Source organism: Abrus precatorius, unplaced genomic scaffold (assembly GCF_003935025.1).
Source record: "Abrus precatorius isolate BTA unplaced genomic scaffold, Abrus_2018 Scaffold7, whole genome shotgun sequence".
Classification (NCBI taxonomy): Eukaryota; Viridiplantae; Streptophyta; class Magnoliopsida; order Fabales; family Fabaceae; genus Abrus; species Abrus precatorius.
The window spans coordinates 35,150,137-35,287,891 of NW_020874417.1; the positions used below are offsets into that span (position 1 = coordinate 35,150,137).

The 137,755-nt window shown below is 31.7% G+C and overlaps 17 protein-coding genes across 31 annotated transcripts; 5 read left to right on the top strand and 12 right to left on the bottom strand.

Annotated features, from left to right (window-relative positions):
- Positions 1–8,147: 8,147 nt before the first annotated feature.
- Positions 8,148–11,236, bottom strand: LOC113873446 (zinc finger CCCH domain-containing protein 15). The gene is made up of 3 exons (XM_027511569.1): positions 11,186–11,236; positions 10,114–10,882; positions 8,148–8,721 (listed from the first exon to the last, which is right to left on the bottom strand). Exons 2-3 carry the CDS (start codon positions 10,861–10,863, stop codon positions 8,395–8,397), a joined length of 1,077 nt encoding a protein of 358 aa, XP_027367370.1. The 5' UTR covers positions 10,864–10,882; positions 11,186–11,236; the 3' UTR covers positions 8,148–8,394.
- A 4,076-nt stretch (positions 11,237–15,312) lies between these two features.
- LOC113871078 (putative zinc finger protein At1g68190) lies at positions 15,313–19,506 on the bottom strand. The gene is made up of 4 exons (XM_027507832.1): positions 19,378–19,506; positions 17,937–18,593; positions 16,794–17,156; positions 15,313–15,546 (listed from the first exon to the last, which is right to left on the bottom strand). The coding sequence occupies exons 2-4, from the start codon at positions 18,429–18,431 to the stop codon at positions 15,313–15,315; spliced, it is 1,092 nt and encodes a 363-aa protein (XP_027363633.1). The 5' UTR covers positions 18,432–18,593; positions 19,378–19,506.
- Positions 19,507–20,778: 1,272 nt separating this feature from the next.
- On the bottom strand, positions 20,779–23,675 carry LOC113871079. Of its 2 annotated transcripts, none has more exons than XM_027507834.1 (7): positions 23,572–23,675; positions 23,423–23,495; positions 23,202–23,263; positions 22,973–23,115; positions 22,148–22,355; positions 21,720–21,892; positions 20,779–21,241 (listed from the first exon to the last, which is right to left on the bottom strand). In XM_027507834.1, the coding sequence occupies exons 1-6, from the start codon at positions 23,656–23,658 to the stop codon at positions 21,725–21,727; spliced, it is 741 nt and encodes a 246-aa protein (XP_027363635.1). In that variant the 5' UTR covers positions 23,659–23,675; the 3' UTR covers positions 20,779–21,241; positions 21,720–21,724. The 2 variants fall into 2 exon arrangements, with proteins under 2 accessions (XP_027363635.1, XP_027363634.1); XM_027507833.1 differs by having other exon boundaries at positions 20,888–21,187.
- A 2,946-nt stretch (positions 23,676–26,621) lies between these two features.
- LOC113871889 (two-component response regulator ARR12-like) lies at positions 26,622–30,681 on the top strand. The gene is made up of 7 exons (XM_027508980.1): positions 26,622–26,754; positions 27,386–27,535; positions 27,755–27,945; positions 28,058–28,145; positions 28,555–28,631; positions 30,150–30,288; positions 30,389–30,681. The coding sequence occupies exons 1-7, from the start codon at positions 26,622–26,624 to the stop codon at positions 30,679–30,681; spliced, it is 1,071 nt and encodes a 356-aa protein (XP_027364781.1).
- Positions 30,682–32,573: 1,892 nt separating this feature from the next.
- On the bottom strand, positions 32,574–37,569 carry LOC113871077 (amino-acid permease BAT1 homolog). The gene is made up of 8 exons (XM_027507831.1): positions 37,338–37,569; positions 36,833–37,093; positions 35,060–35,078; positions 34,702–34,921; positions 34,422–34,603; positions 33,460–33,749; positions 33,245–33,374; positions 32,574–32,971 (listed from the first exon to the last, which is right to left on the bottom strand). Exons 1-8 carry the CDS (start codon positions 37,463–37,465, stop codon positions 32,630–32,632), a joined length of 1,572 nt encoding a protein of 523 aa, XP_027363632.1. The 5' UTR covers positions 37,466–37,569; the 3' UTR covers positions 32,574–32,629.
- A 3,785-nt stretch (positions 37,570–41,354) lies between these two features.
- On the bottom strand, positions 41,355–44,241 carry LOC113873488 (amino-acid permease BAT1 homolog). Its single transcript, XM_027511628.1, has 7 exons — positions 44,066–44,241; positions 43,417–43,435; positions 43,066–43,285; positions 42,807–42,988; positions 42,366–42,655; positions 42,004–42,133; positions 41,355–41,702 (listed from the first exon to the last, which is right to left on the bottom strand). The coding sequence occupies exons 1-7, from the start codon at positions 44,224–44,226 to the stop codon at positions 41,355–41,357; spliced, it is 1,350 nt and encodes a 449-aa protein (XP_027367429.1). The 5' UTR covers positions 44,227–44,241.
- A 2,923-nt stretch (positions 44,242–47,164) lies between these two features.
- LOC113872400 (lipid phosphate phosphatase 2-like) lies at positions 47,165–51,260 on the bottom strand. The gene is made up of 7 exons (XM_027509932.1): positions 49,879–51,260; positions 49,671–49,758; positions 49,298–49,407; positions 49,084–49,177; positions 48,260–48,448; positions 48,120–48,179; positions 47,165–47,446 (listed from the first exon to the last, which is right to left on the bottom strand). Exons 1-7 carry the CDS (start codon positions 50,092–50,094, stop codon positions 47,235–47,237), a joined length of 969 nt encoding a protein of 322 aa, XP_027365733.1. The 5' UTR covers positions 50,095–51,260; the 3' UTR covers positions 47,165–47,234.
- Positions 51,261–56,005: 4,745 nt separating this feature from the next.
- On the bottom strand, positions 56,006–62,484 carry LOC113872411 (lipid phosphate phosphatase 2-like). 2 transcript variants are annotated; one of them, XM_027509946.1, is made up of 9 exons: positions 62,289–62,484; positions 62,011–62,102; positions 60,990–61,211; positions 60,607–60,694; positions 59,467–59,576; positions 58,349–58,439; positions 57,779–57,967; positions 57,589–57,648; positions 56,006–56,464 (listed from the first exon to the last, which is right to left on the bottom strand). In XM_027509946.1, exons 2-9 carry the CDS (start codon positions 62,059–62,061, stop codon positions 56,265–56,267), a joined length of 1,011 nt encoding a protein of 336 aa, XP_027365747.1. In that variant the 5' UTR covers positions 62,062–62,102; positions 62,289–62,484; the 3' UTR covers positions 56,006–56,264. The 2 variants fall into 2 exon arrangements, with proteins under 2 accessions (XP_027365747.1, XP_027365746.1); XM_027509945.1 differs by having other exon boundaries at positions 56,016–56,464; positions 62,011–62,442.
- Positions 62,485–73,918: 11,434 nt separating this feature from the next.
- Positions 73,919–77,416, top strand: LOC113871321. Its single transcript, XM_027508366.1, has 2 exons — positions 73,919–75,288; positions 75,477–77,416. Exons 1-2 carry the CDS (start codon positions 74,042–74,044, stop codon positions 76,318–76,320), a joined length of 2,091 nt encoding a protein of 696 aa, XP_027364167.1. The 5' UTR covers positions 73,919–74,041; the 3' UTR covers positions 76,321–77,416.
- A 1,896-nt stretch (positions 77,417–79,312) lies between these two features.
- Positions 79,313–84,706, bottom strand: LOC113871107 (elongator complex protein 2). The gene is made up of 10 exons (XM_027507896.1): positions 84,496–84,706; positions 84,307–84,394; positions 84,048–84,133; positions 83,768–83,921; positions 83,515–83,675; positions 82,725–83,396; positions 82,256–82,577; positions 80,925–81,142; positions 80,473–80,650; positions 79,313–80,151 (listed from the first exon to the last, which is right to left on the bottom strand). Exons 1-10 carry the CDS (start codon positions 84,631–84,633, stop codon positions 79,664–79,666), a joined length of 2,505 nt encoding a protein of 834 aa, XP_027363697.1. The 5' UTR covers positions 84,634–84,706; the 3' UTR covers positions 79,313–79,663.
- A 1,085-nt stretch (positions 84,707–85,791) lies between these two features.
- LOC113871108 lies at positions 85,792–90,115 on the top strand. 2 transcript variants are annotated; one of them, XM_027507897.1, is made up of 10 exons: positions 85,888–86,316; positions 86,414–86,491; positions 86,874–87,581; positions 87,742–87,844; positions 87,990–88,090; positions 88,195–88,369; positions 88,841–89,011; positions 89,098–89,198; positions 89,500–89,624; positions 89,748–90,115. In XM_027507897.1, exons 1-9 carry the CDS (start codon positions 86,077–86,079, stop codon positions 89,554–89,556), a joined length of 1,734 nt encoding a protein of 577 aa, XP_027363698.1. In that variant the 5' UTR covers positions 85,888–86,076; the 3' UTR covers positions 89,557–89,624; positions 89,748–90,115. The 2 variants fall into 2 exon arrangements, with proteins under 2 accessions (XP_027363699.1, XP_027363698.1); XM_027507898.1 differs by lacking the exon at positions 89,098–89,198 and having other exon boundaries at positions 85,792–86,316; positions 89,748–89,874.
- A 3,009-nt stretch (positions 90,116–93,124) lies between these two features.
- Positions 93,125–94,529, top strand: LOC113871890 (auxin-responsive protein IAA32-like). Its single transcript, XM_027508981.1, has 4 exons — positions 93,125–93,269; positions 93,926–94,162; positions 94,258–94,346; positions 94,464–94,529. The coding sequence occupies exons 1-4, from the start codon at positions 93,125–93,127 to the stop codon at positions 94,527–94,529; spliced, it is 537 nt and encodes a 178-aa protein (XP_027364782.1).
- A 1,519-nt stretch (positions 94,530–96,048) lies between these two features.
- On the bottom strand, positions 96,049–99,116 carry LOC113872282 (receptor protein kinase-like protein ZAR1). Its single transcript, XM_027509716.1, has 2 exons — positions 97,420–99,116; positions 96,049–97,304 (listed from the first exon to the last, which is right to left on the bottom strand). Exons 1-2 carry the CDS (start codon positions 98,891–98,893, stop codon positions 96,649–96,651), a joined length of 2,130 nt encoding a protein of 709 aa, XP_027365517.1. The 5' UTR covers positions 98,894–99,116; the 3' UTR covers positions 96,049–96,648.
- Positions 99,117–102,684: 3,568 nt separating this feature from the next.
- On the top strand, positions 102,685–109,779 carry LOC113871526. 5 transcript variants are annotated; one of them, XM_027508614.1, is made up of 12 exons: positions 102,685–102,787; positions 102,884–102,982; positions 103,066–103,150; positions 103,293–103,362; positions 104,325–104,385; positions 104,498–104,551; positions 104,794–104,950; positions 105,047–105,134; positions 105,597–105,706; positions 106,117–106,223; positions 107,177–107,287; positions 107,378–109,779. In XM_027508614.1, the coding sequence occupies exons 1-12, from the start codon at positions 102,692–102,694 to the stop codon at positions 107,492–107,494; spliced, it is 1,155 nt and encodes a 384-aa protein (XP_027364415.1). In that variant the 5' UTR covers positions 102,685–102,691; the 3' UTR covers positions 107,495–109,779. The 5 variants fall into 5 exon arrangements, with proteins under 5 accessions (XP_027364415.1, XP_027364416.1, XP_027364417.1 ...); XM_027508615.1 differs by having other exon boundaries at positions 102,695–102,787; positions 104,794–104,968; positions 105,056–105,134; XM_027508616.1 differs by having other exon boundaries at positions 102,695–102,787; positions 105,056–105,134.
- A 2,629-nt stretch (positions 109,780–112,408) lies between these two features.
- On the bottom strand, positions 112,409–117,266 carry LOC113871154 (alpha,alpha-trehalose-phosphate synthase [UDP-forming] 5). 8 transcript variants are annotated; one of them, XM_027508007.1, is made up of 4 exons: positions 116,818–116,910; positions 114,046–116,099; positions 113,452–113,725; positions 112,409–113,065 (listed from the first exon to the last, which is right to left on the bottom strand). In XM_027508007.1, the coding sequence occupies exons 2-4, from the start codon at positions 116,028–116,030 to the stop codon at positions 112,766–112,768; spliced, it is 2,559 nt and encodes an 852-aa protein (XP_027363808.1). In that variant the 5' UTR covers positions 116,031–116,099; positions 116,818–116,910; the 3' UTR covers positions 112,409–112,765. The 8 variants fall into 8 exon arrangements, with proteins under 8 accessions (XP_027363808.1, XP_027363802.1, XP_027363803.1 ...); XM_027508001.1 differs by having other exon boundaries at positions 112,410–113,065; positions 116,711–117,266; XM_027508002.1 differs by having other exon boundaries at positions 112,410–113,065; positions 116,494–117,219.
- An 8,805-nt stretch (positions 117,267–126,071) lies between these two features.
- LOC113873647 (reticulon-like protein B14) lies at positions 126,072–127,641 on the bottom strand. The gene is made up of 5 exons (XM_027511860.1): positions 127,494–127,641; positions 126,741–126,921; positions 126,511–126,640; positions 126,354–126,423; positions 126,072–126,255 (listed from the first exon to the last, which is right to left on the bottom strand). The coding sequence occupies exons 1-5, from the start codon at positions 127,579–127,581 to the stop codon at positions 126,086–126,088; spliced, it is 639 nt and encodes a 212-aa protein (XP_027367661.1). The 5' UTR covers positions 127,582–127,641; the 3' UTR covers positions 126,072–126,085.
- A 4,324-nt stretch (positions 127,642–131,965) lies between these two features.
- Positions 131,966–133,509, bottom strand: LOC113872407. The gene is made up of 3 exons (XM_027509939.1): positions 133,246–133,509; positions 132,952–133,157; positions 131,966–132,760 (listed from the first exon to the last, which is right to left on the bottom strand). Exons 1-3 carry the CDS (start codon positions 133,336–133,338, stop codon positions 132,472–132,474), a joined length of 588 nt encoding a protein of 195 aa, XP_027365740.1. The 5' UTR covers positions 133,339–133,509; the 3' UTR covers positions 131,966–132,471.
- Positions 133,510–137,755: the final 4,246 nt, after the last annotated feature.

Here is a 137,755-nt window from a genome sequence, read left to right on the forward strand (position 1 = left end):
TTCAAGAAAGACTTCAATCCCAAAACAAAAAATCAGCAAAGGGCCAAAGAAAAAGACAAGGAAAAGGCTAAGAGGGTGGAATTTAAGGACTACTTTCAACTGGGCCTGACCAATTAACATTGATGGAAAGTATTTGTGTATACACCCCAAATTGACAAATAAATTCGACCTTAGAGTTTAGACCATTGAATAAATAAATTAGAGCCAAAAAAATATTAACAAATAAAATTTTATATAAGCGATTAACATAAATGTTAATGTCAAAATATTTTTAAATAGTTACATGTTATACATGCGCTCAGGAAAAATATATATAATATAATAAAATATTTTTTTCTTAAAATGTCCGTGGAAGCAAAGTAAAATTACCAGATATTCGAACATACACTTGATAGCATTACATTAGGAGGGCGAAGGGTTAGAATCTTATTCCCCGTGTATTATTGGAAGCTCGACTCCAAAATTTACCTCTTCCCTCTAAATTTGTTTAATGTGAGATAAACACAGTGCAATTAAAGTTCGAGTTTAATTTGTAAGTTATGAAAACTTTCACATTCATTTCCCGCCTATTCAACGTGATATTAATATAAAATAAAAAAATAATTATTTGATGTGACACTAAATAATTTAATTTTAATTAGAAACCCACTCTAGTAGTATGGTACTTTTAATTTATGTGATTGATAAAAATTATTTTGAAACACAAATCAATATTTTGTGAACCACCAAACTCGCAGCAATATGTCCTCTAATAATATCTGCTCTATTGAGAGCAAGCAAGGTCCAATACTACTACATTTACACGCGAAATTTATGGGTAGAATTGGTATAATATGTTGGTAAATCACTCGCTCGACAAAATATTGAATTTAAACATTTTTTTAGGTCAATAGAATTTCAAGTTCAAATTTAATTTGAGGTTTTCATCCCTTGTTTGTTTTTTGTCAACAAGTTTTCATCCATTCAGGTTGACCATAATCTTTTACTTTAACTAATATTGATTGCAGAAAACTTATCTTCTACTTAATCTCTCAACTCTGAGCTTACAGAAATCTCAGACAATTGCGATGAATCAAGACTTCTCTATCTATGGTCTCAATCTCACTCTTAGATTCGAGTTCTCTCTATTCTCTAAAATTCTATATTGGGCTAGGCCGATTGTTTTGATTATCGAATCCCATCATTTACGAATATTTTTATTTGATCCATTAGGTGGTACTACCACTAAGTACTAGAATACGCTGATTTAGGTTTCTGTCGTTGACCGTGACCAAAAAACAAGTTTGGATGATCAATGATTCAAATCTAATAAATCATAGTTCAAACGTTTAGCAATTAATTTTTCTTAATACAAAATTTGTTATTACGTATATATGGGTTTGTTTCACGAAGCTCACATAGACGATAATATAATTGCATTATTTTAACATTAAAAAAATCAACATTTTTTTTATATGCGCGCATTTAAAAAAAAAAAAAAAAACTCAAATTGAAAGAACACATTAATTTTGTATTGATTCCTTCATGGTTGTGAACTTGTGACCATCATCTTGTTCTTCATCGAGAAACAAGAACTGCCAAGCAGATTTACACAACTCATTTGATAAAAGCTATAGCAATGACCACAGAGCAGGTCGTACCCTAATTAAAGAGAAGACTAAAACACACTTTTCCTAATGCATAGAAAGTTATGAGTCCTATAGAATTTGCAGAAGAACAAACATCGAACAAACAGAAATTCCCGTAAAGTTAACTAGCAAGATTAACCAAGAAACCACATCTGCAAAGTCTAAGCACAATAAACTATGTTATATACACCATGTTAATGTCATTTATAAGTATAAGAGATTAAAATGATTGTATATTTGTGGTCTCAAAGAGGACCAATAAAATTGTATCTTCACCCAAATTCAATTATGAAGGTTTTGAACCAATATTGATTTCATACAGATGAAGCGCCTGGTATGCTTTCGAAAACTTAGTTTGATCAAAATAAAAGAAACCACCGATGCAAAGTGATTTTTGGGTGAACACGGTGGAATTATCAGAGAAATAGTTCCTAAATAATGCTTAATTATTTAGAAGAATAAATATGGCAGAAGCATGGAAATATGGAGAAGGAGAAAAGATGAAAGTGTTACCAAATGAGAGGGGGAGACGAAGGGAAGAGGGAGAAAGAAAGGAAAAACAGAGGTATGGGAGGTGTAGGGAAGAAACAAATACATATCTTATATCTATTATGTATGTATGCATACACATTCCTTCCCAATCCCCCCATACCCATGCCTTCCCCAACTTTGTCTTCCTTTTCCCCCTCTTTCTCTATTTTCTTCAATGTCTGTGATAATGAGAGCAAACTTTTTGATCTCAAGTTGAAGAGAAAGTAATGGGGTGGGTGGTGGTATAAAATGTAATTATAAGACAAGAAAGGGTGCAATAGTGGGCAAATAAAAAATGAAAAAGTCATGAGTGTAATGATATTGGGTACATTGAATGTGGACTTGGAAATCGAATCTTATCTTATCACATATATTAATTATAACGATGGATGGATCTTCCCACTCACTACCCACCACTACTCACTCCTTTTTATTGCTTCAAAATTTTACACTAGTCCCCATAAATATACCTAAATTATTAAATAAATAGTAAACAATGATAATTACTCCACCTTTAAATGGGAAAAGCTAACAAGTTTTCTAAATAAATAATACAGATTTATTTTAAAGTTATTATTTAAAGAAATAAAATATTTTGTTCATTAAAGTTATTATTAAATAAATATTTATTATGATTATTAATGTGTTTTTACTTTTATTTTATTTTATTCATTATTTAGTTTCTTTACAAGGCTAGTTAATAATACCTATAACTAATTTATAGATTTAATTTACTCCAATTATAAAACAAAAATCAAACAGTAAAAGGCTTGGTACTTTTGAAAAATTATGATATTTTCAGAAATTATCATTAATAATTTTAAATATTTTAAATTTTTATAATATTTTATTATTCTATCACTGAATCTCTGTGTTTACGTAAACATTGTCATTTTATATGCGCGAAATTAAGATTCAAAATCTCATTTTTTTAATATTGTTTTATTAAACTTATTTAAATAAGCACAATATAAAACTTGTATTTATGGTCTTATTGAAGGAAAACTATTTTGAGATGGATTATTTTTAATTTAAAAATTATATTTAAATATATAAAAAGAATGAAAATTATAAAGAAAAATGTAGATATCAAAATCATGTAAAAATTAGGGAGAGAATACACTTTTCGTTGTTTAAGTTCATTTAAATTTTTTATAACATAAAAAGCAAATAAATAAAATAATTTTATAGTATGAAAAAATAAGTAAACAATTTAAATATTGAGTTCAATCTAACTTTTAATTTATAAAAAAATTATGTAGTTATAGTTATTTATTATTTTCTATTATTTAAATAATACACTTCTATTGTTTGTATGTTTTTTCTGACCTACCATTTTTCTCCTTATTTTCATGAAATCGGAAAAAATAGTTTAATAGGAAGACCTGGGAGTTTTACTAAAATGACTATGCTTATAAATGACGTACAATAGGACATATTATAGGCCCAATTTTTATCCTACGTGTAACTATTTTTAAATAATTAAAAAATTTTAACTTTCTTACAAAATTCGTCCCTTGGTGTATAAATGGATTAAGAAACTTTAAAATATATTAATGAAACGGGACAATGCTTTTCTACACGCTTTTTTTTTAAATATACTTTTGATCCATTAAACTTTTTTTTTTTAATAAAAATGCATGGTTATTGAATCTTTACAGTGTATTTTTAAAACACTATTATCAATACTCTTTTTTCATCAAATTCCAACCCTTAAAATTAATTTTAAATAGTGTAAAATAATATATTTGCTGAAAAGTAATATTTTATATTTTCATAATTTCAGATAGTATTTTAATAAAAACACCCGTAATTAACATTTTCTCTATTTTTATAACCCTCTGCTTATGTCGTACCGATCTCGGTTTACGCTTTGCTCAACGCAATTTTCCCCGAAGTGACTACCGGTCACGGCGAAACAACTAATCTCGAGCATATATTTTAAATTGAATTGGGCGTTATATTTATATATAAAAATTAATACAATTAGTCTTTAAAAACATTTTTTGTTAATTAATCTGTTCCAAAAAGAGAATCAAGTGTTAACGTATAAATATTTATTAAATATGATTATGAACATTTTTTTACAAATATTCACAGATTAAGAAAATTAAAACTGTCACCGACTGAAGTATGAGCGAGTCTAATACAGGCCTGAGCTGAGGATTATGATGTGAAATATTTATGATGAGCAAGAAAAACATTTTAAAGCCTTGCATCGTGTCTGTCGGAGAAATCATAAAAAATTATGTAAAGAATATTCCGGAACAAATTTGGTTTGTTGATGACGCAGAATTCTGGGTAAACAAAAATGGTTAAACAAGCAAGTCCTCCTTGGTCCTCATGCTGCGGACTGACTTTGCAAAATTGCTACGCTTGGATATGAATTGCAAATAAAATAAACATACAATAATAGAATAGTCAACCCAAATACCGAATAAATGAAAAATCTCAGAGACAGAAATATGGATAAATAAAACAGAAATCGCATGTTAATAGAAGCATTTGGCTATTAGAATGGTTGAACAGAGACTTACCATAACCACAACACCTATAGTGCGGTAGAAAACGAGGAATGGGAGAGAAAAATGGTAGAAAATCATCGGTATTGGAGGTCTGGGAAAAAAAGATGGCATAAAAAAAAAAAAGCTTTCTTTCCCAGGCCTCCAACCCAGAGACTCTCTGCCACACTCTCCCTTTCCCTTTCTCTTCTTTGAGGGGTATTAGAAGAGGGAAAATGAAAGAAAAGGAGGCAAAAGAGGAAAGAGAGGAACGATAGGAAGCAATTGGAATGGGAGGCTCTGGCAAGAGAAGAGAAGAGAAAGGGCGAATGCATCTTAATCTTAATCTCTTACCAGACCACCCATTACCAAAAGCTTCCTCGATCATAACTCTCTTTCCTTGAAGCCTCAAGCAACTCCAAAGGGGAAAGCGAGGTTGTGTTGTTAGTGATGAGTGAAACAATTATTGTGGGTGTTGGTGTTGGTGTTGGTGGGCAATTTAAGACAGTGACGTGAGGAACAACGTTCATCACACTGCCCCAAAACGCGTTGATATCAATAACGTTAATGTCACTCACATGACTTTAGATGAGACGATGACTCAGCGCTTTACCCAATTTGCCGTAATAAGACGGAACACGCGTCTGTGATACTTGCCTTGTTCAGTGGTGCAGTCTTGTCCTTTTTCTTTCACCTCCAATCTTTTCACTTTTATTAGTATTCCCAACCCTTATTTTAAGCTTTTTTCATTAATCCAATTTCCAAGTTGCTATCGCCAATCAGAATGAATCAACGTCTATTAGCGTGTTTAGATCAGACCACATTCACTCTGACATAAATTTACTTTAAATTTTCAAACACGCGTTAAGTTAGTCACGGGATTTTTTTGCATTATTCAAAATGACTTATTAAAATTATCTTAATTTTTTATTTGAATGTTAAATTTTCTTTCTAATTTAAGATATTAGATTTTTTTAATTAATTTTATCTAACATTTATTTTTAATTTTAAACAAAAATTGAAATAAAAATACACCCGTGTTGACGGGATAATGCACCTTAAGCGATGAGAAAATAATATTAATATAAATTCAAAATAAAGTTGACATTAATTAGTAAAAAAGTGAAAAAAGTAGATGAGATTTTCTGTTAGAAACTCATTTAAATGAGAGAACAGTTTTATGCAAAATATTTTTCATATTTAATAGGATAATATTATTCATTAAATAAATAGTAATTCTTTTTAAAAAAAAATTAAAAACTATTAGTATGAAATAAGTGATACCCCTAAAACAAAAGTTTACAGTGGCTTTAAAAGTAGAGTTTTGTTAACCTTTAAAGGTAATACATATTTATTCAAGTTACAAAAATATCATTTTTTACCTTTTAACGTCCTCAACATTTTCTACTCATATACTAATGTTTTACCATTATTCATAAGATTTCGTTAAATTTAGATATTATATTTTTATTTTACTTTTAAGAATTATAGTTTTTTTTTTATTAAAATCATATTCACTATATTAAAATTATAAGATATAATATTTTTAATAACCAATTCTTGAAATTCAACCTTCTCGGGTTAAACTTTTTATAACTGGAACTGTAAATTAGACTGGTTATATTGAAAAAATAGACTGTTTACAGATTATTTGAGTTTTAACTTATTAAATATTTACTTAAATTTATTAGTAGTGAATAAATGGGTTTAAATTTAAATATTTAAACGGGTTAAACTTAAAAATTTTATAAGTTTGGTATTTAATAATTTGCTAACAACTTCTATATGCGTCTCGTCTCAACTTACGTTTGATGGAGCAAAAGGTGTAACCGGAGGTGCTGTCCTTTCATTATGCTCAAATGAACATATCAAAATGGGATCATGAATCTACAAACCAATCCAAGATTCCATGGTATTTTATACCTTGAAGGACTTATTAAATTAATCTATAAGTAGAAGTAGAGGAAAATAACTAAGTGGGAAGGAGCAAAAAGAATAAGCGATTTCATGGTTTTTGTTTAGTAGGAAACCCTCAACACACTAGCTGGATGTGTCCGTCAAGAGAGAATGAGAATAAGGAAGAAACTTTACTATTTGGCGCTCCGAAAATAAAAAAACATATAAAACGTAGTGAAGGGAGAGGGGTGTTAGCTTACGTAGTGGAGGTAGGAAGAAGTGAAAAATTGGAGAGAAGAGTGAAAAGAGAGGAACCAAAAGAAATCATAGGAATGGGTGGAATCGGTAAAGGAGACAAAAGTTGAGATCTGCTCCTCTTTGCCGACCCTCCCATCTCCCATAATTTCCTAAAGCTCTTCACCCCTTTCCCTTTCTCTCTAAATTCCCTTTCATCAATACTCATCGAACTCCAATAACAACAAAGTGGAATCCCACACATACATATAGAGCATAAGAAGTGCCGTTGCTTCTGCTCAAACCCACATGGAGTGGAGTCCCCGGTGACACATGACCCTTCATTATTAACTTACACACACCTCCTGACACGTACCCCCATCACACGCTACTCTATATCTTTTCTGTTTAATCCCACGCTGTTCTCGGTGTTGTACTCTTTATATTCTAATCTTATTCACATCTACTAGTCACACAATTTTTATTGATTTTAATTCTTAATAAGATTAATGTTAAAAATGTAAAAATCATAACTTTTAACTAAAAAAGGTACTTTTATTTATTTAGTATGAATTGAAGTTAGTGTAAGGCCGTTGAAGTAAAACAGATGTCTCAGATGTTCTTTAGTTGGCTGGGGTTCTTATTTCTTAGCCTGGCCCAATTCAAATATGCATTTCTTACAGTGTTTTTTTATTTTTGGATCAGCATCTACAATTCTTAGATATTGGTCTATGTACGTACATGGACCTAAAAAGAATATGCCTCTCTTTTTGTCAACAAAGAAAATGTCTTTCAAAGTATATCAGACACTAGAAGGATATAGGTTTCCAATGTCTACGTGTGCCCTATCATTTGGGGGCCCAAATAAGCAGAGTTTTGTTTTTGTTCAGCCTAGGCCTATTTGATTCTCTGGACAAGGCAGGAGCGAACACATGACTGTGCTTGAGCCTAGGCCTAAGGAATCTTGGGCCGAATACACGTAAGTACTCTTACTACGAATTGCGAACTGCGAAGCTTATTTCATGATCTCTTAGCCTAAAAGGAAAGATAGATTTACTCGATAAGCAAATGAAGGTTGTTGACCAAAAAGGAAAAAGAAAAAGAAAAGCAAATATAGGTTAAATATATTCGTATTTAAATAAAAAAGGGAGGCTGCTAAGAAAAAGGCTACAGTACTAAAATATATTGCAACCACAATCAGAAATTGCTTACTTTGTAAAGTATCAAATAGTATCTTGCAAAAGTACCCCAAAAAAAAAAAAAACAAAATACAAAACAAAAAAGTAGTATCATTACAAAGAGTACTTTCTCGTTGGTTGCTTGGTTTGGGATCACCAGATGTATTATGTATGTGGTGTTCAAAAATCAAAATGTCAAACTTAAGGGGAAGAAAAAGAAGAAACGACGCGACGACTACTGACCACATTCTCCCGAATAATCCTGCCCTAAATCTCATCTTGCCGAAAGCCCCCTATATATTTCTTTTTCTTACCTTACTTTTCCTTAGAAAGGTAATTATTTTTTAGCTTGTGCTTGTCCATGTTTGTAATTACACAATGAAGAATATTATTATGTACTGTTTACGTTTACTGCAGCAGACTATCTTATCTTTCCAGCTTCATTGTTCTGGGCTTAGGCTGTGATACAGCCTTCTCTTGTTCAGTAAGTGCATGTCGGAAATGGCATCTATGGCCATATGGGCATACAACCCCAGCAAGGACCATCCTGCAGACCTCAGTTTTGTAGCGTGGGTGGCGGATGACAGGGCGAAGCTCCCCAATGCCATGAGCAAATTGGCAGTGGTCTCCATATGGGCATGTGCCAGTTTCCTGCCACTTATTACACAGCTCAGTTTTGAACATTCCTTGATTATACACTACCATTTCAAGAGGCTCTTCCTCTTTCTGCCCTCCTCGTACATATACCTTCTGCTGTAGCATAGCAACATACGCAAAATTTCAACAAAAAGCAAATATCATTAATCAACAACTAAGAAAAACAATTCCACCCTTTCTTCTGGATAGCAACAATCAAGTCTTAATTAGATATAATCGACGAATTATTACATGTTGCATTTTCAATCTTCAACCATATAATTAATTGTATTCAATTGCCAAATGGTTTCTAAAGTCGATGCGCGATCATGCATTTATATCTATTTCATCATATAAATACTTTCCACACACTAATTAGTAATTCCACGGCTACTAAAATGTCTTAATGTTCTTTGCTGACAATAAGAATTTTCATCATGATTCCAATTGACGTTGGTAGGGTCCCGTCACAGCTCGTAAGGTATTTTTATCTGTGGCTCTTAAGCGTTGAACTTACAAACCACTGGCAGCAAAATGGCGGATCATTACAGAATGACATACATATTTTAAAGGAAAATGTCACTTAAACACATTAAGGTATACAACCCCAAAAGAGAAATAATAATAATAAAAACAACATCAACGATAACTTATTCTTATCTCACTAACTAAAGTCATGAACCATACGACAAACTGTTAAATTTGGTAAAAAAAATATATATAATCACGACAGGAAATATAATTGGTGTTGGCACTAACTATATTTTAAAAGTTTAGAGATGCAAGAAAAATAATTCCTTGACTCCGTAGTTATAATGTTAAAATAGTTGTTATTAAAATTAATAAAAATTCATGTTTGTAATATTATATATTATTATTTTTATCTCTTATTTATTTATTTTTATTATATGTATACATTTTGAAAATACACTAAAATTTTATTAAAATAAAATACCTAAATATTCCTTCCTAATTGTACAAGTAACATTTTTCGTGTTAAGAATTGCATGGCTCCATCAAAGTTAATTTTATTTAACTGGAGCACGATACCCAGGCATATATCACATTGACTAGAAAAGGAAACGGGGCAAGCCAGAACCCCACCTAACGACCCTAACGCCCAGGAAAGCTACCACCCAAGGTACAACTGTCACATAAATGCTTCAGGGTTGGGCTACTTCTTTTGTGCTTCAGAGAAACTAGAATGAATGGGTCCTGTGAACCCCAATACTAACTAGAGTTGCACACTTCCAAAACAAGCACCCACAAATGATAAAAAAAAAATAAACCAAAAACTAATCCGTTCGTTACAGCTACCAGGTAATGACAGAGACAAGCAAGGTTTTACTTCTTTTGAAAGGAAAATAATTAGCAACTAACAAGCACGTCAAGTTTGGTAAATAACGATAAAAGCAATAATCACACAGCAAAACAAAGAAGACAATACTGTTAACAACAACAACAATAATAATAATTAAAAAAAAAAGGTAGTATGTGTGTCCTTACAACGGCTTCAGGCGGAGCGGAGGAAGTGCGTGGGCGAGTAGCGCCCTTGTTGCGAGAGGCATTATTGCTGGCAAGAGCCGCAGACTGAGCCATCTTCAAGTAGCCATTCGACCTCACAGATATGCTCTTAGGAAGAGAGAACCTCTCCAACTCAACACCGTTATTCTCAATCACGCTTGTTGGACTCTCGTCCGAAATTTCCTGCAGCTCCTTATTATTATTGCTGTTATTACTATTGTTATTATTGTTGTTATTGTGATTCCAATCGGCGCAGTTCTCTTTCCCCTCCCCAATGTGAAATCCGCGGAACCCATGCACGACATCAAACGGCGTCGTTTGCGTCTGGCCGGAGGAGCCGCCGCCGCCGCCGAATTGGTTCTCTAGCGAAGCCTGAATGAGGAGGTTCAGCTGCTTCTGAAGTTCCTTGTTCACAGCACGGAGCTGGCCATTCTCTTGCCGAAGAGCTTCGACCTCTTTGGAAGTTTCCACGAGGCGACTGAGGCACATGCTGTGACGGTTCACCATATCCTGGTGCTTCTGAATAACGCACGAGTCGTACTGAGTGGAGTCAGAGTACGGGTACAGCGAGACGCCGCCACCGTTGCTGCAGTTTGCTGAGAATGACGGAATATTCTCGTTCGACAAAGCGGCGTACAATGAACTATAGGCGTTGCCGTTTGACGGCATTTGACTGGCGGCGGTGGCGCCAAATCCGCCGTTGGAGGAGGGGGAACAAGCGTCCTTATTATGCATTCTTCTTGATGCAAGAGTTCTGCAAATTAAATCAGACGAAGATAAGAACAATTTCAAAGACGTGACGATGAATTAAGCGAATCGTGTACGTTATCGATTTTTTTAGGTCATAGTCGTTTCAGAGACTCATTAAAAATTCACAGAAACTCTTGCGCGATCGAAGAAAACAACAAACAAAGGATTCAAGAAATGTCGATGAAATGGTAACTGTAATTAACAAATGTTAGAGAGAAATAAATTAAAAGAAACATGGCTCGAATGAAGAAACTCTTGAATTTCTTGAACGCTACAAAGACGAGGAGAAACGGAGAAAAGTCCTCACCTAACAGCTGGTTCTGAGCTTCTCTCTAGAGAGAGATGGAGTTTTAGAAAGAGAAAGAGATTTGATAGAGAGAGAGAGAGGTGGAAGAATAGGTTTTATAGTGGCGATGGATGAGGTGCGTGTTTGGTGCGAGGGAAAGAAAGAAAGTAACCGTCTCTGACACACTTCCTAACAGAATGCTCTTTCGGACCTTATGCAATTTTTGTGGCGCGGAAATTGTTTTCCCTAATTGCCCCCATCATTTCGAAAGGTCCTCGCCGATCTTCTTGGATTTTTTCGTATTTTCAATTGTGTGTTCCTTGAAACTCAAACTCGTCTTAGGCACTGTCCTTCGATATCCTTTCTTTTTCGTTTTGTGAAATAATAATACATTTTGTTTGCGTATTACGGGTATTAAATTGATTCAGCAAGCTTCTTTATTCGCCAAACCTCAATTAACTTCAGCCACATTATAAATTATAATCCTTTTATCAATTATTGCTTTTATGCATCGTTTTTTATTTATCTGTATTGGATGATATCTAAATGTTTAGTGTCAAATCCATGTGCACTGACGTCGATAGTTACTTAATGCGAGTAACATCGATTTCGTTAATTATTATATGGTCAACAACTTAATAAATACATATTTTATTTAATACTAGGGTAGAGACATATCGTCCATATTAAATCTTATACTTTTTAATGAAAAATATATATTTTCAATTCTTTAAATATTGTGCTTGAGATAATAATTAACAAAACCAAAGTATCTGAAATCACTGCCACCACCTGTATTCTATATAAATGTAACACTCCAAAATTGTTGAAATGACTAAAACAGTTGAACCGGTTCAACGAATTGACATCTTTGATATTTTTTTCAACTAATTGTTATTCACCTTAATATTCGTTAAGTGCATTACACATTTTTAAGAATTCAAGTCCGCGTAGCGATCATATTAAAAGTTAGTAATGTCACATATAAAAGAATCGTGGAATAAACACTTAATTTGGTTTTCGATAACTTAGAATGTTTATATAATCTTTAAAATACCGGCGATATCAAATTTGGCCCTTCAATTAATTTTTTATCATTAAATGACGTCAATTTGGTCATAATAAATATTAAATTTTGGACAATGTTGGTGTTAACAAAGCTTATCATTTGAGCACCAAATGAATAATTTAAAAAATCCTTAAAAATATGAAAATTTACTTGAAAATTACATATTCATAAACTTCTAAACTACTCACGGCAGTACCTGTAGTTGGCAAAATCAAATGTTTTATTCTACTCAAATCAAAATTCAATCACATCAAATTCCAAAATTGGGGTCCACCTCATATGATTTATTCTTTCTTTTGAACACACACACAAAAAAAATAATATTTTTTTTTGTTCTAACAGAAAGATAATAAGGGCTGAGACAGTTTGGAGGGCGTATTCAAGGTGCAGTTGCGGTTAGAGCAGCATTTGATTATATAATGCTTGAATTTGAAGTTAGTTTCAAGGCATATTGGCTGGTGGTCTCGGCTTTGGTTTCCCGTTTTCAAGTCACAAAGTGGATTGGATTAAGACACTTTGACATTTAGGAATACAGAGCCCATCATAGTCTTTTTAAATGATTTTGAAGGGAGAGGGTAGAGGGTTTGCTTCTTTATCACATTTACAACAACCTCTTCCTCTAATCGCTACTCTATCAAAATCTGGTGTCAAAACGTTTGTTGAATAATATAACACACATCCAAAGATACTCTCATTAATTTCTTTCTCAATAGGCAAAAGCCAAAGCCCTTCCCACGTGTCATGGTTGTTAAGTTAGCCACACAATTCTTCTCAAATAATATCATTCATAAAACAAACATTGGTCAGATTAAGTTTCCCTATCATTACAGCTTTGATCACACTGCTATTATAACTAAAAGCTGAATTAGCTGTTCTTAAGTTTTATCAAGGTCTGAGGACCAATTGGCAAATGTCCCTTTCTCTACTAGTCTCAATGCACAGAACTGCCATTGAAAATGGCTGATTGTAGAGGACAATCCAAAGCTTGATTTGAATTGGAACCTCTGTTACATCACCATAACAACACGACCGTGAGTATTGGTAGATTATTCCGTAAAAGTAGTTAGCGGGTACACACTATGAACTCATTTCAAATATCAGGTAGAAACGAAAGGTGTTGACTCAAGTCAACCATCAAGAGACCCCAAAAGAGTCCCGAGATCTGCCGGTAGCAAAAGACATGATTTATCAACAACCATAAAAACTTTAGCTATGGTAAACCAGGAGTATTTTCATCCCCAAAAGTATATTTCCTTGGACACTAGAAGCATTTGCAGCTGGAGTTTTTTCCTGCAGTTCTGTTATTAGAACAAAAAACTTAACACTGCATGTGATAAATACAATTGGTTTAATTTCTCAAACATTTTTCTTTTGCTAATGGACATAGTGTCCATGGCGTTAAGTGGATGTTATATATGGGAAACGAGTTGTCAAGATAATTAGACTATTTAACAGGAAGTCAACTCAAATTTAGGGAAGATTTTGTTCGAACTTTATTCCTAAGTTACATGCACACAGATTGACTCCTTCTGAATAGGAAGTAGTATATTATGCTGCAATACGTGTTACAACATATAACCCAACAAAATGTGCATGAAATTGAAGGAATCAGTTGATCAATTGAACATGAGCCTCGTGATGCGAAACAGTCTGGAGTCTAGACTAGATAGATATATCTACGGCATGCAGATACGAAGGTCTAATTGCTTTCTGCCTTAGCAATGCCTTTCACCCTCTTTCTTACATTAGCTCCAGGTTCCCCGGATAGAAGTCAAAATTGCTTCTCATGCCTGGAACTGGAAGCAAAAGAATATAAATATGATAAATTGATGAATACATAAGTCAATCTAAAAATTAATATTTCCAGGGATAAAATGCATTATTGATGCTATTAAATCAATATGGTCACAAAAAAAATCAGATGTCAAAATCAACAACAATACGAAGATGGAGATTGAACCAAATTAGTTGTGAACTGGAGGGCATATTAAAATTTCTCAGCTAAACAAGGGTAAAGTGAAGCACTTGGCACCCAGAACTCACAATTGAGACTTTGTCTCTTAATACTTCACAATGACATTTCCTTTTGCCACCACGTATGCAATCTCCAGTTCAGCTTAATTGCCTGAATATCCCTTCCCTTCGCTGTAGGGAGAAAGGGCACTGTCATCATTATCAGTGCGGCTGCTTTCAGCATTGAATCTCAGAACAGAGGACGGTTTAGGGTTGAGAGGATTCATATCCTCGTTCTCATTATCAGTTTGGGAGATAGTTACGGATGCAGCAGCCGAAGAATCCTTTCATGACAGAAAAACAACAGTACCATTAAAAGGCAATTTATTTTGGAGACAGGGTATCTTATTGATGCTACCTTGACTTCTTACACCTTAGCTCATATCACCTATCTATGAATACGTAATTAGATGGTTTTGGTGAAGATCATCTGGAATTAATAACTACAAAATTTCCTTTTAATTCTGAAGCTTACTATACATTCAACAATAGGAACTTTCTAAAATGTGCACCATATACTCCTGTAAATTTATGGATCTAAACCATTGCATCACATATGGAAGGATACGGTAGTCCCCCAATTCTTATGGCATTTCAGTGTACTAGTACCAAGATAAGAAGTGCAATTTCAAGAAAACTCAATTCTAGATATAACTATAAAGTAATAAGTTACCATGTTTGCTGAATCTTGAATGTGACAACTTAACAGTATCTATGATATCTTTCTAACTCAATTCACTGGTTTGAATGCTTCCCAAATAAATGTTTACACCAATATTGCTCATGTATAGATTGGATGGGTTTCACATCTTCCTCTTTTAAGGGAAGAAATCGAGAGCCAGTGACAGGAAACTAATGGAGTGCACTTTTCAGCACATAATGTTTACACTACATTAACATTGTCCTCAATCCTGTAAAATTAGTCAAATGAAAGAAATTTCTCTTTATATTCTGCTCAAGTTGATATATATTTTATGATACTCTTCCACTATCTTTATTGTCTGTTGTAGCTCTATAATTATCAAGACACTGAGGTAGTGAAAATCTGTTGAATAAAGTAAGAAATTCAGACCTCCATTGCATTTGGGTTGTCAATATCTGACTTGTCAACTGACATATCTTTCTCCAAAAAAGAGTAGGAGACATCTTTATCATCAAGCAATAATCTGACTGGATCTTGATCTCCTCCAAATAATTCCTCAAAGTTTTGGAAAGTTAAGTCAACATCAGGTATGTTAAAATCATCTTGACAAACAAAATCTTCACATATCCCAAGGTCTTGAATGTTTTGGGACCACAACTGCAAACATTGACATAAAGAAATTTTATGGTTGGCCAGACGTATAAAGTTATCCAGATGCTTGATACTGAACAATCAATTTCAACCAAATTCAAATAAATCGGACAATAATTCAGTCAGAAAAACAGAGTAAAAGAAGTGCCTGTTTACACTACCAGATGTCAGACATTCATTTTTCTTGTTTCTTGTCACTGACAGAGATTGGGTAGGAAGTACTAAGAGTAATGCATCAGAATGAATAGTTTGAAATAATATATTCTGAACTTTTATGACACTGATTTTAGTTTAGAAGCCCTATCTAGCATCTACTCATGTTTTATTTCTTGCACAATATCTTTTGATATGTCTGGTTTTTCTTGGCAGTTTATCAGGACTCAAGAGGACAATGTGAACAACTATTATTTTGTGTTTCCAGTATATCCTTTCAGCTCTTTCATCAATATGTCTATGTGTTTGTCCGTGCTGGCTATACTGGCATTAAAGTTAAGTTTTCTGTTTGATTAATATATGCATGGAAAATGCTTTAGACATGTATAACAATTATCAACATTGGAAGCCTATTGCGGCATGGGAAGATTATATTTCAAATTATATTAATTTATGATTTATGGCTTAATAAAAAATGGGGAATTAGGGTTTGAATAACCTAATAGAAGATTGAGGGATTAATCATCTATAATTTTGGAAGTTAGGGTATAGTAGATTGATTCTTTGGGATATCTTATCCTTAACCACCTTATGAATTTATGTTCTATTTTAGATGAGGATTATTTGAGCCTAAGCTTGTGTTGCTTGTCTTATCAGATTTATGGTCCTTTGAGATACCTATACAAGGCATATTATGTCTTATTAATGGTAGCTTGTCTTAATAATTTAATATCAAATATAGTGTTTTAAGCATTTTTAAGTTTATTCCTTGTCTCTTTGTTCCCATTCTACATCATAGCCTATATTTCCAAGGAATGTATACAACCAAGTTTTTTATTTCAAACCGTACTTGAAAAATGAATACAGAAAAAGGACAATTTATGTGATACAGTCATTGCATATTTGTGTGGACACCTTCATATTTTCGTTTAAGTTGTCATTAAGTATCACATGATGCATAGCCCAAAGGCACATCTCATCACAGCAAAGTGAAAATTAGGAGAACAAGTTTGCATTTACTTGTTAATATCTTAAAGAACAGTGATTAAAACCAAACAGTCCAACTATGGCCAACGACAGTGAACAGATAATTATCTGACCTGATTACTCCGAAGTGGACTTCTGCATGTCCAGAACAACTCTCCATGCAAGGGAAGGTCTATAATTGAAGATGAAGATAAATTATCAATTTGAGAAAACGTAGAAGGCAAAGTTTCAGGATTCAACTCCATAATGGGACAGTCTTTCTCCAAAAGATCAGTAGCAAGATCCTGGGAATTTGGTGCTTGCTGATTGAATTTTTTGTTCAATTTCTTAAGAGTATGATATTTTGAAGGAGATAAATCTTTTTCTTGTAACCTATTTATCTTTGCAGAATGGCCAATCTCCTCATTTAGCTGAAGCCGTTTCAAATCAATAATCTGCTGCAGAATAGTTTGTCGCTCTTGATCACTGTACAATATCTGCAACACAAAATTAAATAATTAGAGGCCGAAGAATGAAAATCCGGTGGGTTTCATTTAGATAAATTCATTTTGTAAAAGCTGTTTGTATTGACTTCTGTCTTCTCTTTCTTTCTTCCTTTTGCTATTTAATTGGACATTAGACATTTATACTCAAATTATACTATCTGTTATGCTGATTTATTGAATCAGGACTAGAAACAAAAGTAAAACTTTTCAGAATTTAACTATATATTTCAAGGACTATATTTTGATTTATACCTATTTATAATTGTTGCAAATTCTTCATATAAGAATGCATTAAACATTCCTTGGACTTGCAATGAATAAAAAACCTGTACTTTCTCTCTTTTGACAAAATATCATCAACACCTAAATTTCAAATATCCTTTCATTGCATCTATTTTTCCGAAGAAAATGAAAGCAAGAAAAAGTGTCCATCCTGTTCAAGTCTCAACTCATTAACAACCACTCCTTTACTGATCCATCTTCACAAAGTATGGAAAGTAAAGTTGTATCATATGATGTTAATGTGCGTGCTTTTAAACTATGCATTTATTAGTTCAGTTATTTTCAGTCAAACACTTCATAAGTACCACATGGTTTACGAGTGGTGCCTTCATAATTTTTTTAAAAATGGAAAGGTTCAGTGACATAGAAATAAACTTTATATTTTCAGGGCATTAGTTATCAACAACGTAATTTTCAAATGACTGAAATCTAAAATTATATATTTCATCACTACAACAAAAGAGGTGTTAAAACTTCTATCTTGCATACCTGACCTTGTTGACTGCTCGAACCCCCATCAAGTTTGGCCCCAGATAGCGTTGACGAGACCCCAGTTTGACTGCCAGTGCTAAGCTTTCCTGAGACTTGTACCCCATTCAAATCTGCAGAAACACAAGAAACGGAAGCAAACTGATCCTGACTATCACTGTTTTCAATCTTATTCAATTCAAAACCCCAGAGTGCTGCAAAGTTTTTGGCAGAAGGGCAACCCATGAAGCTTCTGATAGCTCTTTTGTGATGTGGTAAAGAAACATTGTGCAACTTTTGATCACAATCTCGACAGATTAACATTTTGTGGTCCAAACACAGAACATAAGCAAGATGGTATCCGCATGAGTTACACACAAGGGTACGGAGGTGTCGGCCAGACAATGCATTTGCCAAATGCACCTTTGCATCACAGGATAGACAAAGATATGCGGCATCAGCCTTGCAGTAAACAAGTGGCCTAAAAGCTGTGCAGAATTCACAAACTTTCTCCATTTCCCTAGTTTACAACTTCAAACATGAAAAAAAACTCTAAAACCTCATACTATGTAGGGCAGCAATTTGAATAAAGAAGAATCCAGATATCAGCTCAGCTGCTCCATAAATGGTTGCAGAAACCTTTTATGCCAAAGGGCTGTCTTGTATGGTTTAGAAGATCTAAAACAGAAACACAACCATAATAAGAAAAGTCAATAGAATTTGAAGCTGAAAAAGGACAATAGCTTTACATCGAATACATTTGCATATACTGCAGTCAAACTATAACAACACATATTAAGAATGTTTTTGCTACCACCCAAGCAGGTGACGCCAGCACACCCCAAACACTAGTTCATTAAGTGGGAAAGCTCTATGGCTTAAGTATCACGTTGAGCTACTTATCTCACTTAAAGCCAAACTCATAATGGTTTTAAACAGTCCTAGTAGAAAATATTAAAAAAAAAAAGGTGATTCAAATTACCATCTCAATCATGTAGCTCCAAAATTCATTGGGAATCCCAAAGGAATTGTTTTAAAATCTCCATTATTTGCACACATGACTAAAACTCAAGCATTTGTAGTTAATATACAGTACAATAGGGATGGTTGTGATCACTCGTCATAAACACCCAAATTGGAAAATCCGAATCAGTGGAAATTCAGCAATAGCCCGGCAGTCGCCACTCTCACCTCCCAAATACTATCATCTAGCAGAAACCACATCGCCATGAAGATGACAAAACCACAGCCAAACAAAAGAGATCCCAATTCATTTTATTATTTAAAAAAAAAGAGCAAAAAAAAAAAGGAGAAAAAAAAAACACTGCGTATACTGTTTATAAAACATAGCATGGAAGAATGAACATGAAATGAAATCCTTAGAAACAGAAAGAAGCGAAAGGAAGCAGCTGCGTTGACTTGGGAATGACTTGGAAAATTGAAAAAGAAGAAATAGGCGTACCTTGGATTGTTTTGCAATAAAAAGGAGTGGAAGAGGGGGAAAAGAGAGAGAGTACTGAGGGGTGTTGTTTATCTTAGTTTGGGAAAAAAGGGAGTGAAGAATTGAATTGAAGTATGGGTTGGGTGTAGGTGTAGTTGAAGCGTGATGAGTGATGCGTAGTTGCAGACTTTACCCAAACGAGGGTGGTGACGTGTGCAGTGGAGAGATGGTACTTTCCAGCATGGACAGGGAGTGTGGGGTCGATGGAGGACGTTATCCAATGTATAGTGCATGTGAATGGAGTGGTTACGTAATCCGAAAGTTTACCCGCGTTGGACCAATCGCATCTCGCGTACCGGGATGGGCGGAGCAACTAGCCAGGGCCCACGCTCCCCTGCCTCACGAGTTCTCCACACTTTTCACTCTCTTTACATCCACACCAAAAGTGTACTGTACCAACACCTTTTCTTATTTTTTTTTTTTTATTACAAGATCAAATCTATAATTTATTATAAATTAATTGTCAATGAGAGACAAGGCATAATACATCACAACTTTAGAGTCATTTACCTTTTTCACCTTTTTTTTTTATTAATTTAAAAAATATGTATCTAATTGTGTTATTTAACATGTTTTTATGGTAATTAATTAAATCGAATCAAATGGTTAATTAAATTAATTTCATATATTAAATCAACTAATAAACTATTTTACTTTATTAAATTTTATATGAAATTCTAAACAGTAAATTAAGTTATTATAGCGTTGCCGCGTGACATGACTAATGTTTATGAAACTGTTTTTTATAGTATTTTTATAAATAATAGATACACAGATGAATTTATTGCTATAAATATTTTTTTATTTGTTGTTAATACATAGATGGGCTAGTCAAATAATAAGACTGAATGATAAAAATAATTAATTCATATCTATCCGATACTCATTTTTTTGAATAAATGAAAGTGCAAAAGACTAAAAATATTATATATGGACAGCTATTAATTTATAAGGCCATGTATAAAAAAATTAAGGTAGTTTTTATAACATAATAAAATCCTTTTCCTTCTTTCATGCAACTCTTATTTTCAAGTCTTTTGCATAATCTAAATAGCTGAAAACATAAATACTTAATATTTTTAGCAGCTCTTCGTTCAAGTAATAAATATCTATTAATACACATTTAAAAAATTTTAGATGTAAATTAAATAAAATACTTAAATCAAATCTAAAATTTTTAAACTTATACTTACGTAAAAAGATCTTATTATATATATATATATATATATATATATATATATATGATTAGAATATTAAAAATTTTATTATAAAATAAAATTTATTTTTTTAGTAAAAAAAGAAAGAAAATAAATTACATAATAAACAAAATTAAATTATGTTTCATGGACAAGAGGATATTTGAAATTTTTAAAAGTTGAATTAACCCTCAATTCTACCTTAACAAAGTCGTCCATAACACTATTGACAGACATATAAACACACTTAAGCTAACTACTCAAGTAATGCTCGAATTTTCTACATTGTCAGAAAACAATACCATCTTGACAAAAAGACACTAAAATAACACCTAAAAAAAAAGTGTTACTCGTCAATTGCGTGAAAATTCGTACTGTACAATTAGAACCAATATTGCGAATACATTAAGAACTAGCACTGCTTTTCTTCTACTAAAGATACTGAAAAAAGGCTCAAAGGTATTGTGACTCCCAAACGAAGCCCTAAAGTGTCGGCTTGAGTTCAAATTGAAGAGCTGAATCAGAAAGGTATAGGCATATTGTATGGTTCCAACAAAGCGGCATCGCGTTTTGAACCGATAAAGTAATCAACTGAAAGGTTTTTGGAGCAGTAGACAAATGATATTTCACTGTAGAAATAAGTCAATGACAAAGAAATGAGATAAAAACAATAAAACACCTCCACACCCCAAAATTGAACATTTTCTCTACGATTTATGCCTCCTTCGTACAGAAAATTTATTTCCCATCAACTATAGCAGTTATATTTCAGAGGGCTAAGAACAAACATGTTAATATTTCTCCACGTAAGTGACATTTACCACAACCTAAATAAGTACATCCACTATTTCAAACAGCCTCATTGTACTTGATCAGTGTTGACAAAGCTGAAAACATTTTCTTTTGGTAAATCAGTACAATATACAGAACTCATGCACGGATCCACTTCTATTTCTATTGTAAATTAAAAATGATGGTCTTTTAATACACATGAATAATATCATCATGACAGGTGTGAAGTTAATTCAAGTTAACCATTATCAGGAAGATAATGATATGACCAAAAACACAGACTTCTTAAAAGCAGGATGATAGAACATTCCTCACCTAAATCAACTTGATTTCACGTGAACTTCAATAATATCATTGTCTTCCATCCCAAGGTTGGCAGGGGTTTCAGACAAACTTATTTTATCACCGTCAAAGGACAGTACTATCTGTTTCACGTCGCATTTTATTTTATCTGCATATGTTTTGACAATCCTTTCAAACGTGTCATCCTAGAAAGAATTGAAAAGTGAGAGTAAGACATCAAGCAAAAATAGCCTCAGTTTAAACTAACAAGAAATGAAGCTATGAAGAAAAAAAGAAAATATCAGAAACACAACTCCTATATTCCAACAAATTACAACTTTTTTTTTGGTATTGTGGAACAAATTACAACTGGATTTTACCTTATTAACAACATTAACAAAATCAGAAGATATAAAAGTACATTGACAACATAAAGTATATCTGCTGAAGGAATTATATACCATGAACATACGAATCTGCTTTGTTGCATCCTTGTCTTGAAGGGAAATGAGAATCTTTGCTCTTTCAGAATGTTCTGAAGTTTTTTCATTTACACCATCTGTTGAAGACTGCAATGAATTATAAATTTCTGAATTCGAAGTCTCTTCAACTGTTTTCAACAAATTTTTTGCTGATTCAGCAAACGAGGCAAGTTCCTGCTTCTTTAATCTAACCGCATGAATAACACCCTATTAGAAACTGTAGAAAAAAGTGGGTAGGGCTGGGAGGTAATTATATGGTAAACTAAAACCATTTTCTACCAGAGCACTGAAAACATATATAAAATACATCAAAATCTTAGGCAATGTTGACATGTGGAACAATTCCAAAAACAGAATGTCCAGCACCTGATGAAATCAGAGATGAAAACTTTTATAATTTCCTGACCCCTAAAATGTTTTCTTTTGGTTTTTTCATTCTTGTCCCTCTCTACGTTAACACAGAAAAAAGAAAGGTACAAAGAAAGAAAAAGGAAAGAAGTGTAAACAATGTCATTTTATAATTGCCTTTAGTGGTTAGGGCCAAATTAACTATGTATTCTTTTCAAGAACGAATAAAAACTAGCATAAAATCAACGTTCAGCCATGCCAATGCTCGAGAAAAAAACTCCCTATATATGGCCAGCAATACCAAGCAGAAAGAAATATATAGATGTATGCGATATGTTTATCGAGTTATCGTGCAATATCACTGTTGTAGCAAATGTTTCCAGCTGAGGATAGGCAATAGCAAACAACTGGAATTTGGCACTTGAAAATTTCAATGAAGAGTGAAATAAGCACAACCTCAACTTTTTCAAAGTTGAATCCTCATCAATCGTCTTCTGTTCATTACTTGAGATCTTTGGTGGAGGAGGTAACCAATCATCATCCTTATCCTCAAGGTCCACCACAGGTGCACCTTTCACATTAATCTTCTCATTCTCAACCTAAACCCCACAAAAGTTTCAAAACCAGAAACACTCATCCGGGTGCAAAGAGATTAAAAATAAAATTTGAGCCAAATACTCATTACATTCTGAGAAGTCTTCCTCTTCTTGCTACCAACGCAAATCACTTCATCATCATCAAAATCATCTGCTACCATTCATCGACGACCATTAGATATTCAAATTCAAGCACCGCTTAAAACCCTATCCTCATTTAAAAAAAAAAAAAAAAAAAACGCATTTCCGGATGGGGTTATAATAATAGGGAAAAAAATCAAGCTCATAACATTTAGGGTTCGAAACGAACCATGGAGGAAGGTGGGGTTCAGAGGCTGAACCCGGCTATAATCAAACAAGGGTTCCAATTCTTCGGTTTCATCCTGCAAAGTAAAGAAGGAAATTTAGATGGCGATTTCGAAAGGAACCCTAATTTGAATTTGAGTTATGGAGCCTCACCATCATCGTCGATCTTTCTCTGCCAGAGTCTTGGGATGATGGCATTTCGTATTCTATTTCACAAGACGGGATCCTCTGCGATACCATGAGAACTTACATATCGTTCTGCTCTAAATCCAACGGTCTCTATTTCTCTGAGTATTTAATATTTAAATTATTTTGTAAAATAAACAAATTTACAGGGAGGAGATGGTTTATGCATTGATGAGGGCTGTAGACGATCCGGTACCCTGCTTCACTATTATCCCGCTTCGAGTTTGAAATTTGTTAATAATAGCATATATTAAGATAAATTTAAAATAATTTATTTTAATAAAATATATTAATAAATTTATTAAATACGTTAAAAATAGCTTACAAAATTATACATTTTTTTCATACATTTTTTCAAACATATTCTGTATAAAAAATATTTTTTAATTTGAAATTATAAATAATTATATTTTAGTTTAATTTAAAAAAACAATGAACATTTTATGTTTGTAACTTCATTAAACAAGAGAATTATTTTTTAAAAAAAATATCAACAAATATTTTTAAAACAATGATAAGTAAAAAAAATTAAAATTAAAATAATTACTTAATTTTAAGTAATTAAAGCATTTAATAAACTGATTAAATATTTCTTAATTAATATATTTAGATACATATCATGCACGCATATATGGATGGGCACACACGCATGTTTTAAGAATTTTTATTTATATTAAGTATATATTTAATTAAAAACATTAATTAATTTTAAAGAAAAATATATTAATTAATTATTTAATATTTAATATAGTCATATTAATTTAATTTTTAAAATAAATATAACTAAAAAATATTATATTAAATGAATTTTCAAAATAGAAATATAAAAAATTGTCAAGTGATGCATCTAGTGAAAGATTGTTCATTAGTATTATTTAGTAAATTATATTATTAATTATTGATATTTTATTATTAATAATATTAAATTTTTTATTTATGTTAAGCATATATTGTTTAATACAAATAATAAACATTAAATTATTTATTTAATATTTAAAAATTTATTTAACATTATTTTGATTATTAAAAATATAAAATATCTACTAATAAAATAATTTTTAATATTTAAGAAACGTACAAAGGAAATAAATTAAAAGTTAATATAAATAAATAAAGTAATAAATAACAACATTTTTCAGTTTAAAGATTAGAATATATTATGTACATTCGATCAATTAAAATATATTATAAATGTACTTTTATATTAATTATCATAAAAATTAACGATTGTTGTTAGTATAAAAATTTATAATTGGTTCACAATATAAAATATTATTTGAAACTCGTGAATTTTTTTTTAATAGAAATGTCCTTACACATATATTAGACATTTCTCAATTAAAACTTCAAACATCTTTCATGCTTAAATAATAGAAGAATTTATTTACTTATATGATAAACTCCTTCTGATAAATATTTTAATACTTAAAATAATGCTTTAAGGCTTATTTGTTTCTCTTTTTAAATAGATTTTTTGATTTAAAAAACTTATTTTTTAATGTAAATTTTTAAGTTATTTTTAAAAATAATTTTTTTATTTTTTTCTTAAAATTTAAAGAAATATCAACTAAAAACAGTTTTTAAAACTAAATTACCAAACAAGTTTTTTTTCCCTAAAAATAGTTTTATAAAATAGTTTTAAAATATAATTTTAAAAAACTAAAAATTAAAACTAAATCAAATAAGTCCTCAGTTTTTATAGTTTTTATTTTGATTTTAATGTTAATTTTTTTAAAATTTAATACTTTTAATTTCTAATAATGACATAGCATAATAAAAAATTAAAAACACAATAATATTTAAATTAGTCACAATCACTAAAAATTACAAATATCAAATATTAAAAAAATAAAAATAAAAATAAGAACTAAAATTAAAATCTTATAAAAATATAAAAACTAAAAATACGTTTAAGCTAAATTTCAATTACAAGTTAAGCACACAAACTAAGTTTAAATGGAAGAATATTCATTTCATATCATAAAATGGATTTTCTGCACAGGCATTACATATATTACTTTCTAAAATATGTCTTCTTTAAACTATCCACAAATAGATATTCCTTTTAAATAGAGCAATCACATGAAACTATTATTCTTAATTGCAGATTCCGAGAAATTTCAACTAATTTCTATCACGTGTGTTATCTTCTAACAAATGTAAACGAAAGGAAGCGATGATGTTACAAAGGAGACAACTGTTTTACTTTAGGACAGAAAATCCATGCGGCAACTCTGTAGTTAACGAGTCAAACTCAATTGTTTGACTTTTCATACAATTCAATATTTCCTCATAAAGTTTAAATGGGCTCATTATTAATTGAAAAAAAAATTATTTTTCAAAGAGAGTTGCCACAAAATAAAACAAGCAAAAGTATAAAAAAAAAATTATTACATTAAAAATGCAAAAGTGTAATAAATGCCTCTCAATAAAATATATTTTTTCAGTTGTTAAAAACCAATCTTGTATTAACATTTTCCATTAAACTATAGTGTAAAATATAACTCTTAAATAAAAATTAATACATTCTTTGAATAATTTAATGTCAATGTATTTGTAATAAAAATTGGGCATTCTATCTAGACAAGTGTGAAGAATGAAGCATTTGTTTGCAACGTCTGAGTAATTAGAATTTCCTGTGGACCTTGGACGTGCATTACCCTTTCACATTGGTCAGCAGGTTTCAAACTGTTGACTTATTTTCACATAGGGGATAAGAATTTCTTCAAATCAGTTGTTAGTAGCAATTATGGTACAGTGGTGGAGGGTGATGTTGTTTAAAGGGGAATAAACTCGAAAAGCTTTTCAATTTTGTTCTTTAGCTGGGTCATCTTAATTGTAATTGAAGTTTATGATGATGCCGTTGAAAAATGTTCATACCATAGCCCCCGAGGTTCTTTTAATTCAGAATCCATAGTCACACTTCAAATTACTTCCTCAGTTTCTTCTCTCTGCGGTCTTAAACAATTTCCAAGTTCATTCTCTTCAGTTTTTGAGGCTTGTGACATTACCTGAAAATGGGAGATGAGACAAGGTCATTGATCAATTATGTTCCTAGTTTTGCACGAGGCTTTAATCTTCTGCTACTGCACGATGACAAATCGTCTCTCGTGTATCTCTCATCACTGCTTGAGCTTTACTCATTCAAAGGTTTAATATGAAAACTTCTTGTACTTTCTGTGTGACTTCATTGCCCTGATTTGTATCGTATCAGTTCATTTGATATACCCTCTAAATTAACCCACACGGACTGCAAAAACTAAGATGCAAAAGATTTAGCCTTTAGAATCCAAAAGATCAAAGGTTTTTGCAAATATTAAAATTGAATCTTTTGGAATAAATTTAGAAATGATCAAAGGTGGTTTTAAGGTTCACATAATAGTTAGTCCTTAAAATTTTTATTTGTGCCCGTCGCAAGTGAAATTCGTTTGATGTCAATTCTTTCTCTGTCAAATCATTAATGATTATTAGATTGTGTACTGGATCTGACATGTCTTTGTAGCTTAGGTGTGTAATATTATTATTTTTGAAATCTTTGTTTTGAACTCCGGATCTGAGAATTTTTTATTATTTTTTATAGCAACTCTCCAATTTCAATGTTTCACTATATTTGCATTTTTCTCGTTTATTTATTCATTTAAAAGCTAAACAATAAATCAACAAACACCTTTCCCCAATTGATTCTGTGACTTTGCAATGCAAAAAGAAGAACCGGCGCTGTATTCCCATTGCTTGATTAATATGAACAATAAATAACTGTGACAATTGTTTGGTTATTCAGTAACTGCTACAGATGACTCATCAGCAGCAGCATCCATGATTTGTGATCATAAAGGCGGGTTCAAACTCGTCATGGCCAAAGCCAATATGCCTGGCATGGATCCCCTTTCATTTCTGGATGTAGTGCTTGGAAAGGACATTCCTGTCATCTGTAAACTCCACTATTCTGATCTTTCTGTTCACTTAATCCTCTTCCCTAAAATTTTAGTTTCGGATTTGTCTAAGTTACCCAATGGAATGAATTTAAAACATTGTATTAACTTTTTTATTGAACTTATTGTAAACAGAATCTCATTATTATGCCTAAAAGGGGGTAACTTAGACAAACACGTCCTCGCTCAATTAATATTTTGTTCTACATCATGTGCAGTCATCCACTCTGGACGATTTGATGATGTAACTCGTAAGGCTTTGGCTACTGGATTATGTTACTTCCTCGAGGAACCAATCCGTTCAAGTGATCTCAAATATGTATGGCAACATGCATATCGCTCAAAAGCCCATTCAACCAAAGAAACTCAAAATGCTGAGGAGTCTCAGGACAAGGTGGGCCGTGCAAAGGTATGACTTATATTGCCATAAAACTCTAAACTGCTTACATGGTTGAGGATAACGTATCATGAGAATTCCAGAGTACTTGTTTTTGAACAGTTGATAAACCACAAAATGGCAGGTTCTTAGAGCAAAGGGAGAAAGAAACAAGGGTGCTAAAGGGGGCAAACTAAAAGAGAAGAGAAGAGTTGATGACTGCACAATGCAAGGTGCTTTGGTAACCACACAATGCCAGATTCACAGAGCAAATAGGAAGGGAAATCATGATGATGATGATGATGATGATGATGGAGGCATGCAAAAAGAGAAGAGAACAGTTGATGACCCCAAAATGCCAGGTTCATGGAGTTCAGCCCAGATGAATTTTTACAATTTTTTTAACAGTGTGTTTGCTGAGAACAAACGTTCAATTGTTTGGACTCCTGAACTGCATCTAAAGTTTACAGAAGCCATACGTGTGTTGGGAGAGAACAGTACTGTTACTTCACCATATATTGAATCCATTTCCCTTTTCTTGCATAGCTATCAGTTATGGATTTAACTTAAGGTTCATTCTTGATAAGGTAATTATTAGTGACTAATTCAATGTCATTGCTTGGTTTAATCTTTGTTATTCAGATGCTCGTCCAAAGAAGATATTAAGTTGGATGAATGAGCCTTTCCTCACAGTTCGCCAGGTTGCAAGTCATCTCCAGGTCTTTTTTTTTTTTTTTTTTTCACTTTAACTGAGACATTTAAGACCATCTTTAATGATAATATTCTCCCAAGTTTTTTAGCTCTTTATTTAATAATTTATATAAAATTTCCATTATGACACAATTTCTTTTCCATTTTATAATTTAAGTAAATATTCTCTCCAACGGTGCAACTCAAAAAATTTACGAAATAGGACCCATAAATTATTTCACGTATTTATATTTCATCTACGTTTATTTAAAAGTTATAGGTGTCGAATACATTTGACTTTGTTGTTAAATTCAGTCTTTAATTTGTTAAATATAATTCTATTGCTTTATTGATTGATAGCATAAGAGGGACTCAAAATTTTCCGCATATTTATATCTCATCGATATTTATTTAAAAGTTGTACTTGTCTAATATATTTGACTTTATTATTAAAATTTTGGTCTTTTGTTAAAAAAATTAAATATATTGTTTGTATTAATTGCTAGCATATGAGGGACTCCACTTTTCTCACACAACCGTTACTTATATAGAGAACCACTTCTATAGCTAACATATAACCACCTATTTATTTATTACTCAAAACTATGTTTACATATTTTAAGAGGCCGGTTTTGTGAGAAGTGAAAAAATTTCGTTTATGTAAAAGCAAAGTTAAGTTTTGGATACAAACATGCCTTAAGTGACTCTTCTCAATTTGTTGAACTTTTATTTATACAATTGCTTAATACTAAAAATTGCTTTACTAGAGACTGTTGTTGATATTTTAATATTTTTTTTAAAAGATTTTAATCTTCTCAAGTTATTAAATATCATGTTGAATGGAGAAAGATATATTTTTATTGGCTTTAATTAGTGAGACCTATAAATAATAAAAGTGAATCTTTATTTGATAAAAATAATTATCATTCTTTCTCCAATAAAAAAATCTATCATGTTACTTAGTAAAAATGAAAAGATTTAAATTCATTTCTGATAATTTGTGTTGCACAAGTTAGTGTTTGGGAATAGCTTAATTATGAAAAATAATTATTTTTTGAAAAATAAATGAAAAAGTTGTATTAAAAGGATTAGCCAACATTAGTTTATTTTTCTTTTAAAAAAAAATCCAGACATGCATTAATATGTAAGTGTCGAAGTTATCGGGGCAACATGCTCCACAAATATTTTGTTTAACCATTACCCGTTTGTGTATGTTTATTGGCGTGTTTACTTTATAACCTGCTATAATTAAATATTTTCTGCCTTCCTCCATGAATCTACTAAGTAAATTATGTGTTTAATTTAGAAAAAAAATATACTTATCAGTAATATTAGTAGTTTAATAGAACATCGACGTAGAAAATTATGCTACGAAAATCTTACTTAAATGTAACTTGGCCCGAAAGAAGCTAATTATCATTATGCTGTTACTTCGTTTGCGCTTTTTCCATTACTGTAGTTGCATTCTTGATATTCTTATTTGAATGGCAATGACCAGCATGCATTATTGTTGAGCCTTTTGCTTCACCATTGTTCTTCCCACACAGAAACACAAATTGCGGTTGAAGCGCATAGAGAATGCTCGCTTTTCTGAGTTGCACCCAGTAAGCACGTCAATATCATCAAACTCAAGCCACAAAGCACCGTTGCCTTCACCATCTGAAGTGTCCAGCTTAGGAACAAAAGGTAGTACTATATAACATAAACACCCTTTGGTATCTTAGATGGAAAATTAGCATTTTTAATTCATTCATTGCTTTAGAACATAAGATGGTATTTGATCCAGGTCTCCGAACACCAACTGCTTCCTCGAATGAGAGCCATGAGCAAAACCTGTCTCTCAAAGAGCTTGAAACTCCAGAGAATTCAACATTTCCAACTGAAAACCGAACTTTAGATTCTTCAATGGATCAAAACCAACCTGCTACTGAATACAATGATATCATAAAAATGCTCGTGGAGGACTCTGAAAGTTTTGATTTGATTGAAAATGGAACTGATCCTGGTGATGTTGACCAATACTGTGAGATGCTAAAGACAGTTTTAGATGGGAACAGTTCCACTCCGAAGATCCCATGAGATCATAAGGTTTGTTCCTTTATGGCTTTGTCATATTCCAAATATTATCATGAGACCAATATATGAAAGCATATCTAGAGATAGATGAGTATTTTCTCATCATTGTTACAATCATAATTGGTGCAATTTTTTTTGTGCGACAGTGAGATATAAATTTTCTTTCTTTTTTCTTTTTGGTTCGAAGTACTAGCAGTTGCAGGATTGAATGAACCTTCAAGTGGAAGCGTGTTCCGAGCAAATGAAAACCTTTGTATAACATGTAGCAATTCTGTTTGAGGCCCCTTAACGGTTCCCTCTCGTCGACATTGGTTGAATAGAAGTTCAACTTACATGGAAAATGTATGTTTTCTTTTATTTTTCAGTAACAGAAATTAATTAATTATCTTATGTGCTTCGTAAATTTATTGAGTATATTTATAGAGGTTTCTTTCAAGATGTTGGAACGTGACAGGTACAATATTAGATACATAATTTTGTGTAAATATTGACCTGTATTCTTCTCTTAAATAGACAAGATTCTGCGAGGCTTGACTGTGTAATATTTGATGCTAAAAGCAAATATAATAAATAACTATTATTTGTTAACGGAATACGTACATTAAATCATGAATATTGATTGATAGACAAGTCTGCATTAACTATCGTGATGTAGTAATTGCCAGTTCAATGCACCTTAACAACCTGGGTTCGGCTGGAATGAGATTATATTTTATTCATAAAATTTACAACAAATTTTTATAATAGTACATTTTTCTCTGTCTCTTTTCATCCTGTCACCCATTTATCAATTATCTTTATCTTTTTTTCTTAATTATCTCTCTATAATTTATTCAAAAAATTATAAAAATTTATTGTAGAATTAACATTTAAATGCGATCAGTAAAGAAAGGCTTTTATGGTAAATTTTCCCTGACCCAAAAATCCAAATGTAAATCTTCAAAAAATTTATTTATTAGCTTTATATTAATAATTATTTATTTGTATAATATATCATGTTATTAGTATAAATTCATAATTTCTATATTAATAGTTTTATTTTTTTAAAAATACTAATAAAAATTAATCTAACATTAAGTTATTAGTAAATTTTTTTTGTAGTGTTATGTATCACTGATCATATCTTCTTATAAATTATATAATTTCTTGATTTATATTATCTTAATGAGCTGTACATATTGTATTTTTTTTTTTTATCAAATAAGTGTACAATTTTTATAACTTTAAACGCTTATTTTATATTTTAAAATTTATACAAAGCAATGAATATTTTTTAAATTATTTTAAAATATACTCTTCAACACACTTTAGTAGATGCACAACTTCTTAAAAAGTTAAAATAATTTTGTAGTGATTAGTATTTTAGGTAAGCATTTTGAATATTTAAAAAATTATAAATCATAAGAAGTCTATTGAATAATATGTTCAAAAAAGTGTTTTGCTAGTATGTATACATACATACGTAAATAGACATATATATATATATACACAATTCCTTTTTAAAAAAAATAACTATTGTATTGTTATATTCAAACAATTTTAAATTATTTTTCAAAGTAAAAGCACTTTTTATAATTATAATCCAGCTTAAAATGGTTTCCAATTTTTATTAAAAATTAAATTAAAATCCAATTCTTAAGAAAGAAAAAAAAATATAGTTTTTTAAGATTATAACAAGGAGGAGGACAAACAGTCCACCAGATCTAACAAAAAGGCCGGAGAACACAGCCCAACACCAAAGCTAATCTAATCTAATCTAATCAGCAGCACACAAAGATTGACATGTATCTTAGCTTAGGCGAGTAGAAAGTATTTCAAATCCCGTTTTCAAAATCATCAAACTCTACCTTAGGGAGGGAAAAGTTTATACGTAAGAAATGGAAACAACGGGTTAAAAAAATAATCATATTCAAACCGAGTTGGATCCAATAAAAGTTACACAACTTCTATTTTATATATTGGTTATTGGGCCTTTAAACCAAAGCCGACCACTGATTATCCAGTAAGAAACTACAAGAATTAGCAAACATCCAACGGCCACAGGGGTGTAGTTAAGTGTCTCTATGGTTATTGGGTATGAAACAGGCAATGAGAAGAGGATGGAGATGGTCAGAACCCAAAGAACAGCAACCCAGCCCACAATGACTCCGTATCGGCCCAAATTGAAAGGCCCAGGGACAAAATGCTTCTGTGCCAGGGTTACCCTAAAGAATATAGGTAACGCATAAGCAATATAGAGACCAATCGTTGCTATGGACACCATGGCCTCAAATGCCACTATGCTTCCAAGAGACTGCAGTTAAGTAACAAATAACAATTGAGTCATAGTCGTGAAAAGAAACATGGTACGTCATTCATTAAAAGAATTACTTTTTTAATCTGCATAACATTGCACGACATAAAAAATTATATTATTTAATAGTATTAATATATTTAATCATATTGAAGTTTGTATTTTTTAATAAAAAATTACTATATATAACATGTTAAAAAAATGGTTAAAAAAACACACAGAATACTTAATTTGCATTATATTAAAAATGAAATCTTACCACAGAATACATACCGTTAAGGCCATGCAAAATGATACACAAACGGAAAGCCAAACTGCATATATGGGAACCTCTTGCTTGTTAACTTTGTGCCACAATGATGACAATGGCATGGCCCCATCTCTTGAGAAAGCATAAGCCATCCTTTACCAAATTTAAGCATCTATAAGTAACTAGATAAATTAAACCTCTCTCATATAGAAAACCACTAAGAGCAGGTGCAGTTTACCTTGAATTGCTTGTAACTGAACTCATACCACAGAAAAATATGGCAACAGCAACAATTACTAAGCAAAGAATACCCCCAGCTCCATGGCCATATCTTTTCTTGAATGCAAGATAAAATATTTCAGCAATGGCATACCCACCAGCATCATTATTTTCACTCAAAAGGTAAGGGATGTCAGTAACTGCAAAGGTAATGCCTAGTATGTATCCCCATCCAACGATAATGGATATCCCAACAGCACTGATAATTCCTTTGGGTCCATTTCTATCTGCATCTTTTGTTTCCTCTGTCTGCAAATACAAGTTGCAGTACACAACAAATCTTAGTTTACTTCATTTAGTAACTTCAACCCATCAACGGAAATGAAGAGTGCAAAATTTTCAAAATAGAAAAGGCAAAAGAAACTTGGTAATTCCCAATACTTAAATTGAGGTTATTAACAGAGATCCTACGAATTAATTAATTCATTATAAAAATCAATTACAACGCACCAATTTTCATGTTACTACATCTAGACCGGGTGATCAGAGGGGTCCTTCAAGATTGGACAATGGTAGTGTTTTTAATCTCGTTATCTCACAGATCCTGAATCCAAGATCCCCAACTAGTAAAATATGCAAAGAAAAATGTTACCCCCAAATTCATTGTGCAGTAATTGCAGTTTAATTTTTCTTATAGTGATGTCTTATAACACAGTTCATTATGTTTGTATCACATGCTGAACAGGTACAAAATCTTAATTCATCTGGAATTATCTAATCCTGGAATGGCAGTCCCAAGGTTTAAGCTGATAAGAAGAACCACAGGATCAACAGTGCATGATTCTTTTTGAGAATCGCTCTAAGGGGAGAGATCAAGCAAAAGAAGTGTATAGTTTATAATTTACAAGACAAGGAAGTTTCTAAAAGCTTTTCAAGGAAATAAACTTTTAGAAAAGAAAGGAAAAAGGATAAGAGATTTACCATATGAGCTGATGCATCAAACCCAGTTAGGGTGTACTGACTCATTAAAAGTCCCAAGAGAAATATGTAGGGTCTGCTGCTGATTCCATCCCCATTTTCAGTATTGAAATGAGTGAAAACAAACTTGGCACTGGCCCTTTCCGTTGCAACACATGGAATCACAATCATAAGTACAAAAACACCTAAAAATTTACAAAATTCCAATTAGAGATTCAAAAGGGTTTTTCCATGAGAACGGAATTCAGAAAGTAATCAAATCAAATAGGAAATTTATTGATACCTATAACATTCCAGATAGCAGCCAACTGTCCTAAGAATGATAACAATGAGATAGGAAGGCTGTTTATTATACCGTGGAGGAACAAAATACCTCCATGAAAAGCAATAACTACATATTTAGATGCCATATATCCACCACCATTTGCCCCACCAGTACTAAGGAGAATAATAACCTGAATTAGTTCTGCAAGTGAAAAATCTACACTTGTTGTCACTGCCCACTGCAAATCAAAAGAAACCAAGTTAGACCCCCCAAATGGATTATCAGAAATCTACATCCCACACAAGTTTGACCTTGCTGTGAAAAGTGAAGGATGTTGAAATTTAAGAGTATTTGTCCACTGTCTTCTTGAAAATACCTGGCCAACAATGTTGAACCTGCCAAAAAAGAGAAAACAATCAACACGCATCAGAGAAATGACTATGAGAAAGCAAATGTACATGTTTTATTGTATGCTGGTTAAGAGCATTAAGTTTTCAAAAGCCTGATTGAATATTTTACATTATAAAATGGATAAGTAAAAATAAAGGGAAGTAATACTTCAAAATTATGTGCCATATCATTAATTAAAACTGTCGATTTTGCAAGTTAACAGAAATTCCATCTCCTAATTGGTTATGACTAAGTCTCTGAAATAATCTCCAAATTGTTATTCAAAATGCTCAGTGAATGTTCGTGATTGATGTGGCTTTTTGATTTACCAGATTGCTTGGAAGGCTCATCTCTTACATTACCAACAAAGGGGAGAATGGCACTTCAAAAAATTTTAATCCAATCAGGCCCACATAAGGTCCTCGTATAAACTTAAAAATTCCATGCTCATAACAAATAGATGGTAGTCTTGCAAATTAAGACACGGCCAACACGTTATTAGAAAATTGCCCATAAAACGGATGATGTTACCTCCTTTTATGTGCATAGTCCGGCATTTATAGCTACTACTTAGCATATCTTGAATTATGCATACGAGAAACTTTTATATGAAAATATTAACAAGGAGGAACCATAGTGTGACAGTGATAATTGATAAGGTATAAAATAAAAGGGAATTACGTATTAAAAATTGCACCTAAATAGATGTCACTTGCATTTTCTTTATCTTTTTTTAGTTATTAAATGAAGAAAGTGCAAAATATATTTTAAATTTTCAAAATAAATATTTTTTAATTAAATTTTCTTAAACATTAAAATAGATATACAATTTTATGGTTAATTAACAAATTTGGCAATGTGAAGATATTTTCTAATTGATAACTTTAAGGATCGACTTGTATAGACAAAAATAACATTTTTCGAAGACCAAATATACTCATCTGTACTGAGAATAAGTGTGACGAAAACTTTAGTGAACAATATGTACAAATGAAAACTTTTGGAGATTATTGCAAGAAAAATAATATTTTTGGAGGACCAATATATATTTATTCGTATTAAAAGGATATATCAATTATATATTTGAATAATGGTGGGTGAAAGTATTTCCGAATATAGTATCATATGCACACCATTCTGAGGTATCTTCATCCCTTACGGAACACTAACTAGAAACGAATCCAAAAGCATTCATATCAATATAGAAAATTTTAATCAGTATTTGGTTCCCATGACAGGTCAACACAACAACTCAAATATGCATTGATTCTGGACGGAATGCATCTCCGATTTCAAGTCAAAAGATAGATGCGAACTCAATGTGAACTTAAAATAAGTGACACGGTGTTAAAATGGAAAGTAACAAAGAAGAGAAGAGTGTGATGTCTGTACTAGATAAAGAATAATTAGGCAAATTTAATTAGCATTTATAATATATTAGTTAACGAATAAAAATATTAAAAAATACTACTAATATAAAAAAAAAAATATATATTCTTTAACATACTGCTTAATAATTGTGTATGCATAGATATTGTCGGTTTGTGATTGTGATTGATTCGTGTCAGCCACAAAGCAAATGCAATGTGTGTGGTGTTGGGAATTCAGACAAAAACAATACACTTTGCATTGGGAATCTAAATTCGGACCATTAATGATTTAGTTGAAGAAGCTTTTTATTTTCTCTGACATGAATGAAATAGGATTGTAGAAGTATTTAAAAACAACGTAGAAAAAGGAAGATGGGCAGGGTACAAACCAGCCAGTAATCCAGGAAGCAAAGGGTGCCCAACCAGGTCCAGCAAGTTTGGCACTCCAATAGTAAAGCCCCCCAGAAGTTGGATATGATGAACAAATTTCAGCCATTGAGAGCGCAACAATCATGGTGAATGCAGAAGCTATGAACCACCCATACACGAATGAAATAGGTCCACCATAATTCAACCCTGTGTTGTAAAGGGTCGTCACTCCCGTCAGCACTGATATAATTGAAAACGAAAACGCGAAATTTGATATCACCCTGCCAAAACCAAATCCATTTTGTGAATTTCTACTCTTAAAAGCAGAATCTAAAGATAAAGAGCAATAGTTTTTTACTACAAAAATATATTTATTATATTAAAAATATAAAAATATAATAGATACATATTTTTTTAATGAAATATTACTTGATTTGAATACTGAAATTTTAAGAAAATTCAATGAATCTAAAAAACGAGAAACAAACAAGAGAGTGAAAAAGAAAAAAAAGGAAGGAACTTTACGAGAGATCACGCTTGAGCTCTTGTTTGTAACCGAGTTCTCGAAGACGGGCATGGCCAGAATCAAGTGGAGCGTGTCCATTTGCGACCACATGAGAAGGGAGTGTGGTGTTTTCTCTGCCAGAGACCATGATGATGAATGCAAACACAGGGACTCGTCTCTTGGTATATAGAAGGAGCAAGAGAACGAACCCCAAAGGTCAATGGTAGCTTCAGAGTCGAAAGAGGAGAAGGTGTTTTTTGTCACAGATGACAGAGTTGCAAAATGTGAAAGTGTTGTTTTTGTCAAACATAAACACAAGATAACTTGTCTCTTCCTACTTGTCTTTTCCTCCCATCATTTTCTTTTATTTTCCATTTACATTTTTTATTGTATAATTTATCTCCACGTTGATGCGTTGCTTAAATTTGATCACAAAGTAAACACTTTGTTTAGTTAAGCTTTTCAAAACTACTGTACACTGACGTGAGTTTTGATGCTATTTGCTATTTATTTTGACAGTTAAATTTGCACTGAATTTGTCGAGAAAAATCGAATTTCCAATTTTATTTCTTTTCATGTTTTTTAGAAAAGTTCGCTGGAAAAAATATCGTTTTCTGGATTCGCCTAAAGGACATCTCATAATAAATGTTAACAGCTATTTATTTGACATAATAATTGATAAATAATTTAATTTTGATCTGTATATCAAAAAATATCTTATTAAGACAATTTATATTACTTCAATGATTTATCTTACATCGAACAAAACAATAAAACATACTCCTAAAAATAATATGATATATTGTAATTTTAAAATAAAACCGCAGCCTTTAAAAAATCATTAAAAGAATTAAGTATTGTATTTTATTAATATATAATATAAAAATATGAGATATTAATTTTATAAATAAAATTAAATATATAAATATAAATTTACTTTGGATTGGATCAGCTTTTTCTGAAAATGAGATTCAAAAGTCAAATTAATTTTTGTTTTATGAATTTAGTTTGTTTGATTTTAATTTAATTTTTTTATTTGATTTCTGTGATTCGTATTAATTTGTGTCGATTGATGAATACGTTAAAACGTAGGGAACGAAGTTATCTACACAAATTATGACTTACTTATACGTTTGATTTTTTTAATTTATTTTACAATCCAGTTTCGATCATTAAAATATATTATGTGACAAAGATCAATAAAAAAATCCTTTTCAGAATTTTTTTTATTGAAGTGCAAATCTCTGTCGTTTTGGTTTTCGTCTAAGTCATAGCTAAGAAGATTAAAAAAAAGTTATATGAATTGACTAATCATAAACATTGTAATTTTTTAATAAAATAATATTGATTGTATTTTTAATATAAAACAGTTACTTTTAATTGTTAAAAAATTATCTTAATATTACTATTAATATTTAAAAAAATGCATTTTGATAAGCAAGGAAACGTAGTCATAAAACTTTGATCACTTTGACCAAATCAAAAAAGGCTGTTCAACTAGCATCTTGCGTGGTAGCCATTAACATTTATCAATTTGATACTCAGCATCTTGAATGTCAATTAAAGAAATTAAAATTATAGATTCTTATAGATATCGTGAGTATTCGTTGTTACCAATTACAAATTTATTTAAGTAAGTTCTAAGATACAAATTGTTGATGTTCAATTTCTTATAATATGTTTTGTCTTTCATTTTATTTGTTTACCTCTTTGTACAAATCTCTTCTTAAATGATTATTTTAAGTTGTCTTTATAATTACATCATTCTTCGTCTTCAACTTCAACTTCAAACTCATTGTATTTATTGCAAGTGTCTAGTCAACAATTTCTTTGGACCTATCAAAAAGACATCTAATAATAAATAAATGTTATAATGAAAATGAAAATGGTAAAACCGTAGTATATGCAATTAGCAATAATACGTTTTGAACCTGCTACCCAAATAATATTTGTTGTCAAAATATGAATATTAAAATATTAAGACATATATGCTCCTAATGGGTATTTAATAGTATTTTATTTCACATTTGTTACCAGATTTTCGTGAAAATGAGAAGCAAAATGGAGAATTTGTTGGAAAAAGTTACTAATTATGCGATGTGGTAACTTCTATACATCGCATATATGCTCATACGCTTTGTCCAGTTGATTTGAAATAATATACCCTGGTCTTAGGAAAAAAATAAAACGAGTCTAAACAAAAATAAATAGAAAAATAACACATATATAAAAAGAAATTATTTTACACTGCTCCATAATTTAATATTTTCTATTACTAGTTTTATATAAAAATGAAAATTTATAATTAATTGTTAAATTATAAATATTTATTATTGGATTTTTTTGTCAAAATTTATAAAAATTATAATATAACTAAATATATTTTGTATAAATAAAAAAACGTATATCGTTAACCTTGATTTATATAACTGAACTACTAAATAATTTTAATTTAATATTTTGTATATATAATTTATATAATATGACGTTTAAATTCAATGGTGAGATTTATAAAATAACTATCTGATAAAAATATTAAATGATATAAAAATATTTTGATTTATAACAATTTAAATTAATTCCCTCTCAAACAGTATATATTGTGTTATTATTGTTCACCACGTGCAGTTTATTTTCCGTGCCTCGTGCTGTAACTCGTGCGTAGTAGGTACCGTTGAATTGAAAACTCAAACATTGAGACTGAAGTGAATTTCTTCAAATTAAATTTAGGTCTTTTTAATTAAGTACTTTAAGAAATATTAATACAAAATAATAAAAATATTAAAAAAATATGTTAAATTAAATTAAAGAATAACTCACTTATGTTTTAAAGTATAAAAAAATTGAATGATTTAACGGTTAAATGTAACTTGGATTATTACGCAGGCTTGCATTATTAAAATAGTTAAATAATTATTTTTACAACAAACACGTCAACCTAAACTTCTAATATAAATGGGTTGTGGATACCACTACCTAACTTCTAGGTAACGTTTGCTTTTTTGTTGTAAGAATCTCCTATTAAAATTCAACCACGTGGATTCGATGCCGCAAAATTATTATTTATCGCTATGTGTGCATTTAATTATGGAATTTGGTAATTAAATATATCAAGATATGGCATTTTACGAGAAAATACTAAAATATGAAAATCGATCAAAATATGTTAATAGTGAGATTTAAGCTAAAAAAGTAATAAAAAAAAAAAACTTATCCATAACAAGATTTAAGCCGCGAAAATTCGTCATATACGAAGAATTTTTTAATAGGCCGCAATTATACAGTTCTAAACACTCTTTTTTTTTTTAAATATTATTTAAGATTATGAAAAAAATAATTCCCCATATATGTGTTTCATATTTATCCAGCACCAATTTTGTTGGGAGGCCAGAGAAAGCAAAAGAACCTGTTCTTTATCTGCTGGAACTATTTAGCAATTAAAATGATAATTTTATTTTGATAAGGTATTTATATTTAATATAGTTATAAATTATCATGATAAAATTTAAATTTTGATTAATAAGTAGGAAACAGTGCTTAAAATACTTTTATTTGAAAGAGTTTGTTTTACCAGTCAATTTTTTTTAATAGAAATAATGATACTAATAATTTAAATCAATTTGAGCTATCTTTCAAAGAAAGGTACATTTGGGGTGTCTGCATTTAGTGAACCGTCCAACATGGGGCTTGAATTCCATAATGTTGAGGTGGGACAAAGATACAGTCTGATGTTGCAGATTTTCATTGTTGGTAGAAGTGCCATTACGATTCAGCCAGCACGTACAAATCTTCATTATGCATCCGTGAATAACTCAAGGCTTGGCATGTCATGTCATGTCATGCCAATGATTTCATTAGCACAGATAAACGACTGATCATATAAATACAGATGCTAATCTTAATTTCAATAATATATTCTGCAAATAATTTTCAATAAGTTTCTCAGTCCCTTATGGGGCTATAGGCAATCACAAGTCTTTGATTGAATAACAATACTAGAAGTACTCATGATAATGTACTAAATTAAGTACATAACTTCAGTTTTTCACATTGGTTATAGGGCCTTTAAACCAATGCCGAGCACTGAATATCCAGTAAGAAACTACAAAAATAAGCGAACACCCAACAGCAACAGGGGTGTAGTTAAGAGTCTCAATGGTTATTGGGTAGGACACAGGCAATGAGAAAAGTACAGAGATAATAATCACCCAAAGAACTGCAGCCCAGCCCATAGTGAATCCGTAACGGCCCAAGTTGAAAGGCCCAGGAACGAAATGCTTCTGTGCTAAGGTCACTCTAAAGAAGATTGGTAAGGCATAAGCAACATAGAGGTCAATCACCGATATGGACACCATAGCTTCAAATGCCACAGTACTTCCTAGAGACTGCAGTAGATTTAGAATTTGAGTATGGACCAATGATAACAACACATACTCTCTTAACACATTGTATTGGTTATAATTTTTTACAGATTATAAAAATATAAAAGAAAAATATTAACTTTAGAATGAAAAAGAGTCAGACTCATAATTTTTGTAATTTTTAATAAATTTTAATTAATAATTAAACATATATTAAGAATAGTATATTAAAGAATGTGTTAGCATTTTAAATTATATACAAAAATGGAAAGGTGTAATAAATATTGCAGCGTTTTAAGATGAAATAATACAGGGAAATGCATACCGTTAGTGCCATGCAAAATGATATAAAAACGGAAAGCCAAACTGCATATGTGGGAACCTCATGCACGTTAACTTCACGCCACAATGGCGATAGTGGCAATGCCCCATCTCTTGAGAAAGCATAAGCCATCCTGTACAAAGTTCAAGCATCGTAAGTAACTACACAAATTAAACCTCTATCATATGGAAAGTGCACTACCATCAGGTAATATATAATTCAAAATATTTTCTTGAACAATTTTGGGTTACTTTTTCTTTTGGTGTGTATTTTAAAAAATAAGAAATGAGTGAGAAATAATAATAATAATGTCATACGTGTCAATTTTTAATTGTTCAAATATCAGAACTTCAATATTATGTTACCTTGAATTGCTTGTGACTGAAGTCATACCACAAAAAAACACGGCAACAGCAACAATTACCAAGCAAATAATACCCCCAATTCCATTGCCATATCTTTTCTTGAATGCAAGATAAAATATTTCAGCAATGGCATACCCACCAGCATCATTATTTTCACTCAAAAGGTAAGGGATGTCAGTAACTGCAAAGGTAATGCCTAGTATGTAACCCCATCCAACAATAATGGATATCCCAACAGCGCTGATAATTCCTTTTGGTCCATTTCTATCAGCACTTTTTGTTTCCTCTGTCTGCAAATGCAAGTTTGTAGTAAAGAGGAAATCTTGGTCTAAAATCATTGAATAACTTCTCTATCAATAGACATAAATAAGTAGCACAAAATTTACAAAGTGGAAAGCAAGAACAAGGGTATACTGAAAAGGAAATTTCTAAAAGATTTACCATATGAGCTGATGCATCATACCCAGCAAGGGTATACTGACTCATTAGAAGTCCCAAGAGAAATATGTAGGGTCTGCTATTGATTCCATCCTCATTTTTAGCATTGAAATGAGTGAAAACAAACTCTATACTAGCCCTTTCGGTTGCAACAGATGGAATGAGAATCATAAGGACGAAAACTCCTAAATATTTCTCAATTCAAATTAGATATTCAAAAAGAGTTTAGAAAAGAAAAATCAAATAGGAAATTTCTTCATACCTACAACATTCCAGATGGCACCTAACCGTCCCAAGAATGCTATCAGAGAGACAGGAAGGGTGTTTATTATACCGTGCAGGAGCAAGATCCTCCCATGAAAAGCAATAACTACATATTTAGATGCCATATATCCACCACCATTTTTCCCACCAGTACTAAGGAGAATGATAACCTGAATTAGTTGTGCAAGTGAAAAATCTACACTTGTTGTCCCTGCCCACTGCAAGTAAAAAGAACAAAAATTAGAGCTTCAAAATGGATTGTTAGAAATCTACATCGCACACAAGTTTGACCACGCAGTGAAAAGTGAAGGATGCTAAAATTCTAGAACATGTGACTTCTCAAGAATACCTGGCCAATAATATTGAACCTGCAAGAAAAGACCATGCAACACACGTCAGAGAAATGGCCATAGGAAAGCTAATATGTCTGTGCATCTTGTCAGTAGACTTGAAGTGTTCATCAAGCAATTAGCTTAAGTTTCAAGGTACTAGGCTTTAGGTAAATCTACATAATTAGATATTTGTAACCATGTTATACATAAGAAATAGTGCATGCTGATTAAAAGCATTTTCAAGAACCTGCATGAACAGTGTACATAATTTAATTGAGTAGTAAAGAGAAAACGGAAGGTGAAAGAAAAAAACAAATATGAAGATGAAGGAAAAAGATATTACACGGTACCTATAGCAATACAACGAGGCCTACGTGTTACATAAATGCAAGAGCGAAATATATTAAATAACAATAGTGAGTATGCATTATAGAAATCACAGATGCTTATAAGACAACTGTAAACCAAGAAAATAGACAATAACATGTTAAGGCAAATATGCCAACGAATACCTTTAAGGAACTGAATAAAAAATTATACGTGAAGTTTTGTAAGAAAATATCATTAATACACTTTTAATATTTTAAATTAAATTTTTTCACTTTTAATTTCTTACCCTTGCAAGATCAAGATATTAATGTGATTGAGGATACAAATAATTAATACCAGCCAGTGATCCAAGAGGCAAAGGGTGCCCATCCAGGGCCAGCAAGCTTGGCACTCCAATAGTAAAGACCACCAGAAGTTGGATATGCTGAACAAATTTCAGCCATTGACAGTGCAACAAACATGGTGAAAGTAGAAGCTAAAAACCACCCGTATTGCATTGAAACAGGGCCACCATAGTTCAACCCAGTGTTGTAAAGGGTGGTGATACCAGTGAGCACTGATATTAAAGAAAACGAGAGTGCGAAATTTGAAATGGCCCTGCAAGTGACAACGAACCCAAAATTGGAAGTGAAATTAAAAACTAAGAAACACAATAGAAGGAAAGAACTTTACGAAAGATCACGCTTGAGTTCTTGTTTGTAACCAAGTTGAAGAAGACGGGCATGGCCAGAATCAAGTGAAGAAGAATCGCCATTTCTAACTGTAACCACATGAGATGGGAGTGTCGTGTTTTCCGAAGCAGAGTCCATGAAGAAATACAACAAGAGAGTCAAAGTGTTTTGGTTTTCGTATTATGTTCATGTAACCATTTTTTCCCTTCTTTCATCTTTTGTCGTCTATCTAATCAAGTCAAAGTCAAATCCATTCATGGCCGGCTCTCGAGACAATCATTTTTTTATATATAAAATGTTAGAATGATTACTGATTAAAAGCCTTAACTTTTGGTCATATGGTTTCCTTTCTCCATCCTTAGCATAAGTCCCAACTTTCTTAATTTCTCACAGAGCTGATGCCATTTAAAGCTCTAACTCACATCCCACGACCGTCGTTAATTTGTAAGCCCATTCGATCACCATTATCAACAACCAAGTCCTTTGTCCTTAACTTCAACGAGCCATTTTTATTTTGTGCTTGCTTTATATATATGAATGAAACAAATAATATGATGTTTCTTGAATGTTTTTGAATAAACAGCACAAATAATTAATTTAAAGAAATCGGCCCCAAAAACCCAAAGTACCATTGGCGCACCCATAGGTTTTGCTTCTTCTTCTTCTTCTTTTTCGATGTGCACAGATTTTTTGAAGTGCCACTTCATCATCAAAGTGCATAGAATCAGAAATATCTCTTCACGTCCAAAATAAAAAGGAGAACAAATTTCTCTTAGGATTTGTTCCTAGTCCTTGATTTTGTATAAGAATTGCATGAAGAGATTAAATTTTCAAAGCTTTGAATCATTGTAAAAAGCGGAATGCTACTCGAATGCTGTTTAACCCACGTGATGTAGAGAACCCAGTAGAGTAGAGTTTAAAAAAATGTTGAATATTAAAATTAGAGATCAAAGTAAAATAAATAAAGATTAAATGATAAACTGAAACAAATAAATAAATTAGAGAATTAAACTAATGATATAGCTTTTCTTTTTTCTTTAATGCAATTTTATAATCAAATAATAACATATTCCCATTTTATCAAAAAAAAAAAAATATCAACACAAAAAGTGAGAACAACCAACTCATTTCTTAAAAATAAGCCCCGAACATTCTCTATCATGGGCAAAAACTTTCCTAACAACGAAGAATATTCATCAATTATGCTTCTCAAATCCTGACTGGGATTTGTTTTTTGGATTCATTTTATTTTTCTTGCTTTGAATATTCTCGTGAGAAGAATTTTGACACCATTTGAATCTTTTTCAAATATTTTGTTATTAAATTAGTCTCTCTTTTTTTTATTCTACTGTAGTCTTCCATTTTCAATAATAACGAAATTTTAAAACACTTGTGTACATGTAATGATACTTTAAACTTTTGACAGATTAATATAATAACTACATTTTAAAAAATTGTACGATAATTCATATAATTTTAAATACTAAAATAAAATGCATATTTAGAACAATTTATTTTTAATAAATAATTACTTATTTTTAAATTTTATTATAGTTACGAAATAAATTCAACAAAATACAAACTAAAAATCCAGTCTAAACTGTAAACATCAATCATATGCTTAACGTCAAACTTTTGATGATAGGATAATCAACGTTATAGTCTTACGATGTGACCATTTGAATGTTTCTAGTCAAATGCGGAATAGAAAAAATCTCTTTTAAGAGAGTTAACTTCATCATACTACGAAATGAAAGTTCTCGATTCGAACAAATAGTTGGCTACAAAGAATATTGTGATCTAAATAAAAATTTATGAATTGATTTGATCTTTAAAATTATAAAAATTATTTTAATTCTTGAAAATATCAAATATAGATTATTTTCTTTATTATTATAATATTAAAGATGAAAATTATTGTTATTTTATAATTTTATAAACTGAAATAATCATTGCTAACCTTTAGAAAATAAAGTGGTATTTTTTTATAATTTTAAAAATTATATTAACTAATACTCGTAATTTTAAAAACTAATTTAATGCACTACTCTTAAAAAATGTTTCCCTAACTTCTTATTTTGTTTTTACTACACATTGCCTTAGCTTTTTTAAGATAAAAAAGGCAATTTTTCACTATAGATTTTATACTCTTATTTTTCTCATCACATTATTCATTACTTTAATTCTTTCTTTTTACCCTATTACTTTATGTTTGCGAATATTGCAAGAAAGTGAAATAGCTTTCTCTTTGAAAATCGATAGAACATCACATAAAACAGAAATACGCTCTGAAAAAAAAATATATTGAAAGTTTCTTGGGGACCTTTTCTTAATAGGAGGAGTTTGGTGAAATTCTTCGTTCTATTCCCCTTTTCTCATGGACGAAAATCGTATATTTCGATCCTATTGAACCTACTGAATCATTCTCATTATATAATAACAAAAATTTAATTAGAATATACTAAAAGTTTTTAAGAAAATTACATCGTTATCCAATTAAAATGACATATTAGAGAGAATTATTAATTTTTATAATTTTTAATTTAAAAACCATACTTCCTGTATATTTTAAATAGTTGATGGTACAAACAATGTATCAAAATTGAACAAATAGACATAAAAGCAGCGCTTCGACAACTAACAAATGAAAGTTAGCCAAAAACATTAAGTAACAAGATATCCCAATCCAACAACCATCCGATTACCAAAGCAATTGATATCCGCATTTTTAACCGCCAACGATGCTAAGGTGGATTATCTGGAACTGAAACTCACAAACCCCTATAATTTTTACAGACTATGGACATGTGATATTTCCTATGTCTTTAGGGCAGTCAGTGTGTCCTTACATTCTGTGATGCACCTAACATAGGGCTTGAATCCCAGCTATTGCCTCGTCCATCTCCATCATGTTGAGGTGGGATATACATAGATACAGTCTGAAGCTCAGCAGATTGCACATGATGACTGTCATTATTGACGGAAGCGGGCTGAGCACCATTACGAGATTCAGCCAACATTTGGAAATATGCATGAGGTCCCCAACCTACGTACACACGAAAATTGTGAATGAATATTGATCTTCAAATTCTGAACTAGAAACCATATTAGTGACTTTAATTTGAAAAAAAAAAAAACCCAAATACAAATTAACGTGGTCAGAAAATGACAGGAAAACATGGGAGCGTAAACAAAGATGTCAATCGAGTGACAATTTTCACTCACTCCATCAACTTTACGGAAGAAAGTTCGCAATTACAAGCTTTGAAAACTGTTACAATTAGGAAAGAGAAGTGGAATGTCCCCCAACATGAAGAGCTGATCTTAGCCTGGGCTTTTAGTTGACAATTAGTTTGGAACTAAGCCCAAATCACTAAATTTTAATTATAATTTTAAAATTAAGAAATGTCACTGTTTTAGCATAAAAATGTTATTTTAAGATTAAAAAAATTAGATAAGAGATTTGTTATATGTTTAAAAGTTTAATAAAATCATAGTAATACAAGTATAGTATTATGTGTTTTCTAGATTTAGATCAGACCGAATATATTGATCAAGCCTGATGCCTGAGCCTGGCCGAAGGCTCAAAATGAAAGGCCTCAAATTTCAGACCCATACAGGATGTGGCTAGGCTGATCTGGACTTGGACAGGATTGAAAGCAATGTGTCACAATAACAATATTAACACATACTAGAAAGAAATGACGAAGGTAACATACCATCTATGTCATATGGAGGTGGAAAGAATTGTAGGTAACAAAAGGAAGCAACTATCGTCCCTGATAAAAGAATTACATATAAGAAAATTTGCAAAATAGTTTATGGAAATATTGAATCAATCTGACTTCGATAAACAAACCTATAAGTCCTCCAGCAAACACATCTTGCCAATGATGCCAATAATCATCAACACGGGAGACAGCAACCATAGCTGCCATGAGGATTGGTGAGAAAACGAGACAGAGCTTTGCAACATGGCCCCTACGGTCAAATACCCTAATTTTTCCTGATAGATACCAAGCAAGATAAACAAGACCAGCAAAGGACCCTGCATGAAAAAATGAATCTTTCTGAGCTTATACTGTGGTGATTAATATAGCTAATGGTAAATTACAAAATGGAAACAGACAAAGGAAACAGGTCAACCCCAAGACACCAATGACGCAAAAATGCAAATGCTATGAAGCGTATTTGTTGTCCATGAAAGAAGGCAAATTCCAAAAGTTGAGAAATTAAGGTGGTGTCTGTTTTTTTTTTTTTTCACTTTCAATTGATATATTTTTACTACTAATTATAAAAATGTCACATTGCTTTTTATTTTATTTCCTGTTTACAAGAATTTGCAAAGGAAATGATGAAAACTGAAAACAACAAAAACTTTCACTGTTTCTTTTCCAACATCTTGTAAACAAGAAACAACTTGGTGATTTTGTGATAATAAATGAAAACAAAAACCAAACACCACTAAATATTTCAAAACATACCAAATACCTAAGGAGGTAAAAAAAAAATTTAATTTGAAATTAACTCATCAAAAACAATGTCCGAGCTGATAATTCTATTATAATCTACGACAACTTTATTCTGGACATACTATAAGATTGCCACTTATACAGACATCAAGAGGTTACAAGACCACTCAAAGGAAATGTTACAGACCCTAAGATTGTAGAGATTACTTACAAGAAGTATGTCCACTGGGGAAACTTTTGTGTCCTTCCTTAATAACACCCTTATCTCCAGTACACTTAACATTACTTGTTACGGAATCAAACACCTGAATATGTCATGCACCAATGCCCTGTTAATTGAGCACATAACTACATAAAAGCAGTATGCACCACATGATAACGATATTAATAAGACTACTTGGTAGTCAATGAAATTGAACACCCACCCCTTTCCCATCAGGGAAACAACGCCAGAAGAAATCTGGTCTTGGCCGTCCAACACCATCTTTAATAGCGTCAGTTATCACCGCAGTAATGAGTACAGAAAATAGAAGGCCTGATATGCATTTGAGTAATAAATTACAGCAGATCAAAATGATGAGCAAATAAGAAGGATACGGAAAACTTTATAGAACAACAATAAAAGCCTTATATCACTAAAGAAGATTGGTTACATGTATCACACAATGAAATTAGATGCAGTCAAAAGCCAAATTCTCGAAGAGAGTTGTGTTAGGCTCTCAGTAGCAAACATAAAACATGTTGAAACCCATACATAGACCACTCATTGGGAAAACTTTATAAGGTTCAGAAATGTACCCAATATAGCATGGTGGAAGTCATAAACATCCTTTCGAATGAAATAGTAAACAAGAATGACAGCCAGCGGTAACAGTATTGCTATTATCTGTTCAGGAATTGAAATTCAAGGGTTTATATCTTTTAATCAAGTCAAGGGTAACAACATATAATCTCAGTAATGGAATAATTTTCATTCAAGGCTCAAATTCAAGGAAGCAAAACATACTGGAACAGCCCAAAAGGGAATAGTATTATCTTTCAATGGGTATCTAAGGTCTGTCATCATTCCCTCTCCAACAAAACGGTGAAACGGATCTATTATGTTCAAGACAGCATCAATGATCACAAGAAGCAAAAGAATCAACCAGTCATGCATATGTATCCTTGCCACTCTGACTCCATGTGATCTGATTGTATGCATACCCAACTGAATTTCTGGCATTTTTTTACTGCAAATGACAAATAGGAAGGTTACCAGGAAAATGTTAAAAATTAAATCACCACAAATTTATACAGCAAGAGGAAAAACAGAAAGAAGTAGAAAACAAATAAAAACATGTCACAGTGAACAAATATATATGCTGTTATAAAAGGACCCCAAGAAAACAGAACATTGGTGGGATTAGATCCTACCAAAACAGAAAAACAAACAAGCATTTTCTCACTAATTGGAATCGGCCACATGGACTAATTTACACCCTAATGTCAGTCATGAATCCTGTTTTTCTAAGTCTCTCTCCACCTTGAGCTACTGGGCTACCCTCCATCTGATATACTTTTCATATTGAACCTTCTACGTGTCCTCTTCAAGCATGTCCTATGGCGAGATTCTACCATATTTCTTACAATAGGTGCTTGCCCAACTTTTCTTTTAATGACACATTCATTTCTAATCCGATCTTGTCTAGATGGGATTACATCCTACCAATTCAATTGATGTGTATTTCTGCAGTAGATCTTAGAGGTGTTCATGCTTGTGTATGGGAGTTTAGCCTTGGACCAAGAAGAAACAAAATTCCCAACCCAAATACTGTGTAAAACTATGTACTTTAGAAGCTGAAGAGTTTTTCTCCAATGTTTCCTCCACTGGGCCCCATATTCGAAGCCTAAGTCATGTCTGTTGAAGGTTGCTAGACACCTCAATTCAGAGGGACAATATCATTGCATAGTGTTTTCAGAACCAATGAAGATTATGATTTGAATGCATTGTTCTATTTTTCATGTTGTTAGTGTTATGTCTTGTGCCTTATTCTGATGAATGACAAATATATAATAATTATGTATCCCTGCCATTGCCATTGTTGTTATGCCCAATGATCTTATCATGTGCACTTCCAGTGATGTAGAATTAATCTGAGATATCAATTTTATATCTTAACATAGGTGAATTTATTATGCATAGCTTATTTATGGTTTATTTTTCCACAAGCACGAAGTGTGTGTATATATAGTGTTATAATAGGTAGGATCATAACATTGGACTGGATTCAATCCCCTTCGTATTGGTAAGATACAGAATCCATCCTCGACATAGCTCAACACTATGTCAGGTTCAAACATCTCTTAAACCCCCTCAAGGGTAACACCTTATTCAATCTGATTTATTACCCAACCACGAGTCAATGCAAGATGTCTTAGCTCCTCAAATATCTCTCATTTTCACATAAACTCCCACAAATGTTTGAAGAACACGCAATTCACTTCAGCCACAAAATTCAGAACGGCCATTTATGTTTACTCTGCCCTGCCTATTGAACATGCAGCATTGACTACTTAAAAATTTAAAGCATGACACGTTTCTGATCAAAAGCACGAGATCAGAAAAGGCCACACTCTCTTCACCACAGAAAGAAAATGAAAGCATTAAAATAAATTTCAGCATCGAAACAATAAAAATTAAAATCAAATTTAAAAAAGTATAAAGCACTTTGCATTCTCTCTCAATAACAAGCATCTAATTACATCTCTGACAAGGATACGTCCTTTCCTCTTCCTCCAAAAAAATACAGCGAAATGGAGCACTTCTCATGTAACAGCCGCAATCATAGTAAACAGTATAAAATTGAATGCAACAGAAACTCAAAGTATCCAATCTGTAACTTGATTTAACAAAAGCAAAGTAACAAGTACTGCAATTCAACAGCCGATAAAGTCAAATAATATCAACGCCAACTAAAACAAGTAAATCGTTGATCGAATACAGTGATCAGTGATATTTTTTTTGTCACCAGATGTTTTTTTTCAAGAAACAAATAGATTTTAGAATTCAGGTAACTCAATCCTTGGTTTAAACAGAAAATGTACAGAAGAGTAGAAAAAGACGCACACAGAGTGAAACGAGGAAAGAACAGAAAGGAACTACAGTGCGGTATGGAGGAGAGAGAGAGAGGAACGCACCTGCAGGTGCAGGAGCACGTGCACGAGATTCGAGGTGGCTGAGGAGAAAGAGGCGGAAATGAAAATTGGAATCACGATTCGTGACAGTGAAGAAGCATTTCAAAGTGACAGAGAAGAAGGCGCGTGGGTTTATTGAAAAGGAAAAGCGGTTTGTTACTGCCCTTTTGCCCTTTTCTGCCTATTCGAATTAATTCGTATTACTTACTGTTTGACTCTAATTTATTGCATTTTTCAAAGGCCCCAAAGCAAACAAAATATTTATTGTCTTCTAAAAATATATAAACCTTTAATAAATATCATTAATTAAAGAGAATTAGTGATTAAAAAGTATTTAAGATCAACTTAAGTATCATTAATTACGACCAAATTTTAAAATAAGAAACATTACATGACATCATAAAAAATAGGCCTAATGCTTAAAAAATGTTTAGTGTACAAAAAAACCATGTTATATAATGAGAGAGAACCAATATTTAAAATTTTTCTAATTTAATCATTCAATAAGTGAATTTAATAGTGGAAGTTATTTTAATTTTATGTTAATTTTTAAATTTGAATATATTTTTTAATTAAAATTTTATTAGGCAAGTGAATTATTTAATATTTAAATAATTTTGGTCTTTTTGCATTAAATTAATCATGATCTTATTTTATTTAAATTGTATAGATATTTCTTTAAACTCACATTTAATTCAGTTACATCTAATTAAGCTTTATTAAGAGAAAGATATATAAAATATTTTAATAAATAATTTTTTCAAAATATTTGAATATATAACGACAAATAAGCATGTCATTGCAAAAATAGGTAATCATTCTTTACTATTTAAAAGAAAAAATCATTCGGAACAAGCTAAAGTTTATTAAATGATAGATAATTGAATATAGAACCAAGTATTAAATAGAATGGACTCTATTAAGGATAAATGTTGTCTATTTTTTTGGTTTGTAAAATTTAAATTTAAAATTTATTTTTAAGGTATTGATTTTCATTACTTAAATATGCATTTAACTAAAAGGTTTCGATGTAACATATATATATATATTATTTTTATTACTTCATCTATTTTAAATTAGGAAAGGATTACATTACTCGATGTAATATTTTTCTAAAATATACAGCGAATGTGTTTATTGTTTAGTATGACGCGAGTTATTTTTTTAACAAATAAAATAATAAATAACAATAATAGTTTATTAAGATTATAATACTAATTAAGATATTTATTACTTTTTTAATTATTGTATACAAAATTTAAATGTCAAACAATCAAAATAGAAAAAATATTCAATAATAAATGTTATAATATACATATATAAGTAAATTATCATTTTAAAAACATAAATAATATTTCATTTAATTGTTAAAGATATTTGTAAAAAAAGGATAAAATTTCAAAATCTGATATTGGAAAAAAAAAATGTTAGTTAGCACTGTAGTTTCTTTTTGTTGACTAACATGCAATTGATAATTTGTTTGTTTGTTTGTTTCTCAATTATGTGTTCCGTACTAAGGAGGAAACAAGCTGACAGCCTCATCTATGAATAAGGTTTTTCTTTTTCATTTACCAGTTAAAAAATTATTTTTTAATATAAAATACATATTTTAATAAAAAAAGTATAATTAAAATTAATGTTTTTAAATCATTTTAAAAACTAAATATACATTAAATCACCTACTCTTTTATCACAAGGCAAGTATTACAGCTAAAACTTAAAAATAAGATATGAACACCTTTAAGAATTTGTTTGTATTGTTTTGTTTTTAAAATAATAATTGTTCTGACGGAACAATACGATCAAACACAATAATAATTGCTTTTATAAAATAATTAAATAAATCATATTGCTTTCTTAATTACTATTAAACTAAAACTTATCCATGATACATATAAAAAAAATGCACTAGTCTTTTGTCGACACTTGTTTTCCATTCACACCTTTTTGCTTTTGCTTTTCTTCTTTTTGACTACTCATTCAACATATCATCAATGTCTCCCCATTCATAATACATCGAAGTTATAATTTGTGTAAGCATGTAACATGGCAGGGTGAGAGTTTGAGGGCCTAGCCGACACTCTTTTTGTTTTTTTTGGCTTTGTTTTTCAGCACCTTCTAATTGCACCTTAATTATATTACACTTTGTTACTCTTGTTTTTATGTTCGTAAGTGGTGGTTATTAGTTCAGCTAACTTGAAATTAAGCCGAGAAATTTATTTCCCTAAAAGCTTAAAAAAAACCACATAAAAAGGAAAAAAAGACCCTCTTTTTATTCCTATGAATTCCTGATTATTTTGATATGTAGCTGAATATCATCGTGAAAAGTACATGATGGACTAAGCCTATAAATAACCAAAAGGGCAAAAGACTAAGCTTATTTATGTTCAAAACGAGCAGAAGATTGTCTCGTGCTCTGCCTTTAGGGGTACAAATGAATCATTGGAACTGTCACTTCGTTAATATACTTTTATTTGATTTTTCGGTCAACTTGGTTAATATACTTAAGATGGATGCAATACTCTTCGGCAGCTTAACTCCAGATATTTCTTGGGCTTTTTTATGCAAGCAAAGAGACAAGGAGATTCACGGTTTCAGAATTTGAAAGGGTGCATGAGCATCCAAAACTTAAATTTATTATTTTATTTGATTTATCAATTCCTGCTAAAATTAACTTTCTCACATCTCAGGTTCACTCAAAAAATATAATTGGTAATGTGGCGTGGCCAGGTACATCTCATCAGATGATACTGTTATTCCCATACCTAACGTGTTTGGAGAGAACTGTCAATGGAATCAAAAGCGAAATAGTAGTTGTTTTCATCGGATTTTGATTTTGGCCGAAAAATATTTGCGACTTAAGCAATTTAAAAGTAATTATGCTACTTATATATAGAGAGAGAATAAAAGTTAAGCTACGATATATTAGTAGTATAAAGTAGCTTTATATAGACATTTTTAGATATTTTAACATATTATTTAATAAATCTCAATGTAAGTTCGGGCTGATACCAGTTAAAAATTAATGTAATTGTAGTGATTAACGTGTGTGTGCAACGCATTGTTGCATTCTTAAATTGTCGTTCGCAAAATGTTAGCAAGGATCTGCATGACAATTACTCGCAAAATAGCATCATTACATTTAATTATTTTGTTGAGAATTACTTATGCGACTTTATGCATCACACACACGCGCGTATATAACACGTGTAAAGTTGTCGCCAACTGGCTATGATTGCATACACGAAACTTCGGGAAGAAGCGTTAAGTTGGCATATACGCTCGCACTATATGGTGCCTTCCCCAGACCCCCAAAACATGCTTAAGCGTGTCTTATAGAGCATTGATTATTTTATTTTAATATTTAATACATTACTAATATTAAATATTATAATTTTGAATGAAAATAATAATAATAATTTTTTATATGTTCTTCAATATATTAAGAAGTCATATTTTATTTATTTAAAATTTAACATACATGATCAATATATTAATATTATTTTAGTAAATATTTAAATATATTTTATAAAAAATATTAAATAAAATAATGAGTTATTGGTACCGAAACCATGATTAGGACATTTTTTACAAGGTATGAAATTCGGGAGATATATTCCGTCTTAATACCCATTTGCATTACCATGTTTTTTAAGTATTTTCTTACAATTTCTTTTTAAAACAAATATTTTTCAATGTATAAACTCTTTCAATCATGTGCTTACTCCATAAAAACGAGAACAAACTATGATTAGTGTTATTCGATCACAAGTTGGCTATATTACTGATGTGTCCATCAACAACTCTTGTGCAAATAAAAATGAGGAGGGAAAAAACGTTTCTTTATTTTAAATGTCAAGTGAAACTTTTTTTAGTATTTTTTAATTTATAAAATAGATTTAAAAACATAAGTATGTAGAATTTTACTAGTGATGTTTATTTTTTGTCAAATAAGTACAAAAAAATCTGCCAATAACGTAACATATATGAACATTATTTTATTCAGCGGAAAGCAACCGCCATTTTTTCCTTTTTACAGTGGTACTGCCAATACTGCATGAAGCTACCACAATAGAAACTGCAAAATATTGCCGGTTTGCTAAATCTAGACACCTAATGTTGCCGTGTAAGAGACCTCATTTTCAATTACAAGTATACACAAAAGCAAAGTCACAAGGAACGAGACGAGGGAAATTAGCGCAAAAGACAACTACAAGATTACTTTTGTCCCAACTCCATGGCTTCCAAGGTTGGGCTATGATAGGAGAAAGGGGTCCTGATGAATGCATCACCATTTCTCCCAGGTACTTGATTCATAACTCGATCCTCCATGGCCTGTACAACGGGTGAATTCCGATTGTTGTTTGCATTGGCTCTTGCTTCCTCCATAGCCTCGAAATATGCATATGGACCCCATCCTGAAAAGAGAAATGTAAAAGCTGCTCAAGACTCAATGGAATACTTCATATACGTTATCAGGATTCAGGACTAAGCTATATCTTCTCATAATGAATTCCCTTAACAGTTTTCTTAATATTTTATAATTTTTTTAAAAATGTCATTTTTTAAAGTCATGAAAGCATTGCTTCATTTAACAAGAAAAATAATAAAAAGATCATGACTACAATGATCCAAACAATATGAAATGAAAATAATATTTGTAAAGGTAATTCAACCAGCTAGGCAGCCACCTGGCATTACCTCAAGTAGGAAGACCAAATACATCTAAAATATTTTTTATGTGAATTTCATTATTTGACTCCTTAAAAGTTAATATTATTTGTGATATTTTATATAATTATTTTTATTTTTATTTATTTTTAAATAAAATTTACTCTACATTTATAATTGAGAGAGTTTAATATCCTCTATTAACATATTATGCTGAATTTATGCTGAATTTAATTAAACAAGCATATTACTCTATTCAACCAAATTGCACCTGACCAGGCTTCTAGCTCATTAACATCTGTTGTTCTCAAACGAAATAGAAATTATATTTTCATGGCAATAGTGGCACAGTTACAAAGAATTTGGGTTGGTTAAAAAATAGATTATTGCTACAACAGTCAAATACCCTTCCCCATGCGCAAGTGTAATCGAAGAGAGGACAAAATAAATTCTTCAAATGTACCACACAAAAAATGTCTTGGATATTGACTTTCGGGTGAGGATACATGTATAATTAAGTTTTGAGGTAATTTTTTTATTTCAATTTTTTTAAATTATAAAATATGAAAAATAATAAAATTTCTATCGTAATTTAAAAATAATTTATAAAAATTTTCTCATTTAACTTTCCTAAAAATAAAAAGATAAATTATTTAATTCATTCGAAAAAAATTGTTCATATGCTAATTTTTTTCTTAAATTAATTTAAAAGCTTATAAAAACTTTAGAAGTTTCATTATTATCCTATGCAGGAGCAGAGCTTTAGAAGAAAACAATGCCCACAGAATGTGACAGACAATAATATAACAATGATAGTTTCGTATAATCCAAAAACAAGGATAAATAAAAAAGAGGGAGATAGAGGTGTTACCATCATCATTGTAGGGCGCAGGGAAGAACTGCAGATAGCAAAAGGTTGCCACAAGAAGCCCTGGAGGAAACACAGTGTAGTGAGTTTCACTTTTATTTGTTTTTCACAAAATGAGTTTTAATTATTTCTATTATTGGCTGTAAGCCGGATCCTTTCCCTACTTCAATTTTTTAAGTCAATAAAAACAAACCTAGAAGGCCTCCAGCAAATACATCTTGCCAATGGTGCCAATAGTCATCCACTCGAGAGATTCCAACAAGACAGGCAACAAGCAGAGGAAAAAACACAATGCATAATTTTGCTACGTGCCCTTTGCGGTTGAAAGCTTTAATCTTCCCAGATAGATACAAAGAGAGAAAACCTAGACCTGCAAAGGACCCTGCAGAACTAAATTTATCAGATTGAATGTCCATGCATAAACAATTTTCCGAAGAAAGGAGCTAGTACGTCTTCATAAGAGAATATAGCGTTTAAGAGAACAAATTTAGCATTAAACTAGGAAAGAATTCACTTCGGTGTCAGACAACTGATGAGTTTAATTAAAATAATGTTTACCAATTTCCTACTCTTCAAATATTCTATGGGTAAAAGCAATGCTGTTTTTAGTAAATATTGCGTTTCTAGTACGTTCACCAAAGTAGTTATTGAGAAGAGAAATAAAAATCAGTGTTCAGATTCGACCTGTCTACATAATTCCAATTGCTTCCACTAAAGCAAGCAGAAAAAGAGAGGGAGTAGGGAATAAAATATTGTTGCTCACATGATGTATGGCCGCTTGGGAAACTCTTGTGTCCTTCTTTTATATCACTTGCCTTGCCATGACATACCACACCCCCCCATTTATCATAAACCTGTAAGGTTAATCAAAAGCGACTAATAAGGACCACTTTCCTTGACAGTTACCCATCTGTATAAAATGACAGTTATATTTGACAGCTCTCAAGAGATACAACGTGGATTTAGAAAATGACAGTTAATTTCTATTTAAGAAAAAGAAAAGCCAAGAATTAAAATTGGAGAAGATAAAATGTCGATTTAGAAAAGTTTAATCTGGCAGCTCTTCAAGAGATGGCCACATTTGGGTTTATCATCTTGTATAAGCACTTAAACACGTCGTGCAATATCTTTTTAAATTAACTTATTTTTCCTGATCTGTAATTGCACTTTGTAGTTTTATTGAATTTGGTAATTAATCCCTAGTTAGTTAAGTTCGATATTAGTTATCTGCCATTAGTTACTACTCTTTTGGTTAGTTTTTACCTTCTCTTCATCTGTATAAAACGTTATTACTTCTGTACGGAGAACGATCACTGCCACTGAATGAATTCAGATTCAACTCTCTTCTCTAATTACAAAGTTGCAGATTACATATCATGAAATTATTTCAATAAAGTTCATAAAAAAATTTATCAAAATAAATTTATTAAATAAGCACATAACGTAGTCTAAAATCATCTCACTAAAAGCCCACATTGCAATGTACTCCAATAATTAGTTTAGAAAGACGTGAAGAAGAAACAAACTAACAGCTAATGAGCTCGTCACAACAAAGGACAAGGTGAAATGTTCAGAAATTAAGGTCACTACTCTCTACGGTTCATAGCATAGTGTCATTTTGGTGCAAGGCACAAGAATTAAAAGACACAAAATCCAACCTTAAATATGACAAAATTTTCAAACTACTTGTCTTAATTTCTAAATATTAATTCCTCCGCTCTGTCATTAATAGTTGAGACTTAAGAAGTTCTAGTATAACGATAGTTATAAAAAACAACTTTTATTGCTTTATTGGTATGTGAAAACATACAATTCTTTTACCACAACAACACATGATATATTAATCCACATTATATAGTGACAAATGATAGATTTGCTTACCTCTACTCCATCGGGAAAGCAACGCCAAAAGAAGTCTGGCCGAGGCCGGCCAACTGCATTTTTTATTGCATCGGTCAAGACCGCAGTGATCAGAACAGCAAAGAGAAGACCTGCTAGCTAGCAATGAAGTACATTAACTACAATTCACCAACTCTAATAATATCAATCTATCTACAGAAATGTGAAGAATAAAAGTTGTAATCTTTAAATTTTATTTTGAACAAAAATAACAAAAATCTATCTTTATGACAACGTTATTTCAAGAGTTAGTAATTTATACGATGAAAAAATTTCACACCTCAGTTGTGACAGAAATTCGACTTACTTTCATTAAATTAAAATATACAAAAAGAACAATTTTTATTATTTATAAAATATAAACTTTACGTAGTTACGTAACTTATATCAGTATAAATTTTTTAATTAATATATGTAATGATAAGTTGAGTAATTAAAAATATTTAATGATCAAAATTTGTATTTATTAACTATTTAAAACTTAATAAGTTACATAATATTTGATAAAAATTACACATATTTTAATTATTTTAACATATTTAAATAGGATAAAAAAGTATATTTTACTATCCTCACTAAGTTTAAATTATATTTTTTCTCTTTTATTCGGTTTTCAAAGCTAATTATCAATAATATTAAGAGTCCCAAAAGAGAAAATTTTGACTTTATCATTCACATAAAAATAAATTAAAACATAGTACACACTAACATGATGGAAGAAAATTATGATTTTTAAAATAAAAAAGGGGCAGTTAATTCAAGCTGTTTACAAGAAAGGGAGTGCAATATACTCTTATATGAAACAACAATATTTTTTTTTTCTCCTTAAATATAAGTTCAACTATTCCTTTACTTCATTAAAATCAACTTATGTTATTTTTATAATTAAATAATTTAATTTAAGCTATTTGCTTAAAATAGAATAAACTATCGGATCTTATTTTTATAATTAATTTAATTGAATGAGATGCTCTTGAAAAAATATACTTTATGACATTTTTTTTATTTTCGTTTTGGTCTAGAAAAAATGTAGAAATTGCTTCTTGCATATAAAGATGTATGGATTGGACTAGCAACGCACACATGTGAGGACATATCACATATGCCAAACGCAAAGGTTACCTAGAGTACTGTTGTGCAAATCATAAACATCTCTCCTGCGCATGTAGAATAGAAGGAAAACGGCCATTGGCAACAGAACCGCATATAGCTGACAATTAGCAGAAGAAAAAAAAGCGATCGATTAGCTCATACAGAAGATGTGTGGGAATCAAACAATGTTGACGCCTCTCAATTTTTTCTATCATGTTTTTGAGCAAGACTTAATTACCCAAGAAGTACTTTGACAGAAAAGAGCTGTCAGCATTTTGTAATGATACAATCAAATAATTGAATGTAAAGCAGATATATAATGAACCTAAATGCAAACGAAAAGATCCCGATACAAGGAGCAATACACAGAACTTTTATCTCAAGTGAGTTATGCAGTGAAAAAAAAAACTTACAGGAACAGCCCATACGGGCACCGTGTTGCCTTTCATAGGATATTTAAGGTCGTCCATCATGTCCCTTCCCACAAAGCGGTGAAATGGATGAATGACATAAAGGACAACCTCTATTACTATGAGGAGCACCAATATAAGCCAATCATGAATGTGATTTCTTGCAATTGCCGCTCCATGGGACCTGATAGTATGAGCCGCAGGATCAACCTGCCTCGCCCCTACCTGCCGTAATAAACAACCAAGAAAACGTGTAATTAGACAAAATTTAATTTGGGGGAGTAAAATTGACCACGAATTTCACACATGCATATACTAGCTGACAAAGCGGTACATAATCACCACTTGGAAGCATTTCCTGCCATATTACAGTATTGGTTTTCAAACTTTTCAAATACCCACACTGCTGAGAGAGGACGTATTTGTACTGGCAAAAAACCGGGATTTTAAAGTCGTGATTGCAGATATATTACCAAACTTTTTGGAGGTTTTTATAAAGAGTTTCATTTTGGTACATACTCCGTCTGAATATATTTACACTGTTAATTAGTTAAAAATATTAAAATAATTATTACGAAAGATAAAAAAATTTAATTATATATCAATCTATAATTAAATAATAATATAAATATTTTATACAATTAATATACTTAAATTCTTATCATGACCACAATTGCAGCAACATCGATTATGTTTGTCCCCAATTCATCACAATATCAAGGTTTTCAAAGTCATCACAAACCTTTGAAAACGGGTAATGCTACACAGCTAAAACAATTAACCAGAATTTTCGACATGAACCAGTGAGAGAAAAAATTAATAAAATAAACAAAAAACAAGAAATATATTTTACAGAGTGTACATGGTCTCACCCCGTTATAGTAATAGATTTATCTCTTTTTTATTTTAATAATTTTGTTAGTAATAAAAAACTATAAGTAAAAAGAGTGCTACCGTACCTACCGGATTCCTCAAAAAGAAACAACAGAAAACGGAAAGAAAATCAGAGAAGTTCAGTAGTAACCTGAAACAGTGTCCAAAATTTTCCAAAAGATAACATATCCCACCACGCCATGTCTAGAGAACCAGATAATTCACAAGCGCAGTCACCAAAGTCTGATCGTCATGCACAAAATAGAAAGAGACTATGAAATTAAGGTAACAGTGAGGGGAAACGGTGGAAATGATTCGTTTTTGTGAGAGTGAGAAATCTTATCCCAAACAGGAACTAGGGAAATGAAAATATAAATTATGAAGAAACCAGTGAGAGTGTAAGGGAAAAAATCAACTTGCTGTGTCTACCTTTTAAAAAGTCTCAAATTCTTAGAGTGTGAAAGAAAAAGGATATTGAAGATTTTCTCGGAAAATTTGAAATATTATCCGAGAAAACTGTTCACTGTGAAGAGTAAAACACAATCGAATTTCCGCTTTGAAATGAAATGGTTTGGCGCGGGGCGAGTCTGAGCACTGAGCGGTTCCCACTTATCCAATTCTAGATCCAAAGTAACCAACTCATTTCAATTTTTTTTATAATAAGACTTTTTTTCATAACAAATAATTTTATTATTTTTTTGTATTGTGAAATCTGAAATTATATTCATACTTGTATTAAAAATGCTTTTCTCTCAACATTGTTTAGTCTTTTAAGCTTTTCAACAATTCCAATTTGTGAATTATGCATTCCCGTGTTTGATATAAATTGTTTATAAGAGTATTTTAAATTTGTTTGAATATACTCAATTTTTCCAAATCATATTAAAAATATTTGCTACATTTTCAAAACTATGATTTTTAAGAAATATAATTTATAAGAATAAAAAAAACTAGTTATTTCACAATCATATTCATAAAGAAATGCAGTCAAAAGACAAAAATAAAAATAAAAATAAGCACATGTTTCTGTATGTAATCTCACAATTTGTGAATAATATGGTGGTAAATTCTAATCAGTTATTCGCGAAAGCAGTAAGGATATCTTTGGATATTTTTGGGGAAAATATACATAACATTTAAAAAAAAAGGTTGAAGTTTTTTATGAAGAAAATTTATTAATAGTAAGTTTTGAAAGTTTTGTAGTTTGAAAAAAAAATGTAAGGAGAAAAATCAAATTATTTAAAAATTTAAATAAAAACAAGGGAAAATAAACACAAAAATAACCATTGCTGGATTTAAAATCTTGAGTACCGATGTGGACCACTACAGTTAAACAATTATGCATAACTTCTCACAAACTTGCATGAGTAATAATTGCAGCAATATTACCAATGGCCATGGGTAACAATTAATTAACATGAATGATCTAATTTTATGATTAATTTTTGCACACGGTCGCGTAATACAATTTTAGGTATAAACTGCAATAGAAATTCATTTTGTAAATTCTAAAAAAATATTTAAACTCAGTCTAAAACAAAGCTTTGGAACAGTGAAAGTGATGTGGCGATGCCGATTATTTGGTTATTAACCATTTAATACAACCATTATAAAGTCAAGTGCAATAGATTATAGTTTGATATATAAATTAAAGTAATATAAATTTTATTCATCAAAGTCTTTATTATATGGTGGATAAGACGTCTGCATCGCCCATTAGCAATACGGGATCCGTCCAAATTAATCTAGCTAATAAAGGTCGTGTAAACCTTTACATATGGGACCAAGTTCTGCATATGCGTTGATGTCACCTTTATGATAACATGACAACATTAAAATAACATTAGTCAAAAGTGTTTGTGCATACTCATTTTCTTTTTCCTATGCAGCTACGTCTTTTTGAATCAAATTTAAATATGAATAAGAATAATTTGATTTTGAGTTAGCCATTGTCTTGTTAAAAATTACGCTTGTATTAATTAATATATTATTATATTGTTCAAAGAAATTAACATCTTGTATATTTATATATGTTTAACATTTTTAAATTCATCAAATAATATGTCAATTTAAATTTAAATGTCAACGATATATGTACGTGTGTGTGAAGGGATTGATCTACTTGCTCCATAAGCAAAGTGTCGAATACTTGTTATATTTAATCTCTTATAAAATACTTACGAGAATCAAATTATTGAATCATTTAACACTGTTTTTTTAGGGTTATACATGTTAAATTTTTAATTGATTAACCATTTACAAGCATATAAATTCATGGTTGATGTCTATTTATATATCAAAAAATATATTATATACTGAAATAAGATTAAATAATGAAATATTAGTAAAATTTTAAATTGCATAAAATTTAAATTCCATTTCAATGATTAAATTAATAAATTTTAATATTTATAAATAATGTCAGAGAAAATAAATTGACATTGATAGATACCTTATTATAAATCGTATGGAACAAGTGTTCAAAGTTGAAATTTGAATGCAAAATTTGATGACTGATTAATTTATTAAAATCCAACAGAACAGTGAGTAGTATAATAATTGATTAAATTAATACCTACTTTTGAATTTTTCCAGCGCAAATAGTGGTTTGGTGGAGTTATCAGACATGTATCTAAATTGTACAAGTAAAATTAATTTTGACAAAATGAATTTTACCTACCATGTTAACTTGATTAATCCTCCAAAATTTAGAAGTTGGGTCATGTATAAATTTTTCTTGCATATCTTGCATATTTCACATGCTGTGGCAAATTAGGTTGATTCGTCAAGTATTTTTCTTTTTATTATATATTATTTCTATTCATATATTCACCTCATGTTTCATGAATTTTAAAATAAAATATAACATTTATTCATTATTTAGATACATGGGCTGATCTTCCCGTAAGAAAATTAAATTGCGTAATTGAATTCAAATATATTTAGTTTCGATATTTATTTTGATAATTGGAATTTCTCCCATTTATAAAATTTTAACATCCATTGGATCTCACGGGTCATATCTCGGTGGTGCCCACTCTGTTTATGATCCTTCCGAGTAGCTTTGGTAACGAATAAGGAGTCGGTAATGGTAGGTGTGAGGATAAGGTACGAGGAAAGGTTTAGCTGTGTGGAAGGAGGGTAAGGGATTTTACGAATTTCATCTTTTTAAATTAACTCTTTATGAAATGTAAATACTATAATCTCATTTATGATAAAAATTTTAAAAAAGCAATTATTTTTATCACCCACGAAATATTGAAATGAGAATTTTAGAAATGAGGTGAAAAAGGTTTAAAAAAATCATTGTTATTGCTAAGAAAGTATTAATTTTTGAAATATTTTTTTACTGCGTGATGAGATATTATCTTTTGTATCATAGATTTTTCTCTGTTTGATGTAGAAGGAGTGTACTTGCAAAAAGTACTTTATTTATAAAGTCAAGTATCAGTTTAGATAATAAATATTATTTAATATTGAAAAGTTAACTCCTTACATATATTCTTTATCTCCTTTTTATAGGCAATATTATAGACTAATAAGTTTTATGAATCAATCTTGATTTTAGCAATATAATTAAATAAATAATAATTTAATTATTTACTTTAATTAATTTAATTATTCTTTAATCCGATCAATAGATACTTATTTTGTTGAAGTTAAAAAAGTATTCAAATTTTTTCTTTTATTTTTAAGACTGATTAGCATCCTATCAGGTACACATTGAAAGCTTACTTGGTGGTCACCCTTCTCTGCCGGCCATTTGTTTTAGGTTGGCCTTTGGGAAGATTTTATCAGCTTAAAGGCAAGTTGATTGTGGTAGCTGTCTATATCCCACGGCATTTTCCTCCGTCAAAATAATGGTTTAGTGGTTTACTGTATATCCGTTATGTTCTAATTGCCAATAATTGCTTGCAGTCAGTGGTGATTACTTCATCATTCACTTATCAACTTGTGAGTGTTTAATATGTAATTTAAAATTTAATTAATTAATTGGCGTTTTCATGCAATGTAAACGTTCAAATTCACTTTATCTTTCCAAGTGCATGTCTTCCCTCAAAAGTAAAAAGTTTTCTGATACGCATTTTAAAACTATATAAAAATATGTTTTTTATAAAATAATATTAACGTGTATGTATGTAGATTACAGTGTTAATTACTAAAATATATATTCATATGGAAATTTTTTTTCATAAAATAATATCACATACTTTTGGATTGAAATATTTACATAAATGCTTTTAATTTAATTATGAAATAATTGATAGGTACTGATTATGCAAACATATTAATATTTGGGAGGTAAAGGTAAATATATATTCCGTATGCAAATTGAATTTTAAAAGAAAACATTTTGTTCTTTAAATCAAATGAATACTTTTTATCCCACTTGAAGATAAAAAGTTTTATTATTACTAAATCATAAAGAATAATTATTTTATATTATTCTGAAACTACATTGTTATTATATCACAAATATATAAATAAAAAGTTATAATTTTTCATAAATTATACTTATCTACAAATGTTCAATTACAATTAAATTAAAAAAATATATCGTAAAATGTTGAAGAATAATTCATCAATATTATTGTGACAAATGAAGTAAAAGTATAATTTACACGATATTAACTAATGAATTATTGTAATTTTTTTAAAAAAAATTCACTTTCAATGGTAAAACTATACATGATTATGATTTTTTTTAGTAGTTAAGTATAATAACTAGTTATTGTGTATTTTTTTTACTGATTTTCAATGAAACCGATACATAAATATTTAAAATTGTATCTGTGTTATAAAAATATCCATTAAGTACAAGTGAATATTTAAAATATAGGACTTTAATTTTTTATAAAATTGTCATATTTTTCATCAATTATCATTTAAAACAGATAGCCACCTTCCTATGCACCATATGATGTTTTGATATAATAAATAAAATATTTTTATTAATAGATGTTAATATGAGTAATAAATGACTTAATATTACTTAAGTAAAATTTTTAATAATAAATTCACTCATCAAAGTACGCGACTTGACAAAAAAAAAATACTTTTGATGGTATACTAACAATTTAATACCTTAATAAAATAATATTTTTACATAATACCTTAATTCGTATGAGTGTTTTATTTTTAGTTTTTTGAAAAATTTATATTAACATGAATAATGTTATTATTTTAAAATATTTGTTTATAAAAGTAAATTATCAATATTAAAAAATCAAATTATAAAAAGTTTTCATCATTGTTTACATTTTAAATTATATACATTACGCGGATCACCGTATTAATTGTTGACGTAACAGTTTTTTTTAATGGCAAATATTAAACGGATAAAAATTATTCAAAGATGGGGTTGTTCCTATACCATATTTCGCGGAAATGGACATGGGATGGCACGAGCCTAGGAAGGGACCATTGGCCTGTAAGATTGTAATGAATATGTTATGAATATATGTTCTATTTTCTAATTACACAAATTTTCTTCTATATGTTCTATATATATATCCTTTGTGTCAACATGTTATTTTTTTAACTTTTGTTTTCCTATTTTCGGCCCTTTTCTTGTATTTTTCTGTTGACCTTTCTTTTTCTTTCGACCTTCGGCTCAAAGCTAAGATCTACAATTTAGGGTTTTGGGCTTATGGAAATTCTGAATATGGATAAAGATGAGGTGCAGCCCAAACGAGTAGTGGAATAGCATTTACAAACCTTTAGTGGTTTGGGTAGTTATCATTTTCTTTTTCACTCGGACACGATCTCGATCCGATTCATAAACGACATGTATATATAAACCCTAAAAACCAAGAAGACAAAAACAAAACACGGGACAGGAGCCAACTGCTATTTGATTTCAATTCATTTTACTCTATTTTCTTTACCTTAAATAATAAATGGGGTGATGGATTGTGAACATATCTCACCCTGAAATTATGCTAAATAGGTTTTGTTGATTTGGGTTTTCTCTATGGTCGTTTTAGGTCTAATTTTTTTTTTTATCATTTTTGAAAAATTTATATAGAAATAGTGAAATTTCTGAACATATGATAACGAGTCTTAAAACGCTTAAGGGATATAGTGTTTCAACGAGTAGCTAAGTTCTTATTTCTTTGTTCTTTCTAAGACTTTATCCCCCCGTTAAGACAATCATAGCTATCTGTATGATCGAATGAATCTTACGCATATAGACTCGTTGCAGATTTATATTCGTAATTGATGGTGTGTTAGCGTGCCTTTTACTTCGTGAGTCAAGTAACTTACCCTCCTCGCTATCTTTAACAGTTTAACTTTAAAAACAAAGTAAGAGAATAATAAATATTTTTACTTAAATATTTTTAAAATAAAAAATAATAGATTCCATAACTTTTCTATTTTTAAAAAAAGACAATTTTTTCTGTTCAAACTGTACTTTCAACTACATCAAAGAATCGATAATGATTCAAAAGATTCTGCTATTAAAAAGCTGCTAATTTCCTATTTAAAAAATTATAAATTTTCTTACGATATTTTCATACTTATTATTGCATTGCTTAGATGAATTAAAGTATTAATTTTTTTTATTTTTTAAAAAATTAAAAATCTTTCTATAACTACAATCTTTATAATATTGTATAACTATTAAAACGAGACTCCTCCCTACACAATACTTGCAACGAGGAACAAATAGTTGGCGACACCCTGGGGCTCTTAAAACGAAAGGGGGGGTCTCCTTAAAGCGAAGCGCAATCCACCCTGAAATTTGATGGCTGTTCCTTAAAGAGCACACACTCCCACGTACACATCGCACTCTCCCCTTTGTAACATACTACTATCATTATTCTTAAAAACATCTTAGTTCGAATAGAGGAATATTAATATTTAAACAAAAAAAAAATATCTATTTAAAAGTAAAAAAAAAGTAAAATTACATATTTTATAATATTTAAATTTTTTTAACTAAAAATAAAGTATATTTTACAAAAAATATGTTAAAAAGTATGTTACTATCATGTAATTCATAAAAAAAGCTCACGTGTAATTTACAAAACTAATCATCTTAAATAATTTTTCATACGACTTTTGAGATTTCAGGTTGTTAACAACTATTAAGGGTGTTTGTGAAAAACTTGTCCGATTTATTTTAATGAGTTTTTGTGTGTGTTTATTTTATTTTATTTGGTGGAAAAATCATTAATATTTTTTTTTTTTATCATTTAATCAGTTTAGTTGTGAGTTTAAATTTGTTTCAGATACGCTTACCAGCCCAAGTCCAACAAACCATTAAGGGCTGGTTCGTCGCTTAAAGACCGGTACGGTATTCCTCGCATGTTAATTTATTTATTACTCAATTCATTAACAAAAGATGCAATTCCTATTAAAAATATAATTTTTCAGGCAAATAAATTTTTTAACCAACAAAGTTAGACAAATAATAAACTAATTTTAATTTTGAATATTTATTTTTGAATAAGAGGACTTTTAGGTATTTTTTAGTGAATTAGTATTTTTTTAACGTTATGTATTTTTATTTTCTATTTTTACTAAAGATTTTTGCTTAGCTCTAAATTTGACACATTTTACTAATGAGTATTTGGCTTGTGTGATGTATAAACAATTCTGCTAAAGTAAATTTGTAGTTAAGAGTTTAATGCATGGAAAAAAAATCTTTTGAAGATATTTAAACATGTGCTCTTCATCGACAAAGAAAAAAATTAAACTGAAAAAAAAATCACTGTTCTGTATCTTTTATACAAATGCATATCAAATTTTTAGCAGTTATTCAATAAGTGCTTCTTGTAAGACCGTGAAATTTTCTGTAGGGACAAACAGAATAGAGAGAAGTGTCATGATTGACCACCTACAAAGAATCACATAGGATTAGATTAGGAATACTAAGCCAAAAAATTACAGTAAATTAGGCATGATGGACCCATAGAAAGAGTTTAGACCCACCTCATTTTCCATGTCATTGGAGTGGAAATTCCATACCAAGTTGGGAGAGTGGGTCCATATCATCCTCCTTTTATGAAAGCCTAGTGTTTGTCTTAGATCAGCATTAATAGGGGGAATATTCAATTTTAGTAGGCTTTAGTAACCCCCAACACATGACATTCCAAATTCAATCCATAACTTTCTCTACTTCGGCTCAAATATATTATCACTATGTTTTGAATCTTGACTATACAACAATTCAATGATGCATCATAACATGCCTATGGTAAAAGCACCCTTTCTTCTTTTTACGTTTTGTCACTGATATATTATATTGTTCAAGATTGATCTTGTCCCCAAACAGAGACATTCTTTTCCACCTAGTTTGTCTTTAAGCCATAATATGTTTTTACTGTCACAAAAGGTGTTGATTTTTTTAAAATTATAAATAACTCAGTCTTAAGATTATTTGGCTTTTAATATTATGGAAAATATTCCATAACTTTATCAATTAATTTTATCTATAAAATTGATACTACCACAGTCCCTAATACTTAAAAGAAAAAAATTAATCATAAAGCAAAAGTTATTTATTTATTTGCCGTAATATAAAAGACTAGATTGATTAGAAAGCCAATTTTAAGGATTACATTGATGTGTGTTTTCATAATGTTAAATATTAAACTGACTAAGTTTGTCAGTTTTGAGAACTAAATAAATGTTTGTTTTCTTTTATTAATTATTGGTAAATTTTGTTGTCAAGAAAATATCTTTTCGAGAAAATTTATTTTTTTGGTTAAGAATTTATTACATCACAGTGTATGAACAAGAAAATAAAAGAAAAAAAAAATCAGAAGCAATGATATCATAATAATGCACCGGTGCTCCCAAAGAGATTGCTAACACGAGTTATAGTTATAGGTTTCATTAATTTAGAAATAAATTCTAAAAAAATCATAAAAATTATTGTCATTCTATTGAGAAAATCTATTTACATATGATCTGTACAAGATTTTTTAGGGTTAAAGCGTTAAATTTCTAGTGTTTTAACACACGTACGTCACCAGGAAAAATCCAACTGTTTTCAAATATTATTCAAAATGTAATATTTGTATGTATGAATGTGCAAGTGACAGTAAGGAAAAATATAACATTTTTAGCAAATGTTCAAATGTTAAGACTTGAACGTTCAAATGCACGTTATTAGAGGAAAGAAAAACACTTCTTAGTTAGGTAAGTGTTTAAACGCTAAAATTTGAGTGTTTAGATAGCTTTTTCTTTCACCTTGAGGCTAACATTCTAACTTCTATTTTTTATTTTCTTTTGTTTCAACGTTTCTTAATCCAACAATTCCTTTTGTTTTTATCTTTCGAGTGAACCTTATATAAATAAATTCACTCAAAATGATCAATTTGGACATATATTAACTTATAATATACAGCCATCGATACAATAGAAATGCTAAAAATACAAATGATGTCTAAGATTTACACCTAAACTTGATTTATTAAAGAGCTTCAACTAAAAATGATTATTATCCACTACACATGTGAATTTATCAAGTGGGCAACAACATATCCTCGAACATCGCAATAAGTCAGACATTTTAAAAAATTAAAAATGCTTTTAATGTAGACAAAAAAAATTAATTGAAGAATAAAGAAAAATATGCTATCATGAAAGAAGTGACATCGTTTTATTTTAGTTTTAATAATGATTTAGTGTTTGTTCTTCCTGCACATGAAATTATTTTCAACTTACACCGATCTTTTTATGTTGTACATCCTTCCCCATGACTAAAGTGTAATAGAGAGACTTATGCTCCATTTTAGAATAATTTTAAATGCATACATTTTTACTGGGTTTTTTATATGAAAAAAATATTAAAATATGGTATTTTAAGAAAATTTGAAAAAAATATAGAAATTTATCAAAATTATTAGTGGTGAATTTTGGTAAAAAAATTATATGTGTGTTATAGGACAGTTCAACAAAGCTTGTTAACCCTCTGAGATGGTTAGCAGCCCAATGGCCAATTGATTTAAATGCACAATCTAATATCTACTTAAGTAAACATATTTCTACATTCAGCATTCTATGCGTACAAGATGACTTATGACATAGTGAATTAACATCTAAATAAACTTGTTTAACATGTAAATAATACAAGAGGTCACGTCCTTTATTTCAATGATTCGCATCATTTGATATAATTAGTTAACGTCGTTATAAATATAAACATAGCTTTTACTGTTCCTCTACTGATACTAAAAATAGCAAACATTAAAATGGTTTTTACAAATGCACTGTCACTGTATCATCAACTCAAACCCTAGTATTGTTGCAGTTTGATCGCTTCCTCGTTCTTAGCTTCGTTAACTTGGAACACCGTTGGAGGTGGGCCCACATTTTAATTTTTGTCAAAGGATGTGGGTCATGCATGAGTTGGCCATGACATATTCGAACATTCGCTGGAAGTGCCCACACACAAATGTCATATTTTGAGAAAATAGTTATTTAAAAATTATGTTTTCAAAAATAATTATTCTTATAAAATAAATTAAACAGACGTGCACTTAATTTATTTATGTGACGATAAACGCGTGTTCTCGATACACACATAAACATCTAGAGAAAATTAATAACTTTACGCAATATTCAGTTTTTTTTCGTTTAAGTAATTTTTTAGAATATAAATTTACAAAACATTCAAATAAACAAGTTTCATAAACATTTTAAATTTAAAAGAGAAGGAATCAGATTTTAAAAAGTTTAGATGAAATTAATTTTAAAATATAAATATCTGATATTTGTAAAGAAAACATAATTCAACAAAAAAATAAACAAATAAAATATTTTGAAAAAAATTAATGTTGAAAAAATTGTAAGTAATAACAAACGACAATTAAACCATGTGTTTTAAATAAATATATATTAAAAACAGCTATGCTATACGTTACGAACGGTTTTCATATGAAAAATCTGCAAATTGTAAAATAACCTATTAATAGGAAAATTTCCAAACACGGTGAAAGGAAAGGGTAATGTCGGCATAGGAATGGCTACCGATTACGCTTATATTCGGTAGCTTATAATCTATTAATATGAAAAAATAAAGTAAGAAAGAATGAAATAAATAAATAAATAAATAAAGTAAAATGAGTATTATTGATTAAGGTTGTTTAGTTATAACTTTTAAGGTAAGGCGCTGATGTGTATTGTGTGAGCATAGATGGCAATCCTCGTTAGCACTTAGCGTCAGGTGAAAACGTTACTGTGGCAGTTGTCAGTTGTCACTTTACAGCGTTGCAGCTTTGGGCGCCGTTCACTCCAGTTCATTCCCTTATTCCCACGCGCCTTGTATGCCCAAAAGTGTAAAGTAAAAGCGCGTGGAAACTGCTCATTGCTTTTAAGCGTAACCGCGTTGCTTATGCTAATGCTGGTATATTTGTATCTTGTGCTCTTCCGTATCGTATGCTATCCGTTTAAGTTAAAAACGGCACTGCCTGGTTACGTTACGTCAGCTCCATGTTTACTCACCACCCCCACTTGCGGCTAAACACCCTGTTTCCCTCATTATGGTTCCAAAATTGCACCATAAACACCACCTTCGCACTATGCATGCTTGCTAACTGTCCAATGAAATAACTTTTTTATACAAGTTCACCTTTTTTAGTTTTAATAGTTTCAATCAACTTTTTTATTTTAAATTTTATCCAATAATTGACAAGAATGCAATGAAAAACACATCAATGTATAAGATATGATTGAAGTATTTATTTCTTATTTTACTTGAATGTTTTACCTTGTTATGTACAGAACAAGGTAAAACACTAATAATTTAGAACGATAAAAATTGGATAGTTTAATAGTCATAAACATTATATTTTTGAAAAAAAATTATAAATTAAAAAAAAGGGTATCCTTGAAAAAAATTAGAAAAAAGTGTTGATCTGCATGGTTTAGTGGGAACAGAGAGAAGGGAACCCAAGTGGGTCCAACCAGTAAACAAGCTGTCAAACTCAAACCCCCATCCTCCTTTCAGTTGCCCTTTCCCACAGTATTTCATAAACAAAAACTAAAAATAAAATCCAATTCAATAAAAATTAAATAAAAAAAACAAGTCACTACTATAAGAGCATCCCGCAGAGAACAACAACCCCTCTTTTTTCTCTCTCTCTTTGCGCTGCAAAGGAGGCAGCAGCGGCCTAACCAAACCAAACCAATCCGACCATACCAAAAACCTTATTTCTCCAATAACCACCATGGAGGCCCAACCTCCAACGCCCTCCACCGCTCCGCCGCTGTCCTCGGTGGCTCCGCCGCCACCTCACCTCAACTACCCCGATTCCGTCGAGTCCTCCCCACGCTCCAGGAACACCGACTCCTGGGACGAACCCTTCCCGCCGGCCTCCACCAAGCTCCGCCTCATGTGCAGCTACGGTGGACACATCGTCCCTCGCCCTCACGATAAGTCCCTCTGCTACGTCGGCGGCGACACCCGCATCATCGTGGTGGAACGCAACACCTCACTCGCGGACCTTTCCACGCGCCTCTCGAAAACCTTCCTGAACGGAAGAACCTTCACCCTCAAGTACCAGCTCCCCAACGAAGACCTCGATTCCCTCATTTCCGTTACAACCGATGAAGACTTGGAGAACATGATCGACGAGTACGATCGAACTACTGCCGCTAATTCCTCCGTCAAACCCTCGCGAATTCGTCTCTTTCTCTTCCCTACTAAACCCGATTCCACTCACTCTATTCCCCCTCAGATTCTCGATACCTCCGCCAAATCCGATGATTGGTTCCTCAACGCCCTAAACGGCGCCGGATTGCTCAATCGAGGGTTTTCCGATTCTGCTTCTGTTAATTGCCTTTTGGGTCTTGATGACGAGGTCGCCGGGAACAACCTTGAACCCGGTTCGAGGGATGTTGCTGAAGGTGGTGGTTCTTCGCAGCCTGGATCTTTTGGGAATGGGAAGAATTTGAAGCAGGATGTTCACTCCGTTCCCGATTCGCCTATGTTGGAGACTACGTCGTCGTTTGGGTCTACTTCTTCGTCGCCGTCGCTGGCCAATTTGCCTCCGATTAGGGTCCACGTGGAGGATGGGGGTGGGGTTAGGGTGCAGGATCAGAAGGTGTTGGGGATTGAGGAACAGTTTGCTCAGATGGGTGTGGGTGTGGGTGTTGGTGTTGGGCAGAAGCAGGATGAGGGCTTCGTGGTGCTGTCTTCGCCGCCTCCGCCGCCAGTGCCTGCTACCCTCTCCGCCGCAGCAGTGGGTGTGCCGATTGGCCCTACGGCGGTGGCTGGTGAGTACCAAAACCGGGTTGTTTCTGATGATGAGAGATCCGATCATGGGGTTCCCGTGGGGTATAGAAAACCACCAACTCCTCAGCCACAGGCACAGTTGCAGACACAGACTCAGACCCAAACGCACGCTCCTCAATTTCAACAAAAGTCAACCGGTGGCGGCGTTGTTGATTTGCCTTCTCCTGATTCAGTTTCAAGGTATTCTCAACTTCCTTTTCCTTTTTATCTGGATTTTGATGGGAATTAATTATCTTTTTATTTGAATATCGACATTGGATCATTCGTTCATATGGGTCGTGTTATGTTTGATTTGATTGTAAGTTTATATACGGTGATGGTTTAGTGGTATCTGAATTAGGTTTTTGATGGGTGTTTTGATGCTGCAGTGATAGTAGTCTCAATGCAATTTCGCGTCCAAAACCAGTCTATCAAGACCAAGTTCAGATTCAATCTGGGACTACAAGGGTTCCTAGTAACCCTGTGGATCCGAAGCTTAATGTGTCTGATCCGCATGGTCGGATCCAGATGCAGCAACATGTACAGGACCCTGGATATTTATTGCAACAGCAATTTGATCAGCAACAGCAGCAGCTGCCGCCTCAGCAGCAGCAGCAGCAGTTTATACACGGCACACATTTCATTCACCATAACCCTGCAATTCCTACATACTATCCTGTATATCCTTCCCAGCAGCAGCCCCATCACCAACATCCCCAGGTTTACTATGTGCCTGCAAGACAGGCCCAAGCTTATAATTTGCCCGTGCCACAGGCTAATATGGGCGAATCTAATGCTGCCATCCCTTCTAGCCGGCCCCAGACTCCACCGAATCCTGCTACATTGGTTCCACAGTCTGCTGCTTACAATGCCATTAGAAACGCTCCCCTACCTAAAACTGAAATGCCAGCAGCTGGTTACAGAGGTGCCACTGCAGGCACCCCTCAATTAGTTCAAGTTCCTACAAGTCAGCATCAGCAACAATATGTCACTTACTCCCAGATCCACCATCCATCTCAGTCCATAGCCCCCAATTCTGCTGCCCCTCCCAACTATGCTTTTGATTATGCAGACCCTGCTCATGCTCAAATATACTACTCTCAACCTCTGGCACCCACAATGCCTTCACAGTACCAGACCATGACAGCTGCTGCTGTGGTGATGCCGGAAGTTTCTGCTCAGCATCCCTCAGAGGGTGTGAAGCAGCAGATGAGAACCTCACAGCCATTATAAACTAGTCCTCCTTTAAAAAGAAACAATTTTGAAAAAAATGGGTTTGGTTTCCCTTTTAAGTTTTATATGCAGTTCCTGTCGTCATGTTTGGTAACAGTTTGTGGTATGTATTTGCGATAGAAAAATAAGAAACTGTGATCATCTTGTACTCTTTCTTGTATGTCATAATTTATAGGAAAGGAAATTGGTCCAAGGTTATACTGTAAAAGTTCGAGTCTGAAACATTGTATTGTGAAGTTCAAATATCAATTCCTGAAATGATTGTCATATAAATTAGCGGGCATCGTTTCTTGCTCTGGTCTTGTGGTTCGTGGTTCATGATAAACCAATCCTGTTGACAAGTGCAATGGATGTGACCATTTGAAGTTTTGGACTAGCAGTTTGGGCAAGTGCAAGAGGAATGATCATCTTGTGCTAGGATAAAGTTGTCCTTGGAACACCTTATATGACCACTGCCTTGAAGGACCACAATTTTTTATTCCCCTTTATCATTTTCTGTGTGGGAAAATCTTTTTTCTGCTGATTGACTAGGTTTTGCTGCGCATGACCAAACAAAAATGTCCTTGCAAGTTTTAGTTTGAATTTGATTCTCTTTGATGAAAGCTACACCGTGAATTATCATTCAACGCATAACCGAAAAGCACAATTTCTTCCGATTTTGCTTCTAGACAATCAAGTGGATCCTTTATGATGATCATTTCAAGCTGCAAGAGTATGACTTTATACAGAAATTAGGTAGTCCTATAAAAATTGATCACACGTGAAAAACACTGCGTTTGTAATTGTCTTACCCCGGCACAATGGCATGCTTTTCATGTAATGCACGAATACGTAACAGAAGGCAGAAGCAATAATTTTACATTGTTAAGGCAACTAGAGGCTCTCAATTCAAACGCTATACTGTGCTTACGGGAGCAACTATGACAAAGGCTGGCACTTAGCGGAAGCTATACCAACTGATAGACCAAGACACAATGGTATGTTAATCGTGTTTAGTAAAAGTGTTTGATTGATAGGAATTTTTAACGTATAGTGAATTTCAAGATTAAAATAAACCCTGCATAACAGAGTGCACGTTGCATATGTTGGTTTCCCTGAATTTCATGCGAGCTTAGTGGCAAAGTACATTAGATTCGATGTTTTATTGTATTCAACAGTGCACTAAGTACTAGCTAGTGCTTAATATAAGAATAGTTTAACTGTACGAGGTTTAAAAGTTAGGATTTACGTGAGTAGATTGACCTGGTTATATACTTGGGAGAAGCACAATTCTGTTGGCCAAAACCAAATAGAAATAATATATGATTCAAAACAAAGAGAACTATACTTAAATCTAAATATTATTCAACTACACGTTTGCACTACGAAGGCCCTGCCAACACTCAAATGTTGTCATCCCTGACTTAAAATTAAATCCGGGGACTAGTGGTTGATGCTGACTCTGCTTCAAACAACTAATGCATCCTTCCGAGTCATGGCGTTCATAATTAACATTATCATCCGCATATAGCATTTGTCAAATAACTTGGTCATGGTCATGGTCCCTACCAATTCAATGTCAACGGAGTTCAGGGTCCCTCCCCATCCCATAAGCTGGTTTTTGCTTAGAAGAATGCTATCGATGCAATGAACATAATTGATGCATTATTGCTGACCAAGGGAGCCTAACTCAAAAGTGGGAACTTGGGCTGGTCACGGAAACCCATAATCAGAAAAGTATGGACAAAGGTGTGTATGTTCACCCCACCGAATTTAATGCTATATTTCAATGGGTTAATCCCTTTGCTTCCAAGAACTGAATTCCATAATGATGGAAAGGGAATCAATGAGCCATTAGCTCAAAATTTGATTCTCTCCCTCCCAAGATTTCATGTATTGGTGGATTGTCAAGTGTCCACACTCAAAATTGGGGAGGGCACCAAGAAGGATTGCCCATCAAGGGACCCACTTAGGATCATCATAAAGTCCCAACTACAGTGTTCATTTGTCTTAAATTATAATCACCAAAAACATTTGCCCTCTCGGGGCTCCACAATCTTAAACATAGATGCTGTAATAGATCAGAGTTGTTCACTTGAAAGCGTGAACAATATTTGCGTCATAATGCACATTCCACGTTTAGATATTCTCACTGGAATATTTAAAGCATATGTCTTTGTTCAGAGTAAACATATAGAAGTGGGAAAAGCTGAACAACTGAATATGTATAATTTCATGACAACCGTGTAATTTTTAGATGGAGGAATAAAGGTACAAGTCTACAATTCTTTTCAATTTTTACTATATATATCCTTTTTCTTCCACTAAAGGAAAAAATATATATCAGATTTAATCTTTCTATATTTAAGGATTTGGCAAGCGTATGCTTGGTTTTTGCCTATTGATACCTAAAAACAAAATTTTCGGCCAAATGTTCACTTTCAAGCGTTTTGATTACAAACTTTTCACCCTTACCACGATGGCAACGTTAATTTCATCAGACAAGAAGAAAGTGATAAACTTGTGACCAGTATTCGAGAAATTTTTGGAGGAAAAGATTACATCAGATGCAGACGTTATATATCTATCTATCTCACTAGTGCACATTGGAATAATCAGTGATAGGTTTCTTGCAAATTTTGGGAAATGAGAATAAGATAATATTTCTTACTTCACATGAGAAAAATAATACGAAAAAAATTAACATTATGCGAGGAAAGTTAAAGGTAATGAAGCTTAAATGAAAACATAATACTATAATAATATTAAAAAAAAAATAGAATTGGAAGGAAGCATGTGCCTCCACACCAAGAAGTAGCAACACATGTAGGTCTATCCCTGTGAAAATGACGGGCACGAGGATGAACGAGATCTTAATGACGGTGAGCAAAAAATGGTGACTGATGGAAAGGACTTTAGAATATCAACTTTAGCATATATTTGAATAACAAGAAACTGAATATTTAGTTACAGAATTTGACCTAACATTGTTACCTTAACTTTTTTAACATTAAAGCGAAAATAGAGCAGCCTTTATTTGATCTAACGTAACAATATTATGTTACAAGATTTGACCTAACATAACATTTTTTTTCGGGAACTCTGCACCGGTAAGAATGATGGACATTCGATAGAGAAGGGAAAAGAGAGCAAAGACCCTGAATAGAATAGTAGTATGTCACAAAATTTGACTTAACAGAACAACCTTAGTCTTTTTTATATTAGAAAACGCCAAAACTCTGCTTATATGGTCAAAAAGAGATTCCTAATGACAATAATTCTATTTCTTGGGGAGAACAATGCAACAGGGGACAAAATCATTTTACAGATATATAAAAAAAGAAGGGGAAAAATAATCTAATTACTAAACAGTTACATCGAACACTCTTACACAATTATCTGCTCCACAAGAAGCAAGTTGCATGCTCGCGTGATCTTCCTCATTTTTCTTCCATGCGAGACGGTTTACAGAAGAGGCATGGCATATAAAAGGATCCACACGTACAGCAAGAGCAGCAGCCAAGCCTGATGCTGCAATGCTCCCATCCTCTGCTCTATTATAAGAGAGATTCCACAGTTCTATTTGGCCATTTTCCATTCCAACGGCTAGAAGTCCATTATTTTTCTGATGTCGGGGACCGAACCAAGATAATGCTGTCACACTACTCGTAAATGGAGCTAAAGTCATAAGCTGCCTAATGGATGATTCCCTATCTATGGCCCAGATTTTCACCGTCTTATCCCGTGAACCTGTTGCAAATTCATGACCATGTGGATTCCAAGAACATGACCAGATAATCCGCTTGTGCCCCTCCTGCCTTGCAAGAAGACTACAACTAATTTCACCAGTGCCTACAAACCACAATTCAGTGATTAGGATTTCTGTCAAGTTGCAGAAGCAAAATAGAGACTTGCAACTATTGCAGTGCTAAAGTAGTTCAATAAATAACTTCTAAATATTTAACCTTTAAATTACTATTACTCATTCAGCCATTATTTTGCAGCTCTAATGGTTAGATCAGTTTCCTAAACTTAGTTTTGTGCAGGTTTGAGACTCGTTACTCCATCTCAAGAAATGACAAATTGTCATCCAAGAAAAATCACCAAAATGATGATGCAGAAAAGGTGCAAATCCATATGCCTTCATTCTATAAACAATGATGATAGGTCTACCTGTTCTGGTGACTGAAAAAACGGAGAACTGGCGATCCCTTGAGACAGTCAAAAGAAAGTTGTCATCATGTGAGAATTCCATCTGTGTTACTGTTAAGCTGTGGGATTGCAAGCGGCCAACTGCTTTCCATGAACCTACCTGCCAAAGCCATACCTCTGCAACAGCTGCAGATTGGGCCTGAAATGCATAAAACATGCACAATAATACATAGCAACATCAGCAATAAAACAGAACAAGGTTGAAACTAACAGAAGCCAACTAGGTTGAAGTCAATTCAAGTCCATAGTAGGAAAACAATGCATTGAATGAAGAAATAACACAGTAAGCAACATTTATCCCACAAGTCATGAGATATGCAAGCAATGAGGATTTCCATATGGTAAGAAACTAGATCTTCTGTCTAATAATAATAATAATAATACAGGTGCACAGCTAGGCTAACGCTACATACCTTACATGAAGAAGCAACAAGCTCACCCCTATGATCGCAGCATAAAGCAAATAGTTCATTGCCATGACCATAGAGTTTGTGTGATTCCGGCCAGAGTGTGTGCCAAGCCAGTTGATCTTCAATTGGAGGTTCAGTGAACACAGTTGGAACTGCGTCAGGAATAGTTTCAAGGGTGTCAAGACCATCGATCCCACTTCTTTCAGGGGTCTCGTGTATAGCTGCAGTGTAGAACAAATACTGTCAAATTATAAACTTATACAAGACTAACACACCAGCATACAGTTATAATTGTTTGAGAAGTTAAATTTCAAGATGGGAGAATGAAACAAGGGATTTTGCTTCCCTGGTTAGCGATGTCTCGGGTGTGGTATCCCCAATAGGAGAGACAAGACCGAGGATGTAGACAATATGTCCCAACTCCTAAAACATATATTCAATGGATGATTACAACATAAATTTGCACCAAATATGTCAGTTGAATTCTTGAGTAACCAGTATCTCAGTCAGCTTATCTTCATAGCTAGTTCTGTAAAAATGTACCTCTTTACTAACCTGTGAGAAATCAGGCCGCCTAATCTAGACAAGTAACCACTGTTAATTAATTTGTGCAAGAAACCAACAAAGAACAAGTAAAAAAAAAAAAAAACTAAAACTCAGATTTTTAATTTGAAGGCCATCCTCCAAAAGGCCAGGCAGTGGTTAGGAATGACTATATGACTGGGTGAAAGTTCACATCAGGGCCACAAAAGGGAAAATCTAAACGTGCAGTTTCCAAGAGATTATATATTGTACAGATACTTAAACAGATGAGTTAATTACACTATTATCAGATTTCTATGCATACTGCTCATTACAAGCAGTAAATACAGGATCGGATAGGTCAAAATATGTAAATTTTAGCTTTTGAGTTCAAAGTTGATCCATTAACACAAAATTTTGGATTTTAGTCTCACTACATCTAGGTTAATATGAAATATGGAACCATTTTAATCAGTTGGGCAAATACTTACCCAATTACCCAGACAAATAAATTACAAGGAATTAGTAACTAATTTAGTTTTGTAAAATTTTACATTTTACCGACTATCAAGACTAATAAACCACTTGGTCATAATTTATTTTTCCTTAACCGATTGCTTCCATTTTTTGGCTCAACCAGTGGCTCTATGCCTCTATCTATTCAAGTGCTCATGACCAGATGTCATTGCTAGAAAAGTTAGCACCAGTAGATAAGCATGGGAAAGGGTACTGACATTTGACAATATGATCTCAACAACCATGGGCTATGTATCATATTGCCATCAATTTCAACTTTCAATGAAATAACTGACCTTGAACATAGATAGGTTTCTGTGATAGTCCAAGAGCTGACATATTGGCACCCAAAATCTGAACATCTCCCAAGACATCATCAGAAGAACAAGATTTCTGCAAAGTGGCATTATTTAATGTCTTCAAAAATGATAACGGGGCTTCAAACACTCTGGCAACTTTTTCTTCAGCTCCACTGATAAAACGATGATTTCCCTTACTATGAATAACTGCCATACAATTCATATCATGACCATGAACTTGAGGACGAGCTATTTCATGCCAAAATTCTCCATCTTGGAGAGAAGCCTCAACTTTCCAAGGGGCATAAATTCTAGTTGTCTGCAATTTCTCACATAGCAACAATTTTCAGAGCCAAGACAAATTCATGAAAAATATTAAGAGTTATTATTTGAAACACCAACAGTAGAAACTAAAACAATTATCAATAGTATACAGCTTTTGTGGTCATAATGTGTTTTTAAATACCTGGTCATGACTGACGGACATAATATAATCACCAGATCTAGCCCATGCAACATCAGTAACTGATGAAAAATGACCAGAGGGAACCTTTTGTGGCAGCCAATTATCATTACCAACATTTTTCCAAAGATGGAAAGATCCACCATATCCGTGTGCTAAAATTGAATCTCCATTTGAGCTCCAATGACCACCATAGAACCCCAGAGCACAGTGGCTTAGTTCCCCAACAGTGACCACATTCATCCAGACACCAGAAGTCCTTTCAGGTTGCCAGATCATCATAGTCTTGTCCATAGATGCGGATAAGATACTTTGTGGCTGATAATAGGCTTCCCCTTCCACAGAAGTAACCAAAGGGGGTTGCCACATTACTGAATACACCCAATCCTCATGTCCAATTAAAAGAGATTCTAAGGATATCTGAAAAGAGGATGAACCAGCCACAAGTACAGGACCTTCTATATAGGATGATAAACTTATTTCTTCCTTCCTGTATATGCCATGTCCATTGGACATAGTGCTGCGTAATGCTATCTTCCAAATCCGTATGCCTTTATCCTGAGATGAACTCACCAGAAAAATATTGTTTACTTCCCCATCGATGGTTATTGGTAATGAGAAGTCCAAACTCCGGATCCAATCTGTATGCCCTTTAAGCTCACATGCATGTACAAGCTGGGTTTAAATGTAAAAGAGAAGTAAAATAGCTTAAACACAAGCCTACAAATAAAACTATAAGAATTAAGAATCTGAACATTCACATTAATCATCTACAATTATGGGGAAGAAATACCTTTCCTTTCCTTTCACCACAATAAAGGCGAATCTTGTTATCCAATCCTCCCATTGCAAGCACAATTTGCCCACTATCTCCAGGCAATTCAGCTAATGATAGGGCTACCATAGATTTAGAACCAACAGAGAAAGAATCCAGGCATGATAGTTTACAGTCACCTAACATGACGAAGCAAGCTTAATTAATGTAGATAGTAAATATACTAGCATGGCTGTAAACAGGGTCATTGTCACGGGGAATTATGACTTACCTCTGCCAGTTGGTGGAAACACCAGTCCCCATACACAAACAGTCCCATCTGAAGAAGTAGAAGCAAACATTGCCTCAGTTTGAGAAACCATAATTCCATTAATGCATGTAACACCTTTCTTGTGCAATTGTGGCACTTGTAACACTTGCCTCCACTGCAAACAGATCAAAGATAAATATACAAGAAACAATAATTCCATCAAAGTTTGCATCTGACAAGTGTCTCTCATAATTTATTGATCCAAAAAAGTGACGGAAAAAATACAAGTAACGTGATGTACCTTCCCATCAATAAGGGACAGTTCCCACAAAATAATAGCACCATCTGCATCTCCAGATAGCAAATAATGCTGCTCCAAATGTTTTGCTGCATATAAAAGTGTCGTCAATGAAAACATTAAAAAGTGTTCAGATATATTAAATTGGGGGATATTAATTATGCCAAATAGTCTGATCCAAATGCAACTATACGGTAGTAAAAAAAAAAAAAAGAAGGAGCTTGTGGGGTTCAAGTTGATGAGAGATTGAGAAAGAGGGTACCTTTAAATAGGAACTTGCCAGTTGGGAGCCAGTGAGTGCAATTCACAACTGCTTTGTGACCCGGTAGAGTAGTCAAAATTTGAGCACTCTGCAAAGACCCAAGTAGAATAAAAAGAACAAAATATATAAATAAGATAAATGGTGAGCAAAAAAGAGTAACTGGGGAGTAGAAGGGAGAGAAAAAGGGACCTTGGGGCAGAAAATAGCAACGGCGTTGTGAGCTCCAAAAGAGACCAAACCAGAAGCACCCCAAGAAACGTTGTTGACTATTCTGTTGCATCCTGCTCCAATAAACACCCTTTTCACTTCAACACCGTTGCTACGCATTCTCACTCACTATCCTCTGAGGAAGAAAATTTGAACGCGGCGAAAGCTTTTGATTTTGTATTCTCAGGCGAGAAGAGCGTCGCTGTGATAATTCCAAACAAGAGGAAGCATTGGGTCAGCACGTGGGCTTCTTGGCCTTCAAAAAGCATTCTGGGCCTGGCCTGTACCAATTTTTGGTAATGTCTAATGGGCTCTTCGTTTACAAGTAACACCAATTTAGTAACATAATTGTCCCTGCAATGTTTGCCAAGTGTTGAGGTTATGCGAAACACATGCTCAAGGACAAAAAAATGTAATTGGATGATGATGATGATCATAATAATAATAATAATAATAATAATATTAATCATAATAATTATAATAATAATATTATTAATAATAATACAGAGGACCTTAAAAAGTGTCATCGAGTTCAACATAAATAAATGCTGGTCGAATAAACGGTTATAAGAAAGGAATCGTGGAGTTGGTCGCTGTATTAATTATTCTTTTTAATTAGTAAAATATTGAACATTTGTGCATGACATATGCTAGCAATACATAAAGTATAATGGTGTGACACATTCGTTTTCTATACTTTACTTTGTTATGTTGTTACGCAAAGTATGTAAAGAGTGAAATAATGTAAAACGTTTTTTTGTTTACAAAAATTAATATTAAGCATGGCCTATTACACCCCTTCTTTTGAAAGGGGTATAATATATAATATACGCACATTTATTTTAATATAAAATGTGTAAGATTGTATGTCACATATTAAATGAAGCGTTTGATATATTTTTCTTTCTTTAATGGTGTTAGAGAAGTATAAATGAGTTTTAGAGGATGACTATATCTAAGAATATAAATCAATCAAGTGGTTATTTAATAAGTTATTATTGTATGGATGTTTATACTAGGTGATAAACATCCATTTTTATGAAAGGTGTAGTTATATGATTTTAAAAATGCTAATGAATATACTAAGGATACCGATTATATAATAAAAAAAACATTTGTTTATTCATAGAGAATGTCTTTCAAATGTTTATGATAAGATTCAATTAAAAGCATTTTTTAGGTGCAATAAATAAATAAAATATTATCTATAACAATTTTTATAAAGTTTTCGAGAAAAACTACAAATATTTAAAGATGGAAAATAAGAATTTCCTTTCCAAGAAGTGATGAAAATAGACACACGAAGAAGACACGAGCTAGTATTCAGGTGGCGATCCAATTGGATAAAGTTTCAACCGCCATAGCAATTTGACCGAGATAACACAAATTTGAAAATCATACAGAGAGAGAGAGAGAGAGAGTGTGTGTGTGTGTGTGGGTGGGTGAGAGAGAGAGAGAGAGAGAGAGAGAGAGAGAGAGACCAAAAAAAGGAGTCAGTACCGATTACCACAGAACCGAAATTAGATGAGATAGAAGGAAGCATTGCGTTTCGAGTTACCAAAAATGACAACCTTGTCCATGTCCATCTCCACGTCCTTCCAATCCGACATGCTCTCTGCTTTCTGCAAAGGATCTTCAACCTTCTGTTATCTCCCACGCGCCACCGCACCCTTCCGCCTCAGGGCTTTCTCCACTGCCGTCTCCGATAAGCCCTCCGTTTGCACCGCCGACGAGCTCCACTATGTCTCCCTCTCCAATTCCGATTGGAGACTCGCTCTCTGGCGTTACCACCCTTCTCCTCTCGTTAGTCTTTGCAACTATTTCTTCATTTTCTCTCTATAAATTGATTACTTTTTTTTTTATTTCTGAAAAATGAAAAATAGAATACTTTGTTTGATAGGCACCTCGCAGGAATCACCCTCTGTTACTCTTGTCAGGAGTGGGGACCAACGCCATTGGATATGACCTTTCCCCTGAGGTATTCTACTTTTTTCTTTTTTCATTTTTTGATCGTGGTTGTGTTTTTTGTCATCGTTGAGTGTGATTTCCTTTGTGCTGGAAAACTCGTTATGGAATTTAGTGGGCAATTAGATGATTCTTCAAGTATATAGGATACCATAATTGCACTTTGATTGCAAAATCCTGAATGCCTCTACCTTTAAATGATGCTTCCAATATACATCTTCTGATTCTATATTATGCTTTCCGTCATATTATTCTGTGCAATGAACCTATATTTGATTGATTAACGATGTTCTCTGCCTAATTATAGTTGGTTAGTAGTATTTCTTTTATTATCATGTTTTTCTTTTCTGGTTTTATATATTGGGAGTCCCACTAACACGTGACATATAATGCAGTCATCGTTCGCACGTTACATGTCTGGTCAGGGATTTGAAACTTGGATTCTTGAAGTACGAGGAGCTGGATTGAGTGTTCGGGGATTAAATTCCAATGATATTAAAAAATCTGCCAATGCAATATCTGAGAAGATGGAAGCTGTGTCGGAGAGTGCAATCGATGGAGCTGTGGCTTCGAAAACTGAATTGAACAACATCTCTTGTGCAGTTTCTGAACCTGACATTATTTCCCCAAATGGATTAGAAACTGAGAAATTGACTTTCAAAGAAGACTTAACTAGGTTAGCTACTGTTTGGGATGAATCAAAGTTGGTGGCAAGATTGACGGAAACCTTTATGCGTTTGTCAGAAAGAGTGTCTGGGTTTCTCAGTGAAAGTCAATCGAAGGTCATGTTTGCCAAATTATTAGATCAGATTTCAAAACTTTTGGTCGATTCTCCATTATATGAACAATTCAATGAGATAAGGGGAAAGCTTTCAACTTTGTTGGAAACAAGGCAAAACTCTGGCATTACTAGCCAAATAACTGATCTGAGTCAAAAGCTGGTAAATATTATTGAGGAAGGTCAGCTATCTGTTTCTCCTCAAATTTTTGATCTACAAGCTCGCTTCACTACTACAATAGAAGATTTTCAGAAGCAACTTGACTTGATGGTGAAATATGACTGGGACTTTGATCATTACTTGGAAGAAGACGTGCCTGCTGCGGTGAGGTGACATCTTATTATGTTGGAAAGCTATAAATCAATCACTTTTTTATTGACAGTGATTAACAATTATATCACTCGCCATCCCTTTTTTTATTATTTACTGGAAAATTTCTCTGGCTGCTTATCTCTTATATGACATTTTGGTTTTACCTATGCAGATAGAATACATAATGAAACAATGCAAGCCAAAAGATGGAAAATTACTCGCAATTGGACACTCCATGGGTGGTATCCTGCTTTACTCTATGCTGTCACGGTTTGGTAAGTTTTCAGCTTTTTGTAGTCTCAATCGAATATTAATCATTTTGCTTTTATTTATTATCATATTTTGGTCTTGGTGCTCTGTTGTTTGAATAAAATAAATTTTGAAGTTATTTACTTAGTATATGTTTTCATTTCATTCAAGGTTATGAAGGAAAAGAACCCAGATTGGCTGCAGTAGTTACACTGGCATCATCTCTGGACTACACGTCATCCAAATCAACTCTAAAGTTACTCTTACCCCTTGTAAGTCAATGGTTTAGCTGTTTCAGCTAACTTCCTGCATAGATTTAGTGTTTAACTTGCCATAATATCTGTTAAGATACTAAATTAAGTCACTTGTTAAACAGGCAGATCCTGCACAGGCTCTGAATGTCCCTGTTGTTCCTTTAGGGGCAATGTTGGCAGCCGCTTATCCTCTTTCATCTCGTCCACCATATGTATTCTCCTGGTTAAATACTTTGATTTCAGCTGAGGACATGATGGATCCAGATTTATTAAGAAGGCTGGTCTTGAATAACTTCTGTAAGTATCTATCCATTTGAAATCTGAGATTATTCATGTGCTTAGGCGCACCTAATAGCTAAAGCTTTTAGGAAGATTAGTTCTTGACATTGTACGTGAGCCTAGACTATTCATGTGCCTGCACCTAATGTCTTTGTACCTTGGAGACATGGATATAGGAGAGTAAGATATTAAACTTTTAAGGAACATGACATTCTGAACAAGAAGTGATGATTTGATTGGTTTCATTAAATTTAAGAGATAGGAATGCTGTAATCCTGTTAGATGTAGTGATGTGCTTTAATCCTGTTAGATGTTGTGATGTGCTTTCTAGATATTGTTACTTTTGCTAAAATCAGCTAGTAGGATATTTGGGGTTTGAACTAATTTAGTCTGGAATAATATCAGTATATCCATGCATTGCACCTAAGTATTTTTACTTATAATCAATATTAGTATCTGACCTCCATATGATGTGATTACAACTGGTAGGTACCATACCCGCAAAACTTATCTTGCAGCTCACAACAGCATTTCGAGAGCGTGGTTTATGTAATAGGAATGGGACCTTCTTTTACAAGGACCATCTACACAAAAGTAATACCCCTATCTTAGCTATTGCTGGGGACCAGGATCTGATTTGTCCTCCTGAAGCAGTAGAAGGTATTTTTTATCCTAGATTTAGATATTTTGTTTGCCTGTTTTGTTGTTTCAAGAAGTGAATATTCTTAAAGGTCTTTTATGAGTAGAAACTGTCAAGCTAATTCCGGAGCACCTGGCTACCTATAAAGTTTTTGGAAAACCTGGAGGGCCACATTATGCTCACTATGATTTGGTTGGAGGAAGGATGGTATGGACTTAATCCTTTGGTTGTTATTGTTAGTTTAATTTTATATTAGAAAATTGTAATTAATTGGTTGTGGCCTTAATGGACGTCCCACACATGAATTTTTTCATAGCTTTCTGGTCAATTCACGGCTTCTCCTCCAGTTCATCTACTCATACTATATATTTTTTTTTCTTTTGCTTCATTATTGATCTTTTGTCCATTTCTATTCGTCTTACTTAAGCATTTGATTCTTTTGTATCAAGAATTTGTTTGACGCGAATAATTGGTCTATTTTTCTATTATATGCATATTTTGAGCACAGGCTGTGGATCAGGTGTATCCCTGTATAATTGAATTTCTTAGTTGTCACGACAAGTGATGTACAACATCAATTTTGATCAAATACATTAGTCTTGGATCATGCTTGATAATTATATCTCCAAACAGGTATGACAAGCTTTCTCTCATTGCCTTGTATGCATTCCTAGAACTTATGCAGCACTCGTCTATTTGGTTGTTTACAGACAAAATTATTAATTTGGTTACTTTACTTGGTACTTAATGATGCAGAAAAGCCGAATGAATATCAGACCTTTTGTGCATTGGAGTGTGGAGTTTTATGTTTCCTAACCATTGCAGTAAAGGGTAGGACTCTGAACTGAAATACGATAGTAATAGGAATTATGAGGAGTTTGTAAAAAAAAAAAAATATTTGCAGCATTGCCTCTGAATGGGTGTATGATTTATGTACAGAATTTTGTACATGATACATTATTGTGACTATAACTTGCCTAGGTTTCTTGAATGCGTTTGACCAAATGGAGTGCCTGATAAGCCTCCTCTGGTCTGCATTTCTTGACATGGATGGATGCTCCATCTATAGTTGTGCTTACACTTTAGATGACATTTATTTAGTTGATTCACTTGCAAAAGTTGGGCGGCATGGTTATTGTTTTATGAGAAGGTTAAGTGGTTTCTTTCTTTTCTTTATAAAGTGTTGGGAGACTTAGGCGGTTTCTTTGATGCATGCAACAGGTTATCAAAGAAAGTTTTAAATATAATAGAACATCATTTTTTTCCTTATTAAATCACTCATCATATTTTCTCATTCTTCCTTTTTGTTTATCTCTCAAGGTGTAGCTATATTGGAATGTACAAGCAACGTTTTCCATTGCTATACTGAAAAACGGATTGCTAACGACATCATGTTTTTATGAACTTATAGGAAAATAAACAATTTGGAAATTTTGTCAGTCATATTGGGTCAAACCAAAAAAATTCACTTATTTAAACATTGTAATAAAATTTAATGCATATATAACATCTTGACCAATAAAAACGGCATATATAACATGACATTTATAAGTGAAGTGAAAGAATTGAATTGAATATCTCTAATGGACAAACAATGTGTGGAAAAGAATGGTAAGAAAGCAAAATAAAATTGAAGTTTTTGTTGATTTGAATTTTTAATTTTTTATATTTATAATTTAATATGTTTCTTTTTAAGTCTCTTGTGCATTATGCGTTTGTTTATTAATAATATTATGTCATTTATTTATGAGAAGTTTTATAATAGGTTGAAATTTCATTGTGATTAAATTACTAGAAAATTGTTTAAACATATTAAATATATTTATTAAATATTTTTACTTTAAGATAAAAATTAGTATTATTTTTTTTATAAAATAAAATCTTATTTTATTAATTTCTTATTTTCTTAACTAGTGCATGTTAGTTAACGTTAATCTTAAAAGCATTGTTTTTATTGAAAAAACAATTTAGTAACTAATAACTTTTAGAAATTCAACTTTGAAATAAAAGAATTATTTTTCACTTATTCTTTCTCATTCAATTTAATAACTTATAATTAGGTACTAATCAACATTTATTTTCTTAATTAAATGTCATGTTATTCTTTCTCATTTTACGCTTGTTTAAATAACTTTTTTTTCACTTAACCTCTTAACTTTTAAATTGAAAACAGTAAAATGTTTTATCACTCCCAGAACAAACAACCTTCAGTTTGCTTTGATCATTCTGAACATGTTTTGGAGTTGAAACAGAGACACCATTGCCTTCGTTAGAAGCAACGGTGGCAAGATCAATAGGCCAAGCACAAGCAGATAAGCGTATTGTGTTGTGTCATAAATATTTCCAACAATAGTTTCGTCCTCCGCATTTGTGTTCACAGGCCTCTTTTGCTGATCTTTACATCCCAAGAACTGTTTGAATCAACTATCCTTGCTATTATTTACAAGAATCGTCACATGTAGAGGATATTACTCAAGGAATTGATGTGTCAAATGTTCTTTTGCTAATTAAACCTGTCAAGATTAAATCTTGAAGAGAAATTGTATTTGTATAATAAATTTATATAACTTATATAATAAAGAAAGAGATAAGAAGAGAAGAATGCTAGAAAGAAAAATATGAGATATAGTTAATGCAATGAAGAAAAATTTTAAAAAATAATATAACTCAATTTCGAATCATAGTATGTATTTAAAATACTGAGATATCAGACTACCAAATGCTTTGGGTATTATATTTGATTCAGGAATGCTAACATCTTACGTGGAGACACAGTACCGAACCCCATTTTATAATATATGGTGCTTGTTAGAATGAATATGGAAGTTAACCTATTGTAATTCGGTACCACTGCTGAACTCTACATTTTTTTCTCCACACTTCCAAATTGTAACCCATAAAAAGGGAGAAGAAAGGACATTTGCTGCTAAAGCAGAGTGGCGTGGGATGTTGCGATCCGACCAGATCTCTGTTCCCTTGAAACGTGGCAGTCCTGTCATATATGTAGATAACTCGAAAACAAATATTCAAATGTGACCTTTATGCCTATATCTTCACGTTGCTTTTATGTGTGATAAGCGCTTAAGGACAAAAAGTTGCAATTTTTTTTTTAAGTTCAAGCCCTTAAACCCTAATCATCAAGTCCACTTATATGCCTTTATTTATTTTTTATATAAAAACATGCTCTCCCTATGCAAGTTATTAAATACCTATAAGTATGTCAAATTGGATTTCAAGTGTTACATTAATCTCTAGACATGGGTGTGAAATTTTTGGTGGCCAAAAAATGTGTGTGAGTTGCACTGCTCGTATTTGTATGTAATTAATTAATATTCGAAAGTATTGTTTTTTGGGACATGGATAATGCATTGAAATTATTTTTGGACATGCGTCCTCATTTACATAATTACATCACTTTTTGACATCAAAGTCTTGTATATGATTGATTTCCTTACATGACCAAAGCACATGTGGATCCCCTATGCAAGAATTGGTGAGAGATGAAAATTAAAGTGATGCATAGTAACGTGTTGTACAAATATAGTATCCATGATGTATATATTTAACCTATATATATGAACAAGAAGAGGGATTCAGTGTGGGATTCAACGTTATGAATCATTCAAAAAGTATATTACACTGTAAATGTTGCTAGTAGATTAACAAGACTGCAGTTATGAGAAAAAGTATATTAGCCCATCAATTTTTCCTAATATATTTATATGTTGGTTCAAGCAGTTTAATATTCATTGTTTTCATTTGCTTTCCTCGGGTTACTTACTATCGGCATGGAATATTGACATAATAAGAAGAGTCTGAGCATTTGTAGCAATGTCAGGAAGCAGAATCCAGAATAACTTCAGTTAGGATCAAATTGGCCATTCTTTGTTCTTGTGGTGTTTTGTTTTTACCTTGTGTTCCATGTTGACATTAACAGAAGATAAGCTTTGTGCATTTAATGATTGATAATGGAGGAGGTTTCCTTGTCTTCCATGTGCCCTTGGATATGTCTTTTAGATACTCAAAATCATCACTATAAATAGGTAAGTGTACCAATACCATTGCAATTCAATAGGCATTTACCAGCAATACCTACGTTCACAAGTTCACTATTTTAAGTTCACTTATTCCCAATGGATTCTACCTCATCAAGCTTCCTTTTGAACTCTTCAACTTTGCACTCAGTTTTCTACCAAGACAAACAGGATGATGGCATAATTGATCTGGGTCTTAGTCTTGGAACTGTTCAACATGACGCTTATCATTCTTCTGCCAACTGTATGCCTTCACCCCCTCGTTCATTCTTTTAACTCTTCAACTCTTTTTCTTGTTTTCCATAGGCTGTTTTCTCAGATATTTTTGAATGATAAAAAAAAAACGTAGTTCAATTCGATTCAGTCGTGTGAAATGCTCTTTGTTTGTAGTCTTGAGCAAATAAACAGTAACCCCCCCCCCCCCCCAATGTTGTTCTCTGGATGACTCATTTGAGTTAAGAAAAAGATTTGATACAATCATACAAACTAAACGCAAAAGTAAGGATTCAGTACATAAATAGATGATTCATCTGAGACTGAGTTACGTTATTGATATTGTTAACATGAAATTGAAGATTGACTAATTAAACTTCAAGTTGTGACCTTTAACCATACGATTTTTTTGTTTAATTTTCTACTCAAGAGAGAGATGCCTCTCTATACAAAGATATTTTTGAAAAATTATGGAGAACTTATAAAAAAAAATTATAACTTCCATAATGGTTTAATTTATTTTAGTATTTTTTTTGTAACTTATTGAAAAAAATTAAAACTCTTCTCAATGAATTTTACGATCAAATTTATAATAGAAAGTCCCGTAAGTTAAAACATCGATTAAATACTTTTGAAGCTGTTGATCCAAATATACCTATAGTCCAATGAAATTATGTTTGGATTCAGTGTATGATCATGACCTTGTGGATTGGCCTCACTCTAATCTCAATCTCAAGAATTCAAGCACACTGCATTCTAGATCTGTCCATGAAAATTTTGATGAAGATATAGAGGGGGTCCAGAGCAACGAGAGATGGGCATATGTGAAGGTTAACATGGATGGTGTTACCATTGGAAGGAAAATTTGTGTGCTTGATCACGGTGGATACTCAAGTCTAGCACTCCAATTAGAAGACATGTTTGGTGGGGCATAGTCAATATTAATGCAATTACAATATAGTTTAAATTTGTATTTATAATTAGTATCATGTTTTTAACTGGTTGTACCATGCATTCAGGAAGCCAATCTCTTTCTGGGTTACGATTATTTCAATCGGGATCAGAGTACTCATTGTTCTACAAGGATAGACAAGATAATTGGAAGGTTGTCGGTGATGGACCATGGAAGTAGGTCCCATTTGACTTACCAACTTTCTACATTCTATTCTACTTCATTTATAATTAAACAGTAATTCTAACTTCCAGTTTTTATTTTTTCACGCAGAGAGTTTATAGAATGTGTGAAGCGGTTAAGGATTGCAAGAAAGAATGCAGTTTCTTGTTCATCTAGATACACCTAAATTTTGTGTGTCTTGCTTTAGTAGAAACCTAAGTTGTTTTAGTGCATGTCCTTCCGTTAAGTTGTCTTGCTATGTAAAACTTGATGGGTGCACATGGTATCTTAGATATTCAAGCAAGTCCTAATGGAAAATTGCAAAGTATTTATTAGTATTCCATTTAATGATTACATAACACGCTTCACTTCTAAATTTCAATCAATGAATTAAGACTTAATTTGGGTGACACTGGTCCTTGGCTATTCTGTAGCTAAGGACCACATTGTTGCATTAAAGTAATACCTAGCATATAGCAATGACTTTCGGGCAACTATTCTCCATTATTTCTCAAATTTCATGCTACTAATTTGGCAAACACAGCTGTCTCAAGTTGCTTTCACCATGACGAAGACATGTTTCCCTCCATTGGCTTAGATCAAAGTTCTTCATTCATACTCAACTTATTTTATTGCTTGTAAGAAAGGAGATGAAAAGGCCTTAAAACTTTTTTTTTTATTTTCCCATATTTTGGGTTTTCTTTGTATAAGGAAGAGAATAGATATACAACTTCCAATTTGTTAAAAGCATTAGCCTAAGAAATTTAGTCTCCAATAAAACACAAGTGACACAAAGTTTTTTTTTTTTTTAATATTTCAGTTCTGTCACAACATTCACAGTGAACCATGTGAAATTAAAACTGAGAGAATGCTGTCTTTGTCAAAGAAGGATAATAAGATTAATTAGCAGTTAAATACAAATTACAGCCAATAATTTTCCAACGTATTGTTGGAGTCCACTTTCCCTAAATTTGCGCCACATGGTTTGGCCATCCCAAGTCCAACGACTTCTTTATCAATTGTAGTCAACATATATAGTCTTATGCAGTGTACATGCATCTTATATAACAACACGAGGAATAAATAAAAATGATAATTAAAAATTCAATAAATTATTAAAATTCGTAAAGTGAAAGCAACTAAATATAATTAATATATCTGTGAAATCAATGTTTTATTTTTCTTATTTTTAAAATAGTAAAACTTTAGAAAAAATGTTTTCTTTTAATTTTTAAAATGTTCTTATTTAAGTTTTTTATTTGGGAGTTTGGAGGGAGAAGGAAAGAAAAAGTTTAAAAGAAAAAAAAAGATAAAAAGTTAATACAGAAACTTCTAAATTAAAAAAAGCTTAAAAACATGAAATTAAGATACATTTGAATAAATAATATAATTTATTGATTTGTTATTACATAAAAAATTATACGATAAATCTGATCAGGATATATTAAAATTTAAATTAAAAGTTATTTTCATAAATTACACAAATAAACTTAACTAAATAAAAAATTATTAATCAAGAATACTTTCATAAACTCAAATAAGCTCCCTATTACTTCTTTCAACTGGGTACTTATTCAATCACAAGTCGAACATTAAAACCCATTAACAAAGTGATGGCAGGCATTCTTTGTTGAATGACGCATGATTCAAACCAGCAATAAAAGAAGAAAGAACAGGATTAGAGAATGATACGTTAACCCCATTCCGATACTGATTCAAAGAGCTTAGGAATAAAACGTCCAATCAAATTAGTATTCGGGTAGAACAGTTACAATCCTAGCTAGCTTTTGTGTCTCGTGAAGCTAGTCCTTCCACCACCCTCTATTATAAAATAATTTATTCACCAAGGGTGAGACTGAAGCATGACAATAACAAATCCATCATGTAACACTGTTCTTTTGAGACTATTCTTCGATTCTCGCCATTCATGTACAGTGAATAGAACTAAGTTTGATAGTAAACGGATGGCTTGCCTTAAAAGAAATAAAACTAATTTTGATCATATGCATCGTAAATTATACACACACACACATAACACATAACACCAGGTAAAATAAAAAGTGGGAAAAGGTAACGAGCCCCCAAAAGCATGCCTTTATAGGTCCTATGTAATGGTCCAAAAAAAGAATAATCTCAGAAAAATTGATGATTTTTCCTCAAAGAAATTCAATTTCTTTTACAGTGCTTCAATTACAAGGATTCATCAGCTAGAAGACATTCTTAAGAGTTACCAAGAAGAAAAAGGCAAAAGCTTCACAAACAAGCTGGATTTCACAATGCAATGCTCCCTGAAATTTCAATCAGATGAAATGGACAGTCTATCCAAAGCATCAAGCACGTGCCTCATTGTAGGTCTCTTTTCAGGGCTGCTATGAACACAAGCCATTGCAATCTTCAGAACTGCAATCATCTCCTCCTCTTTATCTGCATCTTCACCCAAGTATGGGTCCAACACGTCCGAGAGTGGCTTCTTTTCCTCAATGCAGAACTGAATCCATTGAACAAGGTCCATTTCTGAGTTACCCACTTGGACAATGGGTAATCTTCCTGTGATCATTTCTAACAATATCACACCATATGAATAAACATCCCACTTCTGTGATGGCTTCACCACTTTCAGTGCTTCTGGAGCCTGATAACCGTTTCCAAAAACGTTAGTCGTGACTTCAGTGGACAAGCTCTTTTGTCTTTCATGTAGTTTTTCTGAAGCCACTCGGTTGGATTCCAAGGTTGGAGACCCTCCAGCAATATTTGCGAGGCGCCCAAGTCCAAAATCAGAAATGTGGGGATCCATATTATGTCCTAGAAGTATGTTACTTGGTTTGAGGTCTCCATGGACATATTTTTTGGGGCTAAATTCATGCAGATACACCAATCCTTTTGCAGTTCCTTTCATGATTTTCAATCGGTAGGACCAAGATAGGGGTGTAAATGACACGAGTCCAGCCTTCCCTGAGGACATAAAAATGAAACCAAACAATCAAATGAACAAATTGTTAGGCCAAAAGATCAGCAATTGCCAATAAGTGTGTGAAAAAAGAAAAGGCTTGTCCTTAATGAAACTTACCATGAATTGCAGTAGCAAGGCTTCCATTGGGTATATAATCATATATGAGAAGCTTCTCATCAACAGACCAGTAATAGGCTTTGAGGGTCACAATATTAGGATGTCTTAACTTTCCTATTGCTTCAACCTCTGTTTGAAACTCTTTAAACCTTTGAGAACCTCCCTCGCCCAGTCTTCTCACAGCCAAAGCAAGTCCATCTTCAAGAACCACTTTGTACATAATCCCTATTCCACTCTTACCCAGAACAAAAGCTGAAGCCTTAAGAAGCTCATCCAAATCAAAGGTTACCTGGGAATCTAGTGGAACAAGATCATATTGCTCAACATTGTCAGATAGGGCCTCAGATTCATCCTTTCTGAAGCAGAAGCACTCTTTCCTGCCGTTCCTTCCCTTACTAACTCCATTTTCATCCAGATCCTGGTTAAAGCCACAAACCCTTGAGTAGCAGTAAGAGAACAGCAAACCCAAGAGGCAAATTCCAATTAAATCACCCACAACAATGCCAATCACAGCTCCCTTACTAAGCCCTTTGTTTTTCTCACTTTCCCTGGAACCATTACCAGTATCCTGAGGTGGATAGTTGTTAGGCATAAATGGAAATGAGGAAGGTGAACTCGCAGCTGGAGTATCAGAACCACATGGATTCTTCAAAGGAGGGCCACATAGACCAGGATTGCCAATAAAAGCAGTTGGTCCTCTATTCATTAAGGCACCATTTTGCGGTATTGGGCCACTTAAATTGTTGTAAGTGAGATCAATGTAAACCTTCTCAGGCAGTTTACCAAGGCTGGCTGGGATTGAACCACTAAAATGATTATGAGACAAATCAGCAGTTCCTTGCAGGCTTGATAGATTTCCCATGTCACTGGGAATTGAACCATTGAACTGATTGAAAGAAAGGTCTAGTTTTTCCAGAGAAAACAAACCAGTACCAAAGCCATCCGGCATAGGGCCAGTGAAATTGTTCCGACTGAGAATAAGGGTTTTGAGCCTCTTGCATTGGACAATTGAAGCAGGGAATGTCCCATTGAAGAAATTTTGTGATAAATCAAGAAATTGAAGGTACCTGAGCTTCTGAATCTCACTTGGAACAGACCCAGAAAATGAATTGCCATAAAGCACCAAACTTTGCAGTCCCAGAGCTTGGAAGAGCTGTGCAGGCAAGTTTCCAAAGAGCTTGTTGTTCCTAAAGTTCACATGGCGAAGCTGGGAAAGGGATCCTAGAGTTGAAGGAAGAGAGCCATAAAGTTTCCCTTTTGGGATACTAATTGACACAACAGCTTGGTCCTTGCAACTGATCCCATTCCATGAACAAGGGTTTTCATCGGAAGAATTCCAGTTACTCATACACCCTTGTGGGTCTGTGATGGACTGTTTCAGTGTCAAAAGCACATAGCCTTCAGCATTCAGAGAAACCCCAGGTGCAGGAAAATTGCAGCAAAGAAGAAAGAACAGCAAAACAAAAGGGAACATCTTCTCTTCCTCCAACTAAGTGACCGTTGGAGCAAATCCAAAATACAGGGGGAAAAGAGAACCACAGTTACAGAGAAGAGAACAAAGGTTAGCTATAGCTTAGTTGGATCGGTATAACAATGCGAAGGGAAAGGTAGAAAGAAAGAAAGGAAGACAATGCAGGCTTTTGAGGTCAGAGAAACACTTTAACAGTAGTGAATGAGAGAGGGTTGAAGAATGGGAAAGCCAAGGCCTTAACCTCGGGGAGAGATACAAGGTTTTTAGTGAGAGACAGCGGAGAGAGAGTGTGTGAACGCCTCACACACGAGTCACGACACGATATCATCCTCAAATTCTCGCGATAAAGAGTACCTCTTCTTTTTCTTTATTTTTAGTAATAACATTTAATTTGTCCTACGAATATAACAGAATTGAACTTTTTTCCCATAATTTTTTCTTAAGGGATTGTTATTTATGAACAGGTAAATCCTTGAATATATACATGATAAGAAAAATGTCTATGAAATGATTATATATATATATATATATTAGTTTTATAGATAAGTTTTTAAACACCATGTACTGCATAAATAACATTTTTGCTAGACTCATTAATTGCTATACGATAGAATGCTGCGCATAATTAATTTATGATGTGATTAACAAGTAACGTGAATTATGTAAAAATATGAAAAGTACGAATAATATACGCAAAATAGATTTGGATTCCTTATTTTACATAACATTACTCATAGTAACATATTTTTGTAAATATGCACTTTTTATCTCTCTCTCTCTCTCTCTCTTTCAAACAGCTGTGTATATAACAAAGTGTTAATTCTAAAAAATTTAGAATCGTACTGTGTATTCAAATTCAAATTTAATCTAGTTATGTAATATATATATTTTTTTGTCAATTTGTTGTTAGTCTTATTCTAACATTCACTCAAATGGTTTCCAAAACAAGTGGAAAAAAATGAGGTTCATATGAGAATTTGATTTTTCTCCTAGTCTTGGTACGTAATTTAAAAACTATGGAGCTTGCAAAATTTTTGTCAATTAAGCTCTTTTTTTTTTTTTTTGCTATTCAATTAAGCTCTCTTTACTCTTATGCCAAACAAGGAATAAAATTGCTAACATTTTTTTTGTTCACTCAACGTTACGTTATACGCTGAACGGATTTTAGATAAACAAGGTGGATGCAATCATTCGAGTTGGTGTATACGAATAAATTTATATACTTCACACCCTTGGAAATTATTGATTGAATTTATCTCGACTTTGGATTTTAAAATACATTTTATCTTTGATTTAATTGTGTTTTGTAATTACTATAATTTATATTTGGTGAACGATAATAAATTTGATGTATTCAATATCGTTGAAAACTATTATTAAATTGTTTTTATCTGTATTTTGAGTTTTAAAAAAATTACCTCTAACTCAGACTCAGTTATGACTCTCGGTTAATATAGATGTTTTAGCATAATTATTGTAAGTCTTACATACACATAGCAAATCAAAATCATGGAATTGAAGAATTATTAACAAAATGAGAAAATTACATTACATTAAATTAAATTAAATTAAACTAAACATTGCTGCACATTTTGTACTTGGACCTGGGGTCGTTCAGATAAGGATTCCATTGGAATTTTAAATTGCCAACGATCTTTAAAGAAAATTAGAAACCCTGGGTGGGGTTTGAACAGGGGATCCACTTTCCAGTACTTGGGACGAAGACAACAATAGACAGCTATGATTACTCTCTATTGTTCCTGAACCGTTTCGGAGACATGGCTATAATTACGAACCACTTTGTGATCTTTGTTCCTGAAATAAAATAAATATTTACACTTATTTTATCTTCATTATTTTCTTTATCATTGCCCAAGAATCATGCATCTTTACCAGTTTGTATAAGGTAATTCCAATCATCGATGATCCCTTATTAATATAAATGTTAAAGATTATAACGCTACGATGACCACCATAATGCATGAATTACCTTGTATAAACATGAACTTCTGCAATTGATGAAGACTGCAAAACAACGGCAAATGCAGCGAAAAGAGAGTATTACTTGGGGAGATATCCGCATATGATATGATTGGTGAGGAGCCATTCTGATCTTCCCGTCTAGTGGGCTCCGCTGCTCCCGACACGTTGTGATCGCACGACACGTGTCAGCGCACTGCTCAAGGATAAGCCCTTCCAAATTTGCGAAAATTCCACGTTACGAAGGGGAAAACGGTAGCGATAAAATAACGATAAATTGACGTGTGATTGTGAAGCGCGCAAGTAACGGTTCCTGTGTGGCAACAAGACTCTACGGGGTACCCTACTCCCAAGTTAACGTTGGAGTTCACACTAGTCTAGTCATTGATTATAGCAAAGTCACGTTTAGTAAATATTTTATTTATGAGAGTGATTAGCAACATAATTTTTTAATATATTTTCATTATCATTAAAATTAATTAACAAATATCTGTTTTATTTTATTTGTATTATTACTCCTAATTTAATGATTTTTTATCTTTTTAAATAATTTTAATAAATAATTTAAAGTACATTGAGATAAGTGTATTAAAACTGTTTTTTAACATTTTTATCTGTATTTTATTAATTTATCTATCTATCTATTTAAAATATTTTTTGTTTACATTTTTATTAAAAAATTAAATATTAATTATCATTTTTAATTATGTATTTATTTTATTAATTTCTATTAATTTTTACATATTAATAATAATATAAATATTGAATTAAAAATAATGGTTATTTAATTATGTATTTATTTTAAACTTGATTTTTTATAAATTATAATGATTATTAATAATAAACAATTTATTTAATTAAATATAATGAGATTAAATATTAATTTAAAATAAATTTTATAATATAACAAAAAACAACTCTTCAAAAAATTTAATTAAAAATAAAAATTCCTATTTTGTATTTAGATAGATTAATACAAATTTAGAGAATTATAAAATGGAGACAAAATGGGGGCACGGTGGACGTGGAAATAGAAATAATAACGGCAACATGAGCATCACCATTGAGCCCACCCCACCATCGTCAGGTATGGGCGTTACCTCACTCTCCACTGCCGTTGACTTGTGGCACCCGATCATTTCATAAACATGCCTTTGTATTTTTTTCTTATAATGTTATTTATTTAAAGTTTTAAATTTTAATATTGCTTAGATTAACAATTTAATTTATTAAGGAAGAATAAAATCTTGTTTAATAAAATTCCAGTGCTAAATAAGTATTTTACAAAAATTTAAACGGATTATTATTAAAACCATTTATGATTAAATTTTCATTTCAAATCACATTTTTTAAAAATTAAATTAATGCCATATAAATCTTTGAGGACTAAATTCATAAGTTTAGCGTTACTATATGTAAAAGATTAGTCTTAAAATAATTAAAGTTTAAATATTATCATTATTTTTACATATTATTTATATTTGCTAATGTCTAAACATAATGTTGTATATGACTGAATGATGTAATTTTAATCTGTTATTTGTATAAGTTTTTTAACATGTAAAATGAGTTAGTAATATGACAGATTTTAATTGGATATTTATTAATCAAATTAACATTATTTAATAAGACTAAAATAAAAATTTTGAAAACAGAAAAATACTTTAATATTAAGAACTAATAATATATTTAAGTCATTTATTTATTTATTTGATAAAAACGTCGTGACATGTGATGGAGCTTGTCGTTTCGGTTAAAACGACACGTCGGCGATGGCGTTAAATGGGAAGAGGGGGAGGAGAGGAAAGAAAGTTGAAGAGAATGAGAATGACGGAAAGTGGCATCCGAACCGCAGTTGAAGCCGTACACTCTTCCCCTTTCAAAGCCGTTCTTCATCTCGCTGGTGGAGCTTCTCAGGTTCTCTCTATATCTATCTATGTATCTATATATGCGTGTATTTGATTGCACAGTATTGAATGAATAAATGATTGAATAGTGATTGAACTCTATCAGGTTGTGGGTTGGTTGCTATCAGTTCCAGGTGCTTCTAATACTGTGCTTGAAGTTGTTGTTCCTTACTCTAAGATGTCATTGCTTCAGTTAATTGGAAAGGTTCCTTCTATTTCAACTTCTAAACAGACACTTTTTCTGTTTTTTTTTTTTTTTTTCTTATTGTTTTATTAATGAATATTCAGATTCCATCCCAGTTTTGTAGTCAACAGACCGCTGAAGATATGGCTTTGTTGGCTTATAATCGTGCTCTTAAACTCTCCACGCCAGGTTCTTTTGTTGTTGTGTGAAAACTGAAACATGGATACTGTGGCTTCATTAAAAATGTTTTTACAATTTGGATGGATTGCAACTGTTGTGTGTGTTTTCTGCCAATATGAACGGAGGTGATCTTCATTTACCTGTTGATTAGGATCCCCGGTTGTTGGCGTGGGCTTCACTGGTTCCTTGGCTAGCGATCGTCCAAAACTTGGGGAACACAGGTATCATCTAAATTTGTCCTATCTACAAAAATGGTTAATGAGGCCTCACTGTACTCAGTTTCAGCCTATACATTACATTTTTCAATGGTTTTCTCATTTGCTTAACTTCTGAAAAAGTTACTATTGGCCTATATGTCGCTTTTTTTACTGCATTGGCATATACTAGTTTCCATCTTTCAGCCTTACGGCCTTGGGGATTCCCAGTTTTGTTTGAACGTGCTGTACGCCTGGTCCTTTAGAGTTATTTTACTGTTTATGAAAAGAAATTCACATCTGCAAGCTAGTCTTGTGATATTAACCTGACACCATCTTGTGAGACTACTCCAAGGATTGCAATAGGTGAATCATACTTGTGATGAGGCAGGGGTGGGTTATATTATAACGTGCTTGAGTTTGTAAATCAAATTTTGTAGGAAAACACTGAGAAGTTTGGTGGGATTATAAGAAATTAGAAAACATGCTGGTGGAACCTTTTGGACAGCAATTAAAAATGATAGCAAGCTTATCATCTATGTGAGAGTGAGAATATTATTACAGCACTTTTAATGTTTTTTCTATGTTCTCTTGCTATTATTTTGCCCATGATTTCCTGTGAAGATATATTTTTCCTAAATGCAACAAGTTGTATTAGTAGAGGGCAAGCCTTGACACAATGGCAAGTTTGTTGCCTTGTGACTTGGAGATCAAGTGTTCAAAAAGCAGTCTTTCTTCTAGTGGTTGTAAGGCTGTGCACATTTACCCTGGGAAGCAAGTTGTATTTGTCATTTTATATATATAAATGTACAACAGAGTCTTGATCACAACTATTGGAATGTGCATTGCTTCTGCATTTCACGTTAATTTGTCACATTTTCTTTAAAGAGGCTCTTTTCATAGTGCACAATTGTGCTTCCCTTTTACTCCTAAATGTGATTTTGGGCAAAGACTAATCCCATCTGAACTTATTTTGTGTTCATTTGCAGATTTTATATGTCAACAAGGACAGCTGATCGACTTTGGATTTCAAGAGTGACCTTGACTAAGGTACTAGTGTTATCCTCTCTTTGTTCCACGTGTTGTTCTGAACTTGATGCTAATCATGTGATAATTGATATATGTGCTATATTCTTTATGTAAAACTTTATATTTATTTTAGGGCCTTCGTACTCGAGAAGAAGAGGATAGAGTTTCTAGTCATCTTTTGCTCAAGGTGTGTGACTGGTGTGAAGAAAAGTTGTAAATATTTTTGTTTTGCTATTTATTTGCTCTCATGAGTAGTTTTCTTCTTTTTCTTTCTTTTTTAAGAGTATGTCTAAGATCATTGGAGAACTTGTAAAATGAGAACAGGAATGATTGGAAGCAAAACTTTAATTTATTTCTTACCTCTGATTTGTTTCAAAATCTTACTGTGTTTTGGCTTTGTTTTTACTCCCTTCTCTGTTCTGGTTCTAGGCAATCGCAAACGTATGCAAAGTTCCTGCAACATCTGTTTCAGAATTGAGTGAATCAGATGTATTTGATGAATGTGAAAAGCAGTTCAATGAAGATCAACAGTTAGAACAACTTATAAATGGTGAAATATGCTATAAAATTTACCCATTTGCAAATGGTATGGTTAAACCTTTGAGTAAAAGCAATATTAATACTAATACACTTACATTTAAATTCCATTCTCTTATTGGTAAATTTTTATCTTGGGTTACAGAGTTGCCAGCGCAAAGGAGAATTATAATGCCTGGTTCTTTCAATCCATTACATGATGGGCATCTCAAGCTTATGGAAGTTGCTTCTCGGTACATGTCACTCTTGTTATTCATTAAAAAAATGCTCAATTGTTTGTTTCATTGGTTAATTTAATGGACTAGCACGAATTGCTTATTTCTTATTTTTCTCTGGTTCTTAATGTGCTTGTTATGGATATGTGCCTTTCAAGAGGGTACCCTTCTAATGCTTTTAGAAGTTAGTCTAGCATCTTCTATTATATTGTACTTATTGAAAAAATTGAATGTCCTCCGTCATAATTAGCTGCTGTTGATAATAAAGTATTCTCTTTTAAAGTTGACATTGTGTCAAAATTAAAATATTCAAATATGATATTTGATTGGGTAATGAGTGTAAAATTTGCATTGTATTATAAAAAGTCATAACTTTCTTTTGTATCAAATCTATTTTGAGAATCTAGTTAAGATCAGTAATCTATGTATGAGTTTTAATTTTATTTCAATATTTCTCTTATTAAGAATACATCTATGCAGCATTTGTGGTGATGGGTATCCTTGCTTTGAAATATCTGCGGTCAATGCAGACAAACCTCCACTATCAGTGTCTCAGATCAAAGATCGAGTTAAACAATTTGAAAAAGCTGGTGAGGTTGATTTTTGCTCTCTTTTATTCTGCATTAAAAATATCAGTGTCTTAGATTAAAGATCGAGTCAAACAATTTGAAAAAGCTGGTGAGATTGATTTTTGCTCTCTTTTATTCTACATTAAAAAGGCATCGTCTTAACTTCTAAGTACTCAACTTTGTTAAATATAATTTTTTCTACTAATTTATGAAGGGAACTCTGCTTCTATTTTTCTTTCCAACAATAGGTTCTTACCTGTCTGTTTGCACGGTGAATACATCATAGGATTCACATGTTGTGTCTAAGTTTGTTAGAATAAGCTCATATATCAATGTGATACTTGGGCGTTTAATGCTGTTTTTGAGTACATAGTTTGTTATTGTTGAATGGACCACCTAGAGAGTAAATAATTTATCTACTTCTTTGGCAGGAAAAACAGTAATTATATCAAATCAACCTTATTTTTATAAGAAGGCTGAACTTTTTCCAGGCAGTGCTTTTGTAATTGGTGCTGACACAGCAGTGAGGCTTATTAATGTATGTAATTACTTGCTGCTTGGATCAATTTTACATGATTTTCATTTACCATGTCATGTCTTGCACTTTGTTAATACTTACTTGATTGTTTCATTAGTTGTGTTTGACTTGCCTTCTAGGGATTTAACGTCATTTTGTAAAGCAGCTCAATGCCTGGTTTATGCTGGATCATTTCACTGTCCCGCATAATTTTTAATTTTATTTTTGGACAGTGCTGTTTTGGAAAACAGGAATGGCACATTTTATTCAATAGAATGTTATTTCAGAAAACGTATTGTTTGTGCTGTTTTCTTATAGCTCAAGGGGTTAGAGCAATCTGACTGTCTTATGTTTCCCTGATGCATTCTCTATCAATCTGCAGTCTCGTGCTTGTGCCATGGCATTCCTAAAATGGACTGATTTTTATGGAACAAATTGTTTATTTATTTTTAGAATGTTTCCTATTTATGAAGTTTCTGTCTAGCACACTGAAACTTTTATTTCTCCTTGAAGATGAACTAACTGAGATAAGGAATTTTTCAGACAGACTGACTGATCTTGAAGAAGGACCTATATACCAGATTGGCTGCTTTGACTACATACTAGATTGTAACTTGAAAAAAAAAAAAAAAAAACTTCTAATAGAAAACCGAAACTCTTAAGCTTACTGAATATCCTCATGGAAACATATAACTTCAGCAGTAAACATAATTATGTTTATGTAAAATTCAAAGAGTAAAAAAGAAAGAGAAAAATAAGAAAATAGGAAGAAACAGGAAATGTCTCATTCTTTGTTTTCTATTTATACTGCTTTATAGTGGATGTCAAGCCACTAAGTATGAAGGGTATTGAACTCACCTAATCAATACACTCAGTTTGTATTGTCTTTACAGTTAAGAATATGTGTACATAGTTGTTGATTCAATAGATCTTATTAACTATCATCTTCAAATTCTTACATCTTACTCTTGCAGCCTAAATACTACGATGGGGACTACAAAAAGATGCTGAAGATACTTATTGGCTGTAAAGAAATAGAATGTACTTTTCTTGTCGGTGGTCGAAATGTAGACGGCGTTTTCAAGGTACTACCGCAAAAAAAGATAGAGTAATTATAATTTGATATTCTTCTCTTTCAAGTACAGTATTAGTGAGGCCATTGTGTGGTGTTACAGGTTCTTGACGATATTGATATTCCAGAGGAACTAAAAGACATGTTCGTCTCTATTCCAGCTGAACAGTTCTGCATGGATATATCCTCCACTGAGCTAAGAAAAAGAAGTGGGATGTAAATAATTTTATTTTTCAGCTAAGGCGAGTATGTATTGAGGATGAAATCACTTCCGTCATTCCATGAAGGACCAAAATTTTAAAGAGGCTAATCTTCTATTGTTTGAAACAACCCCCTGGAGGTGTTTTTTTTTTTTTTTTTTAACTTTTCCTGATTCAGGGCTTTGTATTATTTGAACTATCTTTGTCAAAGTAATTTAGTATGCAATAAAAAAAAACTCAGGGTCAAGATCACTGCAGTTATGAAAGGAACTATAGAACATTGAATAATATTCATGCAGAAGTCTCGACACTTCAAATCCGAACGGGAGATGTGTCTGTATTGTGTTCATGCTTTTAGTTACTTCCTTAGCTGTAAAAGACAATCATGTACCTGTGACAGTCGATGACACTTCCATTTGCCTACTCTAAAGTAGAAAGTGTTGGGACAAAACATGGTGTATGATCAATGCGAATTATTGAGATGAAAATTCATTTTGGAATAAAAATAGTATTGTGAGTATTTATACGTCAAGACTAACCCTCTCTAAAGTGAAGTGATACATTTTTTGGTGTTGATGAGGCTGATACATTTAAATGCCAAAAATGGTCGTTGTGTACCATTTTGTAAGATCCCAACTTCTAATAACTTCGTAGTAATCATTTTGAAAAACTGTTATATCTTAAAGCACAAGAAGAGAGTTAAAAGATTAGTTTACTTAATGGGTGAATATCGTGACTTAAATGCCCCGTTGAACACTTTATTTTATTCAATATAAGTTTAGGGTTACTTCTAAGAAGCAATGTTCACATAGCTTTCACTTCAGGACACTGATCTAATGACATAATTTTTTACCTTTACATTGGTGAGTTCACTGATAAATTTCTAGTGTATTATTGTACTTTAATTCAGCTTATAAATAATTTTTATATTTCTATTTTTAATAAAATTACTAATTATTATAATTAAAGCATATAAAAAGAGCATAAATAAAAGATCAGTTCATTTGGTAGGAGATAATAACTTTAAGTATCATTTTATCTTATTCTATGCAATTTAAAATTCGTAACAAAAATCCAATCTACTAAAAAGAGATCAAGTCGCATATTTTCACCTCACATCTTATTCAATGGCAATAATTTGATGGAGTTGCTGCACCATCCTTTGTAGGTGAACCTTTAAAAGGATATTATCACCACTTGCTTGTTTGTTTTTTCATAAACATTTTTCACGGAAGATAATCCTTATCAAAGTGGATATTAAGGGGCAAGGGCTTGTTTGTAATAGAAACATAATAATAATAAAAATTTCATTGCAGTTTAACTAATATAAAAAATCATGCATAATTCTATTATCGTTAATATTTTTAAAATCAGTTATGATTTAAGGAGATGATTTTTCAAGCAGGTCCTAAACATAAGTACTTCTCTAAATAGGACATGAAGTGTGCTTTATCACTTTACATGAAACTAGTCCCTTTTTTCTAAACTCAAATCCTTTTTCCTAGATCCAATACTCGTTAATTCCCTTGTTATTTATTTTTTATTCTTTAATTAGATAATAATAATAATTTTTAAAATGATATATTTTCTATTTCGCTTGCTAACTTTTCCGTTAAATATTATTTTTTTAGTTGAATGGATAAAGAATAAATAGTAAAAAAAAGGCAGGTGATTTCATTTCAAGCTTGACATCCACTTAATTAATTTATTTATTAGTGTAAAGTGAGTGAAAATGAAAAAGATAAAAAAAAATTAAATAAATAGAGAAAAGAAAAAAAAATCGAAAGAGGTGAATAAAAAATAAATATAAAAAAGCGTAAAAATATAAGAATTCTCGTATAATATATCTACTTCGTTGACTTGTAGAATCACAACACAAGCCCCTATGATAGCCCACAATATTTTGACTAGAATGAAAAAAACATAAACATGTGTACGGAATATCGATACTCCCTGTCCCAAGTTCCTTAAAAGCTATGCCACTTTGAGCTCAACCACCACAACCTCCGCCACAGCCGGCGGCGCAGGCAGAACCATTCCCATGATTGTAGTCTGTGGAGGTTTTTGTTGTGTTTTTGGGTACCCCATCTGCACACAAGAATATCATAGCCAAAAGAAGAGAGAGTGTCACCAATGCTACACATAACACAAAAACAAGACTTGCCAGTTCTTCATCACCACCTTTGTATCTAATCAAACCCATCTCTTCTTTCCATTGCCTCACCATCTTCTGATTCTATGTTTTCTCTGCGCTGAATGCAAAAGAAGCAAAGATAAAGAGAGCGATGGTGTTGGGTATTACTGTCCTTTGAGGGCCACCAAAAGGTGACGTGGAACAGTTTCGTGGTATACGGAAAAAGAATATGTGAATGGTCATAAAACCCTATCCTCTTCCCCAATCTAACTTGCAATATTGGTTTGTTAACCTTTTTAAGTCGGTGGATTATAAATAAAATGACGATCGTAATTTGTATACTAATTATTGAAGAGATAGCCAAAGAAAATGGAAAATATAATTGGTGATGTGATAATATATGTATAAAGTAAATTATGTATTGAATTTTTTTAAAATGAATGTATGAAAGTGAAAAAGTAAATTCTCTATTTTTATTTAAATTAAAATGCTTTATAATTTGACTTATAATCTTTATTTCTTTATTTTATTAAAAAGGCCAAATTCTACCCGTTTGGTGGAGAGCCGCACACTGAATTGCAAACCGAGCAACTTAGTCCTAATCTTATCCGTAAGTGGCAACTTTGACTAAAATATCAAAGCTTTCCCATTCATTCGTTGCAATTTGTCACTGTAAAATTTGAGGCCACGTTCGTTCATTTTCTGCATTAAATTAAACAGTTGCCATTTAAGATTTTGTATTAGTATTAAGAAATTTATTCAATTTCCAATTTTGAAAAGATGTCAATTCATTTGATTGCATTACTTTTTCACTTTCTTAAAATGGATGAACTATATTAAAAAAAATATAAAATATCAACGAGCACTACTAAAATACTACCTAAGAAAATAAAAATATAAAATGTTTAATAAAAAAAATATCTGAAAAGTCATATAACTGTTTTTTTTTTTTCAATAGAAGGGATAAGATTGGAAGAGAGGGATAGAATTATGAATTTTATATGTGACAAGTTTAAATTCTACTTCTCACATTTTATGTCTCTCTAATTTTATTATCCACAAGGGACAATAAAACCACTCATTGAATTTGAAATTTTGTATATATCAATTGTATCAAAGAAGGGGTATCTACTTGAAAAAAAAAAAAAAGTAATAGCATTTGGTGCTTCCTAGGGACAACCAGAAAAGAAAGAAAGAAATTGTGCTTTCTATGTTCTAACGAACGTATTCCGATGGTCTTGGAGGTGCCTTGGTTGGGAAGCCATCTTTTCATAGAATTTAGAAAGTGATATATGCCAAGTCACTGTTATCACTCTTTTTCACTAAATTAATTAATCTCTCTTTTGTTTTTTTAGTTTTTAATAAATTTTAATTAAAAGTAAAGAGAGTGTATTGCTAGTATTACTGGTTGGAATAATTATGACTTGTTTAATTGCAGATCCATGTGTTAGTTTATACACTAAATGATTTTAGTTTGCAAATTTGCATATCAGCCTTTTTAATTGCATAACAAATATTTTAAAAACTAACTATTTTCACGTTATAATAAACAAAATTCACTCTTAACTGGCTCATCAATCATTTTGGGCCAGCCTCCTAGAAAATAAAAAGAAAGGAAAACAATAAATGTTGACAAAACTAATCCATGGCTAGCCCTGTTTATTTGCAGACTTAATGGACCTGCTAGACATTCGCCACTTTAAATTTAGGCCCATATGGATTTATTTATTTAACTGCAGATTGGTTTGATTTGCATACCTAACACAATTTAAAGAGAGTTTAAACCACGTTTTTATTTAATAAATATTTTTAATATAAGTTTAAATTATTTTTTCAGAACAATATATAATCAAAATATCTGAAAGAAATGACTGGGGATCAATTTACTCTAGTAATAATTCTGACATGAGTTACTCCACTTAATAATTCTTCATAAATGTTAATTTTATCAATTCAATTGTTAAATTTAAAATAAATAAATAACGTTTTTAAAAAATTTTACAAATAAAAAATTAATTTAAAATATTATAGTTTAATGTCTAACATTTTTTAATATAAATAAAATTTTAATCATAAAATTATATATTTATAAATATTTAGTTTACATAAAACTTGAAATGTTCGATCAACATGAATATATAACCTTATTCAATGGTTGAATTAAATATATTTTATGTATCAAATTTACACACAGTTATGCAATGTTATAATTATTTTATTATTATCCTTTAATTTTTTAACTTTTAATTGTGCACCGATGTTACAAGTTTATATCCTTTGCATCGACGCGGAATAAATGGAGTTAATTGAAAGTTCAAACTTGTTTGATAGTATAAAGTTAAATAGATAAACTAAATTTAAAAATGAAAAGATCATAATAACGTATTAAAATAATTAAATTGTTAATTTAACCTTAATTATACAAACAGTTGACACATTTTGTAGGAAACTATGAACAGATTCGTACGAAAACTGACGAATAAAGATTTTTGAATCACTGGACAAATAAGCAATAATGGTGGGATAAGCATAATAAAGTCCACAGAAGTTGACTGGTTGGAACAGAGAACGAAACAAAACATGGATTTGAGAATATTTTCCAGAGAGACGGATAAGACATCTTGATGCAGTGCCATCTTCCCACCACCTTAAACAGTAACAAAAATTCTAATGAATAAAAAAAGTGAAAATTTGGATCCATGTCTCATCACAGTTCACCTAGATTATAGAAGAATTAAGTTATTAATTATCTTCTTAATGAAAATCAATTCAGGAAACCTCTGATACAAGAATTCAATTGGGACGGAATTAATTTGTGAATGATTTCAACAAGACTTAGAACTAACTCGGTTCTAAGTATTGGCTGAAAAATTTACATAAAAACGAATCACGTTATGATACATAAAATTGGTCCGAAACATTAGTGGAGACAGAGAGCAATAAATACTCCACGTAATTCATCAACTTTCGAAACAAACTATTGGTAGTTGCAATAGCGTTGGGATATCACTTTGTAGCCAAGAAAACAGAGACCAATAAATGAAGGCAACTGAGCAAGCAAATTAAATAGACCAAGAAATATAGCACATGATATCACGGTATAGACAAATACATTGAATACAATACAATAGTATGCGTCCCACAGATTGAAAAATCATTAATGAGAAGATTGAGCAGAGCTTCTAGCAGATTGCTCAGAAGCTTTGGCAAGACCTTGCAACATTCTCAAAATCTCACTCGTGTCTTCCAAGTAATACTTGGCCTTGCTTGGTTTCTGACCAACTGTGCATGGAAACACCTCAGCAACTGGAGACAGTGATGCTCTTGCACTCATTATCACCCCAAACATGTCCTCATCTGATCTGTCATCCCCAATGCACAGAACAAAATCTGGAATCACTCCCTTTTTTTGCATCGTTAAGAGAAGACGTTCTGCTACAATACCTTTACTCACACCCTGCACCAAAATTCAACCAAACAAAAAATGTCATTGAGATTTAGTTTTGGAAGTTAGATCATATTGTATTTTGAAGCTCCAAAATAAAAGAACTAGCAGTGATCCATGCATGTTCTTTAGAGCAACCCAATACCAAAATTCGTTCCAATTGTTTCAAACAGAATATTAAGGAACAAACAGCAGCTAACTTTGCTAACACAGCATATAATAGGTTGTTTGTCTAAACATGGTTTTGCGCCGATTATGAGCATCACTACAATTAAATTGCCAAGATGGTCCAAATCCAAAGATTCTATCAAACTTAAAAGGTACAAGTCACAACTATAAGTATATAAATAATAAACTTCAACTAAATATAAGTGACTTCAAAACTTTTTTTAACCAACCTGAGGTTTAACTTCCACAATGTTTGGACCACTTTTAACTGAAACAGGCTCATTGGCAAGAACACTTTCCAGGTGATCAAAAAGCTCCTTGGCCTGGCATGAACCAAAATCTCGGTCTGCAAACTCGTAATTCCAAACAAGAGCACTCTCTTTGGTCTCTATGTTAGAACCATCAGTTGTTTCCATATATAACTGCATAACTGGCTCGGCAATCTGTTTCCAGTCGAAATCTGGTACAGAAATACAAGCTTCCCATTCTGCATTTTGATTTGTCCTGGAACAAAGATAAAGTTCAGTATGATTGCAGAAGCAAGCTGTGACAAGGACGAGTATTTTTCACTTTTCCTCAACTTTATTTCATACATAAAATGAAACAGCGAGCTTATTTGCTGGCAGGTAGGGCGAATTGACACCTCTGTTGACAAAAGAAATGTCAAATATGATTCCCCATCAAATTCACGGCTATGAGCCAAATTTCATCATTTTAAAATTAATAATATGAACTAGTAAAACAAAAATCATTAATACAGTTTATAGTCACCGCAAACTCTCCCTGTCCCTAAAACACACACACACACAAGGAAAAGGACATACCTCACAAAATAGCCATGCTCTGCAGCGATGCCCAGCCTTTCGCAAGGAGAAAACCATTCAGTAAGAGTCTTTCTCTCCTTTCCACTTACAATGAAAACAATGTTCTTGGTGTCCCTGCACAGGCTATTTAAGATGCCAACAGCTTCTGCATTAGGTGTTGTACTCACTGATCCAGGCTGCACCATAGTACTGTCGTAATCCAAAAGAATTGCTCGGTGCTTAGTCCTCTTATAAGCTGAAACAATATGTTCCACGGATAGCTTTCTAAAGTTTGGATCCAGAGCAATGACTCGGAACCCTAAACCAAAACCAATTCCCCAGCATCTCCTCCTGAGATGATCTCTACACGCCCTTTCCAGATCCTGCAAGAAGCTACGTGCCCAATATGCAACATCATGTGTGCTAACATACCTGTAATGCTTTTCATGCCGCATCTTCTTTTCAGCCTCCGGGACCATCAGGGCAGAATCCATAGCTTCAGCAACGGCATCAATATTCCATGGATTCACTCGAATTGCCCCACTTAATGAAGGGGAACACCCAATGAACTCAGACACCACAAGCATGCTTTTCTTTTGGGTCAATGGGTTGATCCCTAAAATCTCATCTATCTTTTCACTTCCTTGTCTACAAATGACATATTCATAGGGTATCAGGTTCATCCCATCTCTCACTGCTGTAACAAGACAACATTCTGCAATTATGTAATAAGCAATTCTCTCGTAACTCTGAAGCGGTGTATCAATCAAGACTACAGGTGTGTATCCTGACCTTCCAAATGAATCATTTATCCTCTTCACTGTGGCATAAGTTTCACTCTGTACCTCCTGTACATCCTTTCCCCGGCCTCTTGCTGGGTTCGCAATTTGGATCAGGACAACTTTGCCCCTTTTATCAGGATGTTGTAAAAGCAATTGTTCCATGGCCAAAAGCTTTAAGCTGATACCTTTGAAGATATCCATGTCATCGACACCAAGCAGCACAGTTTGACCTCTGAACTGGTTTTGTAACTCTGCAACCTTGTTTTCTGTCTCAAGAAGACTCATGACTGATTGGAGCTGACCTATGTGAATACCAACAGGAAGAATCTTAATGCTTACAGTTCTTCCGTAGTACTCAAGACCAATGTAGCCCCGCTTGGATTGATAAGAAATCCCAAGCATTCTACTGCAACAGGAGAGGAAATGCCTGGCATAATCAAAAGTATGAAACCCAATAAGGTCAGAATTCAGAAGAGCTCTAAGAAGTTCGTCCCTAACAGGAAGGGTTCGGTATATCTCAGAGGAAGGAAATGGACTATGGAGGAAGAATCCTAGCCTCACCCTATTAAATCTCTTTCTCAAAAACGTTGGAAGTACCATCAGATGGTAGTCATGAACCCACACAAAGTCATCATCAGGGCTAATGACTTCCATCACTTTATCTGCAAATATCTTGTTCACAGAAACATAAGCTTGCCAAAGGGACCTATCAAATCTACCACCAAGATCAGGTGACAGTGGAAGCATGTAGTGAAATAAAGGCCATAGATGTTGCTTGCAGAATCCATGATAGAATTTACTAAAAAGTTCTGGAGGAAGGAACGTGGGCACACATTTGAAAGTGTCAAGCAAGTACTGAGCAACATCATCTTGCTCACTCGGCTCAATCTCTTCTTTAAGACAACCAATATAGATAGTTTCCACATCATCTCCAAGACCATCTTTCAGCTGCAAAAGAAGTGAGTCTTCATCCCAAGTGAACTCCCATGTACCATTGTCTTTTCTGTGTGCCCTTAATGGAAGCTGGTTACCAACAATGATCATCCTCTCTTGAGAAACTGAGGATGGTGTATCAGAGCCAGCACTGATACTGGTCTCATCATCTAGTTCAGACAGTACTCCAGCAACAGTTGCCACTCGAGGGAGCCTTTTCTTCTCACGACCAAAAGTTGGGGCATCACACGAAGTAAGATCTAACAAGTTAGAATATGACCTCGAAACCATTTTGTTGATGGCCAAATGACCTTTGGTGGACAAGGTGTAGAGGCAGGCTTATATTGATTCTTCACAGTCCTTCAAACAATCATAATAAAGATGCAATTTCAGAAATCTGAAAAACAATTTAATGTCATTTATACCCCAAAACTAACAAGTTCAGCAGAATCAATATCACCAAATGTTACATAACAGAAGTTTGATATGTTATGGTTGTTTTCATTACACCAAATATAGTTCTTAAGATGTGCAGTTGAACTCCATGAGAAAAATGAAAATTGAGAGAAGGGCAGAGAGGAAAACAAATCTAAAAAATCTCATACTAGACCCCTTCGGCTGGGTTCGACAAATTATGTTTCGAGGAATACTGACTTTAAGTTTCAACCAAAAAAGACAACCATAACAACAATTTGAGAAAATACTAGATAGAACATTTGAATCTATTAATAGAATTATTAACAATATTACCTACCCGAAAATGAAAATCATCTAGCAACAGAAAATGTTAAGGGTGGCTGCGTGAACACTTAAATGGATCCAGACATTAAGATACATAAAAATGCACGATTAGCCCATCTTCCATTGATGCACTAGAAGTTCAAAAGAGGCTAAACTAGCAAAAAAGAAGAATGAACAGAAGAAGAAAGAAAGGAAGAAGCTTTTCACAACAGCAACGAAGAAAATCCTACCCTTGAAAAATACAGGAGAGAGGGGGGGGGGGTGAGTTGAGAGATGAGACAGACACCAAAGATTCTTCTTTCTTTTCCCTTCTCAGTCACAACACACACACACTCACCTTAGTGAGCTATGGCGTCAACTGGGAATCCCTTTTCTTTTACTTTTGTCTACAAAAAACAGAAATTTCATGGTGATATTTTTTGCCTCTTACATCCAACAAACGACAAATTGGATGTCTTTATACAAAGAACTTGATTCTCTCCCTCTCCTCAAACTCACACACACTATGTCTCTATCTCAGTGATGTGTGATGACATGACTACCCCAGCACAGTGAACTCCAACATCCTTAACCACGGTTAATCAAACATTAACTCACCTAACCCCCCTCAAATATGACGGTGGTGCCTCACTGCCACCACTAACACTACCTCCTTGCACACCACAGCGCGTGTACCCAACCACACCACCATTTTTCCAGTTACAGCATATATTCCATTGTGATTCCTTTGTTTACAGAGGTCTTGTCTGCTTTTTTAAGGTCCAAATATATTCTAACCAACTGGTCAAATTAACTTTACACAAAGTAGTATTTAGAGACAATTCACGCTTGCTTGTACAAAATTATTTTTATTATTACTTTTGCTACGATGCGTATTCGGATAAATTATTATTATTTTATACCCAATATTTGATTTAATTGTTTTAAATCTTATTTTAATTATTTTTCTTAAACAATATATTATATTACGTGTTAAGATATTATAAAAATTATTAACAAGCACGACCGTAGAATTTGCGGAAGGTATATTATTCGCGTAATGTTAGTGAACAACAGTGCAACAAGTGTCCCTTGGAGTTTAGAGTTCGTTTAATGAATCAAGTGATTGTTATTTGTTTTCCCGGCCCACAGCATAGCCAAACAAAAAGGTGATAATAGAAAATTACAAGTACGTAAATGACATAAATGTTATTGTCATCGACGTAAGAAATGTCATACAACTATACAAGGATATCTTATACACCATTTTATACATGTTTTTATAAATTACATCAAATTAATATAGTTTATGGTAAATATTAATTCTAATTACAATTTACACTCAAAATATAATTTTTTGTATGCTTTTTTAAAAATATTATTGGTTATTTATGACATTATGGGTTTTAAATATAAAAAACTATTCTACCAATAAATAAATAAATATAAAAACACTATATCGGATTTTATATGTATAATTCAATTTAAAAAAAAAAACTCCTCCGTACCACACTACACTACACCGCCGCCCCCACAATCCCAACCCGTACCCTTTTTTTCCCATCATCCACACTTGCACACAGCACACACTCCACCTGCACGTGCTTCTTCTCTATTCTTTTGGTTTTTATCATCATTATTAGGGTTTTTATGTCAGTTTTTATTAAGGGCGCTTGTAGGAAGATTTTATTTTTCCTTTTTTTTATAAAATTTTGATAAAATTAATTATTAAATTTAAATTTGATTTTATCAAGATTCCATAATACATAAGATACGATAATATATTTGTTTGATTATCGTATATAATTAAATTATAAACCTAAATTTTATTTTATAATATATTTTTAAAATAAATAATATAAGTATTATATTAAGTAAAATGTTGTTTATTGAATTAATAAATTATATAATATTTAAATATTAAAAATATATATTTAAAAAATATATTATATATTTTTTAATCTAAATTTATCATAATCTCTTTACGTGTGTGTTAAAATTATTTGTCATCAAACATTTTTAAATATAAAAATTATTTTATATAATCAATTACCATAATAATTAATTATTAAAATAATCCATATTCTCTAATTAATTGAAACACACCTTAAGTGGCATGGATATATAATATTAGATCCGTCCCTCCAACTCCTCTTTGATATTTAATATAGTTTGAATTTGAGAACGGGTTTATGTTATTGTTTTAAGTAATTATAAATTAATAATAAGACTTAAGACATGATAAATAATATTTTGTACACTGTAATTTAATTATATACAATATTAAAATTAGTATATTTTTTTATAATCTCATTCTAATACTATTATTGAGTTTTAACCAAATTGATTTTAATTTAAAATAATCAAAATTTTAAGTAAGATAAAATAAACCCATTTCAATCAATCACGGGTAAATCAAATTAAATTAACGAGACAGAATGGGTTATAAAAGACTAGTGATCATGCTTCTCCATTCAAAAATTATTATTTTTTTCTTCGTTTTCTTGCTTCTCTTTCACTCTTTGCCGAAGGCACGAGCCTTTTTTCTAAGCTCTTTTCTGAAATTTCCTTTTTGATATATATATTTAGTTGCTGATTTGCAGATGCAGTTTGTGGTGGATAATAATAATTGCGACAAAAACTTGTATTTTTGCAATGAAAATTACTTTTTATATCCAATGGAGTAAATAAATTTTTAGAAAATAGTGAAACAAATTTATAATTAATATAATAAAACATGTGATTGAATATAGAAAAAGGGGTAAAGAAAACACAATTGTTTTACAATATACTATGATAAATAATAATTCAATGCGTTGTATACTAACGTTGAAACTAAAATAAGTGTTAAAAATATAAGTTCCAATTTGAAATTTTTAAATATGTCATTAATTATTTATAATATTATATGTTTTAATATAAAAATCTATGTTTAAGATGTTATATTTAAGTGTTAAAAATCTATAATTATTTTGAAAAAGTGACGAGTTTAATTAGAAAAATTACTGAAACAAAGAATGAAAAACAAGTACGATCCACCTGTCTATCTCAAGAGCACCCTCGCCGACATCATTTCTCTCCAAACAACAAGTGTAATTCTAAAAGCATATGGTTGTTAAATTCTTCTTGGCTTTTGTCGCGGCATGTTCCAAGTACTTGCAGAGGCAAATCAATTTCCTACGTTGGCAGCCCCAAACTTCCATTACTAGAAAATTGCTTGTCTTGTGGTTTTTAAGTTGGTTCCATGGCAACTTCAATCAATATCTGGACCGAACATGTTAGATTAGAATTCGTAATGCAACAAATAGATTGCGTGATGCAATGACTTCAAAAATAAAACAATTATGAATCATCTGTGACTCCATAGCCAAGTTCAGGATTACATCTTATCTCTCAATTTCAGATCACGCTTGTTGTCGCCAATCCTGCAACACATACTCTAATTAATTAATGGTTAGTATTATTCTTAATCCGTAGTTTTGTTTTTTTTTTAATTGCGCGCGTCTTTGCCTGCCTTTGACAAACACGCACTCGTAAATATAAAGCTTATTTAGCATAAAACACTAAACGGTCTGCAGTTAGGTGAATTTTTCTGTCCATGTTACATTACATTGTTTTTATGTAACAAAAGCTTAGATCGATTATGTCGTTCAAAATTAACTTGCACCTTACTTTTGATTCAAGATAAATAACGAGGAAAACTAAGTAAAGAAAATTTAATTTAACTTAAATATACTAATGTTTTAAAGATTATTTATACTCTTATTAAATTTCAAATTATTATATTAGTAATAATTTATAACTTAAAAAATGAATTTATAATGTATTTTAATTCATTAATAATATATGAATATTACATAGAGAATGCACTCAAATTATTTTTGAAAAATATATACTTTTTTTATTAATTGCACTTTAGTATTTTTATGAGTTTAATTGTAATCCACCGAAAACATTTTTATATTGTCTATAAATTAAAATTAAAATTAACTCAAATATACTAAATGTTTGTTTAGTAATCCAAATTTATAATTTATTTATAATTTTATAACTTGTCTACTTAATTAATAAGCTATTAAAACCAAAAGAAATTATGGCATTTTATTTTCATAAACCATTGTTTTGTTTCATTTTCTCAGGCAAGCGAGTATAGCTCAGCTGAATTAATTAGAACGTTAGTTAAAGTTTAATAGGCATAGCATTAATGCGAAAGAGAGAAGATAAAAGCAGAGAGTAATAGGAGAGAAGCTTCTAAGTAGAGTTGTGAGAGTTGTGTTGGTAACGTCAATGATTTGCCTGCCACTATTATATAATAAGGCTATGATTGTTGTCAATTATATCAAGTTGCTTCTTGACGTTGAGTGATGGTGTCCACTTAGCTTGGATGCTTTGCTAGTCACTACCATTTGTAAAATTACAATCATTATTGATGCTAATTAAACTACTCCTCCCTACCCCATATCTCATGCGTCATAATTGGCAATTGCCCTTCTTTTATCAACAATACAACTTACAATAATAACTTTACAAAGTTACAACAATTATTATCTACTGTTATTTTAACTTAAATATCCTTTCTTTTATTTTAAAAAGTACATTTTTTTATCACCATAATAACATTAAACAACAAAATCTGCAGCTCACAGTTATCACGAAACCCGAAACAAAAGCCTTTGGCCAAAAGACGGAAGAATACACAAATACGAAATAAAGGGCTGTAGGTGATTATGGTCTCTCTAAAGTGTGTTGAAGGACTACTTTCAGTTTGCAAGGTCAAGATATAAAAATAAAAAATTCTAACAACCTTTTAGTACAATGGAGAGCAACAAGTATAGCTGCAAACCAGACACACAAAATAATCTGCAGCTCCGAAATACCAATGAAGTAGATTCAGCATCTTGTGAATTGCTGTATTCATTGATTTTTTCTGGTGAAAATAAATGTCTATGAGCATATATTTTAAATCATATAAAATAGTTAACAGTGCAGTTCATCAATTTAATAATATTTTGTTTATTTATTTTATTAATATTAACTAAAATATTTTTCATTATTAGCATCAAAGGCATTATAATGTAATGTCACTAGAAATATTACTGAAGATACTGAATTATATGTTTTTTAATCCTATAAAGAGATAAAGAGAAATAAAAAAATTATGACAAAATCTCATAGTAAATAACGTCTATAAGATTTTTATTTTTGATAGAACAAAATGTTGTTGTTGTAACGAGAAAGGCATTTCTTGATATTAATAATACTGATTTTCTCGCACATCTTGTTTTTATTTGTATTTTTCAAAATTTAACAAAATTTGAAAGACCCACATAATGCATAAAACTTGCTATACATATGCTAAATGATGAAATATCAAAAGTACGAAAGACGTAAATTGTTAAATTAAATATGAAAATTGTGCAAAATAATTGCTAATACAATTAAATAAATATTAACAAACAGTCAATTCAACAATAAAAATACAATATTATATGTAGGTCGTTAATTATGGGTACAAATGAATATGATCAGAGAAAAATATTTCGTCATATTTAAAATGCCAAAGAATATTCTTTTCTTAATTTTTTGGAAAGTCAAAACCAGGATGATGGACTTGTGACCAAAGAATACCATTGAAAGCGATGAGCTAACTCTCCACAATGATGGGCTGATAAATTTTAGATCTATGGTCAAATCACACTTGCTTTAATTGCAAAACCAAAATTATGAACTATAATGTTTCCCTTTTTCCTTTAATTAATTTGCTACTTTGTTGCATTCCACTTCAATTATGATTAGGCACAAACATGTATCATACGTTCATGTATGAGAGAAAAAGAAAATTACAATTTTACTTTTATTTATTTCCCTTGTCATTATCTCTGGTGTTCCAATTTTTATGAAGAAAACTATGTTCTTTTCTTAATTTATTGCTACTAGAGTAGCATACATGAATCACCACTCTCTATATATTTAATTCATGTCATGTTTAGCTAATACTTAGCTATTTCATAATTTATTAGTTTATTTAACCAAGATATAAGCATTAGATAAGTAAATTGATTTCATAAAGTTATAGTCTTTTCTTCCAGCATTTGCGAAACAAAAAAACTACATATTGTTATAATAAAAAAATTACAATAAATTTATATATTTGTTAAATTTTGTTTTTTATTTTATTTTTCAGTATAAAACCTTAAAAAAATATTCACTTTAACATGACAATTTCCTATAATATTTGCGATTTCTAAGCAAGGAACACAATCTCAACATGTAAAATAATAATAAACTTGTATGGTATTAGAAATTTTTTTATGATCCTAAACTACCATAACCATGATTAATAGTAACACAATACGTATGTATATATATATATATATATATATATATATATATATATATATATATATTAGACACATAATAAAGTGTAGGCAGTATAGATCACATGGTATCAGATTACCTAAAGTTTTCTCTTGAAAATGAGGTAGATAAACCTTTAAAGTGTGTTTAAATAAAGTAATTTTAAATTATTAAATTGTGTATATTTGGACATTAGTATTTTTAATATTTTTAATTAAATAAATAATATTAAATAAAAATTAAAAAAATATTCTTATACTAATTATTATTAACAACTACTTTTCACTTAAATCATTTTAATTATTGATTTTATATCTGTCGAAAATTTAAAAAAACTCCTTACAAACACAACTTTAAGTTTTCAAAATTAATTCCTTATCAAATGGGCGTAGAACAAATAAATAAATTATTTATAATTAAAAATTAATAATGTATAATAAATTACGTAATAAATTAAAAAAAAATAAAAAAAAATAAGAGTTGTTAATTTATAATCACTTGTAATTATTGGCCAAAAATTACTGGCAAATGCATAAATGCATTAATTTTGGTTCATGGTAAAATCTATCATCTCATTTTAAAAATAACATACATTTTCTTGTAGCTGCCCTTTATCTTACCGTTAGGGCATCTAGGGTAAATTTCTTTAAATAATAAACTTTTTATTAAAAAATTTTTCAGTAAGCTATCAATAAAAAATAAAAATAGCGTTAATATAATTAAAATTTTTGTCATCTTTTACGCAACGCAAGTGGCTGGCAACAAGAAAAAGTTCGTGGTTTTAATATCAATGTGAATCACTAAGTCTTTAAAGAAAATCACTATCTGTCTCAATGCATGTTTAGATTTATATTAAATTCTTATGGATTACCAAACAAAATTTTATAAAAAGATTGATATTTTAATTGCTCTTCATTAAAATTGATTTTGTTTTTAAAATTATATTTAAATTAATACAATAAATTATAGTTTTAATGTTCAATTAAAAAATTGATTTTAAATTTTATTATTACTTATTTACTTTTAAAAAATTTAAAATATAGATCACGTTATTATAAAATTATTTTAAATAAAATAAAATTTATATGATAAAAATTATTTGAACTCAAATGGTTATTTACGTGCACAAGTATTCAACGGTGGAGGAGAAGTTACATTCTATCAATTCGTAGTTGAAAATGTTATCATTTGTATGGCCATAACAATGCTTAAAGTTGGGGTTTACATGGCTTTGTCTTCCTTGAAAAAGATAGCTAACTGTCTACGAATAAAGAGTAGAAGTGGGGAATCCCAACCCCACCAATTATTGTTCTTAACATGATTTTACTGCACCCACTCAATTTGAAAGAGTGCCCATCGATCCTAATGTCGCGTGAAAAAATAATATGTATATTTTTATTAAAAAATATATTAAATAATACATGTTTTGTTTTTTTAAATAGAATATAGAATAACAAATACTCTGTATTAAATATTTAGAGAAAATTTTTGTCAGAACCCTAATAATCATGCTTGACTCAAATAGAATCTTATTATAATATAAATGTTTTCATTTTGAATAAAATGTTGTTTTAACAAAAAGGTCTATAATATAAAAAATATTAATTTATTCGGTGTAATTGACTTTAGTCCTTATAACTGATTTTAAGTATTTAAAATAATAATATTTATTAAAAAATATTTAATGCATTTTTATATTCTATATACATGTATAATATACATTATTTGTTTAAAATTAATCTTAAAACTGTGGTTAATATTTTTTAAATTATGTAACCAATGAACAACTTAAAAATGCTAATCATATTTTCCCAAAAAGATTAGTGATATAATTATTTCCATAGTGGTAATTTATGAGCCGATCTTCTTGATTGTAGTTGGGCTAATGGAGATTAGCTCGCGTCATTAAGTGGGCGAGAAGATTAAATGGGTATTAAAGCGAAAGTATCAAACATTTGTTGGAAGGAATTTGAGTAATTAAGTTGTTGGATGGGCTTCCGACTTCTCAACTCTTTCTTACGTTTTTGCTGACAAAAAACAGTTTTTCTTACTTTTATTCTAAAGAGAAACACCCAACACAAAATATTATAGTCATTTAGTTTATCTTTATTGTATAGACTTTTTCTAATTTTAATTTTATAAATAAAATAGTAGCTTTAATATTAATAACAAATAATTTAATTAGTATTTTAATTTTAATCAACATTATTCAAACTATCACTGTGATAAATTGAATAATATCTTATCTTATTATTAAATATAAGGCAGTGTAAGGACAATTTTTTCTGTCTGAACGAGGGTTAATTTTATGTTTTAAATTTGATATATAAAATTGTAATTTTATTGTTAATAAAAAATATTACCATAATTAGCATAGTCAGCAATCTTAATATTTATGTACATGTCAAAAATTAAGTTACAATATGTCATTACAATTTCTCAAATACAAGACATGTTTAGATAAGTATATGAAATGTATTATAAATGTGCATATTTGTCATGTACATGACATCAATTGACCTGAAACATGGTCCAATCTTACAAACGGCAATGGTTCCTAAGCATCAATAAATTTACCATCCCCTCAATTCTTAACTACTAGCCAACCAAATTGGATGCCAATGTAAGCCAAGGTTTTATATTATTCAATTAATTAAGCTCTCCATTTCGGCCGAGGTTTTTCTGTTGCATTTAACTGTGGATGATCATTTTTCATATTTTCGTGCTATGCCACTCTGCTGACATACAAACAGATTAGTGTTAATTATGTCAGTCCTACCTAGATGGGATCAATTATGCAGAAATATCCTATTATGGTATATATTAATTAATCCTGTTTTTGAGTTACCAAGCTACCCTCTCAGTTATGCTAGTAGGCACATCCCTTTTAATGTGTAATTTTATTATGCTAAAATTGAAGGGACTGATTGAGAAATAGTAGTCACATTTATTAACATGTTTAAGTAAAAATGGTGAGATTTTTTAGTTTTAACATAACCTTTAACCACTCAAAAACTTATCCAGATAAATTATGAATGTTGTGATATATTACAAATAGCATGAACGTTAAATTATTCCATCATCCTAAATATTTAAGAGAAATATGTGATTGCACAGTCTTGTTTCATAGAAATAATTTTACAAGCATTGTTTTCTTTTACATATTTAAGGCAGGAAATACATCTGCTTGTAGCTAATTTATGGTAGAGGCAAATAAATTAAAGAGAGTATAGCTTATATACATCCTTTCGTGCATTCATATTTCAACTTCATTTGTACTTCTTTTCTTTCACAGGCCCCCTTGGAATCTTGTTGAGAACTTTCGAATCCAATGTCTTGAACAATCTCTTCACGTCTTGGTTTCCTTTGCTTGCTAGATAATCCACCTCATATTCATACCGCTCATACATAACAGGAAGGGTCACAAGGCAGAGGAACACTGTAGAAGAAATATGTTGCATATCAACATATTGATAAGGCTCAAATAGGAAAGTTGATAAGTACACCATAATAAAATGAATTTGTTTGGGATCTCACCTATATATAGAAGATTCAAAGTGGTGAAATAATTCCCAATAGCTGACATGATCCAGAGACCGGCGATTGTCTGAAATTCAATAGTATGATGTCAACTAACAAATTTATTAAGAAAATGTATGAAATGTGAGAGCAATTGAAAATTGTTTTTCAATACCACAAAGAAGAGTGTGAGGTCTTTTCCAGTTGAAATGTCATAAAATGTCCTCAAGGAAAAGTTGAGCTTGTTATGTATGTATGTGAGGGTGTGCTTTGGGATTTCATATTCATAGATATTAGGAAGGCTCCTGAAATGAAACTGATTAATATTTACTCCACAAATTATAAAAGAATGCTTTTAAATAAGGACTGCACGACTTGATTTATAAAAGTATAAGGTTACATTACCAAGTGATAAGTCCAGCTGCATTATACCATACGAATAGGATGAGCATAAGGGCAATGAGGGTGTAACAAAGTAGAGTAACAAAATTGAAATCGACCACTTCAAAGAGAAACCAGATGATGGAGAACCCAGCTACAATTGCTCCCGATGATATCTTGTCTTTCCAAAGCAATATATCAGCAACTGCAAAATCAGATAAATCAAAACACAAACAAGAACTCTAAAAGTTAAGAAAGGCGGTGTTCTACTTTTGGGTCTTTGGAATATGAGCAAAAATGCACCAAAGAATTGGGTTTAGTGTACGTGTTCGGTTTTCTTGAGCAAGCCCTCAAACCATCATAAAAGTCAGGATAAATTACATTTACACTCTTCAGAGTTTAATAAAATTTTATTTAATGGTCTTTTTGTATCTACATAAACTCTCCTTTAATATTGCATATCGTTCTCAATTATACAAATCACTATATCGAACAAATTTTGTTAAATCTCAAAAAATTTAAATGTTATTTATCCTAAAAGCAGTAAGAGGCTTTTTGCCAATCATGCTATTAAGCAGTAAGAGGATTTTTTTAAGTGCCCAAATAAGGGTTTGTGGAGCTTATATTCTATAATTTTTTAATAAAACATAAATATGACAATGAGGATTTATTTTTTGGCTAAAAATTGAGGTTAGGTGCTACGAAATTTTTTGAGAAATTATAATTTAGAAACATAAAATCATGACAAAAAAGAGGTGAACTTCTGAAATATCTTACGCTTTCCTCCGCCAAGGACTGCATGCAGTGATCTTTGACGGCCAAAAAGACCTTGATTTTGTGCAGTTTCATGGGAACGGGTTCGCATGGCTACCGATTGAATGATTGAAATTGTCTTTGCAGTATTTTATGAGATTGCCTGAAACCAAGTTCCGAGCACTGTTGTGATTCATGCATCATGAAGCCAACATATATGTATACCAAAGGATATTATGGTTCTAAGCTTTGTAACCAAGAAATTTAATCAACTCATTGCATGGAGGAAAGGTATGGCTTTGGCATGGCCTTCAAGTCTTACTTCCTCGTGCCCACACATAATTAAAAAACATTGTTATTATCTCACGTGTACCCTCTTCTATGTCTAATATACTGTGTTTTCTTGTATTTAAGGGCTTCTTGTATTTACGAGGTCTAAATTTTCGTGGGAATCTTATGCACACCTGAGAGGGATGGAGATTGAGATGTTTGCACCTCATGCAAATTGTTGACATGATATACAAAAAAATATATTTATGATTTCAAATTCTAAATATTTTTACAATAGAGCTGGTATATATCACGCTGCAATTATAGATATCACAATATCGTGTGTGTTTTTTTTTTTACTACCATAGTGATTTGTTCTATTATGTCTCAGAATCATTCAACTCAGTCATTAAACTAGTTCGAAGAACTCATATAGAAAATTTGATATACTTAAATTGCTTCATGATGACGATTTGTCATGATGTGCCATATAATAAATTGGCATGATGAACCATGCCAATATTGTAATAAAGTAAGTTCAATACCAGTATTAGTTTAAAGTGTAAAGTTGAGACATTAATTTGGATATGCTTTAAGCGGCCCTTGTATAAAGTTTTTGTTAATTTACGACCTTTGAACTCAACCCAACGTCCCATGATATTTGATTGATGCTATACGTGTACCGTGAGAATAGAGAACTTATTTTATGTCAAGTTGTACTTTAATACTTCCGCATCGTGGGCTGAATTGCCCTTTGCACCCTTTAAAATTCAAGAAAGAGGTACTTCTGAGAAAGTTATGTTGAGCAATTGATTTACTTAATGACTAATTTGTTAGTGCATTTAATTAAACTTAGATACTATAATTGGATCGATATATTAATTAAGAAGAACCTGATATATTAAAAATTAGCGTTAAAAATAACATAATGTTTATGTGGGAAAGTTAGCATGTTAATTATTTTGGGACACCACTCTTATAATACTGCTTACCGCTTCGATCATTTATAACGTTCATTAAATTTTCACACATGCAGCTAGCCCTAATTGGCTACCTGTCTTTAATATGACAAATGTGTAAGACAAGTTTTTAAAACAAAGAACAGACTTCAGGCCATTGAAAAAATTAGAACACGAAGCTAAATAATTAAAAGATATACTTTGGTACTCTTCGAAAAGAAAATGCCGAATTTTACGTACTAATTAATAAAAAATACAAAACTATTTAAATTACAGATTAAATGATATAAAAATTTCAAATCCACAAAAGACAGTAAACATTTTTTTTTTCTGTGTTACTCTTTATAATTTTTAAAAAAACGCAGCATGCTGCTTAAAAGGAAATAGGGAAATAAACCTCGATACTAATAATTGATTACTTCAGGATGGTTCAATATATGACTGTGACATTAATCTTTCATATATAGGAAAATTACAGTGGATTATGTTACCATGCACTTAATTAATACATTTAAATCTTTGTTTTAAAAAGAAATAAAAAATCTACATTAATTTTATAGTTGTGTGGAACGAAAGAGTGGTTAAAAACATTTATTCTTTATAATTGACACATATTTATTAATTAATTTTTATATTTAAAAAAATTATATTTTAATTTTTATATAAATATTTTATTAAATTTTAACAATAAACCTTAACAATAGAAAAAACAAAACACTCATGTTGAGAATACATGTTACTTATTAGAGTATGATTTGAGTCTCCCTTGCCCTTCTCAACAAAAATATAGCTATCACAATCCTTCAAAAAATGAAAATGTCTATAAACGCATGCGGTTTTGATTATTTTTTTTCACTTTTTTTTTTTACTTTTGTCCTTTGTCCTCGGACGAAACAGTAAACATAATCATAAAAGAAAACTCAAATGTTGACCATCCATCCATCAGATTGCATATTTCACATCGCCGAAAGTCATTCGGCCTTCAGCGTGACATGCTACAGAGTGTTTCTTAATGCTACGTAAGGCATTATTCCCAACAAAAACACCATATTTTTTAATGTCGTTGAATTTTAAAAACACTACTTCAATCCTAAATTCTTTATCAGAACCAAAATTTACTCTATCCTTAGTTATGAACACATCATGTGTTAGGATAAAGACAATGAATATAACCAATCGCTTGGACATATTTGACATTAAAAACCTTAATCATAGTATAAAAGTAAATTAAAGCATTATCATATGTTTTGTTTAACATATACTAAAATAACAAAATAAATTGACTTTTCGTTGATATTTAACTCATACTCATAAAATAAATTTATATTAAGAAATACGATAAAATAAACTTATTAAATGAGTTTATGAAACTTGTATAATAGTTTGTTCAATTTTTAAAATCTGATAATGACACAAAAACTTGTGCTTTTTCCAGTAATACCACTTCTAAGTGGATTACCCAGATGTTCCGTTGTAATGATGGAGCCAAACCTATAACCCCCTACCATGACCTTAGGCCAATGACTCTAATCCACGAGCAATGAATACGCAATAAAGCAAAGCGGGTAGAAAAGAGAGTTCTCCGCAAATTCATGATGATACACAAATACGGGGCTCCAACTTTAGCACCATGCCCCCATTCATCCATGGCTTTTGTTACGAGAGTTGTGTTATATTTTTTTATTTTTTTATTTTATAAAATAAGTATTCAACCAAAAATATATTTACTATCTTAAAACTTTTTTAACAACTATTCTTTTTATTTAATGATTAAGAAAAATTAAAATGATTCTATTCACAAAGTAATATTAGATCCTGTCCCATGCCTAGCTCCTCCTGGCACTATAAATAGTGAAGAGAGCCACACCCTTATGCATCCATCAAACTCTCAATTAAATTTGAGTGTCTAATTTGTGATTGAAAATGAAGATTTCACATGCAACAGTGTGCATTGTGCTTATTATGGTGCTCCTTGGTCAGACAGAGTTGTCGAGGGTTATGGCAGTGACGTGTAACGCGTTGGAGTTGAGTGCATGTGGGAGCGCCATCACTTCCTCAAGCCCTCCTACACCTGTTTGCTGCAGTAAACTGAAGGAACAGAGGCCTTGTCTTTGCAAGTATTTGAAAGACCCCAACCTCAAGAAGCTTGTTAGCTCTCCCAATGCTAGGAAAGTTGCTAACTCCTGTGGCTCCCCGTTCCCCACTTGCTAGACTTGAGTATTTCAATTTCAACCCAACCAGTATTATGCAGTTTTCTATTTAATGTACTCTGTTTTTTTTTTTTTGGCATAGTGAGACGGTTCCTCTGCTTGTCCCTCAGTCTGGTGTGGTCGTGCTACAACACTGTGTGCCCCTTAGTTGTTGGAGAGTTTTATTTTGTACCACCTATGCATCTGTTAATCAAATTAGTTTGCCGATTATGAGTGCTAGCCTTTTATTTGGTTCATTTTCCAAATAATTAAGTTCTCATGAGTGGTCACAATCTTTCTGTGAACTTAAAATTATAACTAAATTCTTTACATAACTAGTTATGAGACAATCATTAGATTTCCTGCTGAAGTAAGTATTTCAGTAAAGCAAGTCGTACTTGAATATCTAGCTGAGTAAATGTTAATTGCAGTCCTGAATGAATGAATTAACTGCTATCGTTTGTGGATTGTGGTCCTTGTAGTTTGACGGTAAATTTAAATAAACAAATCAAAAGATAATAAGAATATATTTGAATCAATTACTTTGCATTTAGCTATTTGCTTAATGTTATCTTCGTCTTGTTTCTCATTTTGCATTTCTTTTAATCATATGCAATAAGAGTCCAAATAATGATAAAAGTAATTGAAGGTTAATCTTTGTTGAATTAACGGGCTCAAATTTATTCTCTTGACCTTTCAAAAATAACGAGTGAATGAAATGAAACTTTTGAGAAATACAATTTCATTTTATGCCTCCTTGTTAGATAAAAGAAATAATAGTGAAAACAATGAACCAATTACCAAGGGTATGTTTGTAAATCTGTAAATAAAATTATTAATTTTAGTGTGATAATTTGATAAAATTGAAAAAGACTTTTAATATATATATATTTATTACAAGATTTAACAGCGTTACCACAAAACCCAACTCAACAGTCTATCCGTTCCGTATCCATACATCAACCAGACTCTTCTATCCCCACATATCAAGCCGAACACACGGTTGTATGTCTCCTTTATTCACCTCCCTTCTTTATAATCTCAACCATAAAAAAATAATGTATTGGATTTAAATATGCAAACATGTCATGCCCATTATAATAATAATAACATGCTAAAATGTCTAGATATTTCAATTTTTGTCTCCGACAAATCAGATTTCAACCCAGCTATTTGATAGGGCCATTTAACCCCACATTCAAATATCAAGATAACCCGTTTTCACCGAGACTAGTTAAACGACCATTCTATCTAAACTCTATAGACTTTCGGTTTGTAAGAAATTTACTCAAGTTACTAAGTAAATTCTATATCACAATAACTGAACAAGTGAGAAACAAAAAGCAGATAGCCGGAGGAGGCCAAACGTTGAATGCGCAGAAAGCTTCAAAACTTTGAAACAAGATATTGAAATATATTGAACCACCACCATACTATTACCATCTATCTATATTGTTTCAAACATTCTCCTATTACAGCATAAATACTATATATTGACCCATTAATACAGGAACAAGATTTTGAACACACCGTTCCTCCCTTACCCCCAATCCAAAATTGTGCAAATGTTGAGCCAATAACCCTTCAGGCCTTATCAGAGTCAGCACCTTGGTGGTGGTGGTGTGTGGCCAATCCAAGACCTTCGTTGTGGTGCTTCTCCCAGAAACCAGTGTCAGCCTTGGAGTGTGCCCAGTAGTACAAAACAGAGGCCAACATAGACAACAAGGTCAAGGTAGCCCCAGCAGCAAAGACACCCTTGCGTAGGGTAGCACAAGACAAATCATGTGCCCCAAAAACCCCTCTGTACTTTGTGTGATATGCATTCCTCGCAGACCCTGCTAACAAGCATGCTTCCGCTCCCAAAAAACTAATCCTGATTTCACAATATAATGATAATAATAATAATCAAAACATCTTTTTCATTCACTTTGCACTTCAATTTTGTGTCTTACAACTGCATCTATTACTAGGTTTTATTTTTGCTACTAAAACAATTAAATATAAATTACTATAGATTTAAAAGGGGAAATTAGTGGAGCGCGTGAGAGATTAACGGAATGTTACCAAGAGAGGACGAAGGAGATAACGGCGCAAGTGGCGGAGCAACCGGAGACGAGGCCTTTGCCGCAGCAAAGGCATCGGGTGACGGCGTTAAGAACGGCGTGGCTGAGGAGCAAGAGAGCTACGGCGGCTAAGCCGTAGACGGTGGAGGCATCGGTGGTGTAAACGCAGAAAGTTCGGTCGTCGTACTCGTCGGGAACGACCTTAGCCTGAAAAGAGAAAAGGTGATTTGAGAGTTGAGTAGAGGAAACGAAAGGAGAGAGAAAGAGAAAGAGAAAGAGAAAGATATAGGGTTACCTCGCTACGACGTCGTTCGGCACCGACGGCGAAGACGAAGGCTATGAGATGCAGAGAGATGATGAGTACTAAAATAGTTACAGAAACAGCCATGATTTGGATGTGTCTCTCTCTCTCTCTCTCTCTCACTCACTCGCTTCAGTGGCTTTTCTTGTTTTGTTTTGTTTGGTGACGCAGCGTTTCTTGCTATGTTCATATCTTTAGCATCCTCACACTCGCTTTAGCTGCGCCTTTCCGTCAAAATATCGCCCCCACTCTTTCTTTTCCTTTTATTCCTCCTTCTCACCTTCAAAATCCTTTTTTACTTTCTAAATATATTTATTTTAATAATTATAAAATAAATTTTATTTTTTTTATATATTCATGTCAGAAAATGTTTTATAAATTTAAATATTTATATTAAATATATGAAAAAACAATATATTATTTTATATTTTTCAGTATAGTTATTTTAAAATGGTAAATAAATGTGTAAACAAAATTTACCCTTGAATTTTCCTTTTTTTTCCCCTTCACTTTTCAGTAAACCATTTCATCCTCATTTTATGTAATAAATTTTTTCTCATTCTTATATTATCCTTCCCTTTTAAAAAAAAATCCCTCTCTTTTTATTTGATTACTTGCAATGCTCCCGATTCTAATTGCTCCTAATAATTTGAAAAATGAAGTGATTTATTTCTTTTATTTTTTTTAAATACATAAACTTTGTTAAGAAATAAAAAAAAAGTGACATTATATTTATAATTTATAAAATCTAACAATAATTAAATTAAAAAATTATCACATTTTACATAAAATATCTTTACTTAACTAAAATAACAAATTATTTATTAAGAGTCACATTTTAAAAATAACATTTGAAAACTTATACCAAATATTATACAATACTTTAAAAGTATTTGTTATTATTTTTTTATGTATGACCAGATCAGGTAAAACTGGTCAAGTTACAGAAAGGAAAACTTGATATCCGACTAAGACGTGGCTGAATTTATTGTTTTGAAAATTAATTATACACTAATATAATTAATTTAATTTAAATTTTGGTCAAGTTGATAAATTTAGATACAGTGTGTGGAAATACACACAAGATTGATGGGTTAGAGCATACGATACAGCAGACTCAAATAAAAACGACAAATCGTCTAATGATTTAGATGAACTGATTGAGTGGAGCTGTGACCCAAACGACGGTCGTGGGACCACCTACTTACTTATGATTTGCTGTGGGACCCATTTACTTACTACGATTGAAAAATAAGCCAAAACAATAGCTGGAACATGGCTGTCTTGTCCGAGCCCCGCTATCCTATTCCTTGTATTTTTACTTAACATTTTATCATTTTTTATTTTTTAATTAAAAATTTCTAAAGACAATGAATACTTGTAGTTTGTTTAGCGTTTATGTTTATTTAGTGCTTGTTTGGGATAGTTTAAATTAGAAAAACATTTTTTAAGAACTTTTTTCTATAAAGTAAAAAAATTATTATGAGTTTAATTCACCCGTTAATGGGTTATTTTCAAGGGAATGGAACCGATGCAATAATTGCGATGATGAGTGGAACAGGTTTAAAATGAGTATATATTTAAATTAGACTTTAAAAATTACATTTTTTTTAAAAAAAATTTAAACATAGTAACAGTTTCTGATTTTGTGATAATAAATTTTTTTCTATTTTTAACTTTATTTTTACTATTTATATATGACATTGAAAAAACAATTATACCTCAATTTTTTTGGATACCCAGGGAACCTACCAAGAAATGCCTTTTTTTTTTTAATTTTATTTTTATACTCAAGCACGTCAAAAGAATCACAAGCTAATTATGAACTTCAGAGTAGTGGACGTAAAAATAAGTAATATTATTCTTACATCTTATTTTCCACTCATGCTATCTCTTTCTTTTATCTGAAAAAAAAATATTACTTACAAGAGTAAAAATTACTTGTACACACACATAATAAGAACTTTCTTATTTTGAGATTATAAAAATAGTAATATTTTTACTCTAGAACCACATATAAATAGTCAAAATAAAAAAAATATATGTAGTCACCATATTCATATATCCAATATCTAGATCAAGATAGTATGTAATATTCTTAAATCTTATTACCTTTCTTAACCGGTTTACCCATACTCAGTTACTCGGTTGTTCACTTATCTAATCGTTATTTACAGAAAAATAACACATAATAGACGTCATGTACCTTTTTTAATAGCAAATTTTTAAAAACGATAAAAGTTATTTCATTGTTTACAAATATAACAAAAATTAGTATCTAAAAGTGATGTTTAATATTTCCAATGAATTTGAGTCCAATCCAGTAATTTTTTTCTCATGAAATAAACTTATCTATATAAACAGCTATTTTTTTCATCTGGAGAGTTTGGTGGAGCCACAGAGTGTTTTTGGATGCCAACTTTAGAAGGCTAAAAGGCCCAAAGCAAAAACAATTCACCATATATGAAGCCCAATAACAGATGACTGACTTGTCAGTTTTTACTGTACAAACAATTATGCTCGCTTTTGATCCAGCAATTCGCACAGCTATTACTTTTGGGCCCTAAGTTTGATATTGGTCCAGTTAAAATAAATTTATCATTGATAAACCCTAAAGAAAGGGATTTAAACAAAGAAAAGAAGAAGATAAATTTTTTATTAAATATTTATAGGAGTCAAAGATTAAGTAAAAAATAAAACAATTTTTTATAGGTCAAATTCAATTTATGTTACTTTGTTTTTTTGAAAGCTTTCTCACTTACTTTTTTTAAAAACTTAAATCTAAATTTTATTCATTTTTTTATATTAATTTTCTACTTTTATTTACTACTTGTATAATTTTGATTTCCTTATTTTTAACTGTTAAATTTTACTTGACCCAAAAAAGTGTACAGATTCGGTTCCTAATTTCTTTGAAATGTAACAGTATGGTCCTTATGTTACAATTATCCAAAATTTAGCGCAATGTAACATTATCAGTAACCTTAATTTGAGCTATCGAATAATACGTGTTTTTTTAAGCATAATGATGATGTATTTGTTGAACACCTAATTAATTAAAACTTCAATGAATGTAAACAGGAAAAAAATAGAACCATGGTTTTTTGCATGTGGCATCTCTTCACAATTTTAATTCAATTATGCTTAGAAGGACACACGCATTACTATTAATATCATCATATTTTGTTAAATTTGGATGGAGTTATAATAAAAGGATAACATTATTGACTTTTATAATAATTAATCGTAAACTCATTCAAATATTATATTTTAATTAGTTAACAGTACATAAAAATTAAACTTGTAAATTTATTATATATACACACTTTTATAAAAAGAGTACTATAACGAGCCTTTAAACATCTCATTCTTCATTACCAGCCTACGACCAGAAGTTTGTAGATTTCCACAATTGGTAAAAGACAGCATTTGTCTCCACTCATTTTAAGTTTCGTTTTCATTAAAAAGAAAAGTCAACTAGAATTTTAAAAAACAAGCCTTTAAAATTTTTTGTTTTTTTAAATCTTCCTAAAAATATAGTATTTTATACGATTTTTTTAATATTAATTAATATAGGTACTTGGTAGTTTCTTCTCAACTTCATGTATTCAAAAGTAAACAGTCTATAGTACAAAAACTAATCAAAAAAATCTAATTTATAATATCGGAATGTATCAAATTGTGTTTGAAATTATGAAATTTAATTTAATTTGGATTGCATTTATTCAAATCAAATTTCTTCTTAAAAATTAATTGGACCAATAAGATTTAAATTAGTTCACAAACCAATTTTAATATTTAGAACTCCTTGAAAGTGGATAGAATTATTTTTCTTATCCCTAATTTTCATAAGTAGAACGAATGAATTAACTAGGGTAAGATTTTTTATTAAAACAATTAAAATCAAATTAACTATAATAAATTTTCATGGATTTCGAAATGCACACTATTTAACATTTATCTGGGTTGCATTTATTTCAAATAAAATATTCTTCTTTAGCATGAAGTGGAAAAGTAAGATTTAATTGATTTTCAAATTCAAGCATTTACACTATTTAGAATACCTTCAAAAGTTAATAAAATTTATTTTATTGTCTAAAATTTAAATAAGTAGAACGAATAAGGGTAGGATTTTGAATTCAAAAAATTGAAATTAAATCCAAATCAAATCACCCATTTTCATGAATTGCGAAAATACAGACAATTTAACTTTAAAACATTTAAAAATCAGATTAATAGATTCAAATGCGTTAATTACTGTATTAGGTGATACCAAATCAAGTTAGTCAATGAAATTATCGATTCTAAATTCCCTCCGATTTATTATTACGTCAATTTACTAGATTTACATGTCAATATGTATTTAATTTTGATAACAGTTCAGTATCCAGATCCATGATCCATTTACGTTTCCGAAAAAATCACACAACAAAGTAAAGCTCAACTTGCATGTCTCGATCTCAATGAACAAAGAAACGTCACTACTCGTAGATTACTCAAAAGA

Coding starts and splice junctions, on each gene's coding strand:
- LOC113873446 (XM_027511569.1), bottom strand. CDS start 10,863: ATGCATAATAAGGACGCTTGTTCCCCCTCCTCCAACGGCGGATTTGGC. Junction 8,722..10,113: donor CCTCCGCTCCGCCTGAAGCC/GTTGTAAGGACA, acceptor GCTATGCTACAG/CAGAAGGTATATGTACGAGG.
- LOC113871078 (XM_027507832.1), bottom strand. CDS start 18,431: ATGGAGAAAGTTTGTGAATTCTGCACAGCTTTTAGGCCACTTGTTTAC. Junction 17,157..17,936: donor CGAGCAGTCAACAAGGTCAG/GTATGCAAGATA, acceptor TTTGTGTTGCAG/ATATTGTACAGTGATCAAGA. Junction 15,547..16,793: donor GTCCACTTCGGAGTAATCAG/GTCAGATAATTA, acceptor CAATGTTTGCAG/TTGTGGTCCCAAAACATTCA.
- LOC113871079 (XM_027507834.1), bottom strand. CDS start 23,658: ATGGTATCGCAGAGGATCCCGTCTTGTGAAATAGAATACGAAATGCCA. Junction 22,356..22,972: donor TCAACTTTGAAAAAGTTGAG/GTTGTGCTTATT, acceptor TCATGCGGTTAG/ATTAAAGAAGCAGGAACTTG. Junction 21,893..22,147: donor AGCAGATTCGTATGTTCATG/GTATATAATTCC, acceptor AATTCTTTCTAG/GATGACACGTTTGAAAGGAT.
- LOC113871889 (XM_027508980.1), top strand. CDS start 26,622: ATGGGAGATGAGACAAGGTCATTGATCAATTATGTTCCTAGTTTTGCA. Junction 28,632..30,149: donor AGGTTGCAAGTCATCTCCAG/GTCTTTTTTTTT, acceptor CTTCCCACACAG/AAACACAAATTGCGGTTGAA. Junction 30,289..30,388: donor GTCCAGCTTAGGAACAAAAG/GTAGTACTATAT, acceptor TATTTGATCCAG/GTCTCCGAACACCAACTGCT.
- LOC113871077 (XM_027507831.1), bottom strand. CDS start 37,465: ATGGTCTCTGGCAGAGAAAACACCACACTCCCTTCTCATGTGGTCGCA. Junction 34,604..34,701: donor TGCTATCTGGAATGTTATAG/GTATCAATAAAT, acceptor GTAAATTTTTAG/GTGTTTTTGTACTTATGATT. Junction 33,750..34,421: donor TTGATGCATCAGCTCATATG/GTAAATCTCTTA, acceptor TTGTATTTGCAG/ACAGAGGAAACAAAAGATGC.
- LOC113873488 (XM_027511628.1), bottom strand. CDS start 44,226: ATGCAATACGGGTGGTTTTTAGCTTCTACTTTCACCATGTTTGTTGCA. Junction 42,656..42,806: donor ATGATGCATCAGCTCATATG/GTAAATCTTTTA, acceptor TTGCATTTGCAG/ACAGAGGAAACAAAAAGTGC. Junction 41,703..42,003: donor CATTTTGCATGGCACTAACG/GTATGCATTTCC, acceptor AATCTACTGCAG/TCTCTAGGAAGTACTGTGGC.
- LOC113872400 (XM_027509932.1), bottom strand. CDS start 50,094: ATGCCAGAAATTCAGTTGGGTATGCATACAATCAGATCACATGGAGTC. Junction 49,178..49,297: donor GTTTCCCTGATGGGAAAGGG/GTGGGTGTTCAA, acceptor TGACATATTCAG/GTGTTTGATTCCGTAACAAG. Junction 48,180..48,259: donor GTTTGCTGGAGGACTTATAG/GTTTGTTTATCG, acceptor TTCTTTTATCAG/GGACGATAGTTGCTTCCTTT.
- LOC113872411 (XM_027509946.1), bottom strand. CDS start 62,061: ATGGCGTGGTGGGATATGTTATCTTTTGGAAAATTTTGGACACTGTTT. Junction 58,440..59,466: donor GCTTTCCCGATGGAGTAGAG/GTAAGCAAATCT, acceptor TTAACCTTACAG/GTTTATGATAAATGGGGGGG. Junction 57,968..58,348: donor CCCAAGCGGCCATACATCAT/GTGAGCAACAAT, acceptor TTAGTTCTGCAG/GGTCCTTTGCAGGTCTAGGT.
- LOC113871321 (XM_027508366.1), top strand. CDS start 74,042: ATGGAGGCCCAACCTCCAACGCCCTCCACCGCTCCGCCGCTGTCCTCG. Junction 75,289..75,476: donor TCTCCTGATTCAGTTTCAAG/GTATTCTCAACT, acceptor TTGATGCTGCAG/TGATAGTAGTCTCAATGCAA.
- LOC113871107 (XM_027507896.1), bottom strand. CDS start 84,633: ATGCGTAGCAACGGTGTTGAAGTGAAAAGGGTGTTTATTGGAGCAGGA. Junction 80,651..80,924: donor TTGTTGCTTCTTCATGTAAG/GTATGTAGCGTT, acceptor TATGCATTTCAG/GCCCAATCTGCAGCTGTTGC. Junction 80,152..80,472: donor TTTTTCAGTCACCAGAACAG/GTAGACCTATCA, acceptor TGTGGTTTGTAG/GCACTGGTGAAATTAGTTGT.
- LOC113871108 (XM_027507897.1), top strand. CDS start 86,077: ATGACAACCTTGTCCATGTCCATCTCCACGTCCTTCCAATCCGACATG. Junction 86,317..86,413: donor GTTACCACCCTTCTCCTCTC/GTTAGTCTTTGC, acceptor TTTGTTTGATAG/GCACCTCGCAGGAATCACCC. Junction 89,199..89,499: donor ATTTGGTTGGAGGAAGGATG/GTATGGACTTAA, acceptor TTTTGAGCACAG/GCTGTGGATCAGGTGTATCC.
- LOC113871890 (XM_027508981.1), top strand. CDS start 93,125: ATGGATTCTACCTCATCAAGCTTCCTTTTGAACTCTTCAACTTTGCAC. Junction 93,270..93,925: donor TTATCATTCTTCTGCCAACT/GTATGCCTTCAC, acceptor GTTTGGATTCAG/TGTATGATCATGACCTTGTG. Junction 94,163..94,257: donor CCAATTAGAAGACATGTTTG/GTGGGGCATAGT, acceptor CCATGCATTCAG/GAAGCCAATCTCTTTCTGGG.
- LOC113872282 (XM_027509716.1), bottom strand. CDS start 98,893: ATGTTCCCTTTTGTTTTGCTGTTCTTTCTTCTTTGCTGCAATTTTCCT. Junction 97,305..97,419: donor CCTTGCTACTGCAATTCATG/GTAAGTTTCATT, acceptor TTATGTCCTCAG/GGAAGGCTGGACTCGTGTCA.
- LOC113871526 (XM_027508615.1), top strand. CDS start 102,698: ATGACGGAAAGTGGCATCCGAACCGCAGTTGAAGCCGTACACTCTTCC. Junction 103,363..104,324: donor CCAAAACTTGGGGAACACAG/GTATCATCTAAA, acceptor GTTCATTTGCAG/ATTTTATATGTCAACAAGGA. Junction 105,707..106,116: donor TAAACAATTTGAAAAAGCTG/GTGAGGTTGATT, acceptor CTTCTTTGGCAG/GAAAAACAGTAATTATATCA.
- LOC113871154 (XM_027508007.1), bottom strand. CDS start 116,030: ATGGTTTCGAGGTCATATTCTAACTTGTTAGATCTTACTTCGTGTGAT. Junction 113,726..114,045: donor GAGCATGGCTATTTTGTGAG/GTATGTCCTTTT, acceptor TCTTTGTTCCAG/GACAAATCAAAATGCAGAAT. Junction 113,066..113,451: donor TTGTGGAAGTTAAACCTCAG/GTTGGTTAAAAA, acceptor ATTTTGGTGCAG/GGTGTGAGTAAAGGTATTGT.
- LOC113873647 (XM_027511860.1), bottom strand. CDS start 127,581: ATGCGAACCCGTTCCCATGAAACTGCACAAAATCAAGGTCTTTTTGGC. Junction 126,922..127,493: donor AGTCCTTGGCGGAGGAAAGC/GTAAGATATTTC, acceptor CTGATTTTGCAG/TTGCTGATATATTGCTTTGG. Junction 126,641..126,740: donor GCAGCTGGACTTATCACTTG/GTAATGTAACCT, acceptor GTTTCATTTCAG/GAGCCTTCCTAATATCTATG.
- LOC113872407 (XM_027509939.1), bottom strand. CDS start 133,338: ATGGCTGTTTCTGTAACTATTTTAGTACTCATCATCTCTCTGCATCTC. Junction 133,158..133,245: donor CCGAACGACGTCGTAGCGAG/GTAACCCTATAT, acceptor TTCTCTTTTCAG/GCTAAGGTCGTTCCCGACGA. Junction 132,761..132,951: donor ATCTCCTTCGTCCTCTCTTG/GTAACATTCCGT, acceptor TTGTGAAATCAG/GATTAGTTTTTTGGGAGCGG.